This window comes from Heterodontus francisci, chromosome 17, assembly GCF_036365525.1.
Source record: "Heterodontus francisci isolate sHetFra1 chromosome 17, sHetFra1.hap1, whole genome shotgun sequence".
NCBI lineage: Eukaryota > Metazoa > Chordata > Chondrichthyes > Heterodontiformes > Heterodontidae > Heterodontus > Heterodontus francisci.
In genome coordinates, this window is record NC_090387.1 from 52018015 (window position 1) to 52162193 (window position 144179).

The following is a 144179-nucleotide window of genomic DNA, read 5'->3' on the forward strand; positions in this document are numbered from 1 at the left end:
AATGCTGCACTGTCAGAGGTGCCATCTTTCAGATGAGACATTAAACCGAGGCACCATCTGCCCTCTCAGGTGGATGTAAAAGATCCTATGCCACTATCTCAAAGAGGAGCAGGGGAGTTCTACCATTGTAGGCCATAGTTTAGACAAAGATTGGGTCAACAACTAATGTTAAAAAGAATTCATAATGGAGAAGTAAAGGTAAACTAAGTGGTTTGAGTTTGCAGTTAGATTACGGCACAGTGGCGCAGTGGTTAGCACCGCAGCCTCACAGCTCCAGGGACCCGGGTTCGATTCCGGGTACTGTCTGTGTGGAGTTTGCAAGTTCTCCCTGTGTCTGCGTGGGTTTTCTCCGGGTGCTCCGGTTTCCTCCCACAAGCCAAAAGACTTGCAGGTTGATAGGTAAATTGGCCATTATAAATTGTCACTAGTATAGGTAGGTGGTAGGGAAATATAGGGACAGGTGGGGATGTTTGGTAGGAATATGGGATTAGTGTAGGATTAGTATAAGTGGGTGGTTGATGTTCGGCACAGACTCGGTGGGCCGAAGGGCCTGTTTCAGTGCTGTATCTCTAATCTAAACTGACTTTGAACATAAAAAGTCAATTTTTTCTGAATTATTCTGAGCCAGCAGCATTTAGCCAACTAATTTCCATCAGTAGCTCCAATATTGACTTAAACTGCCAGAGTAGTTAACAGCACACTGTTGAGGTTGGTGAGAGCATTTGTGCCAGAAGTGCACTGGAAAAATTGGATGGGAAATATGTCAAATGGAGTTGAGTAAAGTGAAACTAGCTCTCAGATTCACATGGTGGAAACTTGATGAGAAATGTAGGATTTCTGTATGTTGGAGCTCAGATTCACCAGGGATGTTGCTAAGCTATAAACAGCTGGTTTGGTCTATGGAAACCTGTAACACCTGCCTGTGTGTTTAACATCTGCAGGGAACCTGAAGAATCCTCTATGCAGTGTGGGAGTCTCATCAAGACCTTTTGTGGTTGTCCTTTCATTCTACTCAAATTTGTTACTTTTTTCTTTTGTGGAGCAGCTCAGTCTTAATATGTCACTTTAATTGTAGTACTGAAGCCTTTTATTTCCTCATTTCTTCCTGCAGCTTTTCGTTGATTCACTGCCTTTTTTTGATTTCACTGTCCTACCATTGCTCCCCTCGCACCTGTCTCAAAGTAGACAGTGCATCAAGTCTATTGTCTTGTCCTCCCTGTGCCCACACAGTCACCTGATGTGTCCAACTGCTTCAACCTTGCATTCTTTCTAGTTGTTGTTTACATACTGCCCTGCAGTAACATTATCTGCAAGTAGATGGGCAATTAGACTATCAAATAGAATCGCACTTGGTTCGTCCCCTATATAATTTTGAACGTTTAGCCATGTGGCTCAGTGCAACAGTAATTTCACAGTATCAATATTCTTAAGTCTGTTACTGAAAACAACTTGTTCTTACTGAGTCAGAAAACCAAGAGATATGACCAGCTCCTGTTTACTTTGCAATATTTCTGATAGTTTGAATGTTATTTTCAGTGAAATCCCTGCCCGGGGATTTTCAAAATGCAGTCCAGACATGAGTGCCAGGACTAATAGAGAAGTATTAATTTTATAATAATAGGCAGTGAATAGGAAAAATATATTTAAAACAATCTTTTCGACCTTAAATGAGTAAGATTAATATAATCATCAGAAATTAGGGAATATTTTTCTCACTCAAATAGTCAGCGCCTTTTAACACTAGAAATTATTTAAATAATTCCATGATTTAAGACATTTACTCAAACGATTTCACCTATTATGTTTAATTACAGAAGGCTATAGATTTGGTTAACGCTGTTGTTGCACAGCCAAATTGCTGATGGTTCAGTGCATCTAACAATATATCAGCACCATCTAATGGTGAATATGGGACATAGCCATTTTCCTGATAAAAGCCAGCAAACTAGCACCTGGAGAAACATGAAAACTACAGCACTAGTGGCTAGATGTATCACCTATTCATAGCCCAGACCTAGGAGCAAATTTAGTGCAGAAGGGACAATTTGCTTCATAAAGATGCACACATTTTGCAGATTGAACTGAATGAAAATGTATTAGCTGTAAGTCTGTGGAATAAATATTATAAAGCAGTGCAGCTGAAATGTTTCTCATTTCCTGGCATTAAAATGTATGTTTCTTTAGCATCTCAAGTTACACTTCTCGTAGGGATGGTCATTGCAACCAGTAACAATTATCTTGAAAACAAGAACTAGAGTGATTGCCATTTAATTGTTGTTACATTAAAAAAATCCTTAACATTGAGTAACACAGTGCAAAAAATCTTGGGGTTTGATCCAAGTTTATCAGAGGGTTTTTAAAGACTTCTCAAACATTATGGTTGTTTCTGAATGTACATTGATAATGACAGCAATTTGCATTTATTATGGTGCCTTTAACATACGAATTGTCCTAAGATACTTTACTCAATTGTAGAGGAAAAGTAGCTGAGGGTGTTAAAGGCTTGGGATAAAAAGTGGAGTGTGTAAGGGAATTTGAAGGAGAGTGTTGTGGAGAGTCTTGGGAGAGAATTCCAAAAAGCAGTGTCTTTAGCTGAAAGCAGTGGTGAGGCAGAGGGAAGGTGGCAGGAAGTTCTACAGGTGGTCTCAATCTAACCAAGAAATCCATGAGCCCCTCAGAGTTAGTTTTTAGATTAGAGTGGAGGGAGCAGACGCAAAACTTTGAGGAAGTGGTTGGCCATGGAAATGAAAGTATGGCCTTACTTCTAACTCCTTTTCAACCTCAACCATTTTGACAACATTTGTGGATTACTTATTCTACCCATTTTCTTCCTATTTGCAGTATTTTGTACGTGTTTATTAAATATTATCTGTCACATTTCTGCTCACGTATATATTTTATCCTATTTATTTTTTAATTCCCCAAAAGCCTCCTCAGATGTAACTTCCCATCCTTCCTAGTCGTATCTGTGAATCTGATCAATTTCTATTAAGCTTCTGAATTCAAGTAGGTACAATAAATTGAAACACTCCACTGGACACTTATCAAACCCCAGCACCACTCTTATCCTGATGCACCACTTTTAACAAGTATCTGTTGAATCCTACACATCATCCAATCTTTTATCGATTTATGGGTTTTGCTTTCAGTCCACTCCACTTTAACCTTAGGTAAGAGCCTTTCATGCAAAAATTTGTTAAATTTTCTCTTTTGAAAGTACATTGGATCTTTCCCTGCCCAGGGTTAACAGACTAATTCCTTCATCCCCTACTTTTGCTAAAATCAACAGACTCAACACAAATCTGGGAACAAACCTGGGACCTTCTGGTCTGTATAACTCAGTAATATACCATCCATTTATTTGCCTAATAAGCTAGTAGGAGAGCTGTATGTGTGTGTATATATATATATATATATATACAGTCGAAGAGACTTAGCAGTTGGCAGGAAAAAAGACAGAGGCGCAAGGGAAGAGCCAACTGTGTAACAGCCCCGACAATCAAATTTTTCTGCAGCACCTGTGGAAGAGCCTGTCACTCTAGAATTGGCCTTTATAGCCACTCCAGGCGCTGCTCCACACACCACTGACCACCTCCAGGCACTTACCCATTGTCTCTCGAGATAAGGAGGCCGAAGAAGAAATATATATATATATACACACACAAAAACATATGCCAACTTGGAGTTTGATACAAATATTTGCAATTTCGATCAACCACTAAAAGCTACATATTTCATGATTATTGACATTATTAGACATTAAAAATATGCTGACAATAAACATATATTTAATAGTCAGCCTGAAATAGGTAAAAGGACAAGTTATTGCTGTAAGTTTCGGTTTACAGGAAACTGCTTAGGGTTTTGTTTCACTAGAAGGAAAAACTAGTGGAATGATTGCTCTTGGGTGATGATAGCTGCACCTAGCCCAGAAAGGAGCCATGATGAGATGAGGCCTCGGCAATAGTAGAGCAACTGGATAAATAAAATAACCATACTACAAATCTATGTTAGGCTATCCATTTAACCTTGCTTAATTAAGATGTGTGGAGAAATGTGAAAGTTAATTAGTGTGTGGAATTAGAATAGACATTACTTTAGTAAACAACTCTATGGTCCAATAGTCTGATGAGGAATTAAACAACTTAGACTGGATTGCGATTATGAACAGCTCATTAACAGAATAGGCCTTACAAACAGCATTGGGCATAAATGACTGGTAATAGGTTGATATGAGCAATGAAACTTCTGAAAGCTAGTTGAAGGTCAAGAGATGAAATGGAAGGGAGTTCTAAAACCAGTCATAGGGAACAGCCCAGGGTGAGATAAGGAAAGATGATGTAAAGGCCTGATTGATCAAGGACAGACAGTACATGCAAAGGCTCTAAAGCAAGTGCATAACATTAGGGTGGGCTTTTACCCCATGGTTAGACAAAGAACTTGATATATTATTGGACATTTTATAATAAAGGAAACTTTAGGGCAATAAGCTATAGGGCAATAAGATCCTGTCAATAATTCATCCAGTTTCACCCGGAATAGGTTATAAAGTAAGAGACTTTGTGAGGCCTCAGTGCCGTAGGCAGTGGAGAGCAACTCCTAAGGGTAGATCCATGCTAACACTCTTGGGTACTTTGAGAATTTGTGAAGATGTGAGACACCAAGAAGACAAAGAAGAAGGAAAGCTACATATTTCATGATTATTGAAGGCCTTTCAACCTACCGAGATGATGCATTTGGTTAGTGCATTTCTTCAGGATTTCATTCCAATAACATTACTATAAATGTAATTTGTTCATATTTATTTTGTACAGTACATAAACTGCAAAAAAAATTGCTGTGACAAAGGGTTCTCCCTCCAATAATTGTAGCTCCTAAAATGTTTGCTGTTGACCAACACTTTTGACAAATGTCACTCTCTAAATCAAGCACTCTAGTGACATCATAAATCAAGAACAGCAACAGTCAGCATTCATTATAGGACATTGTCAGTGCAGTACTCATATGGAATCAAAATTTATATGCTGCCACAAACTTAAGGAAGTTATGTTTCAAATGTAACACTATCAACAGCCCATGTTCTTGCACATTCAATAGTTAGTTGAAGGAAAAAGGACCATTTATTTTACCATGATCAGAGTAACCAAAGTGACCTCTGATGCCCCCTCGCTTGCTTTGGAAGTATTAGTTCTGAGCTGCAGGAGTGATGATTCATGTAAGTAGCAGGATACAGAAAGGCCTGACATTGTTCTGTGATATCAGCTGTTTAATCTGCAGAAAGGAATTTGAGCTGTTTTTGTAATTTTGCAAAGGAAAGGATTACAGAGATCTAATAAAGTTGGATTCTGTTTCATTCAATACGCCTCCATTGAAATAAACCCTCTAACTATAATCAGGTTTGTATGTAACAACACTAAAATAAAGGCTGGGACAACTGTTATTTTATGGTGATTTAGATCATGATTGCATTCATGGGGTATGACTGTATGTGATAATTGGAGGGATTAAAAATCACCGATAATACATTTTGCTATAATGGCTAATTTTCTTGTTTAAAAGTCCTGTTTCAATCAAGATTTCACAGATTGCAAACCAGAACATCTTCATTACAAAGACAAGCATGGGTCAGTATTATCTATTTGCCCGATGAACAATCAGGGAGCTCAATTTATATTTCTTATAAACTACTAAGCATAGAATCTGGGTAAAAGATCATTCACAAGACAGGCTATGTATGGAGAAGCTGCAGATTTTATGATTAATGCACCCTAAAGATTTCAGGTGATCTTGTACCTGTTTGTATGTATGTACGTGTGTATATATGGATATTTTATATATATATATTGTCATGCAGACCCCCATCTGCCAAGAATGAGGCACACATTATTTCGCCACATGAACATTAAAACTTAAAATTGCTGCTGGGAAGAAAAGAGGGCCTATCACATGGAATTGCCAGGCCCCTCGCACTAAAGACCTTTTTTGCATACTGGCAGACAGTGTTGGAACAAAGGACCCACTCCCTGCTTCTCCAATACACAGAAGACCTGGTCAGGCCAGTTTAGTTGCATGACTAACTGGCTGTTTGAATTTGAACTTGCTGAGAGAAAGAACTCAGAAAGCTCTTTGCTCCTGGACTGAAAAGACCTCTCTCCTGTCTGCTCTCATCAGCTTTGGAAACCATTGAAGACCTATGAACCCCCAGAGAGAGAAGTCTCCTACATTGAACTGGGCCCAAACGAAAAGCAAGACTACTTACAAAAGGACTACAGCGAGCTCGAAGCACAGTAAAAAAAAAAATGCTTTTCAGAGATTGCCTCAAACTTTTTTACTTTATTTTTCTTCTGCTCTTTTTCTATCTCCATTTGCATGTGCTTATCGCGTATGCATGCTAGCGTGGGGTGCGGCGGGTATCTGTAAGCATTAACCAAATTAGAGCTTAAGGTTTAATAAATTTCACTTTTCTTCTTTAAACCTAAGAAAATCTGGTTGTGCTCATTTCTTTGCCTTATAATTGGAAAGTGGTGAACAAGGATTCACCAAGGAGGAGCTAAAAACACAGTGTTTAAAATTAAACCCTGTAACAAAAAGACCAAGTGAAGACAGTATAAAAGACCCCTAGAAACCTTTCTCACCTGGTCGTAACAATATAATAACTTAAATTATTTATCAAGATTTTTACTGGAAAATTACCCTTGTTTTGATGGCATTACCTGCACATTGTAAGGAATGTTTTTAAAAGTGCACACAATATTTTAGCAGAAGTGTGACAATAACCTTTTTGGCAATTTAGTTAACTGCTCACAAACAATTTTTGGGAGCTGGGGACATCAGCCTTATTGTATGTATTCCTGCACCACTAGTTCTTTCAGTGAAGGCAGGTTGCTTTGGTATCCATGTCGTTCCTCTAATTCGGTCACTTTTTGTTGGAGGTGCCTCATGTTCTTGCCCAGCTCATTACCTAAAGTAATCTGAACCTTCAGCAAAGGGATGAGGTACTTGTGGCGACTGTGGTTATGCAAAATAAGCCCACCTTTCTCACAGAATTGGTAGGCATCATCTATATTACCCAAATCTCTGCAGCACACACTGATAGCACTGAGTGTAAGAACAAGCCGATCATAGTAACGCATACACAGCTTTTCCTGCAAAGTAAGTACATTCAGAAGACAATTCAAAGCTCTGTTATACTGTCCGCTTCTAAGGCACCCATATCCTTCTCGCACCTCTGGTAGGAAGAAGAACTCAATAAATTCATCAGATTCACGGATGTCTTTGATTGCATACAGCTGTCCTAAATAGTCCGTGAATGCCAATTTGCGTTCAGTGATCTTTTCCTGCATGAAGTTCCCAGCCATGATTTTCTTTGGGAAAGTAATTCCTTCTATCTCTTCTTTAAAATTCTTCAAGATGTTTTTATGTAATTTTTCAAAGTCCGAGTATCGACGTTCAATATAAGCTTGGCTGCCATCATAGGTGCCAGACTTTATCACCACCACTTTGTACATCTGGGGAGGCAGAAAATACCGATCAGAATAGTTGTGAGCAATTTCAGTTAATGGCACATGCTTCATTAGAAAATAAAGAGATGCCATGAATATCCTTATAATGGTCCAAAGGTCAGTCAAACACCAGCTCAGACGGTACAATTTCATGTTCTTTGCTAGCTTTAGCATTGGCTTATTGGTGTAGCACAAAGCAAAATTGGGATTCAACAGCATAACACCTTTTGAGAATTTCAGATCCCTTTTTACATAAATACAATTCAGAAGCTCTACCCCACAGAGGTTTGGGGGATTTGTATTATTAATTAAGGACTATGTTTTCCTCCCTCACTAATTTTAGCACAAAAATGGATATGAATATAAAGCAGGGAACAGAATTAGCAAGTGGAGGAAAGTATTTCCCAAGGGCATTATTCTAATCTGCAATCTCAGCAAAGATCAAACTAAGAAATGGATTTTTTTTAACTAAAGTAGATTTCCCACACTTCCTCCTGCACAGTTGTGGATTTCTGCAAAAATACTTTCACCTGAGGAGGAATAGAAAAATCAAAAGCCTGTCAGAAACATATAGAATTAGAAATATCTAGAATTCAAATGCAATGGCAGTAGAAATTGCATTAATCTATCACATTGGTATTGTCAGACTGAAATGGAACAAAACTCTAAGAGGCAACAGCAATGCACCAATAGGAACTTATTGACATTTTAATGAAAGTCCACGAATGTGTTACAGAGTGAGGTGAAAAGATCACATAGCAGCATGTACACTAAGAATAATGAAAATAAATTGCTATTGGGAATTTACCCACAACATTGCAAGACTAGTCATCATAATATCACAATTGTGCAAGGAGAGAAGTGAAATAATTGCAGATTTCTCTGATGGGAATATTGTAAATCATTGCGAAATGAAGTAAAAAAAATCAAGAGTTTTGTTTTGTGATTAGACACAATCTGAATGATTTAAACAAAAAAAAATTATGATTTCAACATTATGGTAATCATGAGAGCCTTTGCTGGTTAGAAGAATAACCTTATCATCAAATGATTTAGATTATCCACTAGTTCATAATCGATGGGTGGGAAGTCAAGGGTTAATCCTGCTGTAAATTTTTCAACAACAGTATCAAACAAATATCTGTGGCAAGTTGAAAATTGAGCGTGGAGTTACAATGACACAGACATTGGGGAGATGAGTTATTTTCATTTGCACTGCAGAATATGCTGACATTAAACAGGGACAAAAATTTGCATTTTTGTCAAAGGGTGACCCCATATGATAACATCTGTCAGCAGCCAGTATTCCATAGTAAAATGTGAGCCATGAGTCATAGCAGCATGCATTGAGGTTATTATACATATTTCCCCTTGTGTCCTCCAGCAGCAATATATCAAACATGAGGGTTTTTAATGCAGCTGGCTTTCCTAATGTCCTGGAAAAAAATCAGTTGCACATAAGTAGCCCTCCATGCGTCTTCTGGGATTCAACCAGTTTCTCGTAATTCAAACAAGCTGGTCTTGGATATATAGGTTACATGTTGTGGACTGGATTAAATTAAAAGTCTGGTTGCCAAATCTCCACAGTTGTGCTAAAATTTACATTTTGGGGAGGTGGGGGGCGATTTTTCAACTGGAGCGCACATTTGGCAGGCAGTGGGTGCACTACACCTGTCCAATGGCTGCAGTGAGAGGCCCAACCATTTTCATGATAGGACTTCATCTAAACATTTTAGGTGAGTGTGTGTAGTTTTCACTCAATCTTTTCAAGGTCAGCCCATTAGCTTTGTTGCAAGTGCAGATTTCAACAGGTTGAAGGGAAAATCCAAGTCATGGGAATGAAATTTGAAGGGATGGAAACAATTAAATGAAAGTGGCAGAATAGGGAGACAAAAATTCTGAACAATTTAGAAAGATTCAGAAGGCTTCTGAGCTTTTGCCAAAACTAGGGGAGAAGGGACTGAGAAATAACTGGTCGGGGAAATCCAGGTGGCAGGTATGATTTGCAGGCAAGTGTGGTGGGATATTGAAGTGGGGTTGTCGGTGCAGGAGATGTTTACAAGGAGGGTTACTCTCTTTGACGCTCCATACATAGCATTATCCCCATATGTCAGGACTGTAGCATGCTTGCAAGTAGGTGGGCATTGCACCTCTGAATGGTATGAAAATTGGCTATGCCATTCCTCTGCTCCCTGGTGTAGTTAAGGCTATGGCATAACTCTGATTCTAGCTCTCTTTGATCCAGACCTTGCAGTCATCACCAGTTGTGTTTAACAACGTCTCAATGGTAGCATTTTGGTGGGCGTGGATAATCAGGCTATACTTGCTGATCACCCTGCCAAGTCATTTTTCATGCAATACAATCGAGAGCATGACCCATCATGATTGGGGTGCTTCTGAAGAAGCATTGAACATAACTGTTAATCAGGTCTCAGCGGTGCCATCAGATCAGCTGTCCTAAAATTAATATATAATTTATTTTGTTTTTATATTGAAAATACTCGGCCTTCCAAGGTTTGGGTGCACCACCAAAAAGCACATTTATAACGAAAGGTGGTCTTGCCAGTAAGAGTGACACTGGCTATACCAACAAAGCAGCTGGGGCGAGATCCCTGCCAAAAAAGGAATGAAGGCAGTTCTGTGAGTTGTATAACAGAGGAAAGGTGTTGGAGGTCGATGGCATGTTAAACACACTATTAAGTTTGAGAAGGACAAGGAGGGATAGAGCATCATAACCCCGGAGGATGCCATTCATAACTTTAGTTAGGGCTGTTTCAGAAAAATGGAAGCCAAATTGGAGATATTTAAATGGAGCACCAGTCCAAAACCATGCAGACCAATCATGCAAATGCCTACTACTTGTGTGCATCCTCTTAACGCATTCTGTGGTTGGACTGTCAGTCCTTTACAAAATTATGATCGCAGCTGCAGCAGAAAATTCACTAATGTTTAAAACCAAATGAGAGACACTGGGCTGAAATTTAACTGGAAAAAAAAAGAGGGTGGTTTGGGTTGCTGGGAAGGTAAAGTGTCAGAAATGTGTTTCCCAACCCAAACCTGCCTCCAACTCGCCCATTTCTGGTTCTAACTGAAATTGGAAGGTGAGTGGGTGACCAATCCAATTCAAGGAGGCAGGTTCTTAGCCTTGTTATCATTCAGCTTTTGGACTTTTACAGCTGTTGGCTGGGTTTCTGGAGCTGGAGGGAACCTGGCAGCTTCTTAAAGGTGAGGACATCTTGTTTTCACACTTACTCCTTGGATCCAGATGCATATCTGAGTAGCCTCCGCGACTGGGCCCTCACCCCCAAAACTTGCACCCCCCCCCAAACGAGCTTTCCCCTGAGGCTGCCGACTTCACCACCACCAGGCCCCATTTCCCCACTCCACCAACAGGTCCTGAATACCCCCCCCACCACCAGGGCCTGATTTCCACCCCCCCAAACCCCCATGGCCTTGATGCCCCATTGAGGACCCGACCACAGCAGCCCCCTCCATTGCTCCCCTATCTCCAATCCCCTCCCTGTTCCTGGCACAAACGAATCTTTTGCTGTGGCTATCAGTGACTAGCTCTTCTCCTGACTGAAGGCCCAGCTGTCAATCAAGCTGGACTTCAGGACAGGAACCAATTACTGATGTCACTAGTGCACTGTGGAGTTAAAAGCCCACAGCATGTGGGCAGGATCCCAAATGGTCAGTGAAAATTCTGCTCACAGCGGCTGCATTTCAACATTCAATATCACTTCAAACATCTGAATTCCTGCAGCAAAGCTTCATGCCCTGCCACTCCTGGACAAACACTTTATGCAGCAGTTCAAATCTAAAGTTAAGCACCATTTGTTGGACCAGGCTTGTTAGATTATATTAGGTTCTGAAGAAGGGTCACTGACCTGAAACGTTAACTCTGCTTCTCTCTTCACAGATGCTGCCAGACCTGCTGAGTATTTCCAGCATTTCTTGTTTTTATTTCAGATTTCCAGCATCCACAGTATTTTGCTTTGATTGCTAGATTACATGTTGGACAGTGTAGAATTTGTGATTTTCCCATTGATAGCCCAATGCAATTTCTCCAAGATTTTTAATTCCACCAGCATCCACCAAGAGCTGTTCCATGAAAAATCTTCATTACAATTGCATCTAGCATTTAAGACCCTGCTTAAAACCTACTGCTTTCACCGAGCTTTTACCCATCTGTCTTAATAGCTCATTTTTTAATTCAATTTTTTAATATGGATATACTTAGAGGCTGCAGTGTGCTGTAGATTATGAAATCTTATGATCGAAACCTGCTTTATTTTCAGTTTGAGGCTGGAGCTTAAAGCTGTTGCCAATCAAAAAGTTTTATAAAAACCTATTTTGTAAACCTACTAAGAACTCTGCGATCCTCCCGCTCTGGCATTTTGTGCACCGCTAACATATTTCATCCCACCACTGGCAGCCATGCCTTCAGGCATCTAGGCTCTTCAGGTTTGGAATTTCCTCTCTTTACTTTTCTACCTCTCTCCCCTCTTGCAAGACATTCCTTAAAATTTATCTCTTTGAACAAGCTTATGGTCACCTGTCCTAATCCCTCCTTCTTTGGCTCAAAGTCAAATTTTGTCTGTTAACACTCCTATGAAGCATGTTGGGACATTTGCTATGTTAAAAGTGCAATATAAATGCATGTTGTAGCTATAACATATTGGGCCAGAAATTGCTGCAATGGCGGGTTAGGCAGCGAATGATGTTGATTGGACTTTTATGCTCATCATTGACATTGCACTATATTTGCGCCACAAATTTCTGTTGCGACGATCCATCGTTTTATCCTTGACCAATAAAAGAAAAGGATATAGAAAGAAGTAGAGCAAGCAACAGAGAAGGAAATAGGTTGAATTAGAGTCAAACAAAATATAGAGACAGGGAGAGGAATTAAGGGAGGTAAAGATAGTGGATTAGATGAGAGAGGAAAAAGCGGCAGAAAGGAAAAGTAAGAAAAATATTAAAAAGAACATGCAGAAGAAAATGACATTGTAACCCTGTTGTGTTTGGGATTGTTGTATTCATTTTTGTAAAGTCAATGAGTAAATGGCAGCGGAAGTGTGAAAAATATGTAAACATTCTTGGTCTTTGAGGTATAGAACCAGCGGGCTCGTCCATCATGATCGGAACAGTGAAGCACCTATTGGGCACGCCATTGCACTGTTTGCATAGGAACATCGGAATTGCTAGATAGACAAACAAAGCCCAAGGTCGATCCTGTTTGCCTTCTACCATCCTGGTAGTTGCCGAATAAAATGATAATGGAATTGTTGATTAATCATAGTAATCAATCTCCATCAATTAGTCTATAACAGACCCAGAAATTACACAAGAAAAACGCCAATAGTGCAGAACTTTGGGAATCATAGGCCTAAAGTAACCTTTTCCCACCTAAGCACATCCCGTCTCATATACTGTATCCCAAATTGTTATTTTCTGAAAGAAATGTATTTCATTTGCATTTGAATGAGTGAATGTTTCTGTTGAAACAGTTTTGCATCCTGAAAATTATTGCCTTCCACAGTGGATGGCATGACTGGCATAAAAGACTGCCCAGGCAGATAAAGAGATTAAAAATCTCTAGGAACAATCCACTATCTGCTGGGTAAGGCTCCACAGCTGCACTGGTGGCTTTATGGACCTCCAGGGTTCACTGTCACGTGACGATCATAAATCATATCATTGCCAGCATCCTCTACGAAATTGATTACCACTCCCAAATGGTAGCTTTGGGTATAATTTGTAATAATATCGTAAATCCAGTGATTTCACGATCACCATTAAGTTTAATTGGGAGCCAAACAGCAAGAACAAACTTTTATCATTGACAATGGGCAAATCATCCAGCGATTTGTGGAGGATCACCTATCTCTTTTACTCTGCTAACTGCTGGATTTTTTACGAATGAATAAAGCTGAGCGCTGTTAACACATCGTTCGAATAGTGTGAATTCCCAAAAATTTCTAGCCCATTCTGTCAGTAATGTACAAAATAAGTTAATTCAACTTCGGCAGAAAAATTAAATAACCAAAGAAAATCAGCACACAATGACATGTGGCTAAAATTCTGACTACCCGCAATGAAACTGAAAGGTAACACCTTATTTTATATTTTTTAAGGTGGTCTTTTGTTTATGTTTATGAGTCATTTGGCACAGTGGCGCAGTGGTTAGCACCACAGCCTCACAGCTCCAGCGACCCGGGTTCGATTCTGGGTACTGCCTGTGCGGAGTTTGCAAGTTCTCCCTGTGACCATGTGGGTTTTCGTCGGGTGCTCCGGTTTCCTCCTAGTATAGGGAGGTGGTAGGGAAATATAGGGACAGGTGGGGATGTGGTAGGAATATGGAATTAGTGTAGGATTAGTATAAATGGGTGGTTGAAGGTCGGCACAGACTCGGTGGGCCGAAGGGCCTGTTTCAGTGCTGTATCTCTAAACTAAAAAACTAAACTAAAAAATTAGCAAACTTAGATACATTACTCCCTGTCTCTTCATCTAAGTCATTAATATAGTGTTTAAATAGCTGAGACCCCAGCACTGATCCTTGCGGCACTTCACTATTCACTGCCTGCCAACTTGAAAATGCCCAGATTATACCCACTCGTTGCTTCCTGTCCATTAACCAATCATCTATCCATGCTAATAGCCGGCACAGACACGATGGGCCAAGTGGCCTCTTCCTGGGCTGTAAACTTTCTATGATCCTATGATTCTAATATATTACCCCCAACTCCAAACGCCGTATGGTCTACTCCTACCTCTATCTCTTAAATCAAGTATCAAAAGAATGCACAAGACTATATTATAAAATGAGAATAGGGAAATTTTACTTTTAAATGAAATGATTCCGTCAAGTTCGTTAAATGCTTAGTTCCTTCTTCTGCTTTGAAGAATGGCCTTCTACTAAAATATAGCATGCATTATTTGTGTCTCCAACGGTTACTGCCTGCCATTAGATTCGCCTCAGACTAATTTTACTGAAAATGGTTGTTAGATGGTATGGAACTATTTTGCAACCACTTCCCCATTAATAAGAGAAATGAGCTACATGTGATATACCTTAAAATCATTTGTAGCAACAAAAAGAGGAATGTGAACTTCTGGGGAAATTTAATGCCCCGTGAATTACTGCAAGTCCTGGTCCTTTGATGTTGAACACACAGGCTAGAGTTTTACGTTCAAGAGAAAATATAACGTGGGGTGACAATGCAAAATGTTGTTTACTTATATTCCTTAAATCCAACAGACATGGTTTCATTTCTGCACTACACAGCTCTTCAGTAATTTATTTTCAGGGCTTGCCACAAAAGTTCTGTATTTCCATTTTAATGGAATGCCTGCATTTGTTCGAGCAAGTATTGATTAAAGACTGCAAACATACACCAGGCTTGGTCACTAGCCCAGTAAAATGTATGGGCAGGGGAGGGGAGGGGGCATTTGGCATTTGTTTATTTTTTAACATAAAAGAAAAGGAACAGCTAAATTTAGACCTTTTTTTACCTGAGCCAAATTCAGATTTTTCCAAACAAATTTATTTATTTTTATTTATTTAGAGATACAGCACTGAAACAGGCCGTTCGGCCCACCAAGTCTTCGACCATCAACCACCCATTTTATACTAATCCTACATTAATCCCATATTCCTACCACATCCCCACAATTGCCCTACCACCTACCTATACTAAGGGCAATTTATAATGGCCAATTTACCTATCAACCTGCAAATCTTTGGCATGTGGGAGGAAACCGGAGCACCCGGAGGAAACCCACGCAGACACAGGGAGAACTTGCAAACTCCACACAGGAAGTACCCAGAATTGAACCCGGGTTGCTGGAGCTGTGAGGCTGTGGTGCTAACCACTGCCCCACTGTGCAAAGGTAGATGCACAGAGAGGCTACAAAGAGATATAAAGAAGTTAAATGAGTTGGCAACAGGATGGCGTATAATGTAGGGAAGTATGAAGTTATTCAGTTTGGTCATAAGAATAGAAAAGCAGAATATTTTTTAAAAGGTGTGCAACTTGTAGGTGTCGATGTTCAAAGAGACTTGGGTGTGCTTGTACAGGGAACGCAGAAAGTTAACATGCAGGTACAGCAAGCAATTAGGAAGGTAAATGGCATGTTGATGTTGATTGCAAGGGGATTGGAGTGCAGGAATAAAGAAGTATTGCAACAATTGTACAGGGTTTTTGTGAGACCACATCTAGAGTACTGTGTGCAGTTTTGGTCTCCACATTTGAAAAAGGATATACTTGCATTGGAGGCAGTACAGCAAAAGTTCACTAGATTGGACCTTGGGATGAGGGGGTTGTCCTATGATGAGAGGCAAAGTAAATTGGACCTATATCCTCTGGACTTTAGAAGAATGACAGGTGATTTAATGAAACATATAAGATTCTAAAAGGGCTGGATTGGGTAGACACAGAGATTATTTCCGTTGGTCGGGAAATCTAAAACACGGGGGCACAGTCTCAGGAAAAAGGGCAATCATTTAGGACTGAGATGAGGAGAAATTACTTCACTCAAAGGGTTGTGAATCTTTGGAATTCTCTACCCCAGAGGGTTGTGAATGTTCCATCATTGACTACATTTAAGGCTGGGATAGACAAATATTTGGTCTTGTGGGGAATCAAGGGATATGACCAGCGGGCGGGAAAGTGGAGTTGAATCCTAAGATCAGCCATGATCGTTTTGAATGGCAGAGCAGGCTTGATGGGTCTACTCCTGCTCCTAATTCTTGTGGCCCCTTGAGCCTGCTCTGCCATTGAATATGATCATGGCTGACCTTCTGCCTCAACTCCACTTTCCCGCCCACTCTCCATACCCCTTGATACACTGCGAGCCCAAAAATCGGTCCATCTCAGCCTTATATATACACAATGATGAAGCATCCAGAACCCTTTGGGGTAGAGAATTCCAAAGATTCACGACCCTGAGTGAAGAAAATTCTCCACATCTCAGTCCTAAATAATCAATCCCTTATCCTGAGACTGTGCCCCTCTTGAAAACTCTATTCATGCAGTAAACTGATTAACAAGGTTTGTGCTTTAGGAAATAGATTGATCTTGAAAGGACAGCGGATAGAAATATTGCTCTGTAGTAGCACCTGAGGCCTGGCTGTATTATTTTACCTTGGGGTAAACAGCGATATGTTTGTGTAGTAAGTGGGTAATGCTACTCCTCAGTGCCATTTGTGCTTCTGTATGTTAATTTTAAATGAGCACTATCAGCTACGTAATATATAAAGTAAAAATGCTTTAAATATTTATGCCAAAGGACGTCCACCCTCTTCCAAAAAGAACAGATCACGTGTTAACTCTTTTCTAAGAATACTCCGAATTTGAAAGAATTTTTATGATTTCATATATTTGCATTTCCAGGTTTGAATATTGAATGTAAGAAATTACAAGAATTGTATTTTGTTTTCTATATTTGGTAGGTTTCCTCTCCACGGTATGTTTAAAGCAGTGATAAGAATGAAAAGATCTGCTGTATTTGATAAAATCAATGCAGCAGGAATAGAACCAAACTTTCCCTTGCACTTCCTTTTTTTTAAATGTGCAGTTGAAGAAATCTGTAGCATGTGAAATTTCCAATGTTTCTGAGGAGACTGTACACTTCCTGAGTGTCTGCCAATGATTTCAGTAAATACACAGAGTTTTAATTTATTTTGTGTGTCATTTTCTGTAATAGCTCGGTATCAAATTTCTTAAAAGCATGGAAAATATTTCTTGTATTTTATCCTAACTTGTATGTTTTTGATGTTTTGTGGCAGTGTTGGGGAATGGAACAGTTAGTGCTATTGCTGAAATCTGTTGTATACTCAGGGAAAGTTTAACCTGGCTAGACACAGAATAAAGCTTCCTCTGCTCTGTACATTTTGTTCTAGAAATTCATAAATACTAGGGGGAGAAATTGAGCTCAATAGTGCCTGTTTGTTGGACACTATACACAGCCTCCTAAAGCTTAAAAATGGCATCCAAGATGCGCACGCACATTTCTGACGTGAATTGTGTTGGATGCCAGCTTGGTGAAATGGTTTGCACACATGCATCTAAAGAATGCCATCAGCATGCAGAGCGGGAAGATTATGACATCAATCAGTGTGCAACGTTGATTTGACACAGGCGCTGCCATTTCCAAACACCAAGCTCCAGCTTACACTTGTCTTAACTCCACACAGCTGAACACAACATTAAACAGGATGAAGGACCCCCATCAGCGCTACTTAAAGGGATCATGAACTACTTACAGGTTACTTGGTGGATTACTTCTTCTGGCTGCTGGTGCAATTGTTCCCATTTTTGGAGTTTTCATATACTTACCTAAAGTTTCAGTCATCTGCAGGGAGTGGCCTGGCTGATTTTGAAATACTCTTTGTTCACTTAGAAGCTTGAACCAAGTTGCTTTCAGGTGTGGGTAGCCTGGTAGGCCTTCCTCTGGGAATTGAGCATGACTGTGAGAATGAACAGAGTTCATGTAGAGTAGGACAAGCTGCTAGAAGACTGAGGAGGAGGAGGAAGAGTACGGCTCTCAGCAGGAGGAGATAACCACTGAGAGTCTTTAGGGAGAAATTCTCTTGCCTCAACTTCAGTGAGGATCAATTCTTGAGTCATCTTCGCTTCACTAAAGAGGTTGTGACTGAAATCTGTCAACTGCTGCAGCCATAACTGCAACCTTTAAGGACAGCATTGCTTATAGCTGGCAAGGTGACTGTTTTTTCTATTTGTTCTTGGGATGTGAGCATCACTGGCAAGGCCAGCACTTATTGCCCATCCTAATTGCTCTTGTGAAGGTGGTGATGAGCTACCTTCTTGACTTCTGCAGTCCATGTAATGTAGGTGCACCCACAGTGCTGTTAGAAAGGGAGTAGTAGGATTTTGACACAGCAACAGTGAAGGAACGGCGACATAGTTCCACGTCAGGATGATGTATGAGCTGGAGGGGAGCTTGCAGGTGCTGGTGTTCCAACTCATCTGGTGACTTTGTCCCTCTAGCTGGTAGAGGTTGTGGGTGTAGAAGGTGCTGTTGAAGGAGCCTTGGCGACTTGCTGTGACTCTCAAATTTGATGCATCTGACTCCTTCCAGGCTAATGCTGAAGATATAAGCAACATCAGTTTGCAGCACATTGCTGCATAAAGGAGGTAACTGAGGCTTTCTGTACACAGAGGGACAACTTCACCTCAACAGGCCGCCCCCCCCCCCCTTTTCCAGAAACAAGCAAGCAAAGTGAGCATTAGGGTTTGCACAGAGTGCAGCCTTCCCCATGGTGTGGGCTGTCATTTACTGCACACGCATTGCCTTGCATGAGCCTCATGTTAACGGGACCATTTTCATGAACCAAAAGGGATTCTACTCCCTCAATGTGCAGCTCGTGTGTGACCACAGGTAGTGCATTATACAGGTGAATGCCCATTACCCTATTAGTAGTCACGATATCTTCATTCTGCGGTGGTTCTCTATGCCATCTTGTTTGACCCTTCATGACAAGCCAAAAGCTGGCGACGAGGATTATCCATTGATGACATGGCATATGACCAGTCTGGAACCTGCGGACATGTGCACAGCAAGCCTACAATGAGAACCATGCTGCCACATGGAACATTAGATAGCACACCATTGGCATCCTTAAGCAACACTTCTGCTGCCTGGAGCGCTCTGGAGAAGCCCTGCAGTATTCAGCTGAGCAGGTATCAAGATTTGTGGTACAATGCTGTACCACCTGGCCATTATGAGGTAACAGCCCTTGCCACCACCTAAGGAACAGGAGCATGAGGAAGTGGAGGAGGAGGAGGTAATGCAACAGAAAGTGAAAGAACAGGACGATGAAGGGAGGATACAATGTAGTCAGTCCCTTTTTACTTGGGTTTGACATGATGCAATGATTAATGAGCAATACCAGTAACCTCAACCACACCTTCCCATTCACCAACAGTCCCACACTCCTTACCTTTCCTCTATCACTGACCATCACATCGTCCTCTTTGACACCAAGAAAAGATACCTATCCAACGGCGTCAAAGTAGCACTGCTCAGACTACATAGATTCCCCGGGAACAGACAGCAGTGTAAGCTGTGAAGTGGCGCTACCTGACCAAATTTTTCCACCTATAAATTCAGTCATGATACAACGCATAGAAAAATAAACTAATCACCCTTGTGCATTAACTTAGAGCCTGTCTTCTGTGTGCTTTTGCTTTTCCTAGTGCTCTTACAAGGTACTTCCCCAGTGGCTGTAGCATGGTTAGAGGAAAGCAGCCGACCTCCATTGGCTTCACACTGCACCATCTCAGCCTGGGCTACAGCAGTCTTAGGGCAAGGGCACTGGCATAGCATCAGAGATGGGAGTACGAAGACTGTCATTCTGACAAAGGACAACAGGTTTGTGTTACATGAAACCAGTGTCACTGTCCTGGGGCAATGCCTCAGCAACCCTACTGATCTGTTGGAGAATAGAGTGATGGTCTGCTCTGAGGCCCTGGAAACCCCTTTGAAAATAGTATCCAGTTGCATAATGTCTGAGCTTCCACTGCAGCTTGCAGACCTTTGACAGAATCTGCTTGTGCTGCAATGGAACCCGCAACATTGGCCATACAATACTGCATCATGGTGGGTTCCACAGATGTGCTGATGGCAGTGACCATCCATTCCATGTTGAACAGGATGGGCTCAAGACTCTGCACAAAGCCCTGTGCCAAGTTGGTGCTGGACATCTTTGTGCTCCCTGAATTAAGGGACAGGCTTTCTGGTAAGCTTTCCAATGTATCAAGTATTTGGGTGTGTAGAGCCATCAGCCTTCTTCTGTAGCTTTGCCCGTCGAAGCCCTCCTCTGATTCCTCTGTAGCAGAATTAGTGCGCAGCCTCACCCTCTGGTGAGCTGGCACCTGTGTTATCCTTTCCTCCAGCTCTGGCTGCTGTGCGCTTTTGTTTATTCGTTCATGCAATGTGGGCGTCGCTGGCAAGGTCAGAATTTATTGCCTATCCCTAATTGCACTTGAGAAGGTGGTGGTGAGCTGCTGTCTTGAACCTCTACAGTTCATGTCGTATAGGTACACCCACATTGCTTTTAGGGAGGGAGTTCCAGGAATTTTACTGCCTGAAAGTGTGGTGGAGGCAGGTTCGATCGAGGCATTCAAGATGGAATTGGATTGTTATCAGAAAAGGAAGAATGTGCAGGGGAGAAGGCCGGGGAGTGGCACTAGGTAAACTGCTCTTTCAGAGAGCCATGCAGACACAACAGACCGAATGGCCTCCTTCCGTGCTGTAACAATTCTGTGATTCTGGGAGGCTTGCAACGGTGTTAAGTGTGTAAGAGTGAGGTAAAGAAAATATTAAATTTAGCTTTGAGTACTGATTGATAGAGATTGTTGATAGGTGGATGATGGGGATGTAACGAACTGAGCAGTGGATGAGGCTAGTGGTGCAGTTTTTAGGATGTGCCATTAGATAATAAACTCACTGACCTTGACAACTTGTATGAGTTTGTTAAACTTATTCCTGCATCGCATCCATGTTCTGGGAGCAAAGCTCCTGATATTGACCCCTGTGCTACTTGTTCCCTCTGCCTTGTTAGCAACTATCTGGAGGACCTCCTGCCCCCCTGCAGATACTGATGTTTCCAATTCTTTCTGCCTCGTCTATAAAGACTTCCAGTGAAGTATCTGAAAAGCTTGTTGCTTGCTCTCTCACATGTTTGACCATTGCTCAAAGTATCAAAGCACAGATCAGTTTTCAAATGGCTCCGAGCACCTTTTGTAGCCACAATGCACCTCCCCTTTAAGGGTGCACACTGCCTTTAAGTAGCGCTAGCTATTCATGATATTGGGTCCCCTGCTGATGTGTGGAACCAAGGACAGCCTGTGTAGCATTGGCTGCATGTGGTAGTCATGTAAAGTAGCAGGAAGCACAAATTGACAGTGCTGCCTGCAATGCAATGAACGGGCGTGGATTAATCACGTACTATGATCCTCACATCCATTTTCGGGGGTTAGCCAATTGCTGCCCCTGCATTTTTTTAATGTATATAAGTTAACACTTCATACTGCACCAACTATATCGAATACACAGGCTGTTGTCTCCATGAAATTAGCTGACAAAAAAGAAATGGATAAAAACAGATTAAAATACATCACCAACTCCACAGAGAATGGGTTAAATTTTCCTTACAGAGATGGTAAACTGGAGTTGGAACTGTTTTTTGGGTCCCAAACCCATCTCCAGTGGGGAACTGATGGAAGCCATAATTTTCACAGGTGTGAGCCCTTAATTGGTATAGAGACGGGTTCCCTATCCAATTGGAGCCAGTGGAGGTGGGAACAGAGGTGGATCAGATGAAGTGGAGGATTGATTTAGACTCCCCACGACAGCCATTACTGAAGCTGCTGGTTGTCCGAGGGAGAAATCAGCTGATTGTGCCAAAGTCTTCCACAGCACCAGAGGGAAGTGAGATGTCACAGGAGAGCTGAAGCCCTGACAGCTGGGGCAGGGCAGGGCCCCTCACTTCATCGAGGTCAGTCTGGATATAATGTTTGAGGCCGTGAGGGAGTGTAGCTAGAGGAGGCCACCGGCTGAAACTAAAGAGGCCTGGGTTCAGATAACTGCCACCGTCAGTGGCAGAAGTGAGACTAGAAGATCCTGGACTCAGCGCCGTAAAAGGTTCAACAACCTCATATGCTCTGACAAGGTGAGTGCAACCCCCAATCCTCAGGACAGGTCTCAGGGTGCATGCTGCTCCTGAACATGGGAAGGGTATGTGCCCGGGACCCCTCTGAATGGCTCACAGTCTGGGTGCTGCTGAGGACCTGTCAGCACTGAGACATGGTTAGGGGCAGATGACATTGGCCACAGAGGACAACAGTGCCTTATCTCGCTCTTCTGTCCTTGCAGGAGAAACGGACATACAGTGTCCGGGAGAGAGCCCAGACAGGAGGAGGTGTGCTGTTCTTCTATCACATCACCACAATGGAGGAGGCAGCAATGGAGATAGCCAGGATAGTGGAAGAGGTGGTAGTTAGGCCTGGTGAAACAGGAACTCTTGGTGGACCTGGTGCTTACAGAAGGCAAAGTGGTCATTAAGAGGGTGCAGTGCACTCCATGCCTTCCAATAGCAAGTGATGCACTGAGAAACACTGTGTAGCCTCAGAACTGCAGAGGTTTCCACTCTCCTAGGCTAGCTCTCATCATCTCTTGTGTCTCCCACAGGCGCAGATATCAACCCCTGGTACCCTCGCACTTTCTCTCTGTGGGCTCAGAACAGCAACAAGGAGATGAAGAAGCACCGTCACACTTTATGAGTGCACCATCCACAAGTGCAGATACTCTCACATTGGTGGGTCCTGACGTGCATGTAGATAGGATGGCACAGGGTGAACACTGCACAAGTGGACAGAAGGAGGTTCCAGAGACAGAGGGAGTGTGGGAGGACAGATACAGCCCTGATCAGCTGGGCACAAATGCAGGGCCTCAGGAGTCACTGGAATGGAGGCTCTGTCTTCAACAGCAGCTGGAGATGTACACCCGCTTGTCGGAGTTTCCTGAAGGAGTGCGGGGTCTTGGGCAGAGGATTAAGGAGTCCATCCAGCTCATGTGCCATAATGGCTCAGGGCTATGAGCACATGAGCTCCTCCATAGAGAAAGTGGCCAACTTCTTAGAGAGCCAGATGTAGCATCACATGGATTGCATGCAGGAACTGTGCACTGACATCCACAGGATGTATGAGATGCTGTGTAGCATGGCGCTGGTGCACAGAGATCCTTGGAGGGGATGCCAGATGCGCCCTGCTGGTGTCCTCCTCCAAGAATCCAGAGCACCTGATAAGGGCTCAAGATGTCATGGTGGAGGATGAGAGTGTCACCCTTCATGGGTTGAACTCATCATCCTTGGCCTCCTTGGTGCCTCTGAATGAGGGACCATCTGTGCAGCAGGGCCAAGTGACGGAAACTGTCCCTGCCTCTGGAGATCCCCCTGCCCCCCAGCACTTCTACAATGAGGACGACCACCACATGCATCGCAGCCACAAGGCGAGATAAGAGAGCAGGCTGCCTCCACCTCCTCTGAGGCCACATGGGGAGCACTGTTTTGGAGTGGTCGAGCGCGGAGGCCACTGCATCACACGGAGTACTAAAAGGGTCGTTGGGGATGTTGATACTGTCTCTGTATACTGTTTTCCTCTCTTTGCACTATATAAATGATGACACTTTAAGCCACAAGTCTGGGACTCCTTTCATTGCTGCTATGACAGGAAAAGTGGTTTGAGGTGGTGAAAGATATATTGGGATCCTCCATGGTGAGGGCAAAGACTCTGGGCAGATGTGCTTCCTTCATTGGCAGTAAGTGATTTGATGTTCCAGGCTGCATCTTCCATGCATGTGTTGGCACAGGTATCTCAGATTCCTTTGCTTCTCAACCTGGCTCAGAGAGTCTCTGGTGAAATGCTCCTGAATCTGATGATCCCTGACATTCATGGCACCCTGACAAGACCTTCACACTCTGAGCCTTGCCCAGTCACCTCTTTGTGCAGCCGGGGCACCTCTCTGTTCAGCATCATCTCCCTCCACCTCCACTTCCTCCTTGTCTCTCACCAGCTGCTCCTGCTCTTCCCCTGATGAGCTGTTTCCATCAGGGCCTCACCGTGCTCAAGGTGAGCTATGTTATGGAGAACACAGCAGACCACCACAATGACTGAGACCATTGCAGGAGAGTATTGGAGGGTGCCACGACCAGTCCAGGCACTAGAATATCATCTTCGGAAGCCCGATGGCCTGCTCAATGGTTGTCCTAGTGAGCAGGTGTCATTGCTTGTATTGCCTCCATGCCTCTGTCTGGTGCTCCCACAGAAGAGTCAAAAGTCATCTCTTCAAGGGATATCCCTTGTCCCCTGGGATGCATCCATGCAGTTTGGGTGTTGGAATGAAGATCTGAGGCAGCCTGGAATAGCGGAGGATGAAGGAGTTGGCATCTGCCAAGAAAGCGAGTGAACACATGGAGGAAGCTCTTGTTGTGGTTGCAGACCAGTTGAACGTTGAGGGAGTGGAAGCCCTTCCTGTTAATGGATCTCACTGGCCAGTTACTGGGTGCCTTGTTGGCCACATGGGCACAATCAATAATACCCTGTACCTGGGGGAATCCAGTGATGGCACTGAAACCCACTGCCCTCTGTGCTTGTGAGGCTGCGTCTGTCATGAAATGAATGTACTGTCTAGCTCTTGTAAAGAAGGCATCAGTGACCTGCAAGGTGCAGTGGTGTGTTGCGATTTGCGATATGCCACTAAGGTCTGCAGTTGATCCTTGGAAGGAGCCAGAAGCAAAGAAGTTCAAGGCCACAGTGACTTTTGACAGCTATTGGCAGGGCACAGCGACCAGTGCTACAAGGTGGGAGGTCTTCAGCGACGAGGTCACAGATGTCTGTGACCATCTGCCTGGACAGCCTCTGTCATCTCCAGGTAGCATTGTCTTCTGTGATGGAGCCTGTGTTGAGGCTATGGCCTCCGTTGTCTTCCTGACCCTCTTTCCTCTCCCATGCCCTCCTGCTCCTCGGTGTTCCTCCCTTCCTGTAGCATGCGCTGCTCCTCGTCATCACTGGGCCCAAAATCTGAGAATCATGCCCCCATTTCTAGCTGTAGCCTTCCTTGTGGACAGGCGGCCATCCTATTGTGATTAACAGCCTTGCCCCCTGCTCTCCTGCCCCTGCAATGATGGGGTGGGGGGGTTGCGGGGGGGCGGTGATGACCCCATTCAATACCCATGTTGACTGCCCACTTGCCCTACCACCTGCACAGCACCAAGGGCACCTCTTTCCCAAAGGTTGAGTCCCCCTCTGCACCACTGGCCCTCCTGTGGGGCTAGAGTAATTCCCTGGGGCAGCCATAACTGGCTCCTTACTCTGTATCCACCTCCCTTCAGCTGGTCAGCCCAGACAGCACACGCAACCTGTACTCTCCTGTGAAAATTTCAACCTCCCCCTTTAACAAGCTCATAATGAGCTCTTTAACAAATTCAATTGGCCTCAATTGGGAGGCGGACGGGTTGACTCTACCTCCCTCGCCCCCAACCTGAACATTACCGATGCTGGGAATGGTGTCTCAAAGCCGACACGCTGACCTGCACTACATTTTTGGGCTCTGTCTGCCTCTGTTCCTGCCCTGAAAATTCACGCCTCTGTATTGTATGAGTAGATACATGGAGGGATGTATATCATGTCCTAGGGTTTATGCTACCAGCGCAATTCGCTAGTATTGGCAAACCAATGTAAAAGATCAGGGACATTTTAAATGCAAATTTCTGAGCTTTTTGAAATACATTGTGCTGGAAGCTAGCCTCATCTACTAAACTGGGCACATCCTCAGATCAAATTAATGAGTTTAGCAAGATTATGCTGATATGCGCCCACTTGACGCAGTTCTTCAAATTTAGCTCATTTTTTTAGATGCAAATGCACTAGTAGGCACATTTTAAATGTGTTTAAATATTCAAAGTACTTAATTTACTAAAAAGCTGATGAGTGTACACCAAAGAACTATTAAATAGTTCTCGCTGGCTTTTTAAAGTCATTGGCCTGATTTTGCAGTTGAAATGATGACAAAGCCATCAGCATTCACCATTTTCATAACTCTGGTGTCCACACATGTGCAGTTAATGGGGAAATCCTAAAGTACTTATTGCCTGCTCCTCTACAGGCACACTGTTTAAGTCCCTGCGGAGTGAAATCTTAGAAATCACTTGATTTGACGTGAACTTCCACTTTTTACGCTATTAGTCTTACTGTAAAACCCTTTGAAAAAGTTATGTCTTGTTGTATGAAGTGTAACTGAGTTTTTAATCATGTATTAAGTCATAATTACTGCTGAATAACCTCTCTGGCCTTGAAAAACTAATTTTATTTTTGTGGAATATCAAATATCTCCATCATGATAAAATTATTACTTTAAAATCTGTGAAATTTTTAAATAATATTTCATCATCTATCTTAATCTCATGTGTATGTCCAATCTTATTTGAAGTGCGGGATAATCAATGCATTTTACTTTCTGATTTGCTCTCTGTAAGAATTCTTCAATATGGTTGGCTGCTTAGGTTGGTTCATGACATCACTGATGCTGGATGTCTGAGATAGCTGGCAACAGAATCAAATTAACATCAAGAAAGCTGAGATCGCTAGATCTTTGTGGCCAGCTTTCTTCGAGGTAAGCAGCGAGTGCTGTCATTTCACTGCTGACCACAAAATCAGTGATGTTAGATCAAGTTACTCACAGATGATCGACTGGACACTATTATTAAAAATGCATATGTTTTTGTGATAAATCCATTTTCATCTGCATTAATAAAACTACACCAGGTTACCTCTCTTAAATACATCAATCAATATTTTTAAATGTAAGGATAAAAAAAAATTCTATTACATTGCACTGGTTCAAGGAAGATTATACACATTTGTGATTAAGCAAATAAGCTTGAGCAGATGTTCGACCACAGCTTCACTTCGTAAAAACAATGCAATGTTAAGTGCACTTTGTGCCCAGATTATCAATTGCACCCAAAGTGGAAACTCTACCCCCAGACTATTATCTAGACTGAGGCTTCAGATGGCACTTGTAATCTGCTTGAAATTTTGGTCCAGTAATGTAAATTGTCCTTTGCACCTCATGTAATCACTCGTCGTCCATTATCTTCTGCATATTCACTTGCAATAAGTCAGCTGACTCAAACTTACCACATATTTAGACCCTTGATGTTCTACAGTTCTAGTTTCTGGTATTTCAAAGAGCAGTCGGATTGGCTTCACCTTTTTATTCACAGCATTCCAGTACTGCAACAGTTGCTTTGTGGTCAGTGTCGCTTCTGGGACTGCAGTGCTGTAAGGGGCTAAGAAAGGAAGATAATCTATAAAGTGAGTTTGGTTTTAGTTTATTGGCACATCAGTAAAACATTCAGATTGAAACATTTTATGACTGACTTGCAATCAACTCAGTAACGCCATCAATGTAATATTTCAATTCTTTGTTGTGATGGACTTTGATAGATTACTTCTTGCAGATATCAATTTTTTGTAGGCCTGGGCCCTATCACTCCTTAGAATCATAGAAATTATAGCACAGATGGAAGCCATTTGGCCTTTATGGACTTGCAACAGTGCTCTTCAACTGAAGCCAGCCATCCTATTCCCATATATCTGTATCCTCTTACATTCCTTTTCAAATGTTTATCCAGTTCTCTTTTAAATGATGTTATAGTCTCTGCCTGAATAGCTACTTGTAGTAAAATTTTCTGGGTTGTAATAACACCATGTTAAAAAAATCTTCAAACTTTTGATTTAATTTGTCTAGTGATAACCTAGCGTCCATGCCGCTTGTTACTAAACCTTTCAGAATTTTGAAAATCTTGAATATTTCTCTCCTAGTGAGTAAAAAGAAGTTTGAGTTTTTCTTCATCTCATTTCTCTTATGATTCTAGTGAATCTTCCATGATGTTAATATCCTTCCTACAATAGGGTGCCTAAAACTCCACACAATACTGCATCTGTGGCCTAACCAATGTCTTTTAGGAAATCAACATAATTTCCTCTTATGTTCAATGCCTCAGAATCCTGTTTACTTGTTTAATGGCCTTTTCTACCTTCAGTCCCAACTTTAATGATCTTTTTAACCACACTCCTAGATCGTTGTGACTCAGCTGATGGGAATTTTTGCTCCTGTGCTCTCCAGTTCAAAATGTTCTGTTCATTAAACTGAATAAGTAGCAAACTGGAGGCTATCGAGCCCAAAAGCAGAAAAAACCTGCCCAGTTGGTTACTTTAACATGCTGTGCCAACATGCTGCCCTATCTATTCGAGGTTTAGGGAGAATAATTCATTTATGTTTAATGCCTTCTGCTGTTTTATTGAGGATAAAATTGAGCATAAGAAGCCAAGAAGATTTGGACATAAATCCTGAATGGGTTGGAAAGCACTCAAATTGAACAACAATAACACAATTTAGCATTAAATGTAGTAGTGAAAATCTTTTAATGTGGTCAGTTACATCACTTCCTTTACCTGCTTTGTTTTGTGGTGAAACTTCACCCATTGTGTTGCATCCTTGTGCACTGAGAACTGTGCTTCCAGTACCAGAAGTACTTTCTTCCTTATTAAGCTTTTTATTGCAAAATGGTACTGAAAGTTCATTATTCACTGATGAAATTTGTTGTTTGTTACCTTCCATTGTTTTAACAACCTGCACACAGTAAAAGCACAAGATTATATTCTTAAATTTGTCTGTTTGACGAGAATCTATGGACAGCGATTGATTAATGTTAACTAACTTTGTTGAGGTGTAGTTGAGTTGTATTATTAAATACAGTATTTTTACCGTAGTGTTTCCAAAGTCCAAGTCCTAATTTGGAGGATTTGTTCTTTGTACTTATCTAAAAGAATGAACAAAAGAAAGGCAGACATTTATATTCACAGAAATTTCTCAAGCTGCTTAACATTTAAAGAATTCCTTTGAACTGAACTGAGGCAAGCAAGACAGTTATTTTGTGCATATTTTGAACTGGCTGAAGTTTGGAGCACCAAGACCCACAGGTTGCATTAGATCACCAGATTTGCGCTCGCAGCTTGCTGCAATTATGATGATGATGATGATGATGATAATGCCCAAGGACGAACTGAAAATGGTCCTCAGGATGCACTGTTCTGATGCACCTTGGCTTTGCAGCTCACAGATCACGCACAGTTTTGGGTGCTAATAAATTTATGACTCTCTGTTTCTCAAACATTCCTTGAGACATAGAGAGTCCTAAATTCATTAGCGCCCAAGAGAAATCCCTTAAATTTCTCTCATCAGCACCTCCTATTGTCTCTCTCACCTTAATACTAACCCTGATATAATTTCTGTCATGTAATCATTTCCTGTTCTTAGGCACTCAGCAGCTCATTCTATTACTTTTCCTCCGTGTTTTTACCCCCACCCCTTTCACCTTGTTCTGTTCCAGTTTAAACAGTGGTTACTGCAATATTTTGCTTGCTGTTAGTCTAGTACAGAATATCTGAAGAGTCAAATGGGTTAAAAGAAACGGGAGCTTTATTGAAAGACCTCTTACTGCTATGGCTTACAACTTCCAAGAGACTGCCTGAGGGATTCACACACGTGGGGCTGGATTTTGTCAACCCACCGCCGCTGTCTCCCATGGAACCCACACTGCCGCACGACTGTGATTCCATGGCGGCCGGCCGTCCCTCCCAAATCGTGTGGCGGGGTAACATTGGCGACACCATTTACGGCGCCACCAATGCAGAAGTAGGTGTTGGCACCATTTTTAAAAGGCTGCCAGCCCTGCAGGCAGTTCAACAAAGTGCAGAGTTCCCCCCTTCCCCAGCCACCCACCCCCACCGCCCCCACAACCCATCAGAGTGCAGAATTCACTACTTCCCCACCTCTGTGGAGCCAGCTTTCCCTGGATGGTAAAGGGAAGGTGCGAGTGCTCTTCGTCGCGCTGAGGATCTGGAACTAAAGGTGAGGTCACTGCGGTTTATATTTTAATTCATGCAAATGTGTTATTTAAATATGCTAAGTCGGATGCTGAGCGGCGGAGGGGCTGCCACGGAGCTTCCCTGTCGTCAGGATGATCGGGCCTGACAATCCTGGCATTGGGTTCCGTGGCGGCTACTGCTGCTCTGATTTTCTGGCCCCCCTGCCCTCCATGCCACAGAACCCGACGTTGGGCTGGGAATAAAATCCAGCCTGTGGTATGACATCATTTCCTGTGAAGAGGTATACAATAAGACTAGCATATTAACCCAATAACAAGCCAAATGTCCAGTATACCACATTATACTACATCTCCCCCGCAGTCTCTGACTTCCACTTTGACATGGACATTTCACAAGTTTACCGTAATGAGCCCTCTTTTCATTTGAAGGGGATTGAGGTTTTGAGTCCTCTGAGTGTGCTGTGCAAGACTGGAATTGGTAGATGACTCAGGTTCATCATTTGCATTGTCTACTGGATGGGTAGATGAATGCAGCACTTCTAGTCCATTAGATTTTGGAAATAATTAATTTCTCTGGATAGGAGGCTGCTTCTTTATGGCCACCGATACCATGCTCTGGATAAAGTAGCACCTTGGACGTGGTGTCTGTTCAACCACTTCTCCGTACAGATTTTGGTCTTGGATCCAAACTGTCTCTCCTGTTTGGATGTCTGGTAAGTTTCATGCCTTGTGACTCTATCTCTATCCTCTCTCTCCCTCACTTTGTCCAATTCTTCAACTCGTACTCGTGGCATTAGTGTGTGAGAGTAGGGAGCTGGGTTTTTAGTCTTCTTCCCATTCGGAGTTCACATGACACTAGACCATTTTGGAGTGGGGTTGAACAATAGCTCAGAAGTGCAAATTGGATGTCCTTGTTCTTCTTCAACAATGCTTTTACTGGATGCACTCCTCTTTTAGCTTCACCATTGACTTGAATGTATCTTGGTGGCCTGGTGGTATGAACAAATCCATACAATACTGTGAACTCTTTTAAGTATTCATTGATAAACTGCAGTCCATTGTCTGAAATTACAAGTTCTAGGCAACAGATACTGGCCTTGTCAACGATGCCTACATCCCACGAACAAACAAAAAAAAAACCTCCCCCACAATCCCCACGCCGCGAGACCCCTCCCGCCCTGACCCACCTTAAGCCTGATTCCAGGGCCGCTCCTCGGTGTCTGCTCGCTGCAGCTGCAGCAGCAGCAATCGCCTCCAGTGGCGCTACAGCTGCCAGCCTCTGCTTGGCCAGCAGTTCTGCAAGGTTGGGACTTCCAGAATCCGAAATCCTACAGAAGGCCCACCACTGTCAAGTTAAGTGCCTGATTGGCACTAAATTTAGCAAACCTTCTGTACAAGTAGTGACATGGAGATCTCGGCATTGGATTCCCCCGACATTGAGACCCCTGCCGCCAGCATAAAATTTCACCCGTCCTATCTGTGCATGGTACTGTCTGAGAATAGGATTATGTGGCATGTATGCTGGCCATCCTTTGACGCAGTATTCCCTGACTTGAGCACATTCTTCACCAGATTTCTGTGCATCTCTGATTTTGTTGCTGGTAGAGTTGTGGTTGTTGTTGATGCAAAGGTTTCTACTTCTTCAAGAAGGGATACATCACCTTGTTCAGGTCTTGCCACTGGGATATGGGACAACACGTCTGCTGTGATCAGCTTTCCTGGAACATACTCTGTCTTTGCATCGAACCTCATCATCTTCAGTCTGAATCTTGGTACTCGTGGAGGCATCTTTGCTCACTCCTTTGCATTTAAGGGAGTTACCAATGGTTTGTGGCCTGTCTCTATCTTAAAGTGAAGACCGATAACATAGTCTGCAAACTTTTCACAAGCCCATGTAGCCGCTAATGCTTCTTTCTCTATCACTGCCTATCTCTGTTCGGTCTCTGTCAGTGAACGGGATGTGCAGTTAACCGGTCTGCGCTTTCCATCCACCTGTATCTGAAACAGTACAGTTCCCAGTCCTGTAGAAGATGTATCTGCAGCAATGATAGTGGGTTGCTCTGGGTCGTAGTGAGCTAATGCATCTGGTGATATCAGCATTTCTTTGATTTCATCAAATGATCTCTGTTGTGCTTCCTCCCAGCACCATGTATTGTCCTGTATTAATAATTGATGTAGTGGCTCATTGACTACAGCAAGGTTGGGCAAAAACTTTCCAGCTTGGTTTACCATAACCATGAATCTCTGGGGCTCAATCATGTTCCGAGGAGCTGGAAACTCCTTGATTGCTCTTGTCTTCTGTGGATCAACTCTTATATCAAATCCACCAAGGAATCTGGCAGTCACTGCGAGAACTCGCATTTATTGTTAAGTCCTGCTTTCTCTAAGCATTACAGCTCTGCTCTCACTCTCGTGTCATGTTCTGTCTGAGTGGATCCATGGATCAGGACATCATCCATATGACCTACGACTCCATCCAGTCCTTCTAGAATGCTTGACATTGTCCTCTGGAAGATTTCAGGCACTGATGTGATATCAAAGGGTAGTCTGTTGAAACAAAAACTTACAAATGGGGTAATGAAGGTGTGAGCAACTTAGACTCTTCATAGGGGGGTGGTTGCCAAAAACCACAATTTGCATCCAGCTTCACGAAGATTGAATGCTTCCCCAGTTTAGCCAAGCTCTCATCTACAGATGACATAGGATAGACTTGGCGTTCAACTGCTTTGTTTAGCTGTCTAAGATCAACACAAATTCTAATAGATACACTTGTTTTTTGTACCAGGACCATACTTGAACATCAGCTTGTAAGCTCTGTCACAAGTGAAATAACTCCTTGCTTCACCATAGAATCGATTTCTTTCTTTACCTTTGGCAGGAGTGGGTGAGGAATATTTCTGGGTGTACACAAGCACACTGGCTTCATTTCTAGTCATAGGGTTATATGGCATGCTGTCTCCAGCTTCCCGAGTCCTGTGAACAGATTTGCAAATTCAACTCTAAAGTTTCTGGGCTGATCTCTGCTTTCCAGTTCTGTCTCTAATCAGCTCATCCTTCTATCTGCCATACTCAGTCTTCTGCAAATTTGTATAAGTCATTTATAAATGCATCAACATGTTCCTCTTGACGCTGGGTGCATTTTGTTCAATTTGGGGCACTCAATGATATTCTTTCTCAAATTAAAATATCCATTGAGTGCTTTGATTACTTTGTCCCACGTGGCTTTCTCCTCGTTGATACTTTGTGTGACAAGAATATCATCCACACAGTCACCCACCGCATACAACAGCATACTGGCCTGCTCACTGCTCGGTTTTGTAGCTAGACCCAATGTTGTGCAATACCTGACAAATCTCTGATACCACTTGAGCCAGGCCTCAGCTTGATTTAGGTCTGTGACTTTTTTGAAGGTTTCTGGTAAAGGTAGGAACTTCTCCATCATTGTTGTTTACCACTGCCACCATATAATATTCTGCTCACTGTTAGTCGAGTCCAGATATCTGAAGAGTCAGATGAGTTAAAAGAAACAGGAGCCTTCTTAAAATACGTCTTACTGTTACGGCTTACATCTTGCAAAGGACTGCCTGAGGGATTCACACACATGGTTTTACATCACTTCCTGTGATGAGTTTTACAGTATGATTAGCATATTAACCCAGTAACAACCCAATGTCCAGAAAACCACATTATACTACAGTCACCACTAATATCTTCCTCAGACTCTCAGTATCCATGCAAGTGGGCAATGATTGGATAAAAGAAGGGTTGCGTTTTAGACAATTGAAAGCTCAAATTATGAAAATTGATATGTGGGTGTCATGTATGTCACTAGGTCAATCTTAAACTTCTAAAACCCATTAAACCCAGAAGGAATGCTACCAAGTTAGTGAACTGTTCAATGGTTCCCAGAGTTTAATAGCAACTGGACGCACACTTGACTCTGGTGCACTAAAGATTTATAAATAATGTGATCAGCAGAAATCCTGAGATTGAACCTGGAAGTACTCTGCAACATCCTCCATTTTAGAGACTAATTTTTTGTGGAACATTTCATCAAATGCCTTCTGAAAGCCTAGATGTCTAAACATGCATTACATTATACTTATTTACCAAGTCAGTTGCACCCTCAAGACTGGGCTGATAATAACAGTTTTTACTCGTGTTAAATATGCTTGATTTGTTTCCTTTTTGATCAACTTCAGTGTTTTTCGAACAATAGGTGTCAAGCAAGCAGGTATTTACCCTGGGGTCATGTTTCTGAGCTTCTTCAAAGATGTAAACATAAATTATGTTATCATTATCCTGTAATTTAAGGACCTGTGAAACATTTCAGCAACTGATCCTCTATCCTTGTCGTCTTAAATATTTTCTTGTGAATATTTAACTGCTCCAGTTTTTCTTAAATAATTGCTTTGTTACTAATCTGGATTTTCTCTAAGAATTTAAAGCTGCATCTTTTGCCCCTTACATGAGGACTCTGATTAAGCAAGTGGTGATGAATAAGTCTGTTTATATAGCATCGGACTTGGACATCTAAAACATTAAGAGGACTGACACAGTGTAAATTGTCCTGTACAAGTCTTTCCACCAGGTTGAAGGCAGATTTCTGTCCAATAGCTGATGAGCAAAACTTGGGGTGCAGGTGCTGGATGCCACTAAATGGGAGCTGCATATGTGATTGGGCGCTAATATATCCAGGGTTCTATGTCTATTGTGGCTGAGTTGTGGAGAGTTAAACAGTTACTGATGACTCTCCACAATTTTGACTAATGGCTATTGTTTATGTTCATGCTGTGTTCAGATGTGATGCAACACAACTTGCAACTTGGGATGGAGGTTGTGGGGGTGGGGGTGGGGGGGAGGTGGTTGGTGGCAGGGGTGTGGGGGTGGTTACATTCCTGGCATTTCATGACCTTCTAATGCCTTTGTCAATTGTCCATGAGGAAGGACTGGGGTTGTTTTTCTTGGAACAGAGTGGGCTGAGGGGAGATTTGATTGAGGTGTGCAAGGTTGTGAGGGGCCTGGATAGAGTGGATGTGAAGGGCTTATTTCCCTTAGCAGAGGGGTCAGTGACTAGGGGGCATAAATTTTAAGTAATTGGTAAAAGGATTAGAGAAGAGATGAGGAAAAATCTTTTCACCCAGAGGGTAGTGGGGGTCTGGAACTCACTGCCTGAAAGGGTAGTAGAGGCAAAAACCCTCAACTCATTTAAAATGTGTCTGGATATGCACCTGAAGTCCCGTAACCTGCAGGGATATGGACAAAGAGCTGGAAAATGGGATTAGGATGGGTGTCTCGTTTTTTGGCTGGAATAGTCATGATGGGCAGAGTGGCTTCCTTCTGTGCAGTAATTTTTTTCTACATTTTCTAAATATTCTAACTATCTGAAAAGGAGGAACGTGCAGGGGTGTAGGGAGGGGTGGAGGAGTGGCAGTACATGAATCATAGAATCAAAGCATTGTTACAGTGCAGAAAGAGGTCATTCAGCCCATTGTGTCCGCACTGGCTTTCCGAATGAGCAATTCACCTAATGCCATTCCCATGCCTTCTCCCCATAACCCTGCACATTCTTCCTTTTCAGAGTACAAGAGTTGGGACGTCATGTTACAGTTGTACATAATGTTGGTTAGGCCGCATTTGGAGTACTGGGTGCAGTTCCGGTCGCTGCACTACAGGAAAGATGTGATTAAGCTAGAGAGGGCGCAGAAAAGATTCACAAGGCTGTTGCCTGATTTGGAGGGCTTGAGTTATAAAGAGAAATTGGAAAGGCTGGGTCTGTTTTCCCTGGAGCGAAGGAGGCTGAGAGGGGACATGATAGAAGTATATAAAATTATGAGAGGCATAGATAGGGTAGATAGCCAGAGTCTGTTTCCCATGGCAGGGGTGACTAAAACTAGAGGGCATAGATTTAAGGTGAGAGGGAGGAGGTTTAAAGGGGATCAAAGGGGTAAATTTTTCACACAAAGAATAGTGGGTATCTGGAATGAGCTGCCTGAGGAGGTGGTGGAGGCAGGAACAGTAGCAACATTTAAGAGGCATCTGGACAGTTACTTGAATGAGCAAGGCATAGAGGGATCTGGAATAAATGCAGGCAGGTGGGATTAGTATAGATAGGCATTATGGTCAGTATGGACGCGGTGGGCCGAAGGACCTGTTTCTAAGCTGTACGACTCTATGACTCAGATAACAGTCTCTAATTCCCTTTTGAATGCCTCCATTGAACCTGCCTCCACCACCCTCTCAGGTTGTGCATTCCAGATCCTAACCACTTGCTGCGTGAGGAAGTTTTTCCTCATTGCTCCTTAGGAGAGCCAGCATGGACATGATGGGTTGAATAGGCTTCTTCTGTACTGTTCTGATTTTATTCTATAAATTGTAGCTATTATTCATGTGTTATGGTGGAGTAGTGTGTGGGTAAGAGTCGTAGGTTAGCTGGGTCCCTTTGAGGTCTCTTTGACCCCAGGATCACATGCCTGGTGATAGAGTTGATTTTCTGTTATAGACTCAGTCATCCAATCACTGAGCCAGGCAGGTTTGCAATACTCTAGGGCACTGTTGATTGCTGGGAATTTAATATTGTTTTTCTGGATTGTTGCAATCATCTGGTTCATGGTTTGTACTAATTTTCTCAAGAAAGCTTTTAATTTGAGAATTGATTTTTTTAATGCAAGACAAATGAAAACACCTAGTTTGAGAAGCTGGCAAAAAACCTAGGTTGGTTACAAATCAAAGGGTGGTCTGTGTTTGTTTAGTAAGGACATAATGGGACGTGTGAAGACCTTACTCAATGAGAACCTCTCTGAACTTCTTGATGGAGATGGTGTGTCTGCAGCTGCCTCAGTCAGGGGTTTAAATTATTCATATGATTTCCCAGAACAAAGAGAAGATTTGGAGTTGGAAATAATTAGTTTAAATTGCTATCTGGGACATCCCATATGTACCATTTTGCTAAGAAGGTAGATGATGCAGGGGATACCTGTTTGGGTTTTTGATCTGTGTGTTTGCTGACACGGTCATTCAGTTGGCTTTTGGAAAGCTGTTGACTTCAGACAAGCAGTTGGCTTTTGGATGTCAGCTAGGCTCATAAGCAAAGAGGCCATCGGGAACCAGGGGGTTTCTGTTTTGAGTTAGGCCTGTGCTCAAGCTAGGAAGTCCAGATCTGGGAGATCTGATACCTCAGAAGATAGCTAAGGAATTAAGGAAATTGAAGTGAATTCCTAAGACGTGTGGTACATTTGGGATTGATCCCAGGAGAAGTTAACAAACTGCCAAGATCCTGTAACATACAGGGAAATTCTTGGGATGGAAGTAACAGTCAGATAGGAGTGTTCTGTTTGGATTTAGAGTTTGAAGTATATGTCTTCATGTTCTGTTAAGATTTTAAGTTTAGGATATGTGTTTCCAAATTGTAGTGTTAAGTTAATAACTGGGAATTCAACTTTCTCTTTTTAAAAGTTAACAGTCCCTAATGGGCTCGCAACAGGATCTAATTTTAACATTCCATTTTAACCCCATTTTTCTTTTACCTGTTTTCTTCCTCACCCTGGCTCCCATCATCCATTTTGTGGATGGGAACAGCTTCCAAACTAATAGTTTTCCTTTGGTTTGAAAACAAGTTTTAAATGCTAATTTTCCAGCCTGCTAATTTTCTAATGTCCTATACGTTAAAATTGGCATGGTAACGATAATGACTCAACCAAATCCATCTGTCATATGTGAAAATGCTTCAAAACAGGAAGCGACTGTGCTAAATGTGAATAGATGTCAGCAGTCCCCGACACCTGCCAGTGTAAACTCATCTGTGGCATGGTAGGCAAGTACAACTGAGTCTTTACATTTTGCACACAACCAAGTCATTTCCTGTGTTTCCACATGGATGCACATTTGACATCCTGCATGCCTTTTATGTAAGTATTGCTAAATAGAGCACTTTGGTAATAATCTCCTGAGGCTTCTGTAAATGTGGAGCTAAAACCCCCTGAAGCTTGCTTCTATGATCATGTTGAATAAGCGCTTTTTAAAATTATTTCATGGGATGTGGGCATCGCTGGCCAGGACAGCATTTATTGGCCCATCCTTAATTGTCCTTGAGAAGATGGTGGTGAGCTGCCTTCTTGAACTGCTGCAGTCTCTGTGGGGTAGGTACACCCACAATGCTGTTAGGAAGGGAGTTCCAGGATTTTGACCCAGCGACAGTGAAGGAACAACAATATATTTCCAAATCAGGATGGTGTGTGGCTTGGAGGGGAACTTGCAGGTGGTGGTGTTCCCATGCATCTGCACAGAATCTTTCTTGAGTTATTAGCAACTGTCCTGAATTTTTGGCAACCAGGAACATCGTGAAACTTTGATTAATACAATATACATCATCTCCAAGATTGGAGTGCTCAAACTACCATCACTGGGCCAATTGGGACCTGTGAGCCCTAACAATCTAGCCCACAAAGCTTCTAGTTGCATTGCTAATTTGCTTTTTTGAACTTCATAGGACTGGAAGTTTCAAATGAACTGTTGCTAGTCTTTTAACTTAATGTTGGATAAATTAGAACACCAAGATCTATTAGTGTTCATAAAGTGAGATCTAAGAAAATGAGGGGAAAGGTTCATTAAACTGATACATGGTCCATGATGGTCTCTGGTATGCAGCTAAAATGGCTCATGAGACAAGCGTCCTAGAACATGATAGTCTGCAAGGAGAGCATGCTATGCGGGCCAATTATATAATTATACAGAATTTGCAGCAAAGAAACGGGCCATTGTCCCCACAGCTCTCAGTCAGTGGTTCTGCTCCACATGAGCTCCCTTTCATCTTACCACATTGCACCCCATCAACATGTCCGTCTATTCCTTTTTCCGTCATTTACTTATCTAACTTCCCTCAAAGGGGATGGTAGCACACTGGTAATCTTGCTGGACTAGTAATCCAGAGGCAGGCTGATGTTTTGGAGACATGAGTTCAAATCCCATTATAGCAGCTGGAGCAATTTAATTTCAATTAATTCATCAAACCTGAAATAAAATGCTGGTCTCATTAATAATGATGATGAAGCTACAGATTGTTATAAAAACCCATCTGGTTTGCTAATGTTCTTCCAGAGAGGAAATCTGCTGTACTTACCCAGTTTGGCTGACATGTGACTCCAGACCTACACCAACGTGGTTTACTCTTAACTGCCTGTTGACATGGCCTAGCAAACCATTCAGTTGTAGGTGGCTCAGCACCACCTGCTCAAGGACAAGTAAGGATGAGCAATGCTGGCAACACTTACATCCCAAGAATGAATAATAAACATGCATCTACACTATTTGCCTCAATCAGTTCATGTGGTAGCAAGTTTCACATTCTCACCACAGAGTAAAGAAGTTTCTCCTGAATTTCTTATTGAATTTATGAATGATTAACTCTTTTTATGACCCCTAGTTTTGAACTCCTCTATATGTCTACCCTATCAAGCCCCATGATAATTTTAAAGACCTTTATCAGGTCACGTCATAGTTTTCTAGATGAAAAAGCCCCATCCTGCCTTTCAGAATTTACAACCATTATAAGGGACATTCTAGAATAGACACTATTAACAGTAAATTGTTTTTCTTTAATTTCTGGAAGGTATTTAGTTATTAATTATACCACATGTAGGATTATTACTCACATGTGAAAGTGACAGTTTAAAATGACATTCAAGTGTCTATTATTAAATAAATCTAAAATCTCACTAGTGACTACAAATTCCAAATGTCCCGTCATTGCCATAACTGAATCATCTCTGTGTACAGCTCAAAGCTATGGGTCCCTCCTACACACAACAAAATTGTTATAACTCTCTAGTTCCATTAAAATTTCCTTAAAATACATTAAACAGCCCAAAGAGGACAAATATGAGCCAGTCTGTACATTGTAAATACTTAGGGGTGGAAAACAGGAGTTGGAGGGGGAGAAGGAAAATCCAAACGTTAATTTTTTAAATGCAGTATGCACACATTGCATTCTACAAAATAGGAAGCACTGAGTTCGAAGCATGAACTAACCTTTAATGTCTGAATTTCGTCTTGGAGCTGGAGCATCAGACTTTGCAATTGTCGTGATATTAGATAAAGAACTAAATGCATTTGCAGCTTTACATAACCAAAACGAGTTTCTGTAGATACATGTAGTTATGATGAAGACACTGTGCTTGACATGGTTAAAAGACAGAAGCTATGGCCTGTTAAAATAATTACTTCCTGTAAGGGAGGGGTTTATGTAAAGAACAATGTTCCTTAGCAGTTTTTTAAAGGGACACTATCTAATATTTGCAAAGCACATTTTTGTATGTGGAGGGAGAGGAGCAGGGGGTATTTACATCCTTTTTGTTAAATTAACATTTTGTTCAAATGACATGATAGTGAGTTTGATGAAACTTTCATCATCGTATGTGTTTCTAAAGAAAACAAAAGTATTTATTAAATGCTCTTTCAAGATCTGATGGTATCCTTTTAAATGAACAATATCTTCCTGGTTTGGGAAATCTTATTTGGGGCAAAAATATAGAAGACTCATAGATCTTTTCAGCTAATTTTCAAACAACGAAAGCCAATTTTTTAACCAAATAATGGAACCTGTTCAATGGCTTTAATTTTGGGTGAGGGAACACTGCCCTCTTGCCTTGTTTTTCACTCCAACAACCTGATGAATATTTCCAGCGTTGTCTTTTTTTTGAGATTTCCAGCACCTGTAGTATTATGCTTTTATAATAATTTTCATTGACCTGCCAGCAACAATTAGCGACAATTCATATTGTTTAAGGGTTATTAAATCTGGAACTACCTTCATCTGATATCTAAATAAAGAAAGCAATAAAAAAATCTCAGAACAGGCAATTTTTTATTTAAGATACACCCATATATAATATAGAACAGCTGCGCATACTCACACTTTGCATTTTGAATGCAAACACCTAAACCTTTGTGGCTTTTCAGTGGTATCAAACATAAAAGGAAGCACGAGGTCATGATCAAAACTCTCAATTTTTGAATAATCGTGCAACTTATAAATGGATCTTATGGATTATTTATCTTTCAGGTGAGACATTAAACCAAGACCCCATCTGCTTTCTCTGGTGGACAAAGAAGATCCTAATCACACTATTCGATCAGAATTGGAGTTCTCTCTGTCTCCTGGCAAACATTTATCCATCAGCTAATATCACTAAAACAGGTTATTTGTCTCATTGTTATTTGTGGGACTTTGCTGTGCACGAATTGGCTGCCATCTTTCCCGAATTACACTGTAACTACAGTGTAAAAGTACATACTTGGCTGTGAGATGTCAAGGTCATAAAAGGCACTAAATAAATTCAAGTTTTTTTCTATGATTAATTCACTAATAGCTTCTGAAATACTAAGGGTTAACATGGTTTTAATTTAAAGATTGTAAAGCACTGGCTATATAGTGGCCACACAGTATGGGAGACTGTAGAAAGTAGTTGTATTTCTGGAATTGTAATCCAGAGGCCTGGACTAATAATCTAGAGATATGAGTTCAAATTCTACCATGGTAGTTGGGAAATTTAAGTTCAATTAATTAAATAAATCTGGAATAAAAAGCTGGTCATTGCAATGGTGACCATGAAACTACCAGATTGTCATAAAAACCCATCTGGCTCATGAATGTCCTTTAGGCAAGGAAATCTGCTGTTCTTATCTGGCTTATATGTGGCTCCAGGCCCACAGCAATATGGTTGATTCTTAACTGCCCTCTGGAATGGACTAGCAAGCCACTTAGTTGTATAGGGGTGGGCATTAAATGCTGGCCTTGCCAGCGATGTCCACATCTTGTGAATGAATTTTTTAAAAAGCAAATGAGCTTAGGTTTATCAGATAGACAACTAAATAATTCAAATCTTTAATTGCAATGTACTGAAAACCTGGTATCTGGTGCACTTCGAATTACAAAATTAAAAGAGGTATTTGGGCAATTTACTTTATCCTCCTAAGCAGGAAAGGGAGGAGTGCCTGGTGGTATGGCATATTGATATACCTGTACCCAATCTCTGTGCCACTAAGCAGTGTCATGTTGGTATGCACCCAAGAATTCCATGCATTGTGGGTTCCAACTTCAACATGCATCTCCACATGGAAAGAAATTAGGTACCACCCAGTAAAGAGTTACAGAGTAGGATTGGCTGAGGTACTAGGTTAGGTCACCACTATACTCCTTCAGGTTTGGATTTGGCTGCATCATGGAGGATGACATGATAAGATGGAGAGATATACTATTAAAAGTGAAAAGTTGAATATTTTTTTTATTGTTTTGCATTCATCAAGGTGAGGAATGTTGGTACTGAAAAGTGGAACATTTGAACTTCACAATAAAATATGGGTATATTGTGCCCTGTGTATAAAGTGAAAAGGAAAATTATTTTTCTAAACTGGGGAGGTTTATAATAACAGCTTCTTAGGCCCCAATATGAACCAGGAGATGCGTTAGAAGCAGTGGGGGGAGGGGGGTGTTAGACTCTTAAACAGGGGGTCTCAGTTCCCTCTAAGGTCCTGACCCCATACTGAATATCAATCGCACGAAACAGACTTTGGATACAATTTCCACTTTCTGTGGAACACCTTTATTAACCCACCAAGCAACAGTATATACTTATAATGCCAGTTGCTTAGTACACCCGCGTACAGGGCTCGTTGCTGGGTGGTCAGGTCTGCTGAACGACTTCTCCCGCATGACTTCCTGTCACTAACCAAGTCACACTTCTCAGCTACAGCAACAATGTCCTTGTGAGCTGTGGCTTTATACCCCTTTCTGACCCTGGCCCCTTGACATGTAATGTTTTGAATTGGGTCATCCGATTGGGTTTCAGTGCCTTATCAATCCCACCCTAGCTATGCAAGACCACCTGCATGTGGTTATATCCTGCTTCAGCAGGGGGACTTCTTAGATGCATACCACCCATGGATGTGATATGTGCATCTTTATGAGGCAAGAAGGAACTCATTCACACATATTTCAAAAGGCCATTGTCCGTGAGTGTGCTTGCAGACAGGTTGTTTGATGTTTTAACAGCCCAAGCTACCACATCAGTGACATGTCCTTATTTATCTGTCTGGTTGTGTATGTGGGGGTCCTTGTTCAGTTACATTTGTCTTTTATTTTTAAAAAGTCCAATATGAACCCCAGCGATGTTGTCTCTGGTCAGAATTCTTCTCCCTTTGTCCCGATGTCCTTTGCCTCCATGGTTTTACCACCCAGTGAGCTCCACACGCTGGTCCACACCAGAACTGGTTACATTTTACTTAAGAACAGAAATGCAGGAGATATTAACAAATGCCTCACAGCATAACAAAATTACAAGAGATATCCAAATGCCTTACAGCATCCACCCTTAAGTGTATAATTTCTCCTGCGAATATAACTACACTTCCAAATCTGATTCATTCACCTTATTCCGTCCCTCCAGTAATATATTCACCCGCTGTTGTGCTCTCCTACATTTGCGCCAATGCCATAATTCATACAACAGATACACAACAATAAGCAATTGTACAACAACGAGTGTGTGGAAGATAAATTTTATCCAGGGGTATATTTCGATATTAACTCTCCAATTCCATATCCCATCCCACCAAGATGTTTCTGGGATGTCATTAATCTCTTGCAAAATCTGGTGGTTCATTCGTTGGATTTGATGATGCGTTTTTCGCAATCCCCCCCTGCAAATAAGTCAAATGCTCAGGCACTGGGGGAAGGGGGGGTGCGGGGAGGGGGTGTCATACCTAAACTTCTCCACATACTATCTCAAAGTTCTCTTTCAATCACCCCTCACGTTAAGCTCAGTACTGTTAGGGCTATAAATATTTACAATCTCCCTATTGCCTGTCCCTACAGGCCCTTCAGAAGTAAAACAGAAGGTAGATTGGAATATCGGGCACCATAAATTCCTTCCATGCTTGTACCCCTTTCCCTTAGTGGTTACACAGTATTCTCTTCCCCCACGTAGGCTGCCTGAGTAGATTTCAGACTTGCAGCCTCCATGGTACAGTTTACCTCAGTAAGGTTGAATCCACATGTTGACTGGACATTCCACCTTGCCTCTCCTGTCAGTACACCCTTCTAACCTAGTTCCCATCAATATGACCATCCCCCCTTGAGGACTCCTATGTTCTCTGTTCTATAGACCAGGAGTGGTGCTTCGCCACGTGGCATTACCGGAAGGTACAACACCAAACACATTATTTTGAGATCTTCCCTTTTACAATCTGTTTGTACAGAGTGTGCCTGCACCAAACCTCTGAGTTGTCACACAGTGATGTTGTTCTATCCCTCATCAACGTGTCCAGATGATTATTAGTAACCTAAGAGGGTACTTCCCCTGTGTGAATTTCCCTCAGATTTTCCCTGGCCTGCTCTACCAACCAGGAGCCATACATAACTCACACACCATTCCGCACAACTTCATTAGAAACGTTACCATCTTCCAGATGAGTTTATTTATAGCTTTAGAATGGTCTTCCAATTGCTCTGTTACATCCTTTAAATAGACTGTCATAATTTGATCTATCCTCAGCAATGAGTCCTGGTTGGTATTCTCATTCGTAAGAATATACTTTAACCTTCCCTTGAAATTCTTCATCTATGCTTCCAGAGATGCCAGGTCCAAACCACACACCAGCTAGGTTGCAGTATTAAAGATGGTGGCCGCGTCATTGACCAGCCCTTACCTCCTCATTCGGCTTGCCCCCTTTTGTAATGAATGGGAGATATACCTGCCTCCAGAGATCAGACCCATCACTGCTGGTCCTTACTCCGAGTACCAACACGTTGTCCAATAACTAGGCATACAGGCTCTGCTTCTTTCTCCCACATCACCTCAGCAACCCTATCTCTGTCAAATTCAACATCACCCGTGCCACCTCATGCTGTACATCATGATCTAACATTATCCCCAATAGGTATCAAAACTAAACCATTCTTTGGGCCTGGGGTCTGTTAGAGATACCTCGCAGTACTATCTGTGTGACTAAAGGCTGGGGCTTTGGCTTCCAACAAAACGTCTTGTTGTCTCCCCTGGTGTCGCCAACCATACTCACCCTTTCATATATGGTAAAAACAAGAAATGCTGGAACCACTCAGCGGGTCTGGCAGCATCTGTGGAAAGAGAAGCAGAGTTAATGTTTCGGGTCAGTGACCCTTCTTTGGAACTGATAAATATTTAAAATGTCACAGGTTATAAGCAAGTGAGGTGGCGGTGGGGCAAGAGATAACAAAGGAGAAGGTGCAGATTGGACAAGGCTACATAGCTGACCAAAAGGTCATGGAGCAAAGGCAAACCCACCCTTTCATAGTCTAGCAGTCTCCCTATTGCTGACTCTACTACTCGCAGCTTTGGAGACATTTTCCCTCTATTTTTTTTCTTTTCTGTAACTTGCATTACTGAGATTGATATTCCTTTCGGTTCAACATGAGTTCCTCCATCTGCAGATCATATAACATTAAGATCAATTTATTTAATTCTTTTCAAATAAAACTTTTACATTTTTATTTATCCATAAAAAACACTAAAATTATGTATGTCCTTTTGTTGTTTCTTTTAAATGTTTAAAATATCAACTCATATGAATGTAAATTTACATTCTAATTTCTTGTTCCCAGACTCTCAATTGCTACAATGCTGTGACAAATGTCCTTAAATTCTTGAAGCTGTTTGAAATCCTGTTGTACTTGCTGCTGCCTGTAACCCGATAAAACCCCACCAAGGATCCAAACTGCTTGTGGCCGAATGGTTTAATATGCAACAACTCAAAAACTTAAAATTTTTATAATGCCCAATATCTATAAACGTGTGTGGTAAGCTAAAGCTGCTAGCAGAAAGGGTTAACTCTCTGCTGCTTTGAAAGAGGGCAGGACAAAGCTATCAGATGGACGAGTTAACAGAACAAAGCATTGCCATGTGTTCTGGCTAGTTTGAACTGTGTCTTTTTCCAAACAAAGAAAATACCTGAATCTTTCTTCTTAGACTGTTCTTTTATTTTCAAACTCTTTTTTTCCCTACAACTTCCACAGATTTCAGAAATTCTGCTTTTTAAAAAAATCAAGCAACAACTGCATTCCATGCCTATACAAACCAGTTCAACCTGTTTGCTTCTGAACAAAGAAAGGTTTTTTAAACTTTTACCATTCCTTTTCGCAATTGTTTCAGAGCAAGAACTCCAATGGTTCCCAAAAAGAAACTTTTAACTTTTATGAAAAAGTCTTCAACCCAAATTCCAATTTACGCTGTTTAATATTAAAACCACCCCATAATAACATGTCCTGTACTGAGTTTTGCTGAAGGCACAGGGTATGAAGAAGGGAGTTTGGTAAGTGAGGGAGTTCGGTAAGGAGGAGCACTATAAATTAAGAAAAAAATAAACTTGACTGCACTGAGAGCTGCTTTGAGTGCACAGAGTGTAACGTTGGAATTTGGTGCATGAGGAAAGGGCTCCTTTCTTTTTTTCCTTCTTTCTTTCTTCTACCTTTTTACAGCCTCCAGTAGCTGCCTATCTCTTCGGTACAGGGGAAGAAGCTGATTGATGAGTGACTGGTAAGTTATTCTACTTCTCATTGTAATAAAAAGTTTTTAAAGTTAAAGTATGGCAGGTCAGTTTGGCCAAGTGGAATGTATGTCCCGCGGTATGTGAGAAGTCATGGACGCACCACGTGTGCTAGATGAACACATCTGCAGGAAGTGTCACTGGCTGCAGAAGCTTGAGTTCCAGCAGGCAGTGCAGGAGTCCCCTGAGTCTATCTTGCTTGCTAATCAGTTTTCCATTTTGGATACTGGCGAGAATGATGGTTCCTCAGGGGAATCCAACCAGAGCGAAGTCTGTGGCACCACAGGTGGCTCAGCTGCACAGGAAGAAGAGTGGAAGAGCAATAGTGATAGGGGATTTGACAGTCAGGGAATCAGACAGGTGTTTCTGTGGTAGTAAATGTGACTCCAGGATGGTGTGTTGCCTCCCTGGTGCCAGGGTCAAGGATGTCACGGAGCAGCTGCAGGACATCCTTCTAGGGGAGGGTGAACAGCCAGAGGTCGTGGTCGCCATTGGTACCAATGATATAGGTAGGAAGAGGGATGAGGTCCTGAAAATAGATTTTAGGGAGTTAGGAAGAAAGTTAAAAAGCAGGACCTCCAAAGCAGTAATCTCAGGATTACTCCCATGTGCTAGTGAGCATCGGAATAGGAGGATTGATCGATTGAACACGTGGCTGGAGAATTGGTGTAGGAGGGAGGGAATTAGATTTGAGGCATTGGGACTGGTTCTGGGGCAAGTGGGACCTGTACAAGATGGACGGGCTACACATTAACAGGACTGGAACTAACATCCTCACAGGGAGATTTGCTAGTGCTGTTGGGGAGGGTTTAAACTAGCTTTTCGGGGGATAGAAACCTGAGGGTTAGCTCAAATTGGAAGGAAGTAAAGCTGGTAACAGGAGGTAGAAAAGTAGCAAGTGACATTAGAAGGCAGGCGAAACAAAGGCAAGAATCAACTAAGCTTAGAATGCAAAATAATGTCAAGAAAACAAGGTTAAGGGCACTCTACCTGAATGCACGCAGCATTTGCAAAAAGGTAGATGATTTAAAGGCCCTTCTTTCTTCTTTGGCCTCCTTGTCTCGAGAGACAATGGATAAGCGCCTGGAGGTGGTCAGTGGTTTGTGAAGCAACGCCTGGAGTGGCTATAAAGGCTAATTCTAGAGTGACAGACTCTTCCACAGGTGCTGCAGATAAAATTGGTTGTCGGGGCTGTTACACAGTTGGCTCTCCCCTTGTGCTTCTGTCTTTCTTCCTGCCAACTGCTAAATCTCTTCGACTCGCCACTCTTAAGTCCCGCCTTTATGGCTGTCTGCCAGCTCTGGCGACCACTGGCAACTGACTCCCACGACTTGTGATCAATGTGGAGGACCAGTTTCTGGAGTGTGTTAGGAGTGTGTTGAGGAACTGACCAGAGAACAGTATTTTAGATCTAGTATTGTGTAATGAGACAGGGCTAATTAATAATCTTGTTGTAAAAGAACCTTTAGGGATGAGTGACCATAATATGATAGAATTTTACATTATGTTTGAAAGTGAGGTAGTTCAATCTGAAGCCAGGGTGTGAAATTTGAACAAAGGAAATTATGAAGGTATGAGGGGCAAATTGGCTGAGATGGATTGGGAAAATACATAAAAATGTATGCCAGTCCATTGGCAATGGATATTCTTTAAAGAAATATTACATAGTTTACAGCAATTATACATTCCTTCAAGGCACAAAAACCCCAAAAGTAAAGGCAGTCAACTGTGGATAACAAAGGAAGTTAAAGATTGTATAAGATTAAAAGAAAATGTCCATAAAGTTGCTAGAAATAGTAGTAAACCTGAGGATTGGGAGGATTTTAGAATACACCAAAGGAGGACGAAGAAACTGATAAAGAAAGGGAGAATAGAATATGAATGTAAGATAGCAAAAAACATAAAAACAGACTGTAAAAGCTTCCATAGGTATGTAAATGTTAAATGTTTGGCTAAGACAAATGTGGGTCCATTACAGGCAGAGTCAGGAGAATTTATAATGGGGAATAGAGAAATGGCAGAGAAGCTAAATGATTACTTTGTGTCTGTCTTCACTGAGGAAGATACAAGAAATCTCCCAGAATCAGAGATCCAAGGGACTAGGGAGAATGGGGAATTGAAGGAAATTAGTATTAGTAAGAAGGTTGTATTGGAGAAATTGATGGGTCCGAAGGTTAATCGGTACCCGGGACCTGATATTCTACATCCCAGAGTGTTGAAAGTGGTAGCTATGGAGATCCAAAATTCTATAGATTCTGGAATGGTTCCTGCAGATTGGAAGGTAGCAAATGTCACTCCACTATTCAAGAAGAGAGGGATAGAGAAAACAGGAAATTACAGACCTGTTAGCCTTACATCAGTTGTTGGGAAAATGCCAGAATCTATTGTAAAGGATGTGATAAATGGACAAGTGGATAATAATTATCTGATTGGGCATAGTCAACACGGATTAATGAATGGGAAATCATGTTTGACGAACCTGTTGGAGTTTTATGAGGATGTTACGAACAGAATTGATAAAGGGGAGTTGGTGGACGTGGTATACTTGAATTTTCAGAAGGCTTTTGATAAAGTCCCTCACAGGAGGTTGGTTAGCAAAATGAAAACACATGGAATAGGAGGTAATATACTGGCATGGATTAAGGACTGGTTAACAGGCAGAAGGCAGAGATTAGGAATAAAAGGGTCATTCTCGTGTTGGCAGGCTGTGACTAGTGGGGCACCACAGGGATTAGTGCTTGGGCCCCTGCTGTTCACAATATACATCAATGATTTGGATGTGGAGACCAAATGTAATATTTCCAAGTTCGCGGATGACACAAAACTGGGTTGGAACGTGTGTTGTGAAGAAGATGCAAAGCAGCTTCAAGGGAATTTGAACAGACTTAGTGAGTGGGCAAAAACGTGGCAGATGGAATACAATGTGGAAAAATGTGAGGTTATCGACTTTGGTAGGAGGAATAGATGTACAGAGTATTTCTTAAATGGTAAGAAATTAGAAAGTGTAGATGTACAAAGGGGCCAGGGTGTCCTTGTCAATAAGTCACTGAAAGCTAACATACAGGTGCAGCAAGCAATTAAGAAGGCTAATGGTATGTTAGCCTTTATCGCAAGAGGATTTGAGTACAAGAGTAGTGAAGTCTTGCTTCAATTGTAAAGAACCTTGGTTAGACCGTACCTGGAGTACTGTGTGCAGTTTTGGTCCCCTTATCTTAGGAAGGATATTATTGCCACAGAGGAAGTTTCACCAGACTTGTTCCTGGGTTGGCAGGAATGTCCTGTGAAGAGAGATTGGGGAAACTGGGCTTGTATTCTCTGAAGTTTCAAAGAATGAGAGGTGATCTCATTGAACCTACAAAATATTTAAAGGGATAGACAGGGTAGATGCAGATAAGATGTTTCCCCTGGTTGGGGAGTCTAGAATCTGGGGACACAATTTCAAAATAAGGGGGAAGCCACGTAGGACAGAGATGAGGAGAAATTACTCAGAGGGTTGTGAATCTTTGGAATACCTCAGTGGGCTGTGGAAGCTCAGTCATTGAGTATGTTTAAAGCAGAGATTGATAGAATTCTAAATACCAATGACATAAGGGGATATGAGGATAATGTGGGAAAAAGGCATTGGAGTGGATGATCAGCCATGATTTTATTGAATGGCAGGGCAGGCTCAATAGGCTGAATGGCCTACTCCTGCTCCTATGTTTCTATGTTCCTAGGTGTGAATTCATATCAGGATTAGAATCCCCACATGTATAATAAACCCCATTCCAGTTGGGATCTTTCATATCTCCATGCGTCCAAATGAATTCCTATAATCAGTTATATACTCAAAGTCCCAAAGAACACATTAAAACTCACATATATACCTTATTACTGGAAGCTTCCTTTGCATTCTCCACTCATACAACATTTGTCTTGACAACTTGAAACTTAAGTCAGAACTCAAACAGAAGCAAACAAGATAAATAAATTACATTAGCGGTTTTGATTCCTCTTTCCTTTAACTGCTTTTACCTTGTTTTTTACAGGAACCCCCAACCCCCTATTCCTCCTTATTGTCCAGGGCTTCCGGCTCTCTCTCTTCCTATAGCCCTCTTATTAATCCCTTCACAACCATCTCACAACCAGTAAGCTTCTTATCTCTCTCATCAAGCTCTTGACTAACTTTTACTGTCTTGGCTTCATTACTCCTATGCTGATGCTGATGTGCCATCAGCCAAACTGCTGTTTCCAAGGCTCGCGTACAAGTGGACCCCTGTGTCCACTGTTCAGCCCTGCATACCGGTTCACTGTCCTCCAGGATGACCTGTACCCACCTCTGTTTTAGAGGCAATTTCCCTGCCACGCATTTCGTGACAAACCCATCCAAAGTCCTAATTGCCATTTCTTTACCTTTCAGGGTCCCTTCGTGATTGCCAGAAATTTGTAAAACTCTTAAGAAGGGGGTCTCACTTTCCTCTGAAGTCCTGACCCCATATTGAGTATCAATCGCATGAAACAGACTTTGGATACAATTTCCACTTTATGTGGAACACCTTTATTAACTCACCAAGCAATAGTATATATCTACACCAGTTGGTCAGTACACCCGCGTACAGGGCTCGTTCCCAGGTGGTCAGGTCCACTGAATGATATCTCCCACACGACTTCCTGTGGCTGACCAAGTCACACTTCCTGGCTGCAGCAACAATGTCCTTGTGAGCTGTGGCTTTATACCCCTTTCTGACCCTGGCCCCTTGACATATAATGTAATGTTTTGAATTGGGCCATCCGATTGGGTTTCAGTTGCCTTATCAATCCCACCCTGGCTATACAAGACCACCAGCATGTAGTCATATCCTGTTCTCAGCAGGGAGAGTTCTTAGGTGCATACCACCCATGATGCGATATCTGCATCTTGATAAGGCATGAAGGAAACCATTCACACATATTTCAAAGGGCCATTGTCCATGAGTGTGGTTGAAGACAGGCTATTTGATGTTTTAACAGCCCAGGTTACCACATCAGTGACATGTCCTGACTTGTCTATCTGTGTGTGTATGTGGGGGTCCTTGTTTAAAAAGTCCAATATGAATTCCAGCGATGATGTCTTCAGTCAGAATTCTTTTCCCTTTGTCCCGTATCCTTCGCCTCCAAGTTTTTACCACCCGGTGAGCTCCACACGCTGATCCACACCACAACAGGTTACATTTTTCTTATGAAGAGAAATGCAGGAGATATTAACAAATGCCTCACAGAATAACAAAAATACACAAGATATCTAAATGTCTTACAGGGGTTCCGATTTTGTGTGGGAAAAACTGAAATATGTTCAACACGTTTGGCAGTGGCTTTTAAACTCAGCAACTTCATTATAAATTTACTTCTGGGTTTGCCATCCAATCCACAGCAGCAAGCATTATGAGGACTGCCAGGACACAATCTCAACTCGAGTATTTAAAGGTGCAATTTGGAGGAGTTGGAGTTGGCCAGAGGAGATGAGGAAGTTAAAGAATGGAGTTGAGACATTCCAAGGCTTTGCTCAAGTTCACTGATATCTCCCTTGAAGACTGTGAAGAGCCGGATTTAGATATTATTCACAGCAATGGGAAGAAAACTGTGTCAAAAATAAAGAAGACATGGTTGGATGTTGCCCAAGAGGTGAGAATTAGGAGCGTATTGCCATGCTCTTGGATTTAGTGTGTTACAACCAGGTGAGAAAGAGGTCTAGGGTTCCCTTTCAGCCTCCACCTGGTCTTATTGTAACAGGGTTTGACTTTAAACACACCGTGTTGTTAGCTCCCCCTTGGTGAATCCATGTTTACCGCTTTCCAATTATAAGGCAAAAAAAACAACACAAACAGACTTTCTCAGGTTTAAAGAAGGAAAGTTGAAATTTATTAAACTTAAACTCTAATTCAGTTGATGCCTATGGATACACGACGCGCCCACGCTAGCATATATACGCGATACACACATGCAAATAGAGACAGAAAAGAGTAGAAGAAAAATAAAGTGGAAAGGTTTGAGGCAATATCTGAAGAGTTGTTATTATGGTTCTTCGAGCTCACTGTCGAGTCCTTGATTGTAGGTAGATCTTGCTTTCCGTTGGGGCCCAGTATTCTTCTTAAACCTTGTTTGCTGTAGGAAACTTTTCTCTCTTGGGGTTCATGTGTCCTCAGTGGGTTTCAGAGTTCCGTGAGAAAGAGATGGGAACAGACAGGAGAGGCTGTGGCAAGCCAGCCAGGAGAGGTCTTTTCGATCCAGGAGCAAAGAGCTTTCTGCTGGCTTTCAGTTCAAAACTGTACATTTCAGAATACCCTAGGTTGCCAAACAGGTTAGTCATGTGCCTTCTCAAACATACTCCATCATATCACTCTTCACCCCCACTTGTGGCTCAGTTGGTAGTATTCTTGCTACTGAATCATAAGGTTCTGGTTTCAAGTCTTACTCCAGGGCCTTAGCACAAAAATCAAGACTGGCACCCCAGTGCTGTACTGAGGGAGTGCTGCACTGTCGGAGGTGACATCTTTTGAATGAAATGTTAAACCGAGGCCCCATCTACCTGCTCAAGTGGATGCCAAAAACCCCATGGCACTATATTGAAGAAGAGCAGGTGAGTTATCCCTGGTATCCGGCCAATATCTATCCCTCAATCAATATCATAAAAATAGATTATCTGGTCATTGTCACATTGCTGTTTGTGGGAGTTTGCTGTGCACAAATTAGCTGCTGCATTTCCTACACAACAACTGTGACCACACTTCAAAAATACTTCATAGGCTGTGTTACAATCAGGTGAGGATGGGTTGAAAGGCTCCCCTCTTGTTCCTCTCCTTGATTGACCACAACAAGATTTAGTGGATATGCTTACCGATTCAGTGAGTATTTAACCCTTTTATGTGCAGTGATCATAAAAGAACCAATCGGACAGGTTTTTTTGAGTTTAAATAAGAAAGAGGTTACTATATTGTACTTAAAACCAAAACCAGATCTAAGTAAAATAATAAACTATCTCCACTTTCACACGCACACAAGTAGGACACCAAGTGAAGAAGAATAGTTTGGTTGGATTAGAGTCCAGAACAAATAAAATAATATATAGTCTGTGGAGTTTGGTAATTCAGTTGTCATCTGGCTGCATTCATGGTCCTGAAGTTTCTGGCTGGTAGAGGTGGCCACCTGGTTCAGGGTTTTCTTGGAGACAGTGATGTAAATGGTTTTCTCCCCGGGGTCTCTGTCTGCAGCAATCATAGACTTAGATGCTTTGCAGTCTGCAGGCAGGGTTCAAACTTACAGGATTACCTGGAGAGAGACAGAGACAAACCCCCACTTGGGTCCTGCATTGGTTAAAACAGGTGCTTGTCTGCTGTAGAAAGAAGAAACTGCAAGTTTTTCACACAGATGGAGTCTGTCACATGATGGCCCAGTGTATTCTCTCTTTTGCATCTTAATCAGTTCAAGTCTAAGAATTCTAATCTCTCACTCGGGTCCCATTGTTTCAGTGTTGACCCTTTGAGGTTCGTCTCCACCAGTGTTAATGTTCCAAGATGATTTTGAATGTCTTGTTAATGGAGGTAAGGCTGATATCTCATACAAAATTTGCAAGCCATTGTTCTGGTGGGAGACTAAACAGACATTCATCTCCACCTCAATACCTTGATATGTGAGGTATTTTGATGCAAATTGAGGTGGCCATTTTAACCGCTAGCAGGAATCCTTTTATCGGTTTTTTGTCTCCTTTCTTTTTAAAGTTTATTTCAGGTTTCCAACCAATGGATTTGTTTAAATAATCATCATTCGGCACAGCTCGTGCTCATGACAGCTGTAAAGCACTTTGCGATGTCCGGTGGTCATTAAAAGTGCTATATAAATGCAAGTCTTTCTTTTTTTTCCTTTTTACGTTGCAGGTGCACCCATCCTTCATTGTCTATGTACTTCTCCTATCCCCATCTATCTGTCCATCCACCTGTTCCACTGACCCTCATCCGCATGCAATTTCATGCCTCTCCCTGATATACACCCTCACGTAATGAACTCCATCCATCAGCTAAACACATGCCATTATACTCACTCATAAGTCTGTTCTTTCCCTCATTGCAGGAAAAGACAGCACAAAACAGCAGGGAAAGTGAGAGGTCCGGAGGTGGCCCTCCAGCCATCTCACAACTAACAACAGCGAGTGAAATATCATCATCTACATAATGATAAGTTGCACCATTCTTAACTGCGTGTACTCATTCTTGTTGGTTATCTCTGACAGGGCCTTCATGCATGCAACAAGAGTTGTTGGAACTTGCAAATCACAAATCCTCAGAGGAGCTGATTCATTCTGAGGGTGCACCATCACAGGACTCATGCTTTCCTTATACCATTTCAGATACTTGCTCTTTGGTAGGACCCCGTAGACAGGCAATTGAGTTTTTGTTTGGTGATTCACAGTTCACAAGTGAGCTAGAGCAGGTGGTGGAGATAAGGGAAGCAATGGAGAATCTGTGTTGAAGGGTGCAGTCCTCTCCAAACTCTGCTCAGCTGGACACAGATGCTATATCCCGGGGGCTTGCCAATGAAAAGAAGAACCACTGAGCAGCAGCAGATAACGGGCAATGTGCCGACAGGCCTTCCAGGCACACTGACCATGACTGCAGAGAGAATGGAGGAGTCTACATCAAGCATGAGTGAGTTGATGTCGCAGAGCATTAAGATGATGTGTTGTTCCATGGTTAGAACAGAACAGCAAACACTCCAAACAAATGTGCCCATTGCACTCCTTGACCATGATCCTGTAGATCTCTGGATGCCAACATGTCTGCCACCTTAAATAGAGTGACAAATACCTTAGCTTTGGTCTTATATCTCCACACTGATCTGCACCAAGCTGCTCCTCGGTGAAGTGCAGTTGTTTCATGAGAGGGATGATGGTGAAAGGGGACATGGAAGCGGGGATTTCACTTCTCAGCTGCTGCCCCCTCTTCTCACCTGATGCCCTCTTGCCCCTGTCAGTCAGTACCTCACATGCTGCCTCCTGTCCCGATGGCTGAATCTGCCTCTGCACAAAAGGTGGAGCAGATTTCAAATGGGCCCTCACAGGCTTCAAAGCCCAGAGGTCATTGGCCAAGAGCATCTCAGCAGTCACAGCATGGATCTGAGCAGCCTGCTTCTACCTCGAAGCCAGAAAGGTTGTACCGCATGGGAGCAGTAGGAAAAGGAAAATAAAAACTTTGCAATTCACCAAGAGTATGCAGATGAGTGTATGACAAAATGTAATGTTGTGAAGTTTCTGTTCTTTAGTAGAATTACATAACATTTATTATTTTGCAGCACTTTCCTGTGTTGCCCATTCTTGCTTGCTGGCTGGCAACGTGCCTTTTCAGTTGCTTGATAATGAATAGAAAGATATGAATTGATGGGGACCAATAGGGAGACGTGCAATGGACAGTTAATTATTTGCAGGGCTGTTTTTTGTCAATCACATGGTGGCAGTGAGTGGGGGGGCAAGATAGGTCCTGTGGGGGAAGGCTGGCTATTGTATATGCTTCTGACATAGGTTCACTGGAGCTATCTAAGTGAACTTTGCATTAATGAGGCCATCCCGGGCAGCAAAGAGCTGCATTTTTCCAGTCCCGCACAGGCAGGTTAGGAGGTGAGACCAGGAGCAAAGTTGTCAAGTAGTGTATCGCTCAGCCACCTGACATGTTCCCACCTCTGAGCGATCTTGTTGGAGGTGGAGGTCAATGCAGTAGAGGCTACCTGCCCAGCAGCATGGATGCAGCGGCTACACCCACAAGCCATCCTAATGGAGGGGCTCCCCTCCATAATGATGGCTTGACAACTGTGGCCATGTATGTTTTATAATTTTTCATAATTGTGCAGAGAGTGCCTCCATTTTGATGCACCCTTGCAGTCTCCTGCCTGCCTCAGCAGTCCCCACCTCTCCTGGTAGGGCTGCTGGCTGGACATCCCTACTGACCATCCCACTTCCCTAGTATGCCTGCCATCCTTAATTGAACAGGGCTCCCAGAGGCGGCTTCATAATTGACCACCTCTGGCAAGATCGCGACTGATGTCCCACCACAGCCACTTCCGCGTTTCTGACCCAGAATTGAGGCCAACTTCAGCATCGTGACCCGACTAGGAAAATTCATGTGAACAGCTGGTGCTGCATTATCCTCATCACTTTTCTCCTCCCTATCTCCCTTGGCTTCCTTCTCCTCCACAGATTCATTTGCAGATGATCTGTGTTTAGCGTCTTGTTCCCCCTGTAGGTCCAAATCTCACTGCTCCGCAATGTTGTGTAGAGCGCAGTACAACACAACCATTCTGGACACCATGACTGGTGCATACTGAATGGTGCCTCCAGACCTGTGCTGGCACCTGACGCACATCTAGTGGTCATGTGGCTTTCATGATATTTGGGCTTCCTGGGTGATCTGGGGGTGCCCGGATTTCCACAAGTGTGCTGTCATTAATAACCTGCCCCTGTGGGAAGCCAGCAGAGCCAGAAACCCAAGCGCCTACTCATTCTGATTGACATCATCGCAGGCAAGGTTGACATAAGTGCTAGCCCTCGTGAACAAGCCATGAGTCAAGTCTTATGCATATGTGAGCTGCCGACTTGGAGATCCTGGATGTGTCTCCAGTAGAGCGCTGGAAAGTTCCGGAAGCAGAAAAGTTGACTTTAACAATTACTGGTATTTCCTAGCCACCAAGTCGTCTTCTAGGAGGCTGTAGATGTCTGCCACCACCTGACATGATCACCTGAGCCTCCAGAATGAATGCTCTTCTGAAATGTCAATGAAGCTGAGCCTCTGCCTGTAGACCCTCCTTTGTGGGTGGTGCCTCTTGCGAGCTGCACCCCTTTGCTGCTCCCTTCTCTCTCATGCAGTTGCAGGCAGAGAGATTTAGGGAGGGACTTCAAGAGCTTAAGGCCTAGGCAGCTGAAGTCACAACCACCAATGGTGGAGCAATTAAAATCGGGGATGCTCAGGAAGCCAGAATTGGAGGAGCGCAGTTGAGTAACATATGCTGATTGGCAATCCACCTCTCCCAATGGGGGTTGCACACACGCAGCCTAACACACTTGAGTGAAATGTGGAAATGGGCGGGTTGGAGTCAGCTTCCTGACAAGTTGTAATTTATACCCAAAATAAACTCCCAGACCACAAAGGTGTTGTACACATCAATAATGGCCCAAAATTTGCTGTCAAAATATTGATGAGACTATTAGTGCAACCATTATTTATGTAAAAATGCCACAGCAAATTCAAGTGACTGCAGATACATGGTTAAAGATGGAAAACCAAAAGTTGCAGTGTAAGGTGTGCCACTCCGCTACTGGCTTTGCAAAAATGGCAGCTCGCGGTGTTGAACGATGTTAAGTTCCTATATTTGTGTGATAGATATGAAGTAAACCTGCCACAGAATGTTGGGGCTCATCCATTTTAGTCTAAGTGCTCTTTTAACAGTGCTAAGTACTGCCAGTCAACCTCTCCGGCACTGGAAATCAATGATTACAGGTGTGGAGTCTCATGTCCTTCAGGACTTCATCGTTACTGAAGATTGAAAGGAAAAAATTACAAGTTTTTAAATTTTTCCTTCTGTCATATTTCTGTCTCTTAATCCAATCTTTCTTTCTCTCTCTTTAATTTGCTTTCTGCAACTGATTTGACCTTGAATTCACCATTCTAATTTACACTTCCTTGTTCGGACTCTGAGCTGTTCACTTCACAATCCTTCAACCTATCCTTATAGAATCAGCATCGGTACACAGCTGGAGGCTGCCTTCTGATGACATTGGAGATCAGGAAAAATGTGCATGGGGGTGGGATATGGGGAGTCTGTGCATGCACAGAGTTGACTCCTGATATGGCGTCAGGAAATAGTGATTTTTTTTTCAGGAGATACACAATTGCTTGCCCTGTTCACGTTGATTGTTGATGCTCTGTAGAGGGCATCACACCATTTCCATTTCACACTTCCAGCAATTTAGAGGACAAAATCTTGTCAGTGTTAAATAGACAAGGGCAAGTCTCACTAACAAGGGGCGGCACAGTGGTGCAGTGGTTAGCCTCACAGCTCCAGCCACCTGGGTTCGGCCTGTGCGGAGTTTGCAAGTTCTCCCTGTGACTGCGTGGGTCTCCACTGGGTGCTCTGGTTTCCTCCCACAGCCAAAGCAGGTTGATAGGTAAATTGCCCCTAGTGTAGGTAGGTGGTAGGAGAATGTTGGGATGTGGTAAGGAATATGGGATTAATGTAGGATTAGTATAAATGGGTGGTCGGCACAGACTCGGTGGGAAAAAGGGCCTGTTTCAGTGCTGTATCTTTCTATGACTCTAAGGGGTACTGTTCATTGGCCTGCCACAGCAATTTTTGGGCTAATGTCAGCAGGTGCTCAGGTGCTGTGATGTGTTCCATTTTCCCTTGGCTAAAAAAACCTGCCAACACTCACAGTCCAGGCTTACACATGAAAAATGGCCACTCAGTCAATGACCGTGGAGCTGCAGCACATGAGCCAGCACCTGAATGGATGTGAGAAATGGGGAGAATTTTTTTTTAAAAATCTGACATTTTCCTTCTTTTAGGATTGTTAACAATGAGGAGCCAAAAAGAGTTTATTTGAAGTAGTAAGACAAGGTGAACAAATGCCCAGTGTGTTGCTGCTCATGTCGGTCCATGCAACAAATCTATGTGGTACCATCTGAAATGTGGTACATGTTGTGACTCATTATTTATATGTCATGATAGATCAAATAATGGAGTGAGGAAAATTGAGAGTCACAGCAGGCGGAAACAGATGGAGAAGATGGTTGCAGCAGTGAAGTTATCTGAATCACCTGAATTTGTATTATAAGTTCAATTTTGTGATTATTCCTGCACATTAATTTATATTAGCCTGCAAATTGCTGTCAGCATTAAACTTAACATTAAGCCCACCAAAATCAGAAGCTGATTCCAACCCCACTCCAGGGACTTGAATACATTGAGTATACAGCCCAAATAGTCTATGATAGTGTTACAACCTACACGGGAACAACGCACTGTTAATTCAGTCCCGTCACGCCACAGGTTGCAGTATATTTATTAATTTTTACCAAAATCAGTAAAACTGCCAAATTAAACACTCTAGTATCCCCAGAATGAAACAGACCAAACCAGGTATCTTTAGACAGCAAATTAACTATTTATTTTTTTAAAAACTACATCTTAAACAATATTAAGATGAACCTATGTCTAAAGATCGTATAACTGCTTAAGTTAATCTAACTCCCGCATTCACACACATGCATTCAAAAAGAACAGTGGTTCGGTTTTAAAGGTAGAGTTTTTAAAAATTAGCTGTCCCTCGAGAATAAAATAAATAAGTACGTTTTTGTGTTTTACGGTCCTGATGTGAAGGCAATCAAAGTTCACTTGAAGTCTTCACTTGAATTTGATGGAAAATACTCAGTTCTTGATAGGCAGACCACTTTGCTACAGTAACGATAACAATTCCTTTCATGATCAGCACAGCAATACAAATAATTTGTTAAGAAAGAAAATCTTTTCTTATTTACTTAAGGAACTAATTTGGTTTGTAGCCTTGTAGAATTTTCGTGAGGGAGAGAACAGAACAACTCCTTTCTCCAGATCGCCTCACTGGAAAAATCTCTCAGAATTAACTGCTTCAAACCGGTTTCTGCTAGCTCCACACACAGTCAAAATGGACACACCGTACCATGTGACTTCTCTCTCTGCTGCCTATTGCTCGGTAACCAAAATGCAGCTGTGGTACACTGTCTCTCCAGAATGGTCTCCTCCCTTTAAGGTGCGCCATTTCTTAACAGTCTTAAAGGCACATACACTTTTTTAAATTCGGAAAGAAAAAATAATTCAAGTCCATGACAATAGCATTTATGCTCCACCTGAACCTCCTCCCTCACTAATACATCTAACCCTATTGGCATATCCATCTATTTCTTTCTCGTTCGTGTGCTTATCTAGCTTCCCCTTAAATGGATCTATGCTATTTGTCTCAACTACACCTTTTGATAGTGCATTCCACATTGGCACCACTCTTTGGGGAAAGACATTTCTCCTGAATTTCCTATTGGATTTATTAGTGACAATCTTATATTTATATTTTCATGCAAGCCCTCACCTGCCAAGAATAAGACACATTAATTTTGCCACATGAACATTGATTTTTAAACTGTTCCTGGTGTAAAGAAGGAACTTGGTTTAAAAAAAACACCAGACCTTTGACTAACTGGCTGTTTGAGTTTTTTGAATTTGAACTTGCCACAGAGTTTTAAAACTCAGAAAGCTGTTTGCTCCTCGACTGGAAAAGATCTCTATCCTGTCTGCTTTGATCTCGCTCTCTCCAGCTTTGGAAACCATTGAAGACAAATGAACCCCAAGAGAGAAAAGTCTCCAACAGTGAACAAGGTTTAAGAAGAATACTGGGCCCCAACGAAAAGCAAGACTATCTACAATCAAGGACACTACAGCAAGCTCGAAGCACAGCAAAAAAAAAACCCTCTTCAGAGTTTGCTTCAAACCTCTCCACTATTTTCTTCTGCTCTTTTCTATCTCTATTTGCACGTGCATATCGCTTATGCATGCTAGCATGGGGTGCTGCATGTATCCGTAGACTTTAACCAAATTAGAGTTTTTAAGTTTAAGTTGTAATACATTTCACGTTTCTTCTTTAAACCTGAGAAAACCTGGTTATGCTCATATCTATGCCTTATAATTGGAACTGCTGCTCTCACATGCGTTCAAGTCTTCAGAAGAAGGAATTTTCCTCCACACAAGATCAGGTGGCAGGTTGTTCAACCTTGCCCGTCTAAGAGCAAAGACCAAAGTACGGAAAGTCCTCATCAGGGAACTCCTCTTTGCTGACGATGCTGCTTTAACATCCCACACTGAAGAGTGTCTGCAGAGACACATCGACAGGATTGCGGCTGCCTGCAACGAATTTGGCCTAACCATCAGCCTCAAGAAAACGAACATCATGGGACAGAACGTTAGAAATGCTCCATCCATCAATATCAGCGACCACGCTCTGGAAGTGGTTCAGGAGTTCACCTACCTAGGCTTAACTATCACCAGTAACCTGTCTCTCGATGCAGAAATCAACAAGCGCATAGGAAAGGCTTCCACTGCTCTGTCCAGACTGGCCAAGAGAGTGTGGGAAAATGGCGCACTGACACTGAATACAAAAGTCCGAGTGTATCAAGCCTGTGTCCTCAGTACCTTGCTCTACAGCAGCGAGGCTTGGACAATGTACGTCAGCCAAGAGCGACTTCTCAATTCATTCCATCTTCGCTGCCTCCGGAGAATCCTTGGCATCAGGTGGCAGGACCGTAGCTCCAACACAGAATTCCTCGAGGCGGCCAACATCCCCGGCATATTCACCCTACTGAGCCAGCGGCGCTTGAGATGGCTTAGCCATGTGAGCCGCATGGAAGATGGCAGGATCCCCAAGGACACATTGTACAGCGAGCTCGTCACTGGTATCAGACCCACTGGCCGTCCATGTCTCTGCTTTAAAGACGTCTGCAAACGCGACATGAAATCCTGCGACATTGATCACAAGTTGTGGGAGTCAGTTGCCAGTGATCGCCAGAGCTGGCGGGCAGCCATAAAGGCGGGGCTAAAGTGTGGCGAGTCAAAGAGACTTAGCAGTTGGCAGGAAAAACGACAGAAGCGCAAGGGGAGAGCCAACTGTGTAACAGCCCCGACAGCCAATTTTATCTACAGCACCTGTGGAAGAGTCTGTCACTCTCGAATTGGCCTTTTTAGCCACTCCAGGTGCTGCTTCACAAACCACTGACCACCTCCAGGCGCTTACCCATTGTCTCTCGAGACAAGGCGGCCAAAGAGAGAGTGAAGGGAGATAATTGGAAAGCGGTGAACAAGGATTCACCAAGGGGGAGCTCAAAACACGGTGTGTTTAAAAATTAAAACCCTGTTACAATAAGACCAAGTGAAGGCTGAGAAAGACCCCTAGACACCTTTCTCATCTGGTCGTAACAATAACCTCTAGTTTTGGACTCCCCACAGTGGAAACATTTTCTCTATGGCACTGATGGGGAATTGAATTGTCTGAGGTGCCATCTTTCAGATGGAATATTAAACCAGCTTGCTTGTGTGTATGTAAAAGACGCCAAGCCACTAATCAGATATCAGCAGAGAAGTTCTTCCTGTCTCCTGATCAACATTTATCCGTTTGTCAATATCATCAAAAATAGTTTAACTTACTATTTACCTTATTGTTGTTTGTGGGACCTTGTATGCAAAATTGGCTCCTGCAGTTGTTTACAAATCTAGTGACTACACCACAAAAGCAATTAATTGGTGGTGCTTTGTGATGTTCTGAAGAAATGCAAAATTATTCTTATCTTTTTAATGTAGGTGGCAATTATGCAATTGTGGTCAACAACATCAGCAGTGTTTAGATGACAGTTTCTTAAGGGTCAGTTCCTAAGCATTATAAAACTGCTATTTGGAGATGTTTTAGTCCAAGAGTTACCCTCAATTTATGCAGTGAACCATTTAAGCTTGTTGAAACTGACAGATTAGGCACTTGAGTAAAGTATTCCATTTTGCCATTATAATGCAATCCTGGTGTAATGCTTTCAACTTGCTCGAGTGGAACAGGCATTACTGAGAAGCAACGCTGAGAAAGTTGGAGTCTTTATTTAAAGTAGGCTGTTGCAAATTTTCTTTCCATGTTCTAGATTTTATGCAAATTTGGAGACTGCATTGAGTGATCTACTAGCATTGGATTTGCACATAACAATCAGTAAGATCAAGGAAAGGGCTGCCCATGATTTCAGTCAGTATGCAGTGCATATTGCCAAGTCCTACTACTGTTGCATAACAGGTCTACCGACCAGGCATAACTACCTGGTAATGATAGTAGACATTTGCTCAAAGGGGCTGAAATTTAGAAGAGACAAGGTGAAGTTTTGTATAAAAATCCATACTTTGTCAAAGTGGTTGTCAAAGTCAGTGTAGCTAACAGTTTTTTATGTGTTGGCTGTGTTTCAGACTAGCACTTGGGAACATGTGTAGTGTCAACCACTTCCTCTAGCGCTATCTCCAAATCATCCAACTTCATCACACAGTGAATAGAAGTAATCCCAGAACAGAATGCTGTGGGACATCATTATCCACTTTAAACGCTCTGAGAAACTGCCCTTAACTGCTACTTATTTCCTCTCTTTTAGCAATTTTTAAAAATCAACTTCATTAATTACTTAAAATATATTAAGGAACTTGCATATGAATTATTCAGTAGGGCCAATAACTTAATCTCCTCTGTTTTTTATGAAACAAAATCATTTTTGTCTCAATGTAGACATACAATGCAATCTACAAGAACAACAACTTATATTCATATAGTGCCTTTAACATATTAACATGTCCCAAGGCACGTCACAGGAGAATTAGAAAATAAAACATGACACCGAGCCACAGAAGGAGATATTAGGTCAGATAACCGAAAGCTTGGTTTTAAGTAGTGTCTTAAAGGTGGAAAGCAAGGTGGAGAGGCGGAGAGGTGTAGGGAGGATATTCCAGAGCTTAGGGCCGAGGCAACTGAAGGTACAGTCACCAATGGTGGAGTGATTAAAATCAGGGATGCTCAGAGGCCAGAATTAGAGGAGCGCAGATATCTCAGAGCTTTGTGGGGCTGGAGGAGATTACAGAGATAGGGAAGGGTGAGGCCATGGAGTGATTTGAAAACAAGGATGAGAATTTTTAAATCAAGGCTTTGCTTGACTAGAAGCCAATGTAGGCCAGCGAGCACAGGGGTGATATGTGAACAGGACTTGGTGCAAGGTAAGACATGGGCAGCAGAGTTTTGAATGACTTCAAGTTTACAGAGGACAGAATTTAGGAGTCCAGCCAGGAGTGCATTGGACTAGTCAAGTCTAGAGGTAACAAAGGCGTGAATGAGGCTTTCAGCAGCAGATGAGCTGAGACAGGGGCGATGTTACAGAGATGGAAACAGGCAATCTTAATGGCGCAGATATGAGATCTACCAGCATAGAATCATGTAGGTCAATGCCTGCGTCCCTGGAAACTTCTAAAAATACTTTCACTTTAAGACAATTATCTGTGCCACGCTTACGAGAAATTACAGTTAAAGAAAAAGTGTTGGAAGCAGGTAACACTGGCCGGGATTTTATCGGCACACTGCGAGTCCTAACATCGGAACCAAATGCAGATCCCGAGCTGGCGCTGGCAAATGGCGGGAATGTGCGGCCAATTAAGAGGCAACCACTGGGACCACTGTTCTTAACCTCTTTGAGCTGCCAGCCCAAACAGAGAGCAGGCAGCTCTGCAGTGTCACCAATAGAGGTGGCCATTGTTGAGGTCGCAAGGGGAAAGAGAGGGTGTCTCCATATTGAGGCCCACTCAAAGGGCTGGTGTAAAAAATATTGATGTGACAGGGCCAGGCAGGCAGACCCTGGTGGATGTGGGATCTGTTCCAATGCTCATAAAATCCCAGTAGCCTGGTAAAATGGCTGTCAATAGGCCAATTAATTGGATTAAATGACCACCCACATCCAGTCCGTGGGCGGCTGAGCTGCTGCCATTCCCGCAGCTCGGAATATCTCCCGGCAGTGGGAACACGTCGGACTTCCCTTCCGATACCTTCTGCCGCCATTTTACCAGCCATCCTACCTCCTAACCTATCTCCAAAGATTGGTAAAAATTTGGCCATAGATTTCAGAAATGAAGGTTATGTTTAACAAGCATGATAAGAGTCCTTTGAGGAGGGGACAAATATGTTGGATACAACAAAATACAGTTAGTGTGTTGTACATTTCAGAAAACGTTTGACTTGGTACCACACAGGAGCCTATTGGAGAAGATTAAGGCATACGGAATTAGTGGAAGAGGAGCAAAGTTGATTAAAAATCTACTAGAAGGGAGGAAACAGTGGCAGTTAAGGGAAGTTCCTTGGAGTGTTTGAAAGTGGATAATAATGTCCCGGGGGTTCTGTCCTGGGACCACTTTTGTTCACTGTGTGCATCAAAGATCTGGATATAGGGCTAGAGGAAGCAGTGCCCAAATTTCCAGGTAATAATCAAACAGGAGAAATAATAAATAATTCTGCAGATCAAAGGAAACTGCAAAATGATGACAATATAGGAAAATGGGGAAAAAAGTGGCAGATGGAATTCATTGTCAGTAAATGTGAGGTGGTACATTTTGCTAAAATAAATAAAAGTAATAATTGTGCTTTGGGTTATATGGAAGGGCAGAAGCATTTGGGGGGAGGGTCAGGTTCACAAGGCATGCAAAACAGCAGTTCAAATGGATAATTAAAAAAGCTAATAAATACCAAGTTTTGTGACAAGAGGTATGGAATATAGAAGTCACAATGTAATGGTAAATTTGTATATACCTCTTAGTAAGCCTACAGATGAAGCACTGTCTGTAATTTTGAGCTCAACTACTACACTATTGGAAAGATGTTGAGGCAAGAGAGAACACAAATTTACTAGGATGTTACCTGGTTTCAAAGAACAAAGAAAATTACAGCACAGAAACAGGCCCTTCGGCCCTCCAAGCCTGCGCCGATCCAGATCCTCTATCTAAACATGTCGCCTATTTTCTAAGGGTCTGTATCTCTTTGCTTCCTGCCCATTCATGTATCTGTCTAGATACATCTTAAAAGACGCTATCGTGCCCGCGTCTACCACCTCCGCTGGCAACGCGTTCCAGGCACCCACCACCCTCTGCGTAAAGAACTTTCCATGCATATCCCCCCTAAACTTTTCCCCTCTCACTTTGAACTCGTGACCCCTAGTAATTGAATCCCCCACTCTGGGAAAAAGCTTCTTGCTATCCACCCTGTCTATACCTCTCATGATTTTGTACACCTCAGTCAGGTCCCCCCTCAACCTCCATCTTTCTAATGAAAATAATCCTAATCTGCTCAACCTCTCTTCATAGCTAGCGCCCTCCATACCAGGCAACATCCTGGTGAACCTCCTCTGCACCCTCTCCAAAGCATCTACATCCTTTTGGTAATGTGGTGACCAGAACTGCACGCAGTATTCCAAATGTGGCCGAACCAAAGTCTTATACAACTGTAACATGACCTGCCAACCCTTGTACTCAATACCCTGTCCGATGAAGAAAAGCATGCCGTATGCCTTCTTGACCACTCTATTGACCTGCGTTGCCACCTTCAGGGAACAATGGACCTGAACACCCACATCTCTTTGTACATCAATTTTCCCCAGGACTTTTCCATTTACTGTATAGTTCACTCTTGAATTGGATCTTCCAAAATGCATCACCTCGCATTTGCCCTGATTGAACTCCATCTGCCATTTCTCTGCCCAACTCTCCAATCTATCTATATTCTGCTGTATTCTCTGACAGTCCCCTTCACTGTCTGCTACTCCACCAATCTTAGTGTCGTCTGCAAACTTGCTAATCAGACCACCTATACTTTCCTCTAAATCATTTATGTATATCACAAACAACAGTGGTCCCAGCACTGATCCCTGTGGAACACCACTGGTCACAATTCTCCATTTTGAGAAACTCCCTTCCACTGCTACTCTCTGTCTCCTGTTGCCCAGCCAGTTCTTTATCCATCTAGCTAGTACACCCTGGACCCCATGCGACTTCACTTTCTCCATCAGCCTACCATGGGGAACCTTATCAAACGCCTTACTGAAGTCCATGTATATGACATCTACAGCCCTTCCCTCATCAATCAACTTTGTCACTTCCTCAAAGAATTCTATTAAGTTGGTAAGACATGACCTTCCCTGCACAAAACCATGTTGCCTATCACTGATAAGCCCATTTTCTTCCAAATGGGAATAGATCCTATCCCTCAGTATCTTCTCCAGCAGCTTCCCTACCACTGATGTCAGGCTCACCGGTCTATAATTACCTGGATTTTCCCTGCTACCCTTCTTAAACAAGGGGACAACATTAGCAATTCTCCAGTCCTCCGGGACCTCACCCGTGTTTAAGGATGCTGCAAAGATATCTGTTAAGGCCCCAGCTATTTCCTCTCTCGCTTCCCTCAGTAACCTGGGATAGATCCCATCCGGACCTGGGGACTTGTCCACCTTAATGCCTTTTAGAATACCCAACACTTCCTCCCTCCTTATGCCGACTTGACCTAGAGTAATCAAACATCTGTCCCTAACCTCAACATCCGTCATGTCCCTCTCCTCGGTGAATACCGATGCAAAGTACTCGTTTAGAATCTCACCCATTTTCTCTGACTCCACGCATAACTTTCCTCCTTTGTCCTTGAGTGGGCCAATCCTTTCTCTAGTTACCCTCTTTCTCCTTATATATGAATAAAAGGCTTTGGGATTTTCCTTAACCCTGTTTGCTAAAGATATTTCATGACCCCTTTTAGCCCTCTTAATTCCTCGTTTCAGATTGGTCCTACATTCCCGATATTCTTTCAAAGCTTCGTCTTTCTTCAGCCTCCTAGGGTTCAGGGAATATAAATACAAAGAAAGACTTGAAACATTGAGATTGTTTCACAAAGTGATTTGGTGGAGGTGTTTAAAAATAATAGGATAGAACAGAGTAGATAGAATCAGACAGTTCAGTGTCTGAGGGATCTAGAATTAGGGGAAATAGATACAAGGTTAAATGTTAGAGATTTCAGACAGATCATATATGAAGTGTTTACATAGAGTTTGTAAGACTGTGGAATGCACAACTTGATTTAAGAATAGGTTCGATAAGTGGCTGAGAGAAAGGGGAAATGAAGGCTATTATATACACCCAGGTCATTCATCAATCATAGACAGCAGAGGAGTCCATACATAAGAAAACTCTTATTACAACCAGACGTTATCAAACATAAAATTGGTCTATTGAAGCTGCACTTCAAGTCAGGTTCAATTGGGGGGGGTGGGGGGTGTTTCCTTACAATACAATCCTTGTGTTTCCAAAGTAATTATTGTCCACTTCATAAACATTCTGAAGAGAAGTGATGGCATGCAGGTCAATGGGATTTAAAGCATTTTTTCAAGGAGCAAAACTAGCTTGCCCTATGTCTTCATGCTCAATTTTTCAAATACCATCTGTTAGTAACTTGTACAAATAAAATACAAAAAAAATCTGTAAATGATGTAATCTGAAACAAAAACAGAAAATGCTGCTGATACACAGCGGGCCAGCCAGTAGTAGTAGCGAAAAGACAAGTCGATGGTATGGGCAGGGTGTTTTCCGTGCGGGAAATTTGAACTGTTTTTTCTTCACAGATGCTAGCTGTTTTTCTGTACATTTCTGATGCCAGCTTTGTCGTCCACAAATATAAAGCCCCAGAAACTGCAGAGCGAGCAGCCTCAGAATTATGATGGGCTTTTGTTAGTGGCGGACTGATCTCAAATAATGCCTCACTCTCCATGAAATACCAGCAGCCTTAGATAGTGGAAGTAATGAGCCGACATAGTTTAAAAGATGGAAGTAGCGGGAAGTTGAGACGGAGGTCAGTGCCCTTTCTGATCCTGTTCTCGCTCCTTAACTAACAACGGCTGAGCATTGAAAGTGTCGCATCAGATTTGATGGCACCAGTTCAGAAAGGGTGTAGCCTTTCCGCCCATGAAATTGCCTTTGGCATCTACGTTAAAAAGGGGAAGTTCGAGGCAAGTCGCAGAGCACAACGGAGTCGCCCTGTTTTTGTTGTCAGGATATTGCAACTGGGAAAAAATACAGGTTCTAAAAAAAGTAAGATATATCATTCTCTCCAGCTTCTGATTGAAGGTATTTGTGGAATTTCAAATCTTGTTATTACTGGAAATCCCCATCCACATGCTCTCATCAAAACTTCCTGCTTGCTATATATGGGTGTCTGTACCTTTTAAAAAAAATGTTTTTCGACGGTATGCAAAAATGCACCTGGAAATATCCGCTTGTAAAACCCTGTAATTTCTGAGCCTCGCTATAGTTACTAGCAGAGGCTTTTATGTCTTTGATGCGGGGTTCGTATTAGACAAATGAAATCGAAGCGATTCTGTGCTGTGTAACTCGCCCATGTTTGCTCTGGGGCAGGTTCCACAGCCCCAGAACAATTGTTCTTTTTAAGTTTGTGTGTTTGCAGTTGTTTGAAAACAATTTCTGACTTTAGGATAGCTGAAACTGCTAAACTGAGGATAATCACGTTTTATTTTCGAGGCATAAGTATGCCCATTTTTTGACAGTATGTAATCAAAAACTATATTCAGTTTACATACTTTCATTTTGAAGGCTAGGAAACGAATGTGTTAGGCATAGACCTCAGCAATGTATTTCCCACATACATATAATGTTTAATCCTCAGTACATATTTGGATGACAATTTTTCTCCTTCAGAAATTTCATTATCATTAATTTCGGCTGATAAGTTCCAACTGACTATCAAATGGAAAATCCTGAATTCATGGCCTATAAATTGTCAAACATTAAAATTGTGGCAGCTATGGCTCAGTGGTAGCATGCCTACCTCAATCAGAAGGCTGTGGGTTCAAGACCCACTCCAGAGCCTTGAGCTCATAATTCAGGCTGACACTTCAGTTGAGTACTGAGTCAAGGTGCTATCGTTCTGATGAGAAATTAAACTAATGGCCCTGTCTATGCTGTCTGGTGGATGTAAAAGATCCTATGGCATGATTCAAAGAAGATTGGGGGAGTTTTTCCTGGTGTCCTCACCAATATTTATCCCTTAACCAAGACCTGAACAAAAAAGATGGCCCAGGCATTTATCTCATTGTGGGACCTTGCTGTGCACAAATTGGTTGCTATGTTTTCTACATTATAACAGTGACTACACTTCAAAAGTATTTAATTAACTGTATTATGCTTTAGGATGTTCTAAGGTTGCGAAAGGTGCTATATAAATGCAAGTTTGTAAATAAATTATTCCCATCCTTTGCCCAAAACTGGCATCTGATTGATAGTTTAGCTACATCTCATCTGATTCTATCAGCTTTCCTTGAATTCAAAGGTTCTTGGTTAATCATTCCTTCAGATGAAGCTATATTAAGCACTTGGCCATCTCGCTGATCCACTTTTAATTTTGATTAATGAAAGTGTGTGCAGAATAATTATTATATGAAGCTTAATGAGAAATGATGATATGGTAGCACTCTTCATGTCAAATGAAATAAATCACAAGTTGTGAACTTTAGTGGAACAACCATTACCTTTATGGGATCAAAAAGATCAAATCCTGGCTCCAAAAGCACAAAAGAGCAATTTAGGTAAGGTAAAGGTGTTATGAGCAGCCATTTTTTTGACAATATTTAGGTTCTTTCCTGGGATGTGGATGTTACTGGCTAGGCCAGCATTTATTGCCCCTGAGAAGGTGGTTGTGAGCTGCCGCCTTGAACTGCTGCAGTCCATGTGGAGTAGATACACCCACAGTGCTGTGAGGAAGGAAGTTCCAAGATTTTGACCCAGTCACAGTGAAGGAATGGCGATATAGTTCCAAGTCAGGATGGTGTGCGGCTTGAAGGGGAGCATGCAGGTGGTGATTGTGTTCCCATGCATCTGCTGCCCTTGTCCTTCTAGGTGGTCAAGGTTGTGGGTTTGGAAGGTGCTGTCTAAGGAGCCTTGATGCATTGCTGCAGTGCATCTTGTAGACTGCTGCCACTGTACGTTGGTGGTGAAGGGAGTGAATGTTTTTGGATGGGGTGCCAATCAAGCGGGCTGCTTTGTCCTGGATGGTGTTGAACTTCTTGAGTGTTGTTGGAGCTGCACCCATCTAGACAAGTGGAGAGTATTCCATCATGCTCCTGACTTGTGCTTGTAGATGGTGCACAGGCTTTGGGGAGTCAGTAGGTGAGTTACTTGCCACAGGATTCCAAGCCTCTGACCTGCTCTTGTAATCACAGTATTTATATAGCTACTCCAGTTCAGTTTCTGGTCAATGGTAGCCCCCAGGATGTTGATAGTGGGGGTTTCAGCAATCATAATGCAATTGAATGTCCAGAAGAGATGGTTAGAATCTCTCGTTGGAGATGGTCATTGCCTGCACTTGTGTGATGCGAATGTTACTTGCCACTTATCAGCCCAAGCCTGGATATTGTCCAGGTTTTGCTGCATTTGTACACTGACTGCTTCAGTATCTGAGGAGTCGTGAAGGGTGTTGAACATTGTGCAATCATAAGTGAACATCCTCACTTCTGACATTATGATTGAAGGAAGGTCATTGATGACGAAGCTGAAGATGGTTGGGCTTAGGATACTACCCTGAGGAACTCCTGCAGTGATGTCTTGGAGCTGAGATGATTGACCTCCAACAACCACAGCCATCTTCCTTTTCGCTCGGTACGACTCCAACCAGCGGAGAGTTTTCCTCCTGATTCCCATTGATTCAGTTTTGCTAGGGCTCCTTGATGCCATACTTGGTCAAATGCTGCCTTGATGTCAAGGGCAGTCACTCTCACCTCACCTCTTGAGTTCAGTTCTTTTGTCCATGTTTGAACCAAGGCTGTAATGAGTTCTGGCGGAACCCAAACTGAGCGTCACTGAGCAGGTTATTGCTAAGCAAGTGCCGCTTGATAGCTCTGTTGACGACATCTTCCATCACTTTACTGATGACCAAGAGTAGACTGGGGCGATAATTGGCCAGGTTGGACTTGTCCTACTTTTTGTCTACAGGACATACCTGGGCAATTTTCCACAAACAAGCACCAAGACGTAGCTTGGCTGGTGGTGAGATGGGGCTTCCCTGTCAGATCCTTCCTGCACACCCGGAGTCTCACCCCCTCCGCATGCTGCCCTCGATGGCTGTGGTGGGTAAGAGACAGTTTCCCACCTCCTTCTGGAATGTGTCTTTGCGAAGCAGGTGTGGAAAGAGATGCAGTGGTTCTTGTCGAGGTTCATCCCAAGCAGCCCTGTAACACAGGACTCCGTGCTCTACGGGCTGTTCCCAGGGACGCACACCGAGATAAACATCAACTGCTGCAGGAGGACCATCAATTCAGTGAAAGATGCTCTTTGGTCTGCTCGAAATTTGCTGGTCTTCCAGCGCAAAGAGTTGTCCACGACTGAGTGTTGCAGACTGACACATTCCAAGGTCCAAGACTATGCTGAGGGACGCACTAAAGCTTGGGCAGCTGCTGCAAAGGCTCAATGGGGAAAGACCACTGTGTAAGGTCCTCCCGCCATAGTGAACTGAGGGGCTGGACACATGGGAAACCCCTCGGGCTGTATACACCAAATATGGGTTTACTGTAAAATGTACATGGCATGTAAAATGGAATGGAAGGGTTGTGAGGCAACTCACTTCTGTATTGAAAAAAACTGATTTCCTTGGAATGTCAACTGATGCTGTTTTGAACTGTTGTGTAATGTATTTTTTTTTACAGATTTTTATCAATAAAGTATATTTTTGGGGGAAAAAAATTCCACATTGCTGGGTAGATGCCAGTGTTGTGGCTGTACTGGAACAGCTTGGCTAGGGGTGTGGCAAGTTCTGGAGCACAGGTCTTCAGTACTATTGCTGGAATGTTGTCAGGGCCCATAGCTTTTGCAGTATCCAGTGCCTTCAGTTGTTTCTTGATATCACGCGGAGTGAATCGAATTGGCTTAAGACTAGCATCAGTGGTGCTGGGGACTTCAGGAGGAGGCCGAGATGGATCATCGACTCAGCACTTCTGGCTAAAGATTGTTGCAAATGCTTCAGCCTTATCTTTTGCACTGATGTACTGGGCTCCCCCATCATTGAGGATGGGGATATTTGTGGAGCTACCTCCTCAGTTAGTTGTTTAATTGTCCACCACCATTCATGGCTGGATGTGGCAGGACTGCAGAGATTGGATCTGATCCGTTGGTTATGGGATCGCTTAGCTCTTTTTATCGCATGTTGCTTACGCTATTTGGCACGCAAATAGTCCTGGGTTGTAGCTTCACCAGGTTGACACCTCATTTTTAGGTATGCCTGGTGCTGCTCCTGGCATGCCCTCCTGCATTCTTCATTGAACCAGGGTTGGTCCCCCAGCTTGATGGTAATGGTAAAGTGGGGGATATTCTGGGCCATGAGGTTACAGATTGTGGTTGAGTAGAATTCTGCTGCTGCTGCTGATGGCCCACAGCATCTCGTGGATGCCCAGTTTTGCATTGCTAGATCTGCTCGAAATTTAGCATGGTAGTGCCACACAACCCAATGGAGGATATCCTCAATGTGAAGATGGGACTTTGTCTCCACAAGGTCACTCCTACCAATACTGTCACGGGCATCTGCGGCAGGTAGATTGGTGAGAACGAGGTCAAGTATATTTTTCTCTCTTGGTTCCCTCACCACCTGCTGCAGACCCCATCTAGCAGCTATGTTCTTTAGGACTTGGCCTGCTCGGTCAGTAGTGGTGCTACTGAGCCTCTCTTGGTGATGGACATTGAAGTCCTCCACCCAGAGTACATTCTGTGCCCTTGCCACCCTCAGTGCTTCCTCCAAATGATGTTCAACATGGAGGAGTACTGATTATCAGCTGGGGGGTGGGGGTGTGGTAGGTGATAATCAGCAGGTGGTAGTTATTGATGTGAAGAGCTATTTTTCTCTAGTATGTTAATATATTATGAACAATTTATTTTTGAGACCAAAGCCTTGAAATTACTATTGGTAATATTAGTGATTAAACACTTAAAGCCTGCATATAGCATCCTTTTGTCTGCTATTTTAGTACAGGTGTTAACCCACTGGTGACAGAAGAATATTACACTGTCACCAACAGTAATTTAAAAAAACATAGTGGTAACGACTCAATAACATACATTTTATGAAGTGCATATTACATATATATTTATATAGAAATGATGTTTTATATTTAAATGTGTGTACATATATGTGTATTTACTTGAAAATCAAGATTGGTTGTGACATGTCCTTGAACTCCTTCTAGAAAGTAAATCCCATAGATGTGCAGTATACTCACTTCTGCAGATGTTATTACATCACTGACTGAAGAAGCTCCATACAGAATAGTGATCAAAAAACAGCATTGCTGGTTTAATTAGTTAGGCTGTGTCCCTTGTAGACAGAAAAGTGTCTACCTCTGGAGGTACTGTTTATATTTACTGGCAATGCCAATACATGAGGTAATGATTAAAACCACCTCATCATGTGGATCTCTGTGCCTCCAGAGGCAGTGATATTGTCTCATTTACTTTGCAGCACTGTTATGGGTCTGACATTGATAGCAGCCCTGTAGCATTTTTTTTCATGTGTCCTTCTTTGTGGGTCACTTGCCACCACAGGTCCTTCACCAGCTGGGATTGTGGGTGTATATTATTGTTCCCCAGCAGCTCAAAATTATCATTGCAACTCCATGGTCAGATTCTTAACAAAAGACAAAGAAATAGAAAGGAGCAGGCTAAGGTATTAAATAATATATTCTGAAATAAAGTTTGGTACCTTTAGTTACTTCTATTATCTGACGTAACTATCACTCGAACGTTCACATCCCTAAAACTCTCTATTTAACTGCAATACTCTGAGTTCCATTGCTGTGAAAAGACCTGAACTTGCTACTCAATTTCTGAATTGCAAACAATATTGAAATGTCGGACATATTTGATATGTTAGGGAGGCTCATGTCATGAGTTACATGGTATATATGACAGGGTGATGAAGGAGAACAGGGAGGAAATTGATGCAGTACTGGTTATCATTGGGGAATTTGCTGGACATTGTGATATTCTGAAAGCAGGAAACCTGAGGATCTATATTTTAAGGTGGGATGAAATATGGAAGTATCTTTAGGGGTGTGCACACATCTGCGTGTATATGAGATCGTGAGAACCCCCGCAGGGAGTTGCAAGAGTATTTCCAAAAGTGAGGTGTAATCTGGAGAATAACTACAGAAGTGTGTGACCATCAGACAGTAACTCAAACAGGAAGGTCTTTACATAACCTCACCACTTCTTGGAGTAACTAAGTTAAATCTTTACATTTGATGTATAAAATCCCTTGTTAATGCTGATTCACAAGGAGTTCTCCACATTGAGAGCCCTGGAAAAATGTAATGGGAGAAGGGGTGAACTCTATGGTTAAATAACACAGCTCATAGTATAAAAGTGAGTTCATATCAGTAAATTATAAACGTCAGAAATGCTCCATCCATCAATATTGGCGACCACGCTCTGGAAGTGGTTCAAGAGTTCACCTACCGAGGCTCAACTATCACCAGTAACCTGTCTCTAGATGCAGAAATCAACAAGCGCATGGGTAAGGCTTCCACTGCTATGTCCAGACTGGCCAAGAGAGTGTGGGAAAATGGCGCACTGACACGGAACACAAAAGTCCGAGTGTATCAGGCCTGTGTCCTCAGTACCTTGCTCTACGGCAGCGAGGCCTGGACAACGTATGCCAGCCAAGAACGACGTCTCAATTCATTCCAACTTCGCTGCCTTCGGAGAATACTTGGCATCAGGTGGCAGGACTATATCTCCAACACAGAAGTCCTTGAAGCGGCCAACACCCCCAGCTTATACACACTACTGAGTCAGCGGCGCTTGAGATGGCTTGGCCATGTGAGCCGCATGGAAGATGGCAGGATCCCCAAAGACACATTGTACAGCGAGCTCGCCACTGGTATCAGACCCACCGGCCGTCCATGTCTCCGCTATAAAGACGTCTGCAAACACGACATGAAATCGTGTGACATTGATCACAAGTCGTGGGAGTCAGTTGCCAGCATTCGCCAGAGCTGGCGGGCAGCCATAAAGACAGGGCTAAATTGTGGCGAGTCGAAGAGACTTAGTAGTTGGCAGGAAAAAAGACAGAGGCGCAAGGGGAGAGCCAACTGTGCAACAGCCCCGACAAACAAATTTCTCTGCAGCACCTGTGGAAGAGCCTGTCACTCCAGAATTGGCCTTTATAGCCACTCCAGGCGCTGCTTCACAAACCACTGACCACCTCCAGGCGCATATCCATTGTCTCTCGAGATAAGGAGGCCCAAAAGAGTATAAAAGTGAGTTCATATCAGTAAATTATAAATAAATATTTGGATATTTGTTTTATGGCCTTGCAATGTGTTTTTTATGAGCATTTATGTTTAGTCTGTGATTTTTTTGTATTGTGTACACTTGGCAACTGTCCAGCAGTGAACTTTATAATCACACCTTGAATTGGATTGCACAAATGATTATATGACAGTAAAGACCTTTTGACTATCGCGGGGAGGTTATTGTTGTACATTCCACTGCCAAATTTGGCCAAGTGGTTGTGCTTAACAGTGATGATTTCTCTGATGTATTGATAAACCAGATATCAGGGGGTGATTCAAACATCATGTTGCATTATGAGATCACCTGAGGTGCAGGAAAATCATGCCCTCTGTGTCCTGTTATTGACATTTTCAGCAGGTGTTACCAGGTACTCTATACAAATGTCAATGAGAAAATAGATCAGCTTTTATGTTAGTCCCAAAAGAAAATACCAAATCAAGGTAAAAGCAAGAAGGCAGTTGCCTTAACCATAAATTTACTCTGATGTAAGAGGAAGAATGCTATAAGGTGCATACTGAGTATGCAATATGTAATGTTGTTTCTGAAATAAGATATGGACAGAAGATGTAAGGGGGATGCTAATTTTTAGTTTGTTTGCCATCAATCACAAATAACAATCATTACCATTGTAACATGGTCGGAGATTATTTCTCTGCAGTTCCCAAAATAATGTTCCCTCTAAAATTTTGTTGTATATGGCCAAGTTTTCACTGTGAAGTAACTTTTAAATTGATGACATAGCTGCACAACTGGTATTTAATATGGGACAAGGCCTGCACAGTACTTTCTAGGCTGCTGGGTGGACGCACATGCTGCAGCTTAGTGTGAACGTTGCCCATTAACGTACATTTGTCTCCTTAGATGTGGAATTTTTAAAAAATAAATTGCTCTGCATTGCATGACTGATAATTATCCTATTTGCAATCAACTGGATTAATGGGTGTCATTAAAAACTTTTATTTAACAATTTCCACTGCTTAAATTCCTGTTTTATTTTCAGTCGGTGAATTGGTTAAGGAAACAAAATTCCTTTTGAATTTGAGGAAAAAACCCTAAAATTTCTCACTGTTTTTGTGACGTTGGGTGATTCATCCACTTCCTGGATGAGTGCAATTCCAACAACATTCAAGAAGCTTGACAGGAAAAAGCAGCCAGCTTGTTTGGAACCCCATCACTCACCTTAAACATTCACTCCCTCCACCGCCAGTGCACCGCGGCAGGAGTGTATACCGTCTACAAGATGCACAGCAGCAACTCATCAAGGCGTCTTCAACAGCACCTTCCAAACCCACAACCTTTACCACCTAGAAGAACAAGGGCAGCAGGTGTATGGGAACTTACAAGTTCCCCTCCACTCACACATCATCCTGACTTGGAAATATAGTACCCTTCTTTCACAGTCGCTGGTTCAAAATCAAAATCCTGGAAGCCCCTCCCTAACAGCACTCTGGTAGTTCCTACACCACATGGACTGCAGCAGTTTGAGAAGGTGGCTCATCACCTTCTCAAGGGCAATTAGGGATGGGAAATAAATGCTGGCCTTGTCAGTGACACCCACATTCCATGAATGAATAAAAAAGATTCAAAGAGCCCAAGGAAGCCCGGGGAGTTGGTGAGGATGTACCACCCTCCCAGTGGAGGCTGAGGAGCATAGAACATAGAACAGTACAGCACAGTACAGGCCCTTCGGCCCACGATGTTGTGCCGAACCTTTTAACCTACTCTAAGATCAAACTAACTACCTACCCTTCATTCTACTATCATCCATGTACCTATCCAAGAGTCGCTTAAATGCCCCTAATGTATCTGCTTCTACGACCACCGCTGGCAGAGCATTCCACGCACCTACCACTCTCTGTGTAAAGAACCTACCTCTGACATCTCCCCGAAACCTTCCTCCAATCACCTTAAAATTATGCCCCCTGGTGATAGCCCTTTCCACCCTGGGAAAAAGTCTCTGACTATCCAGTCTATCTATGCCTCTCATCATCTTGTACCCCTCTATCAAGTCACCTCTCATCCTTCTTCGCTCCAATGAGAAAAGCCCTAGCTCCCTCAATATTTCTTTGAATATTTTTGTTCCAGGAATATTCAGTTCCCAACCTTGGTCACTCTACAACCATGTCTTTGTAACGGCCATCATATCATAACCATTCATTTCTATTTGTACTATCAAGTCATCCATCTTGTTACGAATGCTGTGCGCATTCAGATAAAGAGCCTTTAATTCTGTCCTTTTACCATTTTTCCCAGGCTGCCAATGACTTCAGAGTCTGGGATTGAGAAATTATAGGGACTGGCCTGAAAAGAACAGTGCTGAAGAAGCATCACACTGTTACAGACAGGTGGGAGATGGTCTGGGTGACTTCCACATTTCACTTCTCAACTGACTGTAGATTGTGCTTCTTTATAAAAATAGTGTCTGAGTCTGAGTATTTTAAGGGTTTAATAAACAATCAAACAACAGGTTTTCTCATAGGTTTAAAAATAAAGTAAACTATTTATTAAACAATACCCAAAAATGTTCACAACCTCACCTACGCACACAGGCACACACACAAGAAAAGATAGAGATTAGAGGATAGCATGCATTGAAGTCCAATTGTTGTAACAAAGAGTTCTCTTTCAAATCATCTTGGTTTTCCGGGAGGAATTTTTAACAGCGTTGCAAGTCTGATCCTTTTCTTGGTTCACTGAAGTGTTGCAGATTCCTTTGTTTAGAACTCAGTCAAAGTCAGCGGTCAATCTTGTTAAAATTTCTTATATGGGGAGTTTTCAGGGTCACCTTTTTCAATGTCTGCCTCGGCGGTTTAAAAATGTTACAGGCAGGGTCTTATTCTTGGCTGGAATGGATCTGTCAGCTGCAAGTTTTCTCTCTTTTTCTCACTGTGTCTTTCAGAGCTCTTTTTTAAAGAAAAATTCTTATCAGGCTGGGTTTCGGTCAAGTGACCATAGATGCTCTCCCCTGGTGTGTTCATACAGTATCTTTGAATGTGGCTTACCTTGATAAAGTGGTGTTTTCTCCCACCTATTATCTTGGCTTTGCATCTGGAGCTGCCCTGTCTCTGAAGGGCTTTGTCAACCCAATTCTTGAAGATAAGAACCATTTAGCATTGAATGGCATGTTAGCTTTTTAATGTGCCTTCCCCAAAACTAGTCCAGACATGATGTGTTTAGTCTCCAACAGTCATGATGAACTTAGCAGTAAGGAGGGGTCACTTGACCTCTTATTCCATCTTGTCTTTAGCAAAATGTGTCCATTTTTTTTTTTTTGGAGTTTAATTTATCTGTTCATTTTTACAGTTCATAATTGCTCCTTTTTTGTGAGTGTGACAACACCTACTTGAAGGAGCTGAGGTCAGTCTCTGAGGATGTGCAGCAAATAACAGTTGTGACCTAGAATCCACTGCCCCCATTTGCAGCATTAAGGTGCTTTTCCTTCAGTGCAGACATGAATGAAACATGTGGCAGCTTCATTGGAATCTGCACCAGACCCCACCTAAGAAGCGGGATCAGTCAGTTTTTCCACTTCCATGGAAGCACAGACTGGTGGTAGGTGGGGACAGAATAGATGGTACTTTGCATAAAAGCTTCCAGACCTCAGTGGCTGGAAGGCATGCTGCTGTCTTTTGTTTTTCAGGATCTGATAGCTGCTGTTAAACCAGCTGATCGGATCCAAGGCCCAGTGTAATGGCAATGGCTGGAGTTGATCAGCTTGAATCTACTGTCAGCATCTGTGGAAAGAGAAGCAGAGATAACGTTTTGGGTCAGTGACCCTTCTTCGGAACTGACAAATATTAGAAATGTCACAGGTTATAAGCAAGTGAGGCGGGGGTGGGGCAAGAGATAACAAAGGAGAAGGTGTAGATTGGACAAGACCACATAGCTGACCAAAAGGTCATGGAGCAAAGGCAAACAATATGTTAATGGTGTGTTGAAAGACAAAGCATTAGTACAGATAGGGTGTTAACGGACTGAAAATTAAACAGCAGCAAGTACAAACATGAAAAAAAAAGTGGGTAAGCAAACTGAATAAACTAAGATGAAATTAGATAAACTTTTAAAAAAACTTTTAAAAAACATTTTTGTAAAAAAAAACAAAAAAATAAAAGTAAAATGGGGGGCCCGTCATGCTCTGAAATTATTGAACTCCATGTTCAGTCCGGCAGGCTGGAGTGTGCCTAATCGGTAAATGAGATGCTGTTCCTCGAGCTTGCATTGATGTTCAACACTGCAGCAATCCCAGGACAGAGATGTGAGCATGAGAGCAGGGGGGAGTGTTGAAATGGCAAGCAACCGGAAGCTCAGGGTCCTGCTTGCAGACTGAGCGGAGGTGTTCTGCAAAGCGGTCACCCAGTCCGCGCTTGGTCTCCCCAATGTAGAGGAGACCACATTGTGAGCAGCGCATCGAGTATACTACATTGAAAGAAGTACAAGTAAATCGCTGCTTCACCTGAAAGGAGTGTCTGGGGCCTGGGATAGTGAGGAGAGAGGAGGCAAATGGGCAGGTGTTGCACCTCCTGCGATTGCAGGGGAAGGTGCCATGAGACGGGGGTAATGGAGGAGTGGACCAGGGTGTCGCGGAGACTTCTCTGTCTCCATCTCTGGGGATAGGTTGTCTACTAATATCCATTATAAGCCCACCAACTCACACAGCTCCCTCGACTACACTTCTTCACACCCTACCTCCTGTAAGGACTCCATTCCATTCTCCCAGTTTCTCCGTCTCCGACGCATCTGCTCTGATGATGCTGCCTTCCATGACGGTGCTTCTGATATGACCTTTTTCCTCAACCGAGGATTCCCCCCACTGTTGTTGACAGGGCCCTCAACCGTGTCCGGCCCATTTCCCGCACCTCCACCCTCACCCCTTCCCCTCCCTCCCAGAACCGTGACAGGGTTCCCCTTGTCCTCACTTTCCACCCCATCAGCCTCCATATCCAAAGGATCATCCTCCGCCATTTCCGCCACCTCCAGTGTGATGCCACTACCAAATGCATCTTCCCCTCCCTTCCCCTGTCAGCATTCCGAAGGGATCATTCCCTCCGCGACACCCTGGTCCACTCCTCCTTTACCCCCGTCTCATGGCACCTTCCCCTGCAATTGCAGGAGGTGTAACACCTGCCCATTTGCCTCCTCTCTCCTCACTATCCCAGGCCCCAAACACTCCTTTCAGGTGAAGCAGCGATTTACTTGTACTTCTTTCAATGTAGTATACTGTATTCGCTGCTCACAGTGTGGTCTCCTCTACATTGGGGAGACCAAGTGCAGACTGGGTGACCGTTTTGCCGAACACCTCCGCTCAGTCCGCAAGCAGGACCCTGAGCTTCCGGTTGCTTGCCATTTCAACACATCCCCCCACCCCCCCCCCCCCCCCCACCCCCCTGCTCTCATGCTCACATCTCTGTCCTGGGATTGCTGCAGTGTTCCAGTGAACATCAACGCAAGCTCGAGGAACAGCATCTCATGTACCGATTAGGCACACTCCAGCCTGCCGGACTGAACTTTGAGTTCAATAATTTCAGAGCATGACGGGCCCCCCATTTTACTTTATTTTTTGTTGTTTTTTCTTATTTTGTTTACATTTTTAACAATTTTTTTTAAGTTTATTTAATTTCATCTTAGTTTGTTCAGTTTGCTTACCCACTGTTTTTTTTTTCATGTTTGTACTTACTTCAGACCGTTAACACCCTATCTGTACTAATGCTTTGTCTTTCAACACACCATTAAAATATTGTTTGCCTTTGCTCCATGACCTTTTGGTCAGCTATGTGGTCTTGTCCAATCTACACCTTCTCCTTTGTTATCTCTTGCCCCACCCCCGCTTCACTTGCTTATAACCTGTGACATTTCTAATATTTGTCAGTTCCGAAGAAGGGTCACTGACCCGAAATGTTATCTCTGCTTCTCTTTCCTGCCAGACCTGCTGAGTGGTTCCAGCATTTCTTGTTTTTATTTCAGATTTCCAGCATCCACAGTATTTTGCTTTTATTATAATAAAATCTACTGTCTCCCAGGATAGTAAATGCCAAGCCTTCGGCTTTCCCTGTTAGAGCATCGCACCAGTAGTAGATGAGAGATGACACCAAAATTGCCAGGAACCATTTCTAGCGATGCAGCCAATACCTGCTGTCTCCCAGGAGCAAGTTGCCCTGAAAGGAGGGTCGCCTTAGCCTCATGACCTTTTTGTAGAACTTGAACATCTATTTACTTCTCATGATGCTCTCAGGCTGCGCCTAGGGGAAGCACTAGAATAGGCATGTAGACCTACCTAAGGGAAGCTTGGTGTTAGGTAGCAGTAGGTTGCCATGTGCCCACATTAGACTTTGTTGCTTTAAAATAGAATGTGTACTAAAGTCATACTTGTTATTCATGGAGGTTATAGTCATACAGAAAAGGATTCATTCTGACTTATTCAATCAGGTAATTAATATATCTTCATCTAGGAGCAAATAGGCTTAATATGTTGTCTTCGTGGTGGAATTATTATCCATGTGAAGATGGAATCGGAGGAGTAACCCACTTATTGACTTGATTTTCTATTTTGTGAAGAGATTAGAGAGGGCAAAGTTTTAAAGAATTAATGCATCATGAAAACTTCCAGCAAATCTCTCTCTGGCTCGCAGGGTCCTTTAGCATGTTGTCACACACAATCTCTATACCCTGGGGAATGGAAGCCCTTCCTACTGAGAGAGCCTTTTATAGAAGCTTGCAAAGTAATATGGCTTCCACCTATTGCAACCTGGATCTTGGGAAAAGCCAACAACCACTTAAAACTATGCCTGTAGCTCACTGCTGCTTTACTGTGTTGCAGGTTGATGAATTTCCCTAGCTCTCCTGCAAATTGCATCAGAAAATTAATGATGGTATCTAGCTGACATTGCAGAAATATCCTATGGCTGCCTGAACTGATCTTGCATCATAAAAATTGTGTGGTTGTCACCTTCCAAGCCACAAAAAGAACCATGACTGGTAGAGCTTCCCTATTGCCTGATTGTAAACTGCAATTTTCTAATATATATCTCCTCACTAGGATCTTCATAGGACCTACGTTGCCTGTACATTCCTGACCTCCAGCCACCATAACCATCTTCCTTTTGTGCTAGGTATGACTCCAACCAGCGGAGAGTTTTCCCCGATTCCCATTGACTTCAGTTTTGCTAGGGCTTCTTGATGCCATACTCTGTCAAAAACTGCCTTGATGTCACGGGCAGTCACTCTCACCTCACCTCTTGAGTTCTGCTCTTTTTTTGTCTATGTTTGAAGCAAGGCTGTAATGAGGTCAGGAGTTGAGTGGCCCTGGCGGAACCCAAACTGAGTGTCACTGAGCAGGTTATTGCTAAGCATGTGCCGCTTGATAGCACTGTTGATGACCCCTTTCATCATTTTACTGATGATCGAGAGTAGACTGATGGGCGGTAATTGGCCAGGTTGGACTTGTCCTGCTTTTTGTATACAGGACATACCTGGGCAATTTTCCACTTTGCCGGGTAGATGCCAGTGTTGTAGCTGTACTGAAACAGCTTGGCTAGGGACACGGCAAGTTCTGGAGCACAGGTCTTCAGTACTATTACCTGTAGGCAGAATGCCAAAAGAAATTCCTCCAAAAAAATCAATCTCTGTTGTAGATTTCAATGGAAATGAAAAGCAGGCTGGCTCTATAATGTGTGTGTGATCCTCTCCACTAGTTTACCACCCAAACAATGAAGGTGTAAATTATCCCCATTTGTTTTGTTCGACATAGTAAGAGCTTCACAACTTCTCATCCATTAGCATTTCACTGATTAAACTTAATCACAGGATCAAAAGAAGCCTTTTACGATTTCTTAGGTATTCCGCTACATAACTTTTAAAGACCCATAAAATGAAAGATTTTCAACATTTGTTGCAGGTGTAACCTTTTAAAATAAATTGATTTGATTAAAAATATCTCCTTTCTGTTGAAGATTTTTGGAGTTTTTGAAATTATTGCAAATAATTTGGTGACAGTAACTCCCAAATCTATGGGGCGCATTTAATCACTCACTTCCCATTTCATCACTCTCTTCCCATTTCATCACTTGCATTCACACCCTCCTCCATCCTGAAAAGTATATTTGCAAGCAAAAGTTTTTTCTGTCATATAAAAAATGGCTTATCAGTCAAAACCACAAGCAGTTTCTTTGCATTTTTATTGTAAAACAGCAGCTGCATCAAATTGTTTAGTAAGTCCAACAAGAGAGGGTGCAGTTTTAGACTTAGTTTTAGTAAATGAAGATGGGCTGGTGAAAGGGGTGGCAGTGGGAGAGCATTTTGGTGGTAGTGATCATAATTCAGTCAGTTTTAACATCATAATGGAAAAGGGCAGAGATCGAACAGGAGTTAGAGTTCTCAATTGGGGCAAGACCAATTTTACTGAACTGAGGAGTGATTTAGTGAAAGTGGACTGGAAACAGCTACTTGAAGGTAAATCAGTGTCAGAACAATGGGAGGCATTCAAAGGGGAGATTCAAGGGGTTCAGAGTAAACATGTTCCCGCAAAAAAAGGGTGAGACTGCCAAATCTAGAGCCCCATGGATGTCAAGGAGCCTACAGGGAGGCAGAAAAGGAAAGCTTATGTCCGACACTGAGAACTCAATACTACAGAAAGCCGAGAGGAGTATAGAAAGTGGAGGGGTGAAATCAAAAAGGAAATTAGAAAAGCAAAGAGAGCGCATGAAAGAATATTGGAAAGCAAAATCAAGGTGAACCCAAAGATGTTTTATCAATACATGAAGAGTAAGAGGATAACTAAGGAGAGAGTAGGGCCCATAAAAGACCAAAAAAGGTAACCTATGTGTAGGGGTGGAAAATGTTGTTATGATTCTTAATGAATACTTTGCATCTGTCTGCACAAAAGAGGGGGACAATGCAGAGATTGTAGTTAAGGAGGAAGAGTGTGAAGTATTGGATGTGAAAAATATAGGGAGAGAGGAAGTATTAATGGGATTAGCATCCTTGAAAGTTGATAAAACACCATGGTCGGATGAAATGCACCCTAGGCTGTTAAAAGAAGCAAGAGAGGAAATAGCAGAGTGTCTGACCATCATTTCCCAGTCCTCACTAGATACAGGTGCGGTGCCAGAGGATTGGAGAACTGCTAACATTGTACCTCTGTTTATAAAGGGAGCGAAGGACAGATCAAATAATTACAGGCCAGCCGGTCTAACCTCTGTGGCGGGCAAATTATTGGAATCTATTCTGAGAGACAGGATAAACTGTCACTTAGGCACAGGTTAATCAAGGATCGTCACCATGGATTTGTTAAGGGAAGATCTTGTTTGACCAACTTGATCGAATTTTTTGAAGAAGTAACAAGGAAGATAGATGAGGGTAGTGCAGTTGATGTGGTCTACATGGATTTTAGCAAGACTTTTGACCAGGTCCCACATGGCAGACTGGTTTAAAAAAATAAAATCCCATGGGATCCAGGGAAATGCAGCAAGGTGGATACGAAATTGGCTCAGTGGCAGGAAACAAAGGGTAATTGTGGATGGGTGTTTTAACAACTGGAGGACTGTTTCCAGTGGCGTTCCGCAGAGCTCAGTACTGGGTCCCCTTTTTGTGGTATATATTAACGATTTGGACATAAATGTAGGGGGCATGATTAAGAAGTTTGCAGACGACACAAAGATTGGCTGTGTGGTAGATAGCGAGGAGGATAGCTGTAGGCTGCAGGAAGATATTGATGGTCTGGTCAGATGGGCAGAAAAGTGGCAAATGGAATTCAACCTGGAGAAGTGTGAGGTGATGCATTTGGTGGGGGGGCGGCGTGAAACGAGGCAAAGGAATACACAATTAATGGGAAAATACTGAAGTGTAGAGGAAGTGAGGGACCTTGGAGTGAATATCCACAGATCCCTGAAGGTAGCAGGACAGGTTGATAAGGTGGTTAAGAAGGCATATGGAATCCTTTCCTTTATTAGCCAAGGTATAGAATATAGGAGCAGGGAGGTTATGCTGGAACTGTATAACTCATTGCTTAGGCCACAACTTGAGTACTGTGTGCGGGTCTGGTCACCTCATTACAGAAAGGATGTAATTGCACTGGAGAGGGTACAGATCAGATTTATGAGGATGTTGTCAGGACTGGAAAAATGCAGCTATGAGGAAAGATTGGATAGGCTGTGATTGTTCTCCTTGAAACAGAGGAGGCTGAGGGGAGATCTGATTGAAATGTCCAAAATTTTGAGGGGCCTGGATAGAGTGGAGGTGAAGGGTCTATTCACCTTAGCAGAGAGGTCAGTGACTAAGCATCATAGATTTAAAGTGATTGGTCGAACAATTAGAGGGGAGATGAGGAAAAACCTTTTCACCCAGAGGGTGGTGGGGGTCTGGAACTCACTGCCTGAAAGGGTAATTGAGGCAGAGACCCTCAACTCCTTCAAAAGGAGTCTGGATATTTATTTATTTATGCACCTCAAATGCTGTAATCTGCAGGGCTACGGACCAAATGCTGGAAGGTGGGATTAGAATAGGTGGATCATTTTTCGGCCGTCACAGACAAGATGGGCCAAGTGGCCTCTTTCTGTGCCTTAAACTTTCTATTCTATGATTTGTTACTCTGGCAGTTTTTTTTTATATTTCAGTTAGAAGCAGTAAGTAAAACTACATGATCAAACTGTTTCTTTATCTTAATAGGGTTTTCCACCCACATTAAAATAATCTGCTTGTAAGGGCAGCAAGTGGAATGAATGCTGATCTGCTTCTTAAGGCACAAAGACATCAATTCATCACAATTCTTGGAAGAGGTTCAGTAGAAAACTTTGAGAGCATCCTTGATCGCTTATTGGCATGGGACCTTCTAAACTGGGAGGAATATGAATATGTGAAATCACCAGGACTTCTGTTTCGTTCCAGTCGTAATCTCCTTGACATCATAACATGTAAAGGGACGAGAGCCTGTGAACTTTTTATTGTGGTGTTGGAAGATATCATTCACAGCTCGCAGTTGACCGATTTAATTCTGGGAGACTATAAGCCTCTAGAAAAGACTATCGAATCTTCAGCAGCTTCCCAAACTGTTCAAAAACACAGACCCGACATAGTGAGGAAACTACACGGACACATTGCAGCTGTGCTAGACCTTCTGCATAGATATGGTCATTTTTCCAAATATGAATGTGATGAGGTTCAGTTGCCAATATATACACCTTCCCAGCAGGTACGCAAACTGAAAGAATTATCTATGTCACTATACAAGGGTGGGTGAGATGAGAAAAGAAATACAAAGGCATCAAAGAGTGATGTCTCTAGTATTGAGATTTTTTAAAATCCCAATGTTTATAAAGAGTAGATTATATTTGACAGGCAAATACTGTTTTTTTAAAAATATATTGTTACAGGTTGTTAGACTACATATTGGCCCTGAAAATAATGAATTATGAAGTATGTAAAGTACACATTAAGAGGAATTGTGTAATGCAATTTATATTTTGCCTACTTATAATTCATTCACAACCTCTTCACATCAGGCACTTATACACTGCAAAACACAGCTGCTGGAAATCTGAAATAAAAACAAAAAATGCTGGAAAACACTCAGCAGGTCTGGCAGCATCTGTAGAAAGAAAGCAGAGTTAATGGGCTGGATTTAATGGTCTCTTTCACCACCCCCCCACCCCCAACCACAGTGAGTTTGAAGGCGGGGAGAGCATTTAATCGGGTGGGATGATGGTGGCTGGGGACCTGTCATCTTCCAACATCCACCCCAATTAACACTGTGGCAGGAAGGCCCAGGTAGGCCTTCCCACCCTGCCACTAATTGACGCTATTAAGTGGGCAATTAGCACTCAATTAAGGGCCTCATCCTGCCGCCGCTTGTATCAGCCCAGCAGTGGGTGGGCCTGTCCCCACACTGGGATGATTGACAAGCAAACCCCTGTGGGTTGCTTGTTGGCTCCCGGGGGGCGGTCCCTCCTGCAAAGGCACTTTATGTTTGATCGAGGCGCCCGGCAGCGGGAAGGGGGGGCCACCCCGCAAAACCCCTCCCCCAACAACTCACCTGTGGCCTGGGTCCCTCAACGATCTCGGCTCTCAGCGGGTGGGACTTCTGTCGCCAGGGTCCTAAATCTCAGGGAAGGCCCGCTGCTCCCCATTAAAGTGCCTGGTTGGCAGGTGGTAGGGCAGGCCTTCCTGAAAAGAGGCGACGGGGGCTCGTGCCAACTCTTTAACCGGTGGCTGAGACCCTCGTCACCTAAATAAAATAACGTCCAGTATTTCAGGTCTGTGACCTGATGAGAGGTCACAGATCTGAAATGTTAACTCCCCACAGATGCTGCCAGACCTGCTGAGTGTTTCCAGCGTTTTCTGTTTCTATCTATCTCTTCGCATCAGATTTGGTCAACCCCAGGGGTCATATAAGAATCATATCCTCAGGCTGCTTATTGTGTACTCTGCTTGTGTTCTATTTTAGATGATTAAATTGATGAGTGTACTTTAATAAAATGGGGACTAAATAGTTCTATATAGATATTTTATATTTGCCTTGTGTTTTTCTGCCACCTCCTAATCCTATCCCTTCCCTAGTTCTTGATCCTGCCCTCAAGATTGAGCCCCCTCGATACTCCTCCCTTCCTCTGTAGTTTTATCCTCCATTTCTTGCCCCCCCTTCACTAAATTTCTTATCCAAAAAGCTCTCAAATTGTTACATCAACTCACTCACTCCACACAAATTCACTAACTGCTGACCATCCAACTTTCCCTCTTTTAGACCTATGCTTGCCGACATCATCTACCTGTCCCTAATATCCAGAATCATCTTTTTTGCTTCACAATTTCTGTCATCACCCATGTCCATTGTCCCCACTTTTTGTCACATGGAACAATCTGAGAAATATATTCATAAAAAATAATCAAAAAAATTGGGAAGGCTATCATGGAGTAGAACAGACCCAGTGGGCCGAATGGACTCCGTGTTATAACCATTTGATTCATTCGTGTCTTAAAGGACAGTCAGTTTAAAGAGAAATCGAAACTACTTTTATAAACACAAATAAAAGGAGTGAAAGCACAAATACTAAGGGGGCCATCTTGCACTTAAAAAGTGAAGGAATAGCAAAGGCAAGTCCTGTTTATCTCTCTCAAACTCTTTTGCAAATCTGACGTACAAGCTTCAAGGCTGCCACCTCAGGCTAAGCCCAGAGGTATGGAACCTTTGTGTACGGCTCAACCTAGAGTCAGGCTTTCTCCCCACATGTAGTCCATTACCAAGCTCCTTCCTTGCACCTTGGGTACCTTCCCCCTGCTTCCAAAACATTTATTTAGACCTTTGATAATCATTTAATTTGTCCAATGGTCTCCACAAACTTTAACTCATCCATAACATTGTTGCTACACCCCTATCACCTCCACCCTTGTCAAGCTTCACTTGGCTTCTATACCTTAATGGAATTGAGTTGTTTTTTTTAAACATCCTTGGCCTTACTCTCAAATTCCTGCCTCAACAATCTTATACATCTGCATATCTCTGCATGCACCTCCACTTTTTGATGCCTGCCATTCCTTTACTACACCCTCTGCTCTGTTGGTACCACAATCTACACCTGTCTCCTCAGTACCCACAACTTGTGTTCCTCCCTATGTTCAAAAGCTTCTTTATGATCCTCCTTTTCGCCCACACACTTGCCACCCACGGTCCACTTTTTCTCTTTCCCTCCCCCCTCCCCACAACCCCTGTCTTTGGTCCACAGTCCTGTAAAGGATTTTGACATGTTTTTCTATGTATGGATTCTATAGCAATACAACAATTTGTTGCTTCTGTCAACAAATTACTAAACTGTCAGGATTTATTGGTATGACTTTAGGTAGTTATTTTTGCTCAATATTTTGGCTTAATGCAGCATCTTGTGAAACATGCAGACGTTCCTCTGTGGCAAGGCTCTATATAAATGCAACTTATTGCCTTTTGTTATGTTAAAATTGTGCTGCCATTGGCAATTGTCACTGCTGTAATGTAATGTATTCATTTGAAGATGGACAGTTGATGTATGTGCATTCTACAGTTCCTGTCAGCTCATGTGATACTATTTTTACTGTGTTTAATATTTCAACGTAAGGCACGAAAGCTGCTAGATCTCACTAAAGCTAAGGGGGATGATACAGCTCAGCTCCTGTTAGACTACATTGAATCTGAACCTGGACCCATCAAGCCCGTCCTTGGTAAGAAATATCTCCAGCTTCCTAAAATTGACTTTTCTGTCACTGCTGCAATTGCATTTTAACACTGTCTAGGAGAGGTTCCTGCTTGGTGAACTATTAGCACTAAATATCACTGCTTTCAAATACAGGAAAGGAAGAGCACTGTGAATGTGTACTTAAATCACATGCAGAGCTCTGCTAATTGGTGAGTGACGGCTAATGCCATTTTTAATATGTGACTGTGACAAAGGCAAAAGTTCCTTTCTTGTCCTTCTCGACCTGTCTGCAGCCTTTTGACATGGTTGACCACGCTATCCTGCTCTAATGACCTGCTTTCACCAAGTTCCGTTCTTCTCTATCTAATCCGAACCAGAGTATCACTTGCAATGGTTTCTCCTTCTGCTCCCGCACCATTACCTCTAGTGATTCCCAAGGATCTATCCTCGGCTCCCTCCTATTTCTCGTCTACATGCTGCCCCTCGGCCACATCATCTGAAAGTACAGGGTTTTCACATGTATGCTGATAACACCCAGCTCTGCCTCACCACCACCCCTCCCAACTCCTCCACTGTTGCTTAATTATCAGACTGCTTATCTGACATCCAGTACTGGATGAGTAGAAGTTTCTTCCAATTAAATATTGGGAAGACTGAAGCCATTGTTTTTGGTTCCCGCTGAGACAGGGCATGTAACAGAGGTGGAAATAGGTGGTCTTAGTGATGGCGCAAATATGTGGTTGGAAGATCATCTTATTACAAATATGAATGGGATCATTTTTTTTTAGTTATTTTCCAATTAGAAATCATATTTCTGGTGGTCATGATGGGAATTGCCATCCTCTGAGTGATGTCATGGCAGACATGAGTTATAAGGCCTGTGGGAGCTGGGTTGCTTTCCAAATTACGTCCCTATTCTGCCCTCCTCTCCTTGCATCCTTGTCCTCTCCTTCCAGGCCAGGTAATTTTGTGGTCGTTTACTTTTTTTTGTTCTGTCCAGAGGTGACTGACAAAACAAAATGGCAGCCAAATCGATTTTCAAAAAGTTATTTGGGCAATTTCCTTGGTGCTTATTCTCCTCTTAGGTAGATAACTACTGTCTGCTCATTCTTGATTGGTAGTTTTCAATTATTGTTTTTGTTTGCCTGAATATTTCACAGTTGATCCTGAACATGCAATCGTCTGAAGGCATACCAACACTCAAGATCCATCTACACCCAAAGGGGTTTTCCAGCGGTATGGAAACTTGGGGCTGAATTTTAATCGAGCGGCGCACTTTCAACTCGGCGGCCTTCTGAAGGGCCGTAGAGGAACCCCCGCGATATTTCATGCGGGAGCTCGTTTAAATAGGAGGGGCGGAGCAGCTGCCCCGATGACGTGGAGGGGCGGCCCACACGTCCCCGACAACGGCGTCCTGCGCCACTGCGCAGGCACCAGCATCATTTTTAAAGGGCTTTAAGCCGTTAGAATTACTATTAATTTTTAAAGGCGCAGCAGTGTTAAATTTTTGTTTAAAAAAAAATAAGAAAGATGTGGATGGCCCTTTTCCAACCCCAAGACCAACTCCTCTCCTGCTCAATCAAACTCTTCTCAGTGTTCACAACATTAGCACACAAATCTACTCTTTCCTGGCGTTGATCTGCTCCCCTGTCACCCAGCCTGGCTTTGTTCCTCTCTCATCCTTATATTTTAAAATGCTACTGAAACTGTTGCTATTCTGTGGCCAACATGATTCTGTGGTTGATGTTCCTTGTGATCCTGATGACTGAATACTAAGGATCCAATCTGTTAACAGACTCCCCAGTGAATCAATAGCAAGGTTCCGGTCTAGAAACTCCCTAGTCCCTGTTTTATCTTTCCCGAGTGCTCTTTTACTTCCTCTCATAGGCATTTACATGATATCCGTTTCTGTTTAATTGAGGATTGAAGATCATCGCAACTAAGTAAGTGGGCCTTTCTATGATGTCACTGGATCCTGACTGTTGTATTGAATTTAGTTACGTGATAGTTATGTCACCTTTTTCTGGCTCCACACATGTGGTGACATCATTTACTCTGTTTCCCTTGGTATGAAAAATATGTCATGGCAACAGAAGTAATTTAATTATTTGTGGAAAAACATTACTGGCTGGATGGAGATAAAACTGCACACCATGAATGGGTTTCTACTTATAAGGGAACAAAAAAGTGTTGAAAGACATCCATTTTGAAAATATACAGATTTATTTCAAAAAGCTTTGGAAAAATTTCTACTGCTTTTGCAAGAATAAAATAATTCAGTTCTAAAATATTACAAATGTTAAAACTGAAAACCTCTTGCCTATAGTTTCATGGAATAAATCCCTTTCAGAAGCAGTGTCAGCTTTTAGATGAATAGAATTTGTTGCTGAATGGTAATGTACTTTTTAATATCTCTTATTCACAGCACATTCAATAGGCTTTTTTGCTGCTCTTTATTTCTGACTGCTTCTCGCAGACAAGCTCAACACCTTGTGCCTCAGAACTAATTTTATCATTAACAAAGCATGTGGCTAACCTAACAATCCACCTACTTAACAATGATACATAGACTGACAATTATACTGATATTGTTCCAGTATCCACTGTTCAAGAACTCTGCAACACAAAACATTGTACTGTTTGTGTTTCAGTTGCATTGTATTGCTTAGGCAATTTGGATAATGCCTGCCTGGCCCTGAGTAATTTGTGCTGTCGAGTTGCCTCACTTGATGCTTGTTAACAGTCTGAATTATGAGGAAAGACTGGAAAACTTGGGCTTCTCAGTCTGGCAAGGAGGTGTCCGAGCAATGATTTTTGCAGTGATGCATAAGATAGTTCAAAAATGGAACAGATAATTTTGTCATATGACTTTAAATTGTGAGTAGAACAATAAGAATCTTTTTCTGCAAACATGTTCCTGCTACAAACAACATGGGCCACTAAACAGCATGTAGGAGGGGCATGGAGTGTATTGCCTGTTTTTAAATTGCTCACACGTTTGCGTCAATCCTATCCCCTGTTGCTGGTCAAATATTGCAGTACTTTCCTTTAATGCTATGTTGGATACTCTATTCGAAAATTACCTAACACTCCTTAAAAACAAAAGTCAAAACTAGGACAAATCAAAAATTTCAGGTCACTTCTTTTCTATATCATTGCCAAGCTGATTTCAGAATTTGGTAGGAAAAACGTATGGAAGTGATGAGGTGTCACTCTTGCTTATTTGTGGTTGATGCTGATTACAGGTTGGAAGACAGTGCACCAATAGAATACAAAGGTTGCAATCAACTCGGTACTTTTGATATATTTCTTTCTCTTTTAGGTAACGTTTGCTTGAAGTATCAAAAAAAGCTGAGTTCTACATTGGCTGCTCAGTCCCGATTTTTAACAAACTATGCAGGAACTGAAAATATGTGCCTGGCGGATATTTACGTGGATTGTATCTTGGAGATATCCAATACTACTGCTGAAAACGGCTGCTTGTCATTTCTTATTGGATTGGAAGACCTCTTTGGACCAGATGGAATATTAAATAAAGATGCAGATACTGTGTTGATCACTGGGGAAGCAGGAAGTGGGAAAAGCACTTCGTTGCAGCAAATACAACAATTATGGGCAACAAACCGAGCATTCCAGGACTTAACGTTTGTATTTGCTTTCAGCTGCAGAAGGTTAAACTTCATTGATAAACCAATTTCACTTGAAATGTTACTATTTGAATATTGCTGCTGGCCTGACGATCACCAAGATGAGATATTTCAGTATATCCTGCACCACCCTGAAGAAATCATGGTCATTTTTGATGGGTTTGATGAATTTAAATTCCAATTTACAGATGAAGAAAGGCACTGTTCTCCCACCAAGCCCACCACTGCACTGAATCTGATCTTTAATCTACTCCAAGGAAACTTGATGAAAAACACTAAAAAAGTTATGACCAGCCGACCAAGTGCTGTAACTGCCAATTTAAGAAAATATCTGCAGAAAGAGATCACTTTAAAAGGTTTCTCACAGGAGGGAATCGAAATGTTCATCAGGAAATGCCACAGCAACTCATCAAGTGCAGAACATATTTTATATTTTGTCGAGGCAAACTCTGCTCTTCATGGACTCTGCCATGTACCCTTCTTCTGTTGGATAGTGTCAAAGTGCCATGAGCAGTTAGTGCAGAATGGCAGTGATTTCACCCACACTATGACTGATGTTTATCTGCTGATTCTGGAGCACTTTTTATTGCATTTTGCACACGACAGCCAAGGAATAAATGAAGTTCTACTGAGCCGAGTTGCTACAATCCTCCATCTTGGCAAATTGGCAGTGGACGGTTTAACCTCTTGCTGTTACATATTCTCAGCTGTACAGCTACGAGAGGCTGAGGTATCTGAAGAGGACATTTCTTTAGGATTCCTTATCCATAGTCATAGTTTCTTGCATGCTTGTAATTCAGTTAGTAATAGGAATTATGAGTTTCTTCACATCACTGTCCAGTGTTTCTTTGCTGCACTGTACATCACTTTAAATGATGATGTGGGACAATCTACACTTTACTCATTGTTCAGACAAAGACAGAAAAAAACATCCTTGTGCATGACGTCAGCAGCTTGCATTAAAGGTTGGCCATGTTATTGCCACCATACTAATGAAGAACATGAAAGGCAAAGTAAAGCTATGTTACTTGAAGCAGAGAGATCAAATCTCCAAATAACAGCGAGCTTTGTTTCAGGGCTTTTGTCTGGTAGGCACAGGAACCTGATGGGGAAGTCTTCTCTTATCCAGAAGCGATCCGAGAAGTGCAAACTGGTTAAGAAATACTTAGCAAAGAGCATACAGAAACATTTCTTATCTATACCATCAGCTGTTGGTGGGGAGAAGAAAAGCATGCATGCTTTGCCGGAATTCGTATGGAGGATCAAATGCATTTATGAAATGCAGAACAGTGATTTGGCCAAACAAGCCATTAGTAAATTGGAGGTGGATCACTTGAAGTTGACCTATTGTGGAGTAGGGCCAGTTGAGTGCACTGCCCTTGCATATGTTCTCAAACACTTGAAAAATCCTGTGGGGTTACAGCTGGATTACAACTCGGTTGGTGATGTGGGAATTGAGCAGCTCCTTCCCTGCTTGGACATTTGCCAATCTATTTAGTAAGTGTTTTTAGCTGGAAATTACTGTTGCCAATATTGGCAGATGAATGCCGAACTTGTTCGTGTGACATTCCTTTGTATGCCCTGCTATAACTTCTTTAATAGCTTCTAACATTTTCCCTTTGACAGATATTAAGCTAACTGGTCTGTAGTTTCCTGCTTTCTGTCTCCCTCCCTTTTTAAATAAAGGAGTTACATTGGCTGTTTTCCAATCTAATGAAACCTTCCCCGAACTTTGGAATAATAAAACCAATGCATCGACTGTCACAATAGCCACTTCTTTTAAGACCCTAGGATGAAATCCACCAGGACCCAAGGACTTGTCAGCCCGCAGCTCCTACAATTTGCTCAGTACTACTTCCCTGGTGATTTTAACTTTCTTGAGTATAAAAATGGTGGCTTGCCCGTTCGATGAATTGTGACCTGGACGAGTATTTTGCAGTTCTTAAATTCCAGGCTACATGGTATATTTTACAATAATTGACCCTGGTTTTCTGATGGCCTTTATGTTTGAACACAGATTCCAATATTAGTTTTTGTTCCGCTCCATTGAAGTTCTGGCCTCTGTTTTAACTACACATTATATATTATTATATATCAGGGCGGCGCAGTGGTTAGCACCACAGCCTCACAGCTCCAGCAACCCGGGTTCAATTCTGGGTACTGCCTGTGCGGAGTTTGCAAGTTCTCCCTGTGACTGCGTGGGTTTTCGCCGGGTGCTCCGGTTTCCTCCCACAGCCAAAGACTTGCAGGTTGATAGGTAAATTGGCCATTATAAATTGCCCCTAGTATAGGTAGGTGGTAGGGGAATTGTGGGGATGTGGTAGGAATATGGGATTAATGTAGGATTAATATAAATGGGTGGTTGATGGTCGGCACAGCCTCGGTGGACCGAAGGGCCTGTTTCAGTGCTGTATCTCTAAATAAAAAATAAAATAAAAATAAAATATTGGGCCAAATTTTGCTGTAGTAATAATGGTGAGGCTAACAGCACACACACTACATGGAAATTGAACAGCAACTTCTGATGACTGCACATGTGCAGTTAAAGGCAGAAATCTGGAAGTTTTTTTTTTTGAGATGTGACATTCCTCCAAAAACCTCCAGAAAACATCACCATCTGGCTCCCCATTGAAGTACATTGAACAGCATGAAGTTGCTGTTCATAAATATGAATTAACCTCACCAGATAAAGTTAAGGCTTATACATTCCAGTGCAAATACCCTTTTAATGGCATGGTAACTCTTACTGCTGAACAACCTCTCTGGTACTGAAAGTTAATCTTTACAAGTGTGGTGTCTCATTCCTTCAGATTTTACTTATTCTTGGAGATTTAGAAAAATAAAACCTAAACTTTTTTTCATCTCTTTCTGTCCCTTTTATTTCTCTCCCTTTCTTAATCCAATATTTTTTCTTCTCTTTATTTCTCTTTCTGTACTTGATTTGATATTCAATGCCCTAATGACACATCCTGGTTCAGATTGCAATCCTCATTAATGATTCCTCAATCAGATTGATGAAGGAAACCCACAGTTGCTTGCCTGGCTCTCTAATCACAGTAGCTTCCAGTCCAAAACCCCATACAAAAAGTCTCCAGATAAGTGCAAGTATAATGAATGATGTCATTATGTCCTTTATCTAGAGTCCATTATCAAAGATTTTGTAGCAGAGCACTTGGAGAACAGTGGTAGAATCGGGCAGAATCAGCATGGATTTACGAAAGGGAAATAATGCTTGACAAATCTACTAGAATTCTTCGAGGATGTAACTAGTAGAGTTGATGAGGGGGAGCCAGTGGATGTGGTTTATTTGGACTTTCAGAAGGCTTTTGACAAAGTCCCACATAAGAGATTAGCGTGTAAAATTAAAGCGCATGGGATTGGGGGTAGTGCATTGCGATGGATAGAAAATTGGTTGGCAGACAAGAAACAAAGAGTAGGGATAAATGGGTCTTTTTCTGAATGGCAGGCAGTGACCAGTGGGGTACTGCAGGGATTGGTGCTAGGACCCCAGCTATTCACAATATATATCAATGATTTAGATGAGGGAACTAAATGTAATATCTCCAAATTTGCAGATGAGACAAAACTGGGTGGGAGGGTGAGTTGTGAGGAGGATGCCAAGAGGCTTCAGGGTGATTTGGACAAATTGAGTGAGTGGGCTAATGCATGGCTGATGCAGTATAATGTGGATAAATGTGAGGTTATCCACTTTGGTAGCAAAAACAGGAAAGCAGATTATTATCTGGCTATAAGCTGAGAGAGGGGAATATGCAACGAGACCTGGGTGTTCTCGTACACCAGTCGCTGAAGGTAAGCTTGCAGGTGCAACAGGTGATTAAAAAAAGACAAATGGTATGTTGGCCTTCATAGCAAGAGGATTTGAGTACAGGAGCAGGGATGTCTTGCTGCAATTATACAGGGCCTTGGTGAGGCCATACCTGGAATATTGTGTACAGCTTTGGTCTCCTTATCTGAGGAAGGATGTTCTTGCTATAGAGAGGGTGCAGCGAAGGTTTACTAGACTAATTCCTGGGATGGCGGGATTGACGTATGAGGAGAGATTGAGTCGGTTAGGATTATATTTGCTGGAGTTCAGAAGAGCGGGGTGGGGGGATCTCATAGAAACCTATAAAATTCTAATAGGGCTTGACAGGGGAGAAGCAGGAAGGATGTTCCCGATGGTGGAGGAGTCCAGAACCAGGGGTCATAGTCTCAGGATAAGGGGTAAGCCTTTCAGGACTAAGATGAGGAGAAATTTCTTCACCCAGAGAGTGGTGAGCCTGTGGAATTCGCTACCACGGAAAGCAGTTGAGACCAAAATATTGTATGTTTTCAAGAAGGAGTTCGATATAGCTCTTGGGTCTAAAGGGATCAAAGGGTATGGGGCGAAAGCAGAAACAGGTTACTGAGTTGGATAATCAGCCACGATCATAATGAATGGCGGAGCAGGCTCGAAGGGCCAAATGGCCTACTCCTGCTCCTATTTTCTATGTTTCTATGTAGAAAGGTTTTCCATTTGTTAATTGAATAAAAACATTCTATGGTTTAAACAGCTACCTAAATTTGTGGTGATTCCTGGATTGATTTGATTAACCCTAAAGTTAATTATTGTAAGGTTTCTTCTTTCAGATTAATATTTACAATCACTTTTATAACTACAAGTTTTTTTGATGAATGTTACTATTATTTGTGCAAGCTTTAATAATTGCTGTTAATCATTATATTGCAAATTTTGTACTTGTGACCAGGTTTCACCAATCGTCAAAAACTGGTAAAATATGTTTAAGTTCAAAAATCACACACAAGTCATACAAGTGAACTAAAAACAAGTTAAGCTCCCATCCTGCAAAACTAGCATGAAGCTAAGCATTTAATGTCAGAATGCCATTTCCGTACTTCATATTTTTAAACAAGTTTTCTTAAAAACAAACTATTGTGGGATTACAATAAAGTTTTAGGTTTTATGGTTTAATGATTTGGAAACCTGTAGCTATATACAGTGCAGTACATACGTTATACACTAAGTGGAGCACAATACTATTTTATCACCAGCATCAGTGAATAAGGATCACATCTATTGGACATTGTAATAGAATTTGCTGGCAAGCCAAGACTGGGAACATCTTTTTTATTTTAAGTTTTGATCGATTAGAAACAAAAAGACTCTTAATTGTATTTATATATAATCTAAAAAAAAAAGTCTAAATTAGAGGAAAGAGATTTTTACTATCGTAATATGTTTGGGGAATAGTACTCATCCCATATGGACAACAGACACAGCCATGGATACTCATGGCTGCACAGAATTTGAGCTGTTACCTGGAGATGCACAGCTTCCTGACAATTTAGCAGTCAGACCTTTGATCAGTCTCGTACAAGGCACCTCTCCTTGAGGTGACCAGTTTAGAAAAGATTATTAGAATGATATCTTACAAGTGGATCGAACATCATGACTGAAAATGTCTTTTAAATACAACCAAAAAATAGTACAATAGAACAAATATATTAAAATGGAGTTATATTGATTCTTGCAGTTTTTCTTTTTATTTACGCTGATTATGTTATGTAACCAATTTTATGTTTACATCTTGCAGCCTCCGGGGAAATAACATTTCTGATCAAGGAGTCTCCAAACTGATTGACCGAGCTATTGACTGCAGTAATTTACAAAAGATTGCGTAAGAACAATTTTGCTGGATGTTTCAGTTAACATGGTACAGGCATCTCCAACGGAGAGTCTCAAAATTACTTAGTGATTTTAAAAAGAAAATATGTAACCGTGAGAAAGTAGATGTAAGAAAATACAATAGAAGATGATTTAAAGATAATAGATTTAAGGTAAGGGGCAGGAGGTTTAGAGGGGGTTTGAGGAATTTTTTTTTCACCCAGAGGGTGGTTGGAATCTGGAACACATTGCCTGAAGGTGTGGTAGAGGCAGGAACCCTCACAACATTTAAGAAGTATTTAGATAAGCACTTGAAACGCCATAGCATACAAGGCTACGGGCCAAATGCTGGAAAATGGGATTAGAATAGATTGGTGCTTGATGTCCAGCACGGACACCATGGGCCAAAGGGCCTGTTTCTGTGCTGTATAACTCTATGACTCTATGATTTAGAAATGTGCATATGCATTTGTTTGTTTGTACTTCTAACCCCGTTCCTCGAGGCACAGCCATTTGTAAAGAGCTGGGAGTGTGGACCAGGGACAAGTCTGAAATTTACGGAGATGGAACACAACCTACATCAAATTTCAGGGGAGACGCACCTCCCTTTTCATTTTCTTTCCCTGCTACTGCCATCCCTTTCCTAGTGATTGCATCTCTGCCTCCTCCTTATTTCAGTTGATTTCTGATCCATGAACTGTCATGAGGTTTTTTAAAAAAAAATGTTATATCAAGTAATCTGACTTCTATACAAAGTATTCTGTGTAGAACACATTTATATTTATTGGAAATGCATTTACTATTCAAATTCCTTTTTTTTTTTAAAGATTGTTTCACAACAATTTAACTGATGCGTGTGCCCAGAATTTTGCAAAGCTTCTTAAACACAAGGACAACTTTCTAGCATTAAGGTAAGATCAATGTTACAGTGGTATTCAACAAAGGAAGCATTTAGACATTTAAGGTGTGAAATTCCATTCGGGCTTCAGGGCATAAATTGAGTGAATCACCTAACGTGGATTGGAATTTGGAGTGGGACCAGGATTCTACCTTGTACCAAGTTCTTCTTTAAATTGCAGTCGGCCTGGAGCAGCTGAATTCACTACTCGCCATCCCCCTTGCACATCAAGGGGGTGTGACTGCATTACTCAGGAAATTTTACCCAGTATGCCCTTATAAAGCCTTAAAACTATCTTCAGCTATAAACTGGCATGACTTCCCTTTTCAGGCCTTTGGGAAGGCCCCAGAAGTTTCACAGACAAAAGCAATTGTTCCCAGTGGATTGATTACCTCAGACATGCACATTCTCATAACTCTGTTGCAAGAGACATGATTTTGAAGTAAAATTGAGCCTCACTAGCAATCTCTGGAGAGGACTCTGAAATCTTGGAATTTTTGCTGTGATACGGAAGGGTGATTTCTGATGTCGTTATTAAAGAAATTAATAATGGCAGCCTGCATATCCAAAATGACCTGTGCTCCACAAATTGCTGTATCCTTATGTTGACGAGTCCCAGTGCAATATGGGTGTTTTTAAAACCCCACCCCTCCTCAGTGGCTCTGTACCACGCATGCCCGGCATGAGGGTAGTGCAAATATGACACACCTTCAGTTGTGCCTGCGTTCCTCTGGTTGCCCAGTTATCATACTTGGGGCATTCCGGATAAAGTCGCTGACTCCGCGTCGGTGGTAGAAGTTGTGTTTTTGTAGATGGGTTTGAGAGCAGGGGCGTAATCTGAGCTGTTGGCACTTTACCTAATTGTATTTAACCTGAGGGAGTGCCTGCAAGGTTAAAAAAATGGAGAAAAACGTGGCTATGCAAAGTAACCAGAGAGTTAAATACCTTACCTGGCCTCTGCATTTCACATAGCTTTCACTTAAATTGTCTTTTTGATATTAAAATAATGTTCAAAGAAATTGCTGGCTGTAAAAACTCTCTCTTCTGTCAGTGTACTCATACAAATTAATGTTTCCTTTCCACCCCACCCTCACTACTCTCCTTGTTGCACTTCAATCAAAACAACATTTAAAAAAAATTAAAACTTGAAGGATAAAGAGGGGACAAAAAAGCACCCACTGAAAACCAGCGCCTCATTTCAGCCTCTGTGCAGTAAGTGAATGTATTTTTAAAGCATCCTGAACCCTAAAGGCTGGATGGGGCACCAGTTCGCAAAAACTCTTCACCCTTTAGCATCAATTTGGGTGGTCATGAGATCTGTTTCTCCTGCAATTGTACGGTTGGAGAGGATGCATTGAAATTTTTTAGCTCAATACCTTTTAAATGGTGCTTATTTATACCTTGTATTCATTCTTTAACTTTCCTAGGCTAGGCAACAACCATTTAACAGCTGCTGGGGCAGAAGTGCTGGCAGAAGGTTTAAAACAGAACAACTCCATCCAATATTTGGGGTATGTCATTAACTATCACTTTCATTGTTCTGCATTTCGCATGCTGATACTGAACATCATATGCACTTCATTCACATAGGATTGGAAAGGCCAACAATAAATCCTGAGTTTAGAACAATCTCATTTACGTCTTGGGTTTGGTAGGTAGTATGTTGATCAGTCTGCTGTAGAAAATGTGCCTTCATAGAAACAGATAAAAATATGTAAATTAATTAAAATAACAGAAACTAGAACATATCACCTATAAGGTTTTAGGGGTAACTAAGTCAATAGAAAGCAAAATCTGACGGGATGTAAAATGGATGGCCAATCTAGTCAGTTACCTGCCAGGTAGGTTAAGGTTAAAATGACCCACGTTACATTATAATATGACTCAGCGATGCCTTACAATGCAAACATGAAGTCATTTTACACCCTTTACTACATTTCTGTAATTTCGGGATTCATAACATGTTTACTTCAATGTTTGTCCAGACTTTGGGGAAACAAAATTGGAGGTGCTGGTGCTTGTGCTATAGCAGCAGCTCTTGAGAATAACACAAGCATGTTATGGCTAAGGTAAGGATGCTTGTGTACTGATTCCTCTACCAAAATGTTTTGATTCAGACTTCATTTTTAAAAGCCTATTATGTTTAAGTTCATATTTCAATGGACTTTTTTCTGACCATTAGTCTTGTAGGTAACAATGTTGGCAGTCATGGCGCCAGGGCTTTGGGTTTAATGCTGAAAAAGAACACCATCCTTGAGGAGTTGTGGTGAGTGTCTTTCACATGTCAGCATGGAAAAGTGACTAAATACCAAAGCACTTGGAGCCAGCTTGTTTTGGGGTGGGGTCAAATCTGGAATAAGGCTGTCAGTTGCATTTGTTATTTTGTTATGGTTAATGATATTTGTGGTTCCACAAATTCTTTAATGTACTTTTTACTTTATTCTGGATTATTACCCGAGCCATGTGCATATCATCTTAAGGATAAACAAATTGGGAAGGTGAACATGTGGCTAAAGGAGTGGTGTGGGAAAGAGGGGTTCCATTTCATAGGAAACTGGCATCAGAACTGCAAAAGGAAGGAACTGTACAGTTGGAATGGGCTTCACCTGAACTAGGCTTGAACCAACAGAAAGGATAAATAAGGACTTCACACATAAGTTGGTATGGGAGGACACATATGGAAAAGGTAGTAGTAATTCAAAAACAAATGAGAAGGAAGAAAGTAGAGTATTAATCAGAAATTCGGTTTTAGGTAATATTCTTTGGCCTCCTTGTCTCGAGAGACAATGGGTAAGCACCTAGAGGTGGTCAGTGGTTTGTGGAGCAGCGCCTGGAGTGGCTATAAAGGCCAATTCTAGAGTGACAGACTCTTCCACAGGCGCTGCAGATAAAATTGGTTGTCGGGGCTGTTACACAGTTTGCTCTCGCCTTGCACTTCTGTCTTTTTTTCTGCCAACTGCTGAGTCTCTTCGACTCGCCACTCTTTAGCCCCGCCTTTATGGCTGTCCGCCGGCTCTGATCACTGGCAACTGACTCCCACAACTTGTGGTCAATGTCACAGGACTTCATGTCGCGTTTTCAGACGTCTTTAAAGCGGAGACATGGACGGCCGGTGGGTCTGATACCAGTGACGAGCTCGCTGTACAAAGTATCCTTGGGGATCCTGCCATCTTCCATGCGGCTCACATGGCCAAGCCATCTCGAGTGCTGCTGGCTCAGTAGGGTGTATATGCTGAGGATGTTGGCCGCCTCGAGGACTTCTGCGTTGGAGATATGGTCCTGCCACCTGATGCCAAGGATTCTCCATGGGCAGCAAAGATGGAATGAGTTGAGACGTCGCTCTTGGCTGACATACATTGTCCAGGCCTCGCTGCTGCAGAGCAAGGTACTGAGTACACAGGCTTGAAACACTCAGACTTTTGTGTTCTGTGTCAGTGTGCCATTTTCCCACACCCTCTTGGCCAGTCTGGACATAGCAGTGGAAGCCTTTCCTATGCGCTTGTTGATTTCTGCATCGAGAGACAGGTTACTGGTGATAGTTGAGCCTAGGTAGGTGAACTCTTGAACCACTTTCAGAGCGTGGTCACCAATATTGATGGAGCATTCCTGACATCCTGTCCCATGATGTTTGTTTTCTTGAGGCTGATGGTTAGGCCAAATTCATTGCAGGCAGCCACAATCCTGTAGATGAGTCTCTGTAGACACTCTTCTGTGTGGGATGTTAATGCAACATCGTCAGCAAAGAGGAGTTCCCTGATGAGGACTTTCCGTCCTTTGGTCTTCGCTCTAAGATGGGCAAGGTTGAACAACCTGCCATCTGATCTTGTGTGGAGGAAAATTGCTTCTTCTGTAGACTTGAATGCATGTGAGAGCAGCAGTGAGAAGAAGATCCCAAACAGTGTAGGTACGAGAACACAGTCCTCTTTCACGCCACTCAGGATAGGAAAGGAGTATGATGAGGCACCGCTATGCTGAATTGTGCCTTTCATATTGTCATGGAATGAGGTGATGATACTTAGTAGCTTTGGTGGACATCCAATCTTTGATAGTAGTCTGAAGAAAACTAAGATGTAGAGAGATTAATTCAGGAGAGAGAAACGAGAAATATGTGAGTAAAACATTAGAGCTGAAGGACAGGTTAGTGTATGGGGCTCAAATAAGCATTTTTTATACAAACACACAGGGTATAAGGAACAAACTGAATGAATTGCCGGCCCAATTTCAAATTGCATGGTATTACATGGTAGCCGCTACATAGCAGCTATTACTGACGCACAGCTGCAAGACAGTTAAGACTGTGAACTAAATATACAAGGTTATGAGGCCTACAGGAAAGATGGAGACAATGGTAGAGGGGCAGAAGTAGCCCTAGTGTTTAAGGACAAAATCACTTCAATGATAAGAGGATATAACAAGGTAAGTAGGCAGTGGACAATTTGCCAATAACAAAAAAAAAAGGTGGCATTGTAAGCAATGCAGTTGGAAGCATAAAATTACCAAGAGATATTGATAGATTAAGTGGGCAAAACTGTGGCAAATGGATTTCAATGTAGGCAAATGTCAGGTCATCCACTTTGGACCTAAAAAGGATAGAACAGGGCAGTTTAATAAATGATGAAAAGCTAGAAACAGTGGGGTCCAAAGAGACTTGGGGATCCAGGTACACAGATCATTAAAATGTCATGAAAGGTGCAGAAAGTAATCAAAAAGGCTAATGAAATGCTAGCCTTGATATCTGGAGGACTAGTATACAAGTGGGAAGAAGACATGCTTCAGCTATGCAAAGCCCTGATTAGACCACACCTGGAATACTCCAAGCAGTGCTGGGTATCACATCTTAGAATATATTGGCCTTCGAGGGAATGTAGCGTAGACTTGTCAGAATGATACCTGACCTCCTAGAATTAAATTACAAGGAGAGATTGCATAAACTAGGGTTGTATTCCCTGGAATTCAGAAGGTTAAGGGGTGATTTGATCGATGTTTTCAAGATATCAAGGGGAACAGATAGGGTACACCAAGAGAAACTATTTCCAAGGGTTGGGGAGTTTAAGACTAGAGAGCATAGTCCAAAAATCAGAGCTAGATCTTTCAGGAGTGAAATTAGGAAACATTTCTCCTCCATGCAAAGGGTAATAGAAGCTTGGAACTCTTCTTCAAATAGCAAGTAATGCTAGATCAGTTGTAAATTTTAAATCTGAGATTGGTAGATTTTTATTATCCGAAGGTATTAAAGGATATAGGGCAATGGTGAGCATATGGAGTTAGATCACAGACCAACCATGATTTCATTGAATGGCAGAACAGGCTTGAGGGCTTAAATGGTCTATTCCTGTTCCTATGTTCCTGTACTCTTAGTATGATGTTTGAAGAGCATTTGCTTGTGTGACACTGTCCTCATTGTGCACTTGAAATAAGAGGGCGAAATTATATCCTGGCGGCGGGGGTCTCGACATCAGGAGAATCCCTGCATCGCCACTTTTCTGGAAGGCCTGCTGAATTTAGTGCCAATCAGGCACTTAAATGGACAGTGGCAGGCCTTCCATAGGATATAGAACCCCATTGCTGGAAGTCCAACCCTTGGAGAGCTGTTGGTCAATCAGAGGCCGGTGGCTGCTGCTGAAGGTGACCACCCTGGAGGTCGAGGAGCGTCGCTAGAGCCAGGCCTCCGGTACGTCGGGGCAGGAGAGTCTTGTGGGGTGGGGTCGTGGAGGAGGGAAGGGAGGGAGGGTTGGCAGTAAGGGCAGTGGAGTGGTCCCCCTTCCCTGCCACCCCCCCACCCCCCTGCCCTTGCATCCCCGGAACCTGGAAGCAACCTACACGGTTTTCCGTGGCACACTTCTTGTGCGGCAACAGGCCACCTGCCGCATGGCTAATTGTAGCAGGAGGAGGTCCTAAATTGGGAGTTAATTAGTTAAGGGCCTCAATTGGTGGCAGGATGGGAAGGCCGTTCACAGGCCTTCCTGCCTTGGACTAAATTTTGGCGGAGACGGGACGAGGGCAGGAACTCCATGCCCTGTCCCTGTCACCATCCCATCCAATGTTATGCTTTTCCCCCCGTGGCGAATTTGGAGGTGGGGAGAGCATAAAATTCCCCCCCTAGATGTGAATCTCTTGTCAGTTTTGCCACCTCTTTGGAAAAGGTTGTTCTTGAGGTGTTTCCACTAATTTAGCTTTTGTTGCTGTGTGTAGTAATATACTCTAAGCAGAGCCTTTAGAATTCTGCAACACCTCCAAGGCAATGCCTAGGACAATTCCAACTAACTCCTGCAGAGTGAGAATGTAGATTCTATGGTAGGACTGCTCTGGGTTTGGGGATATTGCAGTTGCAATAAATGTTTTAAAAACAAGTGCTAATAGGTTGCTTTTGTTTAGAAGAACTGAGCATTTCAAATTGTTTAAAAGCCAAATATTGTTTACAGTATTAATAGCTGAAACTTAATACCTAGTTGTCTAGACATCCAGGTATTAAGAGACAGCTAAGTGTTGAGTAGTAGGTAACTGATACCTAGGTGTTCTGTCAAAATAGTGCCAACTGACATGAGTCTTCCCATCCCCATTGATTTGTGGCTCATTAATCTCCATGTATTTCACACATTGTACACTTAGCTACTAAACTAGGTTTGGAGCTTTTGTGAGGAAATCTAATTAAGATGCTGAGAGCAATGGGTTGCATAATCCAAAAGCATTTTAACTTTATACACTTTAACAGCAATACTTGGAAATATATCTTCAACGTAACTGGGTCATGATCCTGGAATTCCCTACCTAACAGCACTGCGGGGGAACCTTCACCACACAGACTGCCCTGGTTCAAAAAGGTGGCTCACGACCACCTTTTTCAGGAACAATTAGGAATGAACAAGAAATGCTGGCCTTACCAGCGATGCCCACATTCCATGAATGAATAAATAACAAAAAAGTAAGTGCAGGATCCAAAATGCACAGTGATTTAAGGAGCTATATACTCTAATAAATGTTATCTGACCCCATTTAGAATCAAAGCTTCAGGCGTAAGCTCCAGTAGATTTACAATGGGGAAAGCAGTTCAGGAGGGAGATATTGGGGGAAAAATGGCAGTGGAGAAATTCCACGGCAGTTCATAGCATTAGAGGGCTGGATTTTACGTTTGCAACATGCCGGGAGCAGGGAATGGGGGTGATGGGGTCCCGTAGCGTGTGGGAAATCTGGAAGTAAGTGTAGCACATCTCTCCGTGGCTTTTTACTCCAGCCACTGCATTACCATACCATTTCCAAGTTTTCCAGTCAATTAGCATGAGCAGGCATGATGATTATCAGCTTGAGATTTCAACTTTATTATTTGAAAAAGCATTGCAAACACGCAATTTAATGGAATTCGGAGTTGAGAGCACAAGTGAAGGAAATGGCAGAATGGAGTCCAGACGTTTAAAGCTGAGCCTTGTTTTTAGTGATGCCTCCTTGGACATGATGGGAGCAGTAAGGGCCTGCAGGGAGATACAGTTTCCTACTGACAGGAGGAAGAAGCCTGCAGGTGAAACAAAGAAGGCATGACTGGAGGTAGCGGAGGAGGTCAGCTTGAGGTCAGCAGGAGCATTGTGCCACACTCATGAATTCAATGCCAAAAGCGGTTTTATGATCTAAGCAGGGCAGGAAAAATGAGCACAGTGGCACATTCACCTACATCCTGATGTGTGTATCACTCCAGTGCCTCGCTCTGCCGCCTGAAGACTACTCCAGCACATCACTCCTCACACCAACTTAGCTTGCAGGTACACCCATCGTTCCCTGTATATGCACTTCTTCATATTTCCATCTGTCCATCCACCACTGACACTCACCCTTGCCTTTATGTAATGTCTTGCCTCCCTCAGAGTCACCCTCAAGAAATTCTCTTCAACACATTCCATTACTTTCACTCATATGTCTCTTTCCCTCCTTGCAGAAGAAGAGAGCAGAAAACACCAGGGAGATGTAGTGAATTGGAGGTGGCCCTCCAGCCATCTCACAACAGACAGCTATAGAGGAGGAGATTTGGTCATTAGTGGATTCTGAGATGGGGACCTCGGAGCTACCTAGTAATAGAATACTCGAGGCTCAGCAGCATCCAGGACAAAGCAGCCCGCTTGATCGGCATACCATCCACCACCTTAACAATTTACTCCCTCCACCAGCGTACAGAGGCAGCAGTGTGTACCATATACAAGATGCACTGCAGCAACTCACCAAGGCTCCATAGACAGCACCTTCAAACCCATGATCTCTACCACCTTGAAGAGCAAGGGCAGCAGACACAGGGAAACACTATCACTTGCAAGTTCCCTCCAAGTCACATACCATCCTGACTTGGAAATATATCACTGTTGCTTCACTGTCACTGGATCAAAATCCTGGAACTTTCTCCCTAATGGCACTCTGGGTGTACATGCATCACATGGACTGCAGCGGTTCCAGAAGGCAGCTCACCACTATCTTCTCAAGGGCAATTAGGGAAGGGCGATAAATGCTGGCATTGCCAGCAACGTTCACATCCCATGAACAAATAAAAAAAATTCAATATCAGACAGCCAGATGGCATACAACACTCACTCATATTGACGATGTCAGTGAGTGAAATATGATCATGTGCATAATAATCACTTAAAACATTCTTACCTTGACAGTCCTAACTCTTGTCTTCAAGCTCCCCACAGGAGATGGTGCAGGAGACAATGACGACTCCTCTGGGGAGGACACTCCCTCTGCGCCTGCACCATCACAGGACTTGTGCACAGATACACTCACTTCAAGAAGATAGTTAGGTTTTCATCTGGTGACTTGCAAATCATAAGTGAGCAAGGGCTGATGGTAGAGACAGGGATGCTAGTGGAGAGTCCACATCAGAGGCCAGAGGAGCTCTGGTTCCGATGAAGGGTCGCTGACCCGAAACGTTAACTCTGCTTCTCTTTCCACAGATGCTGCCAGACCTGCTGAGTGGTTCCAGCATTTCTTGTTTTTATGCCAGAGGAGCTCTGTTCAGCTGGATGCAGATGCTGTGTCTCGGGCTGTTGAAGAATAGGATAATTCTGGAACAGCAATAAAGAATGTGCAATGTGCTAGCAGGTTGTTCTCCAGCTCATTGCAAGCAGGGAGGTATGGGTGGGCATGAGAGGGATGATGGTGAAAGGGGGCATGGAAGTAGGGACTTGGTTCAAAGTACTTCCACTTCTTAACTATTTGTGCACCACCCTATTCCACCTTAGTCAGTACCCCACATGCTGCTTCGTGTCCCGATGGCCCTGTCCGCTCCTGCATAGGTGCAGGTGGAACAGTCTTTGGCGGGGTCCTCATTGGCTACAAAATCCAGAAGACGTCAGCCAAGAGCAAGTCAATAGTCAGAGCAGGGATTTACCTCTGCTGAAGTCATGGGGTTTGCACCACGTATAAATGCTAGGAAGAGAAAGTGTAAAGATTTGTAGTTGCAGATGTGGATGTGTTGTACAATGTTAGAAGTAAGTATCTGTTTTATTTTTGAGCCACACATATTCTTTCTTTCCATCACTTTCTCCTCGTGCTCTTTTTGGTTGCTGGGCTGGCAAAGGCCTTTTCACTTGTAGTGAATGGGAAGAAATGAATTGATGCTGAGAAATGGGGGCCTGTGAAAGGGATGTTTGGTTGTTTGCAGGTCTGCTTTGTGGTAATGGTATTAGTGGGTGGGGAAGGTGGCTTTGCATGTTAGATGAGAGGACTAGTGGAAGCTCAGTGAACCTGACAATAATGAGGGTATCCTGGGCAGCAAGAGTGCTGCTGCTGATGCATTGACTGTATCACATTCCTCCTCCTTCTCAGAATTGTCTGAACAGGCTTATGCTCTGCGCCCTTGTTCCTCCTGCAGTTCAGATCCCACTCCTGTGCAAGTTTATGCAGAGTGCAGCACTCCACATCCATTCTAGAGACCCTGGCTGGTGTGTTCTGAAAGGTGCCTCCAGATATGTCCATGCACCTGAAGTGCATCTTCAGCATGTTGATGGCTTGATCAAGGAGACATCCTTTTGTCATATGACTTTGCTTGTATTGCTCCTGGGCATCATTGATTGGGTTCCTCACAGGTGTCCTCAGCCACATTTTATGTGGGCATCCCTCGTCTGAGTAGTCAGCCAGTAAGTCTGCTTCGAGGTGCAAAGAGATCAGGTCTGCCGCAGGATGAAAGCATCAAGGCAGCCCCTGGGAATCTTGCTCACAGCTGCATAAAAAGCTTTTAGTGATTGCACAATAATGGACTGGAAGCCTTTGTAGTTGTCACATACTCCTGGGTGATCTGCAGGTGTCTTAATTGCAACATGCATGCAGTCAGTGACACCCTGTGCGTGTGGTAAGCCAGCCAGAGTCACAAACCCAAGTGCCTACTCACTCTGACAGGCATCATTGTAGGAAAAGTTGACATAATTGCTGGCCCTGTCAAATAAACCCATCTGTCACCTGCCTTACACATTTGTGGGTGGTCAACTGCGAGCTTTTGGCAATGTCTCTGGCAGAGTCCTGGAAGTATCCAGAGGCAAAAGGTTGACGGTAGTGGTGACTTTGACAACCATTGGTAAAGTATGTCACCAGGTCCACGGCAGCAGGTCTTGTACCAGCAGGCTGCAAATGTCTGCCAACATCTTAGGTGAGATGAGCCTCCTGAGAGACTGGTGTTCTGACATGTTGAGGAAGCTTAGCCTCTGCCTGTTATTGTGTGCTGGGTATGGCCTCCTGCAAGATGCACTTCTCTGCTGATTCCCCCTCTCCTGTAGAGCTGTAGGTCTGTATGCAGCAGGCTAATGCTGCTCCTGCTGGCACTGGTTACCTTGGTCCTCATCTGAGGTCCAAAGTAACACATAGTAACAGGAATAGGCCATTTAGTCCCTCAGGCCTGTTCTGCTATTTAATGAAATCGCAGCTGATCTGTGACTGAACACCATACCTGCCTTTTCCCCATATCCCATACTACCTTTGGTTAACAAAGGTCTAGCAAACTGATTTAAAATTTACAATTGATCTAGCATTAATTGCTGTTTGCGGAAGAGAGTTCCAAACTTCTACCACCATTTGTGTGTAGATGTGTTTCCTAATTTCACTCCTGGAAGGTCTGGCTCTAATTGTTAGACTGTGCTTCCTAGTCCTAGACTCCCAAGCAGCAGAATTAGTTTCTCCCAATTTATCCTATCTTCCCCTTAATATCTTGAAAGCTTCAATCAAATCACCTCTTAAACCTTCTAAATTCCAGGGAATACAACCCTGATTTGTGTAATCTCGCCTCATAATTTAACCCTTGGAGTCAAGATATCATTTTGGTAAATCTACACTGCATTCTCTCCAAGGCTAGTATATCCTTCCTAAGGTGTGGTGCCCAGAAATGCTCACAGTACTCCAGGTGTGGTCTAACCAGGTCTTTGTACAGCTGAAGCATAACTTTCACCCCCTTGTATTCTAGTCCTGTAGCCATAAAGGCCAGCATTCCATAAGCTTTTCTGATTTTCTGTACCTGTTCATGACATTTTAATGACTGATATATCTGGATCGCCAAGATTTTGGATCGCCATTGTTTCCAGCTTCTCACCATTTAGAGAGTATTCTGTTTTATCCTTTTTAGGTCCAAAGTGGATTACCTGACATTTGCCTAAATTGAAATCCATTTGTCACAGTTTTGTCCATTTACCTTATCGATCTATTGCTTTGTAATTTTATGCTTCCATCTACATTGCTTACAATGTTGCCAGTCTTTGTCATCGGCAAATTTGGGTCTGTGGCTTTCTATTCTATCATCTAAATCATTAATAAATATTGTGAATAGTTGAGACCACGACACAGATCCTTGAGTGACACCACTAGTCACCACCAATCCTGCCAATTTGAGTACCTATCCATGTTCCCTATTCTCTGTCTCCTATTGCTCAACCAATTTCCTAAACAGGTCAATAATTTGCCTTCAATTCCATGGGTTCAACTTTAGCTAATAGTCTCTTGTGAGGGACTTTATCAAAAGCCTTCTGAATGTCCATATACATTGCATCTGTAGACATTCCCTTGGCCACTACTTTTAGTCACCTCTTCAAAAAAATCAATCATGTTTGTTAGGCATGACCTACACTTTGCAAATCCATGCTGGCTTTCACTGATCACCTGAAAATTTTCAAGATGTTCAGTCACCCTATCCTTAATTATGGACTCTAGCAATTTCCTGACAACATAAGTTAGGCAAACTGGTCTATAATTCCCTGGTTTTCCTCTGTCACCTTTCTTAAAAAAAACACAGTATAAGCGGCACTCATGTTGATCTGTAGTTCAGAGCTCCAAAATGCAGATTAAATGTACAAACCTCCAAAAGTGTAGGTGACGCCTCCAAAGTTGTTAAAGTAGCCTCTAAAATTCGTAAGGTAACCTCTCAGCACAAGTACTATGAACAAAGCCTTTCACATAAGCAGACAAGAAAGCAGCTATGAGGTGTCAGTACTTATTGGCATATTGCCCTGTCATGTATTCAGCCGTCTCAATTGCAAGTGTGTTCTTGCTTTGCTTTCACTGGCAGTTTTCTGGAAGCCTGGGAAATCCAGGTGGTTTGCTCACACATGTCTAACTCACCACTGTTAAATGAGGAAATCAGAGGGTTGGAGTTGGCTTCAATTTCTTTGGTTTTAACCCCACCACCACCCCATCCCATCCTCACCCAAACCCACTTGCTCTTCCACATTAAAATCCAGCCCATAGCAGCAGACACCACAAAAGGAGGCCATTTGGTGATTCGTTTCTACGCCAGCAACATCTAACTAAATTTCATGGTGACTTCGATGGCCATGGGATCGCAAAGTACTTGGTCGCTGATCATACTTATAAAATAAGAGGATATTTATTACTAAATTCCACCACACATTTTATTCCCTAGTCACTGACTCCATCCCTCTCCCCGACAACCGTCTCAGTGTGAACCAGATTTTTCGCAACCTTGGTGTCAGATTTGGCCCCGAGACAAGCTTCCGACCATATATCTGTGCCACAACGAAGAGCGCCTTTTTCCACCTCTGTAACATTGCTGATTCCACCCCTCTCAGCTCATCTGCTGCTGAAACCCTCATCCATGGTTTTGTTACCTCTAGACTTGACTATTTGCATGCACTCCTGGCCAGGTTCCCTCATTGTACCCTCCGTAAACTTGAGATCATCCAAAACTCTGCTGTCTCTGTCGTAACTCGCAACAAGTCCCATTCACCCATCAACCCTACGCTTGCTGACCTACATTTCAATTTCAGAATTCTTATCCTTGTTTTCAAATCCCTCCATGGCCTTGCTGCTCCCTATCTCTGTAATCTCCTGCAGCCCCACAACTCTACAAGATATCTGTGCTATTCCATTGCTGGGCTCTTGAGTATCTCCTATTTCAATTTCCACCATTAGTGGCTGGGCCTTCTGCTGTCAAGACCCCAGGTTCTGGAGTTCCCTCCCTAAACCCCTCCACCTTCACTTTCCTCCTTTAAGATGCTCTTTAGGACCTGCCTCTTTGACCAAGCTTTTGGTCATCTTTCTTAATAGCTCTTTATTGTGGCTCTGTCAAAATGTGTTTGTTAATACTCCTTGTGAAGTGCATTTAAGGTACTTTATAAAATTATTTTCAATTGCTTAGCATGACACAAAATTAGTCAAGGAAGGCAAGAATTTGGAAGATTAACTGAAGAGCTTGTGACAAGTGTGTAAATGTGCCAAATTCTAATATTTTGGATGGCAAACAAACTTTGTGGCTAAGAAGAAGGCAATTTTATGAGTAGATAAAGACGGATAGTGATATTGTATGTTGTATCAGATGGATGCCAAGTAAAGGGTCATGACATGAGCTGACGTATTCTTCAACTGATTGGCGAACAGGATGTGCAGTTTAGTGTGTGTGATTGCATGAATGGATAATATAAAATGTGAGTATTCAGAATGACACAAGTGAGTGAGAACTAGGCAACAACTACAATAGAAGAGGCTGATAGGTCTCAATGGGGGCAATACAACCCGAGGATGCAAAGAGATCTGGAGGTGGGGTGGAAGAGGTGCAAGCAAGCATTGGAAATCAGGTGAGGGGGCTGAGAATGACCAGGGTGGGCAAGAGTGGCATTGGGAACAGAGTGGGCAGAGGACCAGCAACATCCAAAATGGGAGTGGGAATGGTAGGGCCATGGTACAGGATTGCGGTGGCAAAGTAAACTGGGCATCACCATAAGCCGCAGAGCCATTGGAGAACTGAAAAGCAAGCATAATGGCAAGTTAAACATGTTTAGAACTGTTCTGTGAGATGTTGATCAAGCAACTCTCAGAATCTAATTGGCCCAGTGAGCATTTCATAAAATATTTAAAACCAGGCATGGGTCAGTAATTCAGCCAACTCATGATCCTAGACGGCCTATTCTGTTTTTGAAGCTGGCAGGTGATTTTCCTGCCAAAACTACCCCATATTAAATGGTCTTTAATGCGCACTAATATGTTTAAAATAGTTATTGGAAAATGAAAGTCTATAGTGTCTTTCACTTTTATACTTTTTTTTTTGTTGCAGCCTTCAAGAGAACTGTTTAGTTGATGAGGATATGCTTCACTTTGCAGAAGGACTCCAGAACAACTCGAGCTTGAAGGTTCTCAAGTATGTAGTGATATGCCAATAAATGTGGAATTTGTTAAGAATTATGATGCCAACTCCAATTATGTACATCGATTCATAGAGCACAGTCCATCGTGTCTTTGCTGGTTTTTTGAAAGAACTATCCAATTAGTCCTAATCCCCTAATCTCTGTCCATAGCCCTGAAAACTCTCCTTGGACAGGAACTTTAAGCTATGTACCTTGATTGAAATCTATTACAAAATTATTAAGAAAAGCTGAATCATGTATTTCCTTCTCCTTTCAGGGACATTGCTTGATTGATTTGATTGATTATTTAATTTCATCAATTTGGAAGGGATACTCTTATACAAAATGTTTTACTCATCCCAGGTGCACATGGCACTATGTTTTGCTTTTGTTCATAGGGCCCAACGTGCTCTTTGCGTTTGAGTCAGTCGTTCTCTTTTCCATTGTTGCATCTCTGATTCAGTGTGGCCAGAGATTGCAAGCTAGATGCTCGATTGTGATTTCTTTTGAAAATCTCAAGAGTTGGTTTTACTGTTGACATCCAGGTAGGCTAGTGTAAGTCAACCTTTTTAACCATATGTCATTAACCATATGTCATCGCAGTGCGGACTGTGACACCGACCACTCCCTGGTGTGCAGCAAGGTTAGCCTCAAACCAAAGAAGCTGCATCACTCCAAGCAGAACGGCCGCCCGCACATCAACACTAGCAGAATTTCTCATCCACAGCTGTTACGCAAGTTTCATCTAGCTTTGATGAAAAAAAATAGAGATAATCCCTCCTGGTACACTGGAAAAAGGCATATTTTGCATAAAGCAACATATTTGGCAAAAAACACACTGTACCTTTGAAAGGGCATTGTTGCAACACTGAATGTTCAGAGAAGCATGACATGCTCAGAGAATTGAACTTGATTTGAGAGATTCATTAACCTTCCTTCTGCTTGCAGAAATAGACAATACAGGCTCAGTAGATCCATGAAAATGGATAACTGATGGAAAGAGATCCATCCAGTTTCAAGTTTAAGAGTATTATAATTTTTTACTAGCAGTGATCCACAAAACATTTGCGGTCAAATTAATATATTTATTGTAGCCATACTTCTTTAAATACAGGATTTCTAGTTATTCTTTCACCAAAGACTTTTTAACAATCAAAATTTCTGACTTTGGGAAAAGCTACATAAAGCTGTCCATGTGTAAAAACAGGCCTAGGATTATAAATACAAATTTTGTCAAGAGTCTGGCCTTGTGACTTTTTTATTGTCATTGCGAATTGTTTTCTCCAGAGTTGAAAAGGTAGGTTAACATCTGATGAGCTCAATATTATTTGAGGAAGAAAAACTTTCTCCTTGAACAAAGAAAACAGCTTACAAACTACTGATCTTGTTCCATGACAAAGTCCTTGTTTAGGATTCAAGTTTCGGAGCAACATTATAACAGCTCCTTCCTTGAGTCTAAGTTTGTGCCATGGCATGCCTGTTGGAGTTAGACTGTGTAGAAACTTTGGAGGGTATAGACTGTTATCATCTTCTTTGTCTGTAGAATCAATGCTAAAGTATGCTTTTAACTTTTTAAAATTCATTCATGGGATATGGGCGTCGCTGGCTATTTATTGCCCATCCCTAATTGTCCTTGAGAAGGTGGTGGTGAGCTGCCTTCTTGACCAGCTGAAGTTCTAGGAGGGTAGCTACACCCACAGTGCTGTTAGGAAGGGAGTTCCAGGATTTTGACCCAGAGACGGTGAAGGAACGGCGATATAGTTCCAAGTCAGGATGGTGTGTGGCTTGGAGGGGAATTTGCAGATGCTGGTGTTCCCATGCATCTGCTGCCTTTGTCCTTCTAGGTGGTAGAGGTTGCAGGTTTGGAAGGTGCTGTCGAAGGAGCCTTGGTGAGTTGCTGAAATGCATCTTGTAGATGGTACACACTGCTGCCACTGTGTGTCGGTGGTGAAGGAAGTGAATGTTGAAGGTGGTGGATGGGATGCCAATCGAGTGGGCTGCTTTGTCCTGGATGATGTGGAGCTTCTTGAGTGTTGTTGGAGCTGTACCTATCCAGGCAAGTGGATAGTGTTCCATCACACTCCTCATTTGTGCTTTGTTGATGGTGGACAGGAATTGGGGAGTCAGGAAGTGAGTTACTCGCTGCAGAATTCCCAGCCTCTGACCTGCTCTTGTAGCCACAGTATTTATGTAGCTGGTCCAGTTTAGTTTCTGGTCCATGGATGTTGATAGTGGGGAATTCAGCGCTGGTAATGCCATTGAACATCAAGGGGAGGTGGTTAGATTCTCTCTTGTTTGAGATGGTCATTGCCTGGCACTTGTGTGATGCGAATGTTACTTGCCACTTATCAACCCAAGCCTGGATGCTGTTCAGGTCTTGCTGCATCTGGACCCGGGCTGCTTCAGTACCTGAGGAGTCGTGAATGGTACTGAGCATTGTGCAATCATCAGCAAACATCCCCACTTCTGACCTTATGGAGGGGAGGTCACTGATGAAGCAGCTGAAGATGGTTTGGCCATCTGAGGAACTCCTGCAGTGATGTCCTGGGACTGAGATGATTGACCTCCAACAACCACAACCATCTTTCTTTGTACGAGGTCCAGGGGACCAGTGGAGAGTTTACCCCCAATTCCCATTGACTGCAGTTTTGCTAGGGCTCCTTGATGCCACACTCGGTCAAATACTGCCTTGATGTCAAGGGCAGTCACTCTCTCCTCACCTCTGGAGTTCAGCTCTTTTGTCCACGTTTGGACAAAGGCTGTAATGAGGTCAGGAGCCGAGTGACTGTGGTGGAACCCAAACTGACAGTCACTGAACAGGTTATTGCTACGCAAGTGTCGCTTGATTGCACTGTCGACAACCCCTTCCATCACTTTGCTGATGTTCGAGAGTAGACTGATAGGGTGGTAATTGGCCAGGTTGGATTTGTCCTGCTTTTTGTGTACAGCACATACTTGGGCAATTTTCCACATTACTGGGTAGATGCCAGTGTTGTAGCTGTACTGGAACATCTTGGCTAGGGGAGTGGCTAGCTCTGGAGCACAAGTCTTCAGTACTATTGCCGGAAAGTTGTCAGGGCCCATAGCCTTTGTATCCAGTGCCTTCAGCCATTTCTTGATATCATGTGGAGTGAATCGAATTGGCTGAAGACTGGCATCTGTGATGCTGAGGACCTCAGGCAGAGGCCAAGATGGATCATCCAGTCGGCACGTCTGGCTGAGGATGGATGCAAACGCTTCAGCCTTGTCTTTTGCACTGATGTGCTGGGCTTTCCTCATCATTGAGGATGGGGATATTTGTGGAGCCTCCTCCTGTTTAATTGTCCACCACCATTCATGACTGGATGTGGCAGGACTGCAGAGTTTCGATCTTATCTGTTGGTTATGGGATCACTTATCCCTGTCTATGCTTCCCTGCTTCCACTATTTGGCATGCAAGTAGTCCAAGTGTTGTAGCTTCACCAGGCTGACATCATTTTTAGGTGTGCCTGGTGCTGCTCCTGGCATGCCCTCTTGCACTCTTCATTGAACCAGGGTTGGTCCCCCTGCTTGATGGCAATGATAGAGTGGGGGATATGCCGGGCCGTGAGATTACAGATGTGGTTGAGTTCAATTCTGCTGCTGATGGCACACAGTGCCTCATGGATGCCCAGTTTTGAGTTGCTAGATCAGTTCGGAATCTATCCTATTTAGCACAGTGGTAGTACTACACAACACGATGGTGGATATCCTCAATATGAAGATGGGACTTTGTCTCCACAAGGACTGTGCGGTGGTCACTCCTACCAATACTGCCATGGACAGATGCATCTGCGGCAGGTAGATTGGTGAGGATAAGGTCAAGTTGTTTTTTCACTCTTGCTGGTTCCCTCACCACCTGCCTCAGACCCCATCTAGCTGCTATGTCGTTTAGGGCTCGGTCAGTAGTGGTGCTACTGAGCCACTCTTGGTGATGGACATTGAAGCCCCCACCCAGAGTACGTCCTGTGCCTTTGCTACCCCCGGTGCTTCTTCCAATTTGTATTCAACATGGAGAAGCACTGATTCATCAGTCGGGATGGGTGGTTGGGGGAGAGGTGGGGGGTGATAATCAGCAGGAGGTTTCCTTGCCCATGTTTGACCTGATGCCATAAGACTTCATGGGGTCCAGAGTCAATGTTGAGGACTGCCAGGGCAACTCCCTCCTGACTGTATACCACTGTGCCGCCACCTCTGGTGGATTTGTCCTGCCGGTGGGGCAGGACATGCCCGGTGATGGTGGTGTCAGGGACATTGTTTGTAAGGTATGATTCCGTGTGTATAACTATGTCAGGCTGTTGCTTGACTAGTATGTGGGACGGCACTTCCAATTTGGCACAAGCCTCCTGACGTTAGTAAGGAGGACTTTGCAGGGTTGACAGGGCTGGGTTTGCCATTGTCGTTTCCAGTGCCTAGGTCAATGCTGGGTAGTCCGTTCAGTTTCATTCCTGTTAATAGACTTGGTAGCAGTTTGATACAACTGAGTGGCTTGTTCGGTCATTTCAGAGGGCAGTTAAGAGTCAACCACATTGCTGTGGGTCTGGAGTCACATGTAGGCCAGACCAGGTAAAGACGGCAGACTGCCTTCCCTAAAGGACATTAGTGAACCTGACCGCTTTTTCTAAAACTTTGGAATAATAAGTTGTATCAAATAATTGTCCCTGCCATTTTGTCACACTTAAACCAATTCCATCATCTCATCCTCATCCCTCCCATCAGTCTCATCCCATTCGTCATGGAAACAATCCCTCTAGCCAGGGTAACATTTTTGTATTGAGCTCCCTTTTACCTTTTTTTTTTAGATTAGAGATACAGCACTGAAACAGGCCCTTCGGCCCACCGAGTCTGTGCCGAACATCAACCACCCATTTATACTAATCCTACACTAATCCCATATTCCTACCAAACATCCCCACCTGTCCCTATATTTCCCTACCACCTACCTATACTAGTGACAATTTATAATGGCCAATTTACCTATCAACCTGCAAGTCTTTTGGCTTGTGGGAGGAAACCGGAGCACCCGGAGAAAACCCACGCAGACACAGGGAGAACTTGCAAACTCCACACAGGCAGTACCCGGAATCGAACCCGGGTCCCTGGAGCTGTGAGGCTGCGGTGCTAACCACTGCGCCACTGTGCCGCCCTTCCGATGTTTTTGTTCTACACCAAACCCTTCCACCGCCAACCATTGGTAGCCACAAGTGCATTACATGCTCCAGTCCTCCGCAAGTACCAGGCACCGCCCACCAAATAAACCCACCAGACGCACCCCTTAAACTGATCAATCAAAACAGTCTGTACTGACAAAAACTGAGTATTAGTGTTGCAGATGAAGCATTGCTGGCTATATTCTTAGATATCCTTTTGACTTTTTTTGACTGAATAAGTTCATTTATATGTGTTTTCCTGTGAAAGTGCAGCAGCAATTCTGGGTCATCAAAATGAGCTATGTTTCACAAAAGTAGATGAATGTGCACATAATTCAACATCACCGTTTTCTGGGCACCCAGCCACTAATTCCAATTGTCTGGAGTTTGACAAAGTGGATGCCCATTCATACATCTCTCCTATCCCCCACATGTCCAGGTATAGTAATAGATACATTTTAAATTGATTATCAGGCTTTGTGAGAGATAGACCTGTAATTGCCACCCATCAGATAATATCCCACTAGCAAGACACTTGACTTTTTGACAGATCTTTTGTTTGAGATATCTGAGGGTCAGACCAAGCTTCTTCAGTTCAGTTCAATCAAGTTCACAAATTACTGAGGTGAGATCAAGCTTGGTGTCTGCAAAGACATCTATTTATGAACAAATGCTCGTGGGAGGACTGTTAATTTTTATATCAGAATATGGTTTTAAGGCAGTGATGAGAATTGAGAACTGTATTGGTCATTAAACCTACTGTCTTATTTTGCTTCTCTGTATATTACTTTCTCTTAAACATAAAGTTGTTTAGCCTGAGCCACACAGTCCCATGGTATTTTCCGGTCTTTTGGAGAGACCAGGACAATAAAGTGGGCAGTCTGTACTATTTCTGATGCATAACCCAATGGTATAAATGGTCATAGTTTATCCTGAGCCACACTGTTTCATTCACTGAATGAATAAGGTTTTGGCCTGGCATTAGAGGTTGACGTCATTTGCCTAGTATGGATGAACAATATTGGAGGCTGGCCAAATTACATGAGTAACCTCATTATACATGAACAGAACGTCCATACCATGGTTTTCTATTTGTTCCTGTCTGCAGGCTGGCTAATAATAGGATCAGCAGAAAAGGAATGGAGTTAATTGTCAAAGCTTTGAAGCACAATGTTACTATTGCATCTGTGTGGTAAGTACTGAGTTAAAAATGAACAAACCAAATACATTGTGGACTTTCCAGCTGTATTCATTGAGAAACCACTGTATTCAACCTTTAGGAACAGGAGTAGGCTGGACAGCCCCTTCAGCCTGCTCCGCCGTTATAGAATTATAAAATAGTACAGCACAGAAGGAGGCCATCAGCACATCAAGTCTGCGTTGGCAAATGATGCAATTACAAGCTTCTTCGGACCACACAACCACATCTGTCTACAGGTTTGTGTTTAGAGATACAGCACTGAAACAGGCCCTTCGGCCCACCGAGTCTGTGCCGACCATCAACAACCCATTTATACTAATCCTACACTAATCCCATATTCCTACCACATCCCCACCTGTCCCTATATTTCCCTACCACCTACCTATACTAGTGGCAATTTATAATGGCCAATTTACCTACCAACCTGCAAGTCTTTTGGCTTGTGGGAGGAAACCGGAGCACCCGGAGAAAACCCACGCAGACACAGGGAGAACTTGCAAACTCCACACAGGCAGTCCCCCGAATTGAACCCGGGTCCCTGGAGCTGTGAGGCTGCAGTGCTAACCACTGCGCCACTGTGTGATCTGAAAAAGCTGTTATTAGATCATGGCCGATCCATACCTCAACTTCATTTAACCACCTTTATTCCATATCCCTTGATAGCCGAACCTAACAAAGATGCATCAATCTGAGTCTTGAAAATTTCAAATGGCCCAGCATTCACAGCCTCTAGGGAGAGATTTAGATTTCCACTACCCTGTGCGTGCGTGTGTGTGTATATTAACAGTGGTTCCTTAAGCTCTAACTTAGCCCCATCAGTTCTGCGGTGAGCACACTTAGATTTTAATTTTCCGTGCTAACTGAAGAGCGAAACTGAGTTGAAAGAAATAAGAATGGAGGCAGAGATTTTTTGAAGGGCAAAACCAAACACCAGGCTGGATTTTAAAAGAAGCCAGGGAGGAAATAGCGGATGCGCTGAGGATCATCGTCAAATCCTCGCTGGATACGGGCGAGGTACCAGAGGATTGCAGGTCTGCGAACATTATACCATTGTTTAAAAAGGGTGCGAGGGATGGGCCAAATAATTATAGGCCAGTCAGTCTGACCTCGGTGGTGGGTAAATTATTAGAATCAATTCCGAGGGACAAGATAAACTGCCACTTAGAAAGGCATAGATTAATCAGGGATAGTCAGCATGGATTTGTTAAGGGCAGGTCATGTCTCACTAACTTGTTTGAGTTTTTTGAGGAAGTAACAAGGAGGATTGATGAGGGTAATGTAGTGGATGTGGTCTACATGGATTTTAGTAAGGCATTTGTCAAGGTCCCGCATGACAGAGTGGTTAGAAAAAGGAAAGCTCATGGGATCCAGGGGAATGTGGCAGGTTGGATCCAAAATTGGCTCAGTAACTGGAGACAAAGGGGAGCAGTCAACGGATGTTTTTGCGAATGGAAAACGGTTTCCAGTGGCATTTCACAGGGCTCAGTGTTGGCCCCTTGCTGTTTGTGGTATATATTAATGATTTGGACTTAAATGTGGGAAGCATGATTGTGAAATTTGCTGATGACACAAAAATTGGCTGTGTAGTTGATAGTAAAGAGGATAGCCATAGACTCAGAAAGATATCAATGGTTTGGTTGAGTGGATGGAAAAGTGGCAAATGGAATTCAATCCGGAGAATTGTGAGGTAATGCATTTAGGGAGGGCAAACAAAGCAAGGGAATACACAATAAACAGGAGAATATTGAGAGGGGTCGAAGAAGTGAGAGACCATGAAGTGCTGGTTAGGCCACAGCTGGAGTATTGCGTACAGTTCTGGTCACCACATTACAAGAAGGGCATAATTTCTCTGGAGAGAGTACAGAGGGGATTTGCAGGAATGTTGCCAGGGCTTGAAAGTTGCAGCTATGAGGAAAGATTGGATCGGCTAGAGTTGTTTTTCTTAGAACAGAGGAAGCTGTGGGGTGACTAAATTGAGGTGCACAAAATTATGAGGGGCTTAGATAGAGTAGACAGGAAGGACCTATTTCCCCTAGAGGAGAGGTCAATTACCAGGGAGCACAGATTTAAGGTGATTGGTAGAAGGATTAGAGGGGACATGAGTAACCTGCAAGGCTACGGACCAGGTGCTGGAAGGTGGGATTAGATTGGGCAGCTAGTTTTTTCGGCCGGCACAGACATGATGGACTGAATGGCCTCCTTCTGTGCCAAACTTTTTCTATGGTTCTATTTTCTGGGCCCCCAAGACAAGGTCGGAGTTGAGGGTTGGCCATAGAATTGCGATGGGAGGTAGGGGTGAAGGGCCAGTTGCCTCACCATCGCCAAGCTTTTGTCAGAGGCAGGATAGGCCGACGACGGCCTTTCCAGCCAGAGGCCAATTGAGGCCCTTAAGGGTCTCTTCCCCCGCCACTCGTATTTAACTAGCAGCAGAGGTTGACTCCATGCAGGGAGGTCACCCAGTAATATGAGGCACCTGGGCTCATGGAAGACACCCCGCCAGGAAAAACTCCAACTCCCTGGAACCCCTTCCCCTGCACGTAACGCCCTCTCTCCTACTCCCATCCCTCGTCAGGGACTGGGTGTCCAGCGCTGGGCCTGGGTCCAAGGCCTCTGCAGCACCGGGAGCGGCCAATCACAGGGCTGGCAGCTCTTAGAGGTGGAAACCCCATCTTTAAAGGGATGGCGCCAGGCATTTAAGTGCCGGAACAATGTAAGATCGCACTGGGGTGTGGGGGCTCAGAAAGGGGTTCCGCCCCCACATTTTTGCCAGGAACCTCGCCGGCGCCATAAAATCCAGCCCACCATCTGCCCTGACCTTGCATATGATAATTATTAAATAAGCCATATTATTTTGTTCCAATCATTAAAGCAGAAACATTGGCAATCCAATTGAACAGTTCAATGGGATGTTAAGATAGAACATAGAACATTACAGCGCAGTGCAGGCCCTTTGGCCCTCGATGTTGCGGCGACCTGTGAAACCATCTGACCTACACTATTCCATTTTCATCCATATGTCTATCCAATGACCATTTAAATGCCCTTAAAGTTGGCGAGTCTACTACTGTTGCAGGCAGGGCGTTCCACGCCCCTACTACTCTCTGAGTAAAGAAACTACCTCTGACATCTGTCCTATATCTATCACCCCTCAACTTAAAGCTATGTCCCCTCGTGTTTGCCATCACCATCCGAGGAAAAAGACTCTCACTATCCACCCTATCTAACCCTCTGATTATCTTATATGTCTCTATTAAGTCACCTCTCCTCCTCGGCCTTTTTTCTTAGGCCTTCTCATCCAAAACATCCTGCTATCATTGATTATTGCTAAAGATGCAGTCTACAATATCTACATTAAACAAAGCAATTATTTTTGTGGTGAGAATTAACATGGGCAGTGTTTAGCAGATTTATTTACTGGGTGGGTACAGGGGATGCTGAACTCGGCCAAAGAACTGGGAATGTGGATTTTCTGTTAAGCTTCAAGGCAGGACCTCTATCAATTTTTGGACCTGTTTCCTGCCCAGCAGCTGGCTAAATAGACAGTCTGGTCAGTGGGTCAGGAGGCAAAACCAGCAGCAGCAGGCTTTGGTGATGGTCCATGGCAATCAGAGGGGCATGGAATGCAGTGATCGCTGTACATTGTGATTGGGGGAAAAGTCAATGATTGGGAGTGGTGGGAGAGAGAGAGTTTGCGATCAGCAATAGGGAGGCTGATGGCTTCTTTGAGGTGCCGAGGGAGGGGCGGGGAGTGTTGGAGAACGTATTTACATTGTGGAGCCAGCAGTTCCTGCCTCCGTTTTACTGTCAGGTTCCCCAACCTCTGGGGAAACTCACACAGTAGCAGTTAATTTTAAATGGAGTCAATTGCACTGTGGGAGGCCGATTTAAATAGGTTAATGAAGTAACTCGCTTCTCCACAGCAGGACATTTGGACGCATGAAACCACCACCCCCCCCCCCCCCCCCACCCCCCCCCCATTGTAAAAACTGTAGAGGACACATGTACGGCAAGTTAGGGTGACGTTTCATGCATGTGACACTTTAGCATCCTACCCATCGGCCTGATGTTGGAGCTCAATATTGAGACCGCCATCACTGGAAAATTTTGATTCAACAAGTTTTATTTTCCTGTTTATAGATAGGATTCACCTTACCTTTAGACATTTAGAAAAACATAATGCAATCAAACCGAGCCAACATGGTTTTATGAAAGGGAAATCAGGTTTGACAAATTTGCTGGAGTTCTTTGAGGATACAACAAGCAGAGTTGGTAAAGGGGAACTGGTAGATGTAATGCATTTGGATTTTCAGAAGGTATTCGATAAAGTGCCACGTAAAAGATTATTGCACAAAATAAGAGCTCCGGGTATTGGGGGTAATGTGTTGGCATGGATTGAGGATTGGCTAACACACAGAAGGCAGGGAGTTGGGATCAATGGGTCTTTTTCAGGTTGGAAAGCTGTAACTAATGGAGTGCCACAAGGATCAGTCCTAGGGCCTCAACTATTTACTATCTATATTAATGACTTGGAGGAAGGGACAGAGTGTAGAGCATCCAAATTTGCTGATACCAAAGTAGGTGAGAAGGCATGTTGTGATGAGGACACAAAGAATCTGCAAAGGGATATAGATAGGTTAAGTGAATGGGCAAAAACGTAGCAGATGGTGTTCAATGTGGGAAAGTGTGAGGTCATCCACTTTGGTAGGAAGAATAAAAAGGCAGATTATTATTTAGATGGAGAAAGACTACAAAATACTGCAGTACAGAGGGATCTGGGTGTTCTTGTGCATGAAACACAAAAAGTTAGCATGCAGGTGCAGCAAGTAATTAGGAAGGCAAATGGAATTTTGGCCTTTATTGCTCGGAGGTTAGAGTCTTGTTACAACTGTACAGGGTGTTGGTGAGGCCACATCTGGAATACTGCGTACAGTTTTAGTCCCCATATTTAAGGAAGGATATACTAGCATTGGAGGCAGTTCAGAAAAGGTTCACTAGGCTGATTCCTGGGATGAAGGAGTTATTTTATCAAGAATGGCTAAACAGGTTAGGCCTTTATTCATTGGAGTTTAGAAGAATGAGAGGTGATCTTATTGAAACATATAAGATTCTAAGGGGGCTTGACAGGGTAGATGTTGAGAATATGTTTCCACTGGTGGGGGAATCTCAAAATAGGGGACATAGTTACAGAATAAGAGGACACGCATTTAAAACTGAGATGCGAAGGAATTTCTTCTCTCAGAGGGTGGTGAATCTCTGGAATTCTCTGCCTCAGAGAGTTGTGGAGGCTAGGTCACTAAATGTGTTTAAGGAGGAGGTAGATAGATTTTTGAAATCTTGGGGAGTCAATGGTTATGCAGAGCAGGCCCGAAAGAGGGGTTGAGGCCTGGGACAAATCAGCCATGATCTTATTGAATGGCAGGGCAGGCTTGAAGGGCTGAATGGCCTACTCCAGCTCCTATTTCTTATGTACCTGTAATGTCCCCAGAACTCAAATAGATTTTCAATGCTCTGTCCAAAGTTGGCTATGAGTAATACCTGTTTGCAGAGATACCATAGGGCTGCACATGTCCCTGGAAGCATATCTAAGTGTGATTTTCAAGAGAAGGGACTGAAATTTTGATGGGAGGAGGCAGGGTATTGAAGAAGCTATCAGACTCCGCAGTCTGTCATATTCTATTTACAGCACAAGTAGGAATCTTGTGCAGCTCAAACTAATTCTAAAACAAACTTGAGTTACATGAAAAATATTGAGTTGTTTTTCTCATCAGGTTAAGAGGAAATCAAGTTACTGCAGAGGAGATCAAAGAAATGACCAGAGCAGAAGGAAGATTGACATTTTGATCCAAAATTGAAAAGGGAACTTTGTGACCTTTTGATAATTCCCTCATTTAAAAAAAACTCTGCTGCTGTGTTTCTGTCTCATGAACTATATTTATAGATGAGAGAAATTTGTAATGGTCAGTATCATATTCATAAATGTCATCTCTTTATTAAACATTTTTTATTTTATCCTATCATTTGCTCTTTGTGGTTTTATTTCTGTTCTTCACTGGAATGGTTCTTATGTTTGCATGGTTAACACGGTGGATTTCACTTACAACATTTCCCTCCTTTTATTGTTCCTATCTCCTCCTGTGATCCTGACTCTCTCCAGTATCCGAGGCTTGTGTGCTATATTTAAATAAAGAACTTGCATTTATTTTGGTACCTTTTTAATGCCCTCAGGACATATCAAAGTGTCTCACAGCAAATTAAGTATTTTTGAATTGTAGTCACTGTTGTAATTTAGACAAACACGTCAGCCAATTTACACATTGCAATGAGATCATATTTTCTTTTAGTTATGCTGGTTGAGGGGAAAAAATGCTAGCTAGAAGATTGCTTGCCTGCTCTTCAGCAAATAGTGCTGTGGGATCTTTAATGTCCACTTGATCATCCAGACAGGGCCTCTGTTTAATGTCTTATCTGAAAGACGGAACCTCTGACAGTGTAGCATTCTCTGAGTATTGCAGTAAAGTGTTTGCCTGGATTTTGTGCTCAAGTCTCTTGAGTGGGGCTTGAGTGCATGACCACCTGATTCAGGGGCAAGACTGCTACCACAGAGCTAAGGAAGGCATTTAGCCCATGTTTCTTGATGTCCATTTTTTTCTCTTGTTCATTGTTACAGAATAATTCTGGAACATTTTATCATATTCTTGCTACTCTGCACAGATGTAAGCCTAGAAATCACTGTTGCTTAAGTATCAACTGTGAGTTACTGAAGATTTTTGGGAGAATTTTCTCTTCACCGTTAGTTCCCATTGTCACTTATATTTGCTGCAGGAATAAATTATGTGATCCACTATCCACACAAAAAGTTGACCAATAGAGCATCAAAACTGATTTACAGGCACAGCAAGAAAACTGCTGACCTGAAGAAAACTGCCAAAGTAAGACTGAAGTAAAATTTTGAATACCAAGTACCTGCCCCGAGTAACCATGCCATAAAGAATACCCACATTATCTGTAAATGAATTTGTACAGAACCATTCTAATCATTAATAAAAGCTTGTCCTATGTTGTCCTACCACGAGAAACAATCTGCTGAATGCGTACCATTCACGGCATACCTCAGTATGGGAGAAAATGCAGTCAGATAGAAATCTTAAAGGTGATGGATTCAAGAAATCCTTGTAAGCCAGCCTAGCTGTATGATGTGTGTTCATTTAGTGTCATGGAATAAGCTGCAGGATAGGTACAACCTGAAATCTCAGAATCTTAAGACTACTTATCTGTTTACATACATGACAAGATGGCTCATATTTAAAGGGAGCAGAGCTGGTAGAGGTTCCAGACACTACAAGCCTTTGATTCTATTTGAGGAGGCCACACTGCACAATGTAGAACATGATGGTATGGGAATATTAGGGGAGGGTGAATCTGCGCTTGTACCCTCATGTTCTTACAATATTTTGTCTCCCTACTTGGTTACTAATGCAGGCATAAACCGACCTTCAAAACTATCAGGCATAGTATATTATAGTGTAGTAAATGTTTGAAGGTGCTACCTGAATCTACATATTGACATAGATTCCTCTTCTATATTACAAGGCTAAAATAAACAGACTGGTACAGCCAATGCTGAAACAAACCAGCATCTCTCTACCCTACATCACTCTTGCAAACCTTTCTCTAGCAAAAGCCCAGCCAAATGCTCCCTGAAGGGTGTAGATGGTGAGTTAGAGGAGGTAGTGCTGAGTAAGTCGCAATGCATAGATGGGCAGAAGCAAATGTTGGCTGAGAAGTAGGCAGTTTCTGCCTAGATGGCCATCATGGTTCATGTTTCTGCTGCTGTGCCTAGGAATGCCAACCTCACATGACTGCCTCATAGAGGAATTGCCCTTTGAGCTGGAACAGTTATAGAAATCATTTTGAGTTCAGCCAAAAAGCTCTCTAATGTCTGATGAGTATGGAAGAATCCATTTGCTGGATCTGCAGAATCATTAATGAAGGGTTATCTGTACTACAGTCTACCATAGAGTGCATGTCAACTGCAGTGGAACAATCTGGCATAGCTTTGAATCACAATTGTACAGCACAGAAACCGGCCACTCAGCCCATCAAGTCTGTGCTAATATTTTGCTCCACATGAAATACCTATTGCTCTCCATTCCAATTTAATATTTCTCTCAAGCAACAAACTAATTCCATTTCAACAACGATTTGTGGCAAAGAACTGCAATTACACACTACACTAAGCAAGGAAGTACATTGTTTTCACTCTATTTGTATTTTGTCCTGAAGAGATTTTTTTCTGATTCTGCAATCAAAAATATCAGGATACCATAGGATAGTAGTTGAGGGGACAGTGTTGTTGAAGCTCAGTCACTTAACTGAATGTATCTTATCTATGTGCATGCAGATCCTGGTTGCAATGGTATAATAGTGTTTGTCTTCTCTTTTGGCACCATTCTTAAGTGATGACTTGTTGTCTATGGAGTGATCCTGAGGACCTAGAGGCTGTGGCAATTGCTGCATTCTAAGGCATGTCCTGATCTGTCCAGACATCTGGAGCCCTGCTTCTGGTTACCAATATTATGCTTATTGTTACTCTTGTTTGCTGCATGGGCCATATTTTATCAATGCTTTGCTTCTGTCCATGGTTACCACATTAGTATCAATTAGCCAGTACTCAAGAGTGGTCTTGATCTCAAAGAAGCCATGCTTCCAATTCATCTTTGCCTTCAAGTAAGTCTGGCACAGATAATTGCCTTAAAGTGTAAGAATTACTAGTGCTGTTGGCATTGGTGTGCATGACAGCAGCCCTGCCAGTTGCACATTAATTGAGTACAACCACATGGGTGCCATTAACCACTTCTGTAGTTTGGCCAACAGTGCGGAGGAATTAGCCACCACTGTCAGTGAGATAAAATAAAAAATTTCAACGAGAATGGCGATGTAGGTGTTGACCCTCACGAATGAAGCATTAGTCATACTTTGATACATTTGTGGACAACAAATTAGCTAATTCTTCTGATATACCCTAGGTTAGCCTGGAAGGAGTCATTTGCCTAACAACTGAGTTGTAGTCATCTGTTACGATCAGGGGTTGAAGGGCTCCCCGCTTGTCCCTCTCCTTTTTTGACTGCAACAGCTTTATTTCTTTTTAAAGTGGATGTACTTGTCAATTTAGTGAGTGTTTAACTATTTACGTACTATGATCATAAAAGAACCAATCGGACAGATTTTCCTGAGTTTAACAAGAAGGTTAACTTTATTTTACTTAAACCGATCTAAGTAAAATAATAAACCAAGCTCCAACTTTCACACTCACTCAAGGTTACACACACACACACAAATATGTTAGAGTGGGAAAGGATAGATTGGCTGGATTAGAGTCCGGAGGAATAAAAAGGGTATACAGTCTGTGGAGTTTGGTGACTAGGCTGGCTTCCGGCTGAACTCTGTGGTCCTGAGGCTTCTGGCTTACAGATGTGGCCAGTTGGTTCAGTGGTTCTCCTAGAGTACAGTGAGGCAGATGATTTCCTTCACAAGCTCTCTGTCTGCAACAGTGATGGGCCTAGGTATTTTCAGCCAGCAGGCAGGGTTCAAAGCTGGTAAGGTGGACTGGAGGGAGGAGGGACCCCACTTAGATCTTCTCTAGTCACTGTCCAGTTGCTTGTTTCTGTCTCAGAGAAAACACCAGCTTAAACACACAGGTGATGGGTCTGTCACAAGACCATCACCCAGTGATTCAACATGATGGCTCAGTGTGTATTTACTTTTGCAACTTAATTAGTTTATGCCTAGGAATTCCCTTCTCTCAACCAGGGTCCCATTTGTTCAAGTGATTAGATTTGAGTGGTTTGTCTCCACCAGTTTAATGTCCCAAGTGATGCCTTAATCTCTGGTTAATGGGAGCAGGACAGGTAATTCACTCAAAATTTCCCAAGTCATTGTCCTGGAGGTGACTGGCCAGACAATTCATCTCCATCTCAATGTATTGGAATGTTGGATATAGTGATGCAAATTATGGTGGCCATTTTAATGGCCAGCAGTCACCTTTTTATCTGTTCCTTTCCTTCTTTTAAAAAAAATTTAATTCAGGTTTCCAGCCAGTGGATTAAAAAAAAATCATAATTCGGCATAGCATATGTACGTGACACCTACACACCACGTGGAATGAAATGTGATGACAGGAGCATTTCATTATAAGGTTGTAAATAAATAAAGAAACTACACACACATTCATCCTCAAACACTCACTTCTCAATCTCACACTGCCATAGCTATCCTCTGGTTTAGTTTTCATGCGGGATGACCCGGTGCTAAGTTAAACTCTGGATAAAGCATCATAGAGTCATAAGTTATACAGCACAGAAACAGGCCCTTCGGTCCATCGTGTTCATGCTGGCTATCAAGCACCTATCTATTTTAATCCCATTTTCCAGCACTTGGCCCGTAGTCTTGTAGGCTACGGTGTTTCAAGTGCTCATCTAAATACTACTTAAATGTTGAGAGTTCCTGCCTCTACCATCCCCTCAGGCAGTGTGTTCCAGATTCCAACCACCCTCTGGGTGAAAATTTTTTACCTCAAATCCCCTCTAAACCTCCTGCCCCTTACCTTAAATCTATGCCCCCTGGTTATTGTCTTTAGGGTTTGGTGGTACTGCTCCAAAGCCCCTTGTGACTGTGAGTGGTAGGTTGAGGACTTTAGCTGGGTTATGCCCAGATTACCCATGACCTTTTGAAAAATACCAGACATGAAATTCGTGCTGTGATCTTACTGGATCTCTGCAGGCAGCCCATATCGGGTGAAGAATTGGTTTAGCACCTCCACCACTACCTTGGCAGAGATAGTTCTTGGAGGTAAATAAAAACAAAGTGCTGGAAATACTAAGCAGGTCTGGCAGCATCTGTGGAGAGGGAAGAAGAGTTAACATTTTTACCTGAAACGTTAACTCTGCCTCTCCCTCCACAGATGCTGCTAGACCTGCTTAATATTTCCAGCACTTTCTGTTTATATTTCAGATTTCCAGCATCCGCAGTATTTTGCTTTTATTATGGCAGGGGAATGACCTCTGGGAATTGGGTAGCCACCTCCATAATGGTGAGAAGATACTGGTCGCCCCCTTTGTTTTTGGCAGGGGCCCCACACAATCCACCAGCACTCTGCTGAATGGTTCCCCAAAAGCCGGTATGGGAATTAGAGCTGCAGGTTTTATTGCAGGTTGGGGCTTCCCCACAACCTGGCACATGCGACAGGTTTTACAGAACTCTAAGCACATCCCTGCGGAGTTTTGGCCGGTAAAAATTCTGTCTTATGCGGGCTTGGGTTTTTCAGATACTGACATGTCCAGCCATTCGAAGTTTGTGGGCTACTAATATTTCCCCACGGTACCTCTGGTTCACCAGGTAGTGGTGCCGCACTGTCCACTCTTCGTCCGCAGGCCTGTGAGGAGGATTCCACTTCCTCATCAGCACTTCATTCTTTAAATAGTAGCATTTTGGAACTCCCTCTGCTTCAGCTTCAGTTTGGGCAGTCTGTGCTGACCTTTTTAACTCTGGGTCGGCTTGCTGAGCCTCAACCAAGGAAGACCTGCTGGACACTTCCTTTGGTTCCTCTAACTTCCCGAAGAAGGTGTCAGATAACTGGACAGTAGGGTCATCTGTCTGCAGTGCCAGTTCAGCCTCCTCTGACGGAGCTTGTTTGGCCCTGGAGTGAGTCACCCCACAGTCAGGAAAAGTGTCAGGCACCTTCTCCCATAACTGCTCTGTCTCCCTGACCTCTTTTGGTCTCTCTAAAACTACTGGGGAAGGTACCACCTTCGCCCCGCCAGATCATTACCCAGGAGCACCTCAATCCCATTCACAAGTAAACTCGGGACAATCCCCACATTTACCAGTCTTGAAACAAGGTTGCACTCCAGGCGCAACCAATATAAAGATACAGGCATGTACCTTCCCTCGATACCATTTACTAACACTCTAACATTCAATGCACTCTGGGGGAAAGGATGTGCCTTTTTCCAGCAGAAGGGATTGGGTGGCCCCTGTATCCCTAAGTATGACTGTGGACCTAATTGCCTCACTCGAGAGGTAAGGGGTCACTTTTTCTTTGGACACAAAATCCTGGTAACTCTCAGGGATTTTGTGAAGTTCTCCCACACTCTCAGCAGTATGTTTATTGGGTCTTACCGCTGCAGTTAAAGCCACAGCTTGGTCTGCTGTGCTTCCCATCAGGGTCCTTTTTCTTGCACTGATCTGGTGTGCCCTGATTAATCTTAAAGGTTTTCCCCATAACTTCCAGTAGTCAGCTTGAAGGTGACCTGCCTTGTTACAATGGAAACACAGATGCTTTCGGACATCACTCCTATTCTCAGCACCATCCTTTTTGGCCTGAGGAGGGCCCCCTGTGTTTCCAGCTTTCCCTTCTCGCCCATGGCTGTTCAGGCTCCGATCACCCTCCCACCTTCTCTCCTTTTTAAGTGCCCGTATCCATCAGTCGAAAGGAAGTTGCTTAACCCTTTCAAACTCAATGCAAGTTTGTTCAGGCTGCTTTCGGAGAGTTTGGAATATTTAGTGGTATGCCTCCGGTACTAGCTCATATGTGCTCAGCATAGCATTTTGGTCATCTCATAGTTTGATGAACTCCCATCAGACAACAGTGAAGAAACCTCATCGGCTTTTCCTGTTAATTTACTTTGCAGTAGCAGGGTCCACCCTCCGCTGGCCATTTCAACAGTTTTGCAAGCTATTCAAATGAGATATAAAACGCTTCCATATTCCGCCCCCGCCCCCCCTCCTCCCCCCCCCCCCCCCCACCCATCAAACTTTATCAATTGGGAGAACTTTAAGAGCTCAGCACTCGGTCCTGAGCTAGGGTTAGTTCCCTCACTAGTGGTGCTTTCACAGGGTACATTGGGTCTCCCCCTAGTTAGTTCAAGCTGCCTTAACTCTCCTCCTTCTCCTTCTGGAAAGGTCTTTCTTTCTCCCTTTCTTGAAATTCTGTCTCCTCCCTCCGTTCTTGTCTCTCCCTCTCTTTTTCTTTGTCTTGGAATTCTAGTCTTAGCTGTTCTAGCTGTATCTTGGATAATGTTGGTCTTTCTGTTTCAGATTCTAACTCTGTCTCCAGTTCTTCAATTTCAATTTCAAAATGGTTGCCCACAAGTTTTAGGATTTCAGGTTTTCTAGCTTTTGGATGAATAGTAATCTCTAAATGCCTAGCTACACTCCTAAACTCTTCAACAGATGGGCTTTTAAACTGTCCCAAGTAACTTCACTCTGTTCGAGGAAAGTAATGGCCTCTAATGTGGACGTTTTAGTACTCTAGCACTGAAAACCACAAGAAAACCTGTATTGAGATTTTTCAATTACTGCCAGTGATCAATTTGATTTCCCACTTCCGATTTCTTAGAGGCTTAGAGTTATACAGAACAGAAACAGGCCCTTCGGCCCATCCGTGCCGGCCATCAAGCACCTATCTATTCTAATCCCATTTTCCAGCACTTGGCCGGTGCTTTGTATGCTATGGCATTTCAAGTGCTCATCTAAATACTTTTTAAATGTTGTGAGGGTTCCTGCCTCTACCACCCCTTCAGGCAGTGTGTTCCAGATTCCAACCACCCTCTGGGTGAAAGATTTTTTTCCTCAAATCCCCTCAAAACCTGCTGCCCCTTAACTTAAATCTGTGCCCCCTGGTCATTGACACCTCCGCTAAGGGAAAAAGTTTTTTCCTATCTATGCCCCTCATAATTTTGTATACCTCTATCAGGTCCCCCCTCAGCCTTCTCTGCTCTAAGGAAAACAACCCTAGCCTATCCAGTCTCTCTTCATAGCTGAAATGCTCCAGCCCGGCAACTTCCTGGTGAATCTGCTCTGCACCCTCTCCAGTGCAATCACATCCTTCCTGTAGTGTGGCAACCAGAACTGTACACAGTACTCCAGCTGTGGCCTAACTAGCATTTTATACAGCTCCATCATAACCTCCCTGCTGTTATATTCTATGCCACGGCTAATAAAGGCAAATATCTCGTATGCCTTCTTAACCACCTTATCGACCTGTGCTGCTGCCTTCAGTGATCTATGGACAAGTACACCAAGGTCCCTCTGATCCTTTGTAGTTCCTAGAGTCCCACCATCCATTGGGAGGACTAACAAGGCCAGTGAATATACAAAGTGCATCACCTCACGCTTCTCAGGATTAAATTCCATTTGCCACTACTCTGCCCATCTTATTAGCCCATCTATATCGTCCTGTAATCTAAGGCTTTCCTCCTGATGCGATTAGGCAAGATTTAGGATGCGTAGGATGGGGAAGGAAATTGCAGGGGATGGGCACAATCGAAATGTGGAGCTTATTCAAGGAGCAGCTACTGCGTGTCCTTGATAAGTATGTACCTGTCAGGCAGGGAGGAAGTTGTCGAGCGAGGGAGCCGTGGTTTACTAAAGAAGTTGAAGCGCTTGTCAAGAGGAAGAAGAAGGCTTATGTTAGGATGAGACGTGAAGGCTCAGTTAGGGCGCTTGAGAGTTACAAGCTAGCCAGCAAGGATCTAAAGGGAGAGCTAAGAAGAGCAAGGAGAGGACACGAGAAGTCATTGGCGGATAGGATCAAGGAAATCCCTAAGGCTTTCTATAGGTATATCAGGAATAAAAGAATGACGAGAGTTAGATTAGGGCCAATCAAGGATAGTAGTGGGAAGTTGTGTGTGGAATCAGAGGAGATAGGGGAAGCGTTAAATGAATATTTTTCGTCAGTATTTACAGTAGAGAAAGAAAATGTTGTCGAGGAGAATACTGAGATTCAGACTACTAGGCTAGATGGGATTGAGGTTCACAAGGAGGAGGTGTTAGCAATTTTGGAAAGTGTGAAAATAGATAAGTCCCCTGGGCCAGATGGGATTTATCCTAGGATTCTCTGGGAAGCCAGGGAGGAGATTGCAGAGCTTTTGTCCTTGATCTTTATGTCGTCATTGTCGACAGGAATAGTGCCGGAAGACTGGAGGATAGCAAATGTTGTCCCCTTGTTCAAGAAGGGGAGTAGAGACAGCCCTGGTAATTATAGACCTGTGAGCCTTACTTCGGTTGTGGGTAAAATGTTGGAAAAGGTTATAAGAGACAGGATTTATAATCATCTTGAAAAGAATAAGTTCATTAGCGATAGTCAGCACGGTTTTCTGAAGGGTAGGTCGTGCCTCACAAACCTTATTGAGTTTTTCGAGAAGGTGACCAAACAGGTGGATGAGGGTAAAGCAGTGGATGTGGTGTATATGGATTTCAGTAAGGCGTTTGATAAGGTTCCCCACGGTAGGCTATTGCAGAAAATACAGAAGTATGGGGTTGAAGGTGATTTAGAGCTTTGGATCAGAAATTGGCTAGCTGAAAGTAGACAGAGGGTGGTGGTTGATGGCAAATGTTCATCCTGGAGTTTAGTTACTAGTGGTGTACCGCAAGGATCTGTTTTGGGGCCACTGCTGTTTGTCATTTTTATAAATGACCTGGATGAGGGTGTAGAAGGGTGGGTTAGTAAATTTGCGGATGACACGAAGGTCGGTGGAGTTGTGGATAGTGCCGAAGGATGTTGTAGGGTACAGAGGGACATAGATAGGCTGCAGAGCTGGGCTGAGAGATGGCAAATGGAGTTTAATGCGGAAAAGTGTGAGGTGATTCACTTTGGAAGGAGTAACAGGAATGCAGAGTACTGGGCTAATGGGAAGATTCTTGGTAGTGTAGATGAACAGAGAGATATTGGTGTACAGGTACATAAATCCCTGAAAGTTGCAACCCAGGTTAATAGGGCTGTTAAGAAGGTATTTGGTGTGTTAGCTTTTATTAGTAGGGGGATTGAGTTTCGGAGCCACGAGGTCATGCTGCAGCTGTACAAAACTCTGGTGAGACCGCACCTGGAGTATTGCGTGCAGTTCTGGTCACCGCATTATAGGAAGGATGTGGAAGCTTTGGAAAGGGTGCAGAGGAGATTTACTAGGATGTTGCCTGGTATGGAGGGAAGGTCTTACGAGGAAAGGCTGAGGGACTTGAGGTTGTTTTCGTTGGAGAGAAGGAGGAGGAGAGGTGACTTAATAGAGACATATAAGATAATCAGAGGGTTAGATAGGGTGGGTAGTGAGAGTCTTTTTCCTCGGATGGTGATGGCAAACACGAAGGGACATAGCTTTAAGTTGAGGGGTGATAGATATAGAACAGATGTTAGAGGTAGTTTCTTTACTCAGAGAGTAGTAGGGGCGTGGAACGCCCTGCCTGCAACAGTAATAGACTCGCCAACTTTAAGGGCATTTAAGTGGTCATTGGATAGACATATGGATGAAAATGGAATAGTGTAGGTCAGATGGTTTCACAGGTCGGCGCAACATCAAGGGCCGAAGGGCCTGTACTGCGCTGTAATGTTCTAATTCCTCACTATTTACACCACCACCAATTTTCATGTCATCTCCAAACTTACTTATCATGCCTCCCATATTCACGTCTAAATCATTAATGTACACTACAAACTGCAAGAGTCCCAGCACCGATTCCTGCAGTACACTACTGGTCACAGGCTTCCACTCGCAAAAACAACCCTCAACCATCACACTCTGCCTCCTGCCACCAAGCCAATTTTGGATCCACTTTACCAAATTGCCTTGGATCCCATGGGCTCTTACCTTCTTAACCAACCTCCCATGCAGGACCTTATCAAAAGCCTTACTGAAGTCCATGTAGACTACATCAACTGCTTTACCCTCATCTCGTCACCTCCTCAAAAAATTCTATCAAGTTTGTTAGACACGATCTCCCCCTGACAAAGTTATGATGACTATCCTTGATTAATCCCTGCCTCTCCAAGTGGAGATTAATCCTGTCCCTCAAAGTTTTTTCCAATAGTTTCCTTACCACTGATGATAGACTCACTGGCCTGTAATTACCTGGTTTATCCCTGCTACCCTTCTTGAATAATAGTACCACATTGTCCTCCAATCCTCTGGCACCTCTCCTGTGGCCAGAGATGATTTGAAAATTTATGTCCGAGCCCCAGCTATCTCCTCCCTTGTCTCACTTAACAGCCTGGGATACATCTCATCTGGGCCTGGGAATTTATCCACTTCTAAACCCACTAAAACCATTAATATCTCCTCCCTTTCAATACTAATTTGTTCGAGTATATCACAATCCCCCTCCCTGATCTCTACACCTACATCGTCCTTCTTCTCCATAGTGACACAGATGAAAAGTAATCATTTAAAACCTCACCTACATCCTCTGGCTCCACACAGTTTGCCACTTTGGTCCCGAATGGGATCTACTCCTTCCCTGGTTATCCTTTTGCCCTTAATATATGTAAAATGCCTTGGGATTTTCCTTTATCTTGCCCGCCAGTGTTTTTTCATGCCCACTCTTCGCTCTCCTAATTACTTTTTTAAGTGCCCCCCCCCCTACACTTTCTATACTCCTCCAGGGCCTCTGCTATTTTCAGCCCTCTGAATCTGCCATAAGCCTCCTTTTTGTTTCCTTATCCAATCCTCTATATTCCTTGACATCCAGGGTTCCCTGGACTTGTTGGTCCTACCCTTCACTTTTATGGGAACATGTTGGCCCTGAACTCTCATTATTTCCTTTTTGAATGACTCCCACTGGTCTGATGTAGACTTTCCTACAAGTAGCTGCTCCCAGTCCACTTTGGCCAGATCCTGTTTTATCAAATTGAAATCGGCCTTCCCCAATTCAGTACCTTTATTTCCTGTCCATCTTTGTCCTTTTCCATAACTACCTTAAATCTTAGCGTTATGATCACGATCCCCAAAATGCTCCCCCACTGACACTTCTACCACTTGTCTGGTTTCATTCCCTAGGATTAGGTCCAATACTGCTCCTTCACTTGTAGGACTTTCTACGTGCTGGCTCAAAAAGCTCTCCTGTATGCACTTTACGATTTCTGCTCCCTTTAAGCCTTTTGCACTAAGACTATCCCAGTTAATATTGGAGAAGTTGAAATCCCCTACTATTAGTATCCTATTATTTTTACACCTGTCTGAGATTTGCCTACATATCTGCTGCTCTAACTCTCCCTGACTATTTGGAGGCCTGTAGTAAACTCCCAGCCAAGTGATTGCCCCTTTTTTGTTTTTAAGTTCTCGCCATATGGCCTCATTTGAGGAACTTTCTAAGATATCATCCCTCCTAACTGCAGTAATTGGCTCCTTGATCAATAGTGCAATGTCACCACCTCTTTTACACCCCCCTCCCCTCCCCCACCATGCCTGAAGATTCTATATCCTGGAATATTGAGCTGCCAGTCCTGCCCTTCCCTCAACCATGTCCCTGTGAGATAGCAATAATATCATATTCCCATATGTTAAACAATGCTCTCAATTCATCTGCCTCACTTGTAAGACTCGTTGTGTTAAAAAAGGTGCAATCCAGCCTTGCATTGTTCGCTTGTGCCTTAAAAGGTCTATATTTGCTCTGCCTTCCAGACTGACTTAATTTCTCTTCTATATTTGGCAGTGCCTCACCCCCTGTGCATCACCCCCTACTGTACCTCCACTCTGTATCCCATCCCCCTGCCAAATAATTTAAACACAACCCCCCCCCCCCCCACCCCCCCAACAGCACTAGCACACCTCCTAGCAAGGATTTTGGTCCTGTTCTGGTTCAGGTGCAGCCCGTCCAATTTGTACAGGTCCCACCTTTGCCAGAAACAGACCCAGTGATCCAGGAAATGAAAGCCCTCCCTCCTGCACCATGTCTTCAGCCATGCATTCATCTGCTCTATTCTCCTATTCCTATACTCATTAGCACGTGGCAACGGGAGTAATCCAGAGATTACAACCTTTTGAAGCCCTGCTTTTTAATCTGCTATCTAGCTCCCTCAATTCTTGTTGCAGGACCTCATCCCTCTTTCTATCTACGTTTTGTTTGTCTTTGGGTGTGATCCCAGACATAGAGCCTCTAAATTTCTGTTACGATCAGGTGAGGAGGAGTCAAAGGGCTCCCCTCTTGTCCCTCTCCTTGTTTGACTGCAACAGGTTTAGTTCTTTTTTTTAAAGTGGATGTACTTGCCAATAGAGTGAGTGTTTAACTATTTATGTGCTATAAAATAACCAACCAGATAGGTTTTCTTGAATTTACTGAAAAATGAGGTTAGCTTTATTGTACTTAAACCGATCTAAGTAAAATAATCAACGACGCTCCAACTTACGCAGACGTGCGCGCACACACACACACAAGCTTGAGGTTCACACACACACACACACACACACACACACACACTTGAGGTTCACACACACACACACACAAATAGGTTACAGAGTGAGGAAGGATAGATTGGTTGGATTAGAGTCCAAAACAATAAAAAGGGGTATACAGTTTGTGGAGTTTGATGACTCGGCTGGCTTCCAGGCTGAATTGGGTGGTCCTGAGGCTTCCAGCTTGCAGATGTGGCCAGCTGGTTCATTGGATCTCCTGGAGAACAGCGAGGCAGATGATTTCCTTCACAAGCTCTCCTGTCTGCAGCAGTGATAGGCCTAGGTTGTTATGGCCAGCAGGCAGGGTTCAAAGCTGGTAAGGTGGACTGGAGAGAGAGAGGAGGGACCCCACTTGGATCTTCTCCAGTCGGTGTCCAGTTGCTCCTCTCTGTTGCTGCAGAGAAAACACCAGCTTAAACACACAGATGGTGGGCCTGTCAGATGACCATCACCCAGTGATCCAACATGATGGCTCAGTGTGCAACTTTTGCAACTTAATTAGTTCATGTCTAGAAATTCCCTTCTTTCAACAAGAGTCCCATTGTTCAAGTGATTAGATTTGAGTGGTTCGTCACCACCAGTTTAATGTCCCAAATGATGCATTAATGTCTTGTTAATGGGAGCAGGGCAGGTAATTCACTCAAAATTCCCCAAGTCATTGTTCTGGAGGTGACTGGCCGGATAAATTATCTCCACCTCCATGCATTGGAATGTTGGATATAGTGATGCAAATTGTGCTGGCCATTTTAGCTGCTAGCAGTCCCTTTTTATCTGCTCCTTTTTTCATTTTTTAAAGTTTAATTCAGGTTTCCAGCCACTGGATTTAAAAAAATCATCATTTGGCATAAGATGTATCACAACCACATGCTAATGATCACGAACAATGCCATTCCTTTGTGGAAGACTGTCTGCAGAACTTGCTGAAGGAAATGGCACAAGTTTAACTACCACCCTACTAAACAGTGCTATTCAGGCATTGCCAGGTAGCATTGCCAGTGCCAACAGATGCAATGTATGGCATAGTGGCAGGTCTGGATAATGTGTCTCTGGTGCCTTGTGATAACACTTCTCTCCCTGCTTGCCATCCTCCTCCTTCTCAAAGCCCATTGCCAGGGGAAAGTAGAATATAACCTCCATTGTAGAGAACTCTCTTTCAAAAAACTTGGTGCAACAGCAGTTTTCTTCAGAATTTTACCAGCCAGAACCTGCCTCAGCTGCCACACTCGTTTCATGTGGGTGATGACAGTGTACCATATGTGCAATGTGTGAACAATTTGAGTATCAGTTATCCACAAATCAATAAGCCTAATACACAAAAGCTTTGACACTTGCACAGGAATTTCGGGCCAGGTGCAAATCAAGTGGAAATAATATAGTCTGATGAACTGGCTGAATATTCTGCAGCGAGTGACTCACCTCCTGTCTCCCCAAAGCCCTTCCAACATCTGCAAGCTACAAGTCAGGAGTGCAATGTAATACTCTCCACTTGTCTGGATGAATGCAGTTCCAACAACAGTCAAGAAGCTCAACACCATCTAGGACAAAGCAGCCTGCTTGATTGTCACCCCATGCACCACCTTAAGCATTCACTTCCACCACCACCGGTGTATCTTGGCTGCAGTACGTTCCACCTAAAAGGTGCACTGCAGCTACTCGCAAAGGCTCCTTCAGCAGCAACATCCAAGCCTGCAGCCTCTACCACCTAGACTAAAGGTTGGCAACCTTTTTATTTACCCGAATAGCCTTTTATATAAAAATGCTGAAAATAAAAACTATTGGGAGCCACAGGATGACATTTTGGCATTTCTAAACCACATACTTGGCAAATTGCCTGGTAGAATACATAATTTGTATATATAATAAATAAAATACATATATTGAATTTATGTAGCAATGGAAAAAAAATCAAAGTTAAATATACCTAACTCTGAATTATTGCTTCTTTTGACTTTTCTTTAGCTATAATTTTATCAGTAAAACAAACTATAACTAAGATGCATAGAATTAAGACAATTTTTTTGGCTATTAATTCTTGTTATTAAAAAAGCTTCGAATAGCACATTCAGAACAATTTATTGTTTCAGCTATATTGGAAATAATAATGGTCACAACATAAAATCTGTTCCTTGAAGCAAAGGCATTATCTATAACCATGTTGTAGCTATAATCACTTTTCTTTTAAACATTCATTTGTGGGAGTCTCTGGTTAGGCTAGCATTTATTGTCCATCCCTAATTGCCCTTGGACTGAGGGGCTTGCTAGGCCACTTTAAGAGTTAACCACATTGCTGTGGGTCTGGAGTCACATGTAGGCAAGGTAAGTGTGGCAGATTTCCTTCCCTAAAGGGGCCAGATGGGTTTAGATTTTTATGGGTTTAGACTAGATTTTTAATTCCAGATTTATTAATTGAATTCAAATTTCACGATCTGCCCTGGTGGGATTCAAACCCATGTTTCCAGAGCCATGTTTTTGGGTACTGGATTACTAGTCCAGTAACATTATCACTATGCCACCACTTCCCCCACTCAAACAGGTTTCTTCAGAATCTGATGATGTTTTCTATTAAAATAATCATTTGGAAATTGTAAAGTGCAGCATAATGATTAGTCTTTTATCCCCACAATAAAAACATGGCTCTTACTTTTCTTGGCTTAATTTTTTTTTCGGCTTTTCTCATGTTAATGCGATCCAACTGGAAAAGGTTGCGAACAGTGTGTGGCTCCGGAGCCACAGGTTGTAGACACATGAACTAGAAGAACAGGGGCAGCAGATGCATGGAAACACCACCATCTGCAAGTTCCTTTCCAAGTCACACACAATATTGACTTGAAAATATATCACCATTACTTCATTGTTGCAGAGTCAAAATCCTGGAACTTCCGACCTGGCAGCAGTGTGTGTGCATCGACACCACACGGACTGCAGCAGTTCAAGAAGGTAGGTTTTAAGGAGCATCTTAAAGGAGGAAAGAGAGATAGATAGATAGAACATTACAGCGCAGTACAGGCCCTTCGGCCCTCGATGTTGCGCCGACCTGTGAAACCATCTGACCTACACTATTCCATTTTCATCCATATGTCTATCCAATGACCACTTAAATGCCCTTAAAGTTGGTGAG

At 42.9% G+C, this 144179-nt stretch overlaps 2 protein-coding genes across 9 annotated transcripts; one reads left to right on the top strand and one right to left on the bottom strand.

Moving 5' to 3' along the window:
* Positions 1 to 4787: 4787 nt before the first annotated feature.
* snx20 (sorting nexin 20) lies at positions 4788 to 40192 on the bottom strand. Of its 3 annotated transcripts, XM_068049432.1 has the most exons (6): positions 40009 to 40192; positions 33327 to 33482; positions 28860 to 28914; positions 28547 to 28724; positions 27227 to 27378; positions 4788 to 7508 (listed from the first exon to the last, which is right to left on the bottom strand). In XM_068049432.1, the coding sequence occupies exons 4-6, from the start codon at positions 28710 to 28712 to the stop codon at positions 6837 to 6839; spliced, it is 990 nt and encodes a 329-aa protein (XP_067905533.1). In that variant the 5' UTR covers positions 28713 to 28724; positions 28860 to 28914; positions 33327 to 33482; positions 40009 to 40192; the 3' UTR covers positions 4788 to 6836. The 3 variants fall into 3 exon arrangements, with proteins under 3 accessions (XP_067905533.1, XP_067905532.1, XP_067905531.1); XM_068049431.1 differs by lacking the exon at positions 33327 to 33482; XM_068049430.1 differs by lacking the exon at positions 33327 to 33482 and having other exon boundaries at positions 28813 to 28914.
* Positions 40193 to 68828: 28636 nt separating this feature from the next.
* nod2 (nucleotide-binding oligomerization domain containing 2) lies at positions 68829 to 127855 on the top strand. Of its 6 annotated transcripts, none has more exons than XM_068049433.1 (12): positions 69163 to 69252; positions 87172 to 87694; positions 90588 to 90690; positions 93988 to 95809; positions 99907 to 99990; positions 100805 to 100888; positions 102303 to 102386; positions 102861 to 102944; positions 103058 to 103141; positions 115403 to 115486; positions 121749 to 121832; positions 127610 to 127855. In XM_068049433.1, the coding sequence occupies exons 2-12, from the start codon at positions 87221 to 87223 to the stop codon at positions 127680 to 127682; spliced, it is 3060 nt and encodes a 1019-aa protein (XP_067905534.1). In that variant the 5' UTR covers positions 69163 to 69252; positions 87172 to 87220; the 3' UTR covers positions 127683 to 127855. The 6 variants fall into 6 exon arrangements, with proteins under 6 accessions (XP_067905538.1, XP_067905534.1, XP_067905536.1 ...); XM_068049435.1 differs by lacking the exon at positions 127610 to 127855 and adding an exon at positions 121921 to 122068; XM_068049434.1 differs by having other exon boundaries at positions 69201 to 69288.
* The last annotated feature ends 16324 nt before the right edge of the window (positions 127856 to 144179 follow it).

Coding starts and splice junctions, on each gene's coding strand:
- nod2 (XM_068049433.1), top strand. CDS start 87,221: ATGAATGCTGATCTGCTTCTTAAGGCACAAAGACATCAATTCATCACA. Junction 102,945..103,057: donor ACAAGCATGTTATGGCTAAG/GTAAGGATGCTT, acceptor TCTGACCATTAG/TCTTGTAGGTAACAATGTTG. Junction 103,142..115,402: donor ACCATCCTTGAGGAGTTGTG/GTGAGTGTCTTT, acceptor TTTTTGTTGCAG/CCTTCAAGAGAACTGTTTAG.
- snx20 (XM_068049430.1), bottom strand. CDS start 40,089: ATGCATTTAGTTCTTTATCTAATATCACGACAATTGCAAAGTCTGATG. Junction 28,915..40,008: donor ACGAAATTCAGACATTAAAG/GTTAGTTCATGC, acceptor TCATTCTTTTAG/ATAAGTACAAAGAACAAATC. Junction 27,379..28,546: donor TTCACCACAAAACAAAGCAG/GTAAAGGAAGTG, acceptor TTCCTTTCTTAG/CCCCTTACAGCACTGCAGTC.